The 138,434-nt window shown below is 48.6% G+C and overlaps 6 protein-coding genes and 1 non-coding gene across 19 annotated transcripts in view; 5 read left to right on the plus strand and 2 right to left on the minus strand.

The window, feature by feature from the left end:
* Nucleotides 1–1,528: 1,528 nt before the first annotated feature.
* On the plus strand, nucleotides 1,529–19,684 carry MVB12A (multivesicular body subunit 12A). Its single transcript, XM_053585243.1, has 10 exons — nucleotides 1,529–1,991; nucleotides 2,080–2,178; nucleotides 2,302–2,398; nucleotides 3,579–3,705; nucleotides 4,078–4,197; nucleotides 4,276–4,382; nucleotides 4,592–4,653; nucleotides 4,978–5,034; nucleotides 5,264–5,814; nucleotides 18,797–19,684. Exons 1-9 carry the CDS (start codon nucleotides 1,902–1,904, stop codon nucleotides 5,324–5,326), a joined length of 822 nt encoding a protein of 273 aa, XP_053441218.1. The 5' UTR covers nucleotides 1,529–1,901; the 3' UTR covers nucleotides 5,327–5,814; nucleotides 18,797–19,684.
* A 2,320-nt stretch (nucleotides 19,685–22,004) lies between these two features.
* LOC128582101 (transmembrane protein 221) lies at nucleotides 22,005–40,762 on the minus strand. 3 transcript variants are annotated; one of them, XM_053585658.1, is made up of 4 exons: nucleotides 30,961–31,510; nucleotides 28,684–28,769; nucleotides 23,783–24,013; nucleotides 22,005–23,117 (listed from the first exon to the last, which is right to left on the minus strand). In XM_053585658.1, exons 1-4 carry the CDS (start codon nucleotides 31,278–31,280, stop codon nucleotides 23,086–23,088), a joined length of 669 nt encoding a protein of 222 aa, XP_053441633.1. In that variant the 5' UTR covers nucleotides 31,281–31,510; the 3' UTR covers nucleotides 22,005–23,085. The 3 variants fall into 3 exon arrangements, with proteins under 3 accessions (XP_053441633.1, XP_053441632.1, XP_053441634.1); XM_053585657.1 differs by having other exon boundaries at nucleotides 22,005–24,013; XM_053585659.1 differs by lacking the exons at nucleotides 22,005–23,117; nucleotides 23,783–24,013; nucleotides 28,684–28,769; nucleotides 30,961–31,510 and adding exons at nucleotides 36,108–36,847; nucleotides 40,437–40,762.
* LOC128582875 (small nucleolar RNA SNORA2/SNORA34 family) lies at nucleotides 37,999–38,134 on the minus strand. Its single transcript, XR_008379297.1, has one exon. It is a non-coding gene; the product is annotated as a small nucleolar RNA SNORA2/SNORA34 family (small nucleolar RNA).
* A 6,166-nt stretch (nucleotides 40,763–46,928) lies between the features above and the next one.
* On the plus strand, nucleotides 46,929–87,308 carry SLC27A1 (solute carrier family 27 member 1). Of its 4 annotated transcripts, XM_053585670.1 has the most exons (15): nucleotides 46,929–47,095; nucleotides 47,670–47,745; nucleotides 48,866–49,033; nucleotides 66,457–66,851; nucleotides 67,072–67,233; nucleotides 67,324–67,393; nucleotides 69,102–69,193; nucleotides 69,265–69,374; nucleotides 74,020–74,229; nucleotides 75,332–75,458; nucleotides 75,548–75,685; nucleotides 75,764–75,928; nucleotides 76,270–76,416; nucleotides 77,971–78,111; nucleotides 86,984–87,308. In XM_053585670.1, exons 2-15 carry the CDS (start codon nucleotides 47,684–47,686, stop codon nucleotides 87,271–87,273), a joined length of 2,277 nt encoding a protein of 758 aa, XP_053441645.1. In that variant the 5' UTR covers nucleotides 46,929–47,095; nucleotides 47,670–47,683; the 3' UTR covers nucleotides 87,274–87,308. The 4 variants fall into 4 exon arrangements, with proteins under 4 accessions (XP_053441645.1, XP_053441646.1, XP_053441644.1 ...); XM_053585671.1 differs by lacking the exon at nucleotides 47,670–47,745 and having other exon boundaries at nucleotides 86,984–87,307; XM_053585669.1 differs by lacking the exons at nucleotides 46,929–47,095; nucleotides 47,670–47,745 and adding an exon at nucleotides 47,100–47,236.
* A 187-nt stretch (nucleotides 87,309–87,495) lies between these two features.
* On the plus strand, nucleotides 87,496–98,255 carry PGLS (6-phosphogluconolactonase). The gene is made up of 5 exons (XM_053585681.1): nucleotides 87,496–88,081; nucleotides 93,208–93,315; nucleotides 93,712–93,813; nucleotides 94,092–94,232; nucleotides 97,915–98,255. The coding sequence occupies exons 1-5, from the start codon at nucleotides 87,794–87,796 to the stop codon at nucleotides 98,050–98,052; spliced, it is 777 nt and encodes a 258-aa protein (XP_053441656.1). The 5' UTR covers nucleotides 87,496–87,793; the 3' UTR covers nucleotides 98,053–98,255.
* A 4,511-nt stretch (nucleotides 98,256–102,766) lies between these two features.
* NIBAN3 (niban apoptosis regulator 3) lies at nucleotides 102,767–115,898 on the plus strand. Of its 6 annotated transcripts, XR_008378986.1 has the most exons (16): nucleotides 102,843–102,897; nucleotides 104,916–105,046; nucleotides 105,673–105,798; nucleotides 106,492–106,606; nucleotides 107,691–107,858; nucleotides 108,457–108,572; nucleotides 108,653–108,757; nucleotides 108,930–109,092; nucleotides 109,740–109,930; nucleotides 110,799–110,957; nucleotides 111,852–111,968; nucleotides 112,049–112,156; nucleotides 113,285–113,396; nucleotides 113,580–113,676; nucleotides 114,842–114,962; nucleotides 115,753–115,898. XR_008378986.1 is itself a non-coding variant. In XM_053585677.1 (15 exons), the coding sequence occupies exons 1-15, from the start codon at nucleotides 102,843–102,845 to the stop codon at nucleotides 115,778–115,780; spliced, it is 1,815 nt and encodes a 604-aa protein (XP_053441652.1). In that variant the 5' UTR covers nucleotides 102,767–102,842; the 3' UTR covers nucleotides 115,781–115,898. The 6 variants fall into 6 exon arrangements, 4 of the variants coding, with proteins under 4 accessions (XP_053441652.1, XP_053441655.1, XP_053441653.1 ...); XM_053585677.1 differs by lacking the exon at nucleotides 113,580–113,676 and having other exon boundaries at nucleotides 102,767–102,897; XM_053585680.1 differs by lacking the exons at nucleotides 113,580–113,676; nucleotides 115,753–115,898 and adding an exon at nucleotides 114,996–115,731 and having other exon boundaries at nucleotides 102,767–102,897; nucleotides 114,842–114,952.
* A 2,136-nt stretch (nucleotides 115,899–118,034) lies between these two features.
* Nucleotides 118,035–138,434, plus strand: part of COLGALT1 (collagen beta(1-O)galactosyltransferase 1) — a 22,513-nt gene continuing 2,113 nt past the window's right edge. Inside the window, exons 1-11 of one of the 3 annotated variants that reach the window (XM_053585674.1) lie at nucleotides 118,041–119,371; nucleotides 120,919–121,029; nucleotides 121,932–122,049; nucleotides 126,116–126,250; nucleotides 127,385–127,589; nucleotides 129,117–129,236; nucleotides 135,919–135,995; nucleotides 136,089–136,195; nucleotides 136,599–136,731; nucleotides 137,320–137,447; nucleotides 138,174–138,380. In XM_053585674.1, the coding sequence (XP_053441649.1) occupies nucleotides 119,109–119,371; nucleotides 120,919–121,029; nucleotides 121,932–122,049; nucleotides 126,116–126,250; nucleotides 127,385–127,589; nucleotides 129,117–129,236; nucleotides 135,919–135,995; nucleotides 136,089–136,195; nucleotides 136,599–136,731; nucleotides 137,320–137,447; nucleotides 138,174–138,380 (1,604 nt within the window). In that variant the 5' untranslated portion in view covers nucleotides 118,041–119,108. The other 2 variants (XM_053585676.1, XM_053585675.1) reach the window with 2 other exon arrangements.

A 138,434-nucleotide genomic window follows, 5' to 3' on the forward strand; every position in this document is an offset into this window, starting at 1 on the left:
CCTCCCAAGTTGCTGGGACTACAAGCGCCCGCCACAACGCCCGGCTATTTTTTGGTTGCAGTTTGGCTGGGGCTGGGTTTGAACCCATCACCCTCAGTATATGGGGCTGGCGCCTTACCGACTGAGCCACAGGCGCTGCCCAGGATTTTTTTTTTTTTTTTTTTTTTTAGACAGAGTCTCACTTTACCATCTTCAGTAGAGTGCTGTAACGTCACAGCTCATAGCAACCTCCAAATCCTGGGCTTAGGCGATTCTCTTGCCTCAGCCTCCCAAGTAGCTGGGACTACAGACGCCCACCACAACGCCTGGCTATTTTTATTTTTTTTTTTTGTAGAGGCAGAGTCTCACTTTATTGCCCTAGGTAGAGTGCCATAGCATCTCAGCTCACAGCAACCTCAAACTCCCGGGCTTAGGCGATTCCCTTACCTCACCCTCCCAAGTAGTTGGGACTACAGGCACCTGCCACAATGCCCGGCTGTTTTGTTGTTGTTGTTGTTTTTTTTTTTTTTGCGGTTTGGCCGGGGCCGGGTTTGAACCCGCCACCCTCGGTATATGGGGCCGACGCGCTACCCACTGAGCCACAGGCGCCACCCACGCCTGCCTATTTTTTGTTGCAGTTTGCCTGGGGCTGGGTTTGAAGCCTCCACTCTCGGTATATATGGCCGGAGCCCTACCCACTGAGCCACAGGCGCCGCCCACACAGGTGTTTAAATTTAAAAAAAATTGAAGAGTTTTCTCTTACTTTCTGTTTGTTAGTTTATTTTCCTCTCTGTTAGGTAGGTTGTTAGAAAGGCCACCTCGCACAGACATTCTTGCTCTTTCCTCCTCCTTCCCTGGTCCAGATCCCAGGCAGCATAGTCTGTCCCTTTTCTGAACAACAGGTTGGTTCCCAGGTATACTGGACCGACTGCGGATATCTCCTTGGGTCCACAGTCAGTCAATACCACCTTGTTTCCCAGCCTCTTAACCAGCCCAGGGCTGAATGTTGTCGTTCAAAACATGTTACTTTGAGTCAGTGGGAATATGGGGAACTTTAAGAGAAAACCAGTGATATGTTCACCTCTATATATTGATATTGGGTCATCTTTTCTAGGATGTTTATTTTGGACATTAACATTTGAATTTCATATAATTTTCACATGTCACTAAAAAATTATTTTAAAATTTTTTCCCAACCATTTTCAAACGTAAAAACCATTGTTGGCTCACATGTACAAATACAGGTCAGTGAGTCCACCATGTTATTGTAGAAAATTAGAAAATATAGAAGAGTAAATAATATTCCATTCCCTAATTTTCCATATTTTCCCCCTGAAGGGTGTAAAAGCATGTTGGCACACCAAATGCTTTTTTTATATTTCACTTTTAAACATTTATTGTATCTGTGAACAAGACTTCAAATTACATCCAATATTTTCTGGCTCATAATGGTCCATATTTTTCGCAATTTAAATTAATAGCTACATATCCCACAATGATTTTCTTTGGGTGGCTTTCAGTAGCAGGAATTGCGAGGTTTTCAAATTTTTCTCCCAATTATTCCGGGAGACAACGAGCCGTTGATGCCCCAAGGAATTCTGGGAAACGTAGTCCCGGTTTGCAGAGAACCACCTTGGCACTGTGCGGTGTGACATTCCCGGCGGAAGTTGCCGGGCCGTGGGAAAGCTGAGAGACCTTTTTCCGTATATGACGCTCACTGGTGCACGCAGTGGCGCTGACTACACGTACGCACGCTATTGGCCAATAGCTTTTTGGGCACGCGCATAGGCGCTTCCTGGTTTTTTTTTTGTGCTCGCATGGCTTTCTGGGAGTTGTAGTTCCATTTCCTGCGGGAGCGCTGCCGTCGAGAGGCGGCTCAGAGGTCCCAGCCCGTCTGTCGCTTTTGGCGCTCCGCTCGGAGGATGGATCCCGGGCCGGGCACAGACGCGGCACCGCTGGCGGGCCTCGTCTGGTCGTCAGCCTCGGCGCCTCCGCCGCGGGGATTCAGCGCGGTGAGCGGCGTCGGGGGCGGGGGTTCAATGGGGTAGACGCTGCCGCGGCTGAGTAAGAGCCTGGCGGTGACCGGCGTCCTCCCGATAGATCTCTTGCACCGTCGAGGGGGCTCCCGCCAGCTTCGGCAAGAGCTTCGCGCAGAAATCTAGCTACTTCCTGTGCCTTTGTCCTCTGGGCAGCCTGGAGGTAAGGGGCGCTCACCTTAGGGACCACCAAGGTTCGCCAATACTCGTGAACATTCTCATAGACCTGTGCCAGGAGCGCCATCCCTGCTGCTGGGTGACCCTCACTGTGTCCCCCTTTCTCCAGAACCCTCAGGAGAACGTAGTGGCCGATATCCAGATTGTGGTGGACAAGAGCCCCCTCCCGCCGGGCTTCTCCCGGGTCTGCGACCCTCAGGACTCCAGTAAGGCCAGCGTCAAGGACGGGAACTGTCCAGGGCCTTGCAGGGTGGAGAGGGGAGGACAGACGCCAGGCGCCAAGTTATCTGAACTTCAGCTGCCCCCTGCACACGGGGTGATGACAGAGTTGGCTGAGGACGATTATATAAGAGAGCAGGGTAACGTCCCCTGTCCTGAATTAAAATGTGTGATTGGCGGGGCGGGGCGGCGCCTGTGGCTCAAAGGGGTTGGGCACCGGCCCCATATGCCTAAGGTGGCAGGATCAAATCCAGCTCCGGCCAAAAACAAAGTTAAGTGTGATTGGCACAGTCTCTGTCATCCATAGTTCAGTTGATGTGGCCTGTTTTATTACTGTTACTGCCTCCTTACACCCTGGCCAAGCAAAACCACTACGCTGTTCTGTTTCTCATATCTAGGCCTTTGCACACACCATTTCCTCTCCCTGGAATACTCTTTCCTTCCGCTTTGCATAGCTAATTATCCTAATTCAGGTCTCAGCCTTGCCCCTTCCTCACCCCTCCTCTCGTGGTTCACACAGCCCTGGTACAATCCTCCCAGCCATGAATCAAAAAAGGGGTGAATCCTCCCACCCCTTTTGTTTGGCAGTTTTATTTGATCCTGTTATACTCATTGATACTGGAATTGACAAACTTATGTAAAGGGCCAGATAGTAAATATTTTAGTGTTTGCAGACCAGATGGTGTCTGTTACATATTCTCTCTCTTTTTTTTTTTTGTTTTTTGGCTGGGGCCGGGTATATGGGGCCAGCACCCTTCTCCTTTGAGCCACAGGCACTGCCCATATTCTCTTTTTTTTAAAGATGTAAAAACCATTCTTAGCTCATGAGCTGTACCCAAACATACCTTGTGCCGATTTGCCAACTCCTGGATTAGAGGACTGAAGGAAAGGGAAGTTTGAGGCCATGGTGGGCACCCAGGTCTATCTCACAGCCAGCCACTCTGTGAGTGTTCCTTCATGTCAACAAAAATTAGTATCCTCCAGTGTTTTCTAAAAACTGCTTGGAATCCCCTCCTGTGTCTATACCATTTATGATTTAACCATCCCCCTAACACTATCCACGTGGGTCTTAAACAGTGCCCTGACAGGTATCATCCTAGAGCCATCTTTTGGCACTCCCACCACTGTCCGGCTTTCCTATCTTATTCCCCTGCCCCCCACTTCCAGAGGCCTCTGTGTCTAAGAAGAAATGTATGTGTGTGAAGCTGGTACCCCTGGGGGCTGCAGACACAGCTGTGTTTGACGTCCGGCTGAGTGGGAAGACCAAGACAGTGCCTGGATACTTACGAGTGGGGTAGGGCCATTCCCAGCCTCTGATTTTCTTCTCTGCCTTCCCAACTCCCAGTCTTACTCCTTTGTCCCTCAGGAACTCACCTGAGCCCCCCGGTTCCTTCTGCCACCTGTCTGTGCCTCAGATCCTGCATGTAACAGGGATGGGTGTACCCATATTGTAGGGTTGTCATGAGGAGTCAGTGAGTTGGTGTCTAAAGTGTCTAGAGCAGTGATTAGCACCCAGCAATGTTGGTTAGTATGCTGCTTAGGATGCGGGTTGAGATCCTGAAAGAAAAATCCCTCAAAAAACAGAGGTTGCTCCGAGGCCTGGGTCCCATACCTTCCCCAGCTGCTTATTGGGCTGGGATCCTTCTTATCTTCCATACTGTTCCAGGGATATGGGCGGCTTTGCCATCTGGTACAAGAAGGCCAAGGCCCCGAAGCCAGTGCCCAAGCCCCGAGGTCTTAGTCGGGACATGCGGGGGCTTTCCCTGGACCCACCAAGCCAGCCAAGGTGAGCCCTCAGGCACTGGGGTGAGAGTGACCATGGTGGGAGGATAAGGCCTGACTTGGATTGTTCTACCTCCACCAGCAAGGGTGCTGTCCCAGAGAGGACGCTGTCAAGGCTGGGCTCTCGGGCGTCTACCCTGAGAAGGAATGACTCCATCTACGAGGCGTCCAGCCTTTATGGCATCTCAGGTGAGCACAGAATGAAGAAACTGACACATAGAGGTGAGGGGCGTGACTGGCTTAAGAATGCACAGCCAGGATGATGTCCCCTCTCCCCACCCCACCCCCACCTCTGGGTTCTGTGAAGACTGAGAAGAGCCAGGTGAGCTTCTCTAGGTGGATGGGCAAAGCCTCAAGCCCTCTATGCCTCACCTCCTTCCCTGGCATGTTTTTTCCAGCCATGGATGGGGTTCCCTTCACGCTGCACCCCCGATTCGAGGGCAAGAGCTGCAGCCCCTTGGTGAGTCAGGGCCCCCAGGGAGCCTGGTTTTGCTTCTACCATTGTCATTCTAGGTGCCAGGACATTGCTGCATCCAGTGCCATGGCACAGAGGGCCACATGCTGGGTTGGGGATGAGGGGAGGGTGAGACCTCTAGGTGGCAGCTGAAAGTTTTTCAGTCTCAGAATGTGAGGACCAGGAGGGGCAGCCAGATACTAGTAGGCTTTGACAAGAAGTAAGAGGCAAGTATTCCAGGGTGAAGAGGCTTCTTACAGACAAAGTAGTAGCGGGTGTTCCCCAGATGCTGGGATCTGGGCCCAGGACTGACCTACTTCTACCCACCAGACCTTCTCTGCTTTTGGAGACCTGACCATCAAGTCTCTAGCAGACATTGAGGAGGAGGTGGGTGCAGGGCTGGGGGGTGGGTGCATGAGGGTGCTGGGACACTCCCCCGCCAGGTTGTGCCAGTCTTTCCCTGGTCCCCTTTTTCCTTCAGCCACACCTCTTGCCTCCCCAAAGCTGGAGACCTGCTCTGTCCCTAAGTACACACCCACTATTCCTTGGTCACCCTGCCCACAGCCCTCCTGTCACCCCAGATCCTCCCTCATTCTCACTCTTTCCTTCCCCCCAGTACAACTACGGCTTTGTGGTAGAGAAGACTGCTGCTGCTCGTCTGCCCCCCAGTGTCTCCTAGCCCTCTACCATATACCCTGCAGCCTGGCGGTCATCCCACTGCACGCCTATCCACGAACCTCCATATCACAGGACATTTTGGACCTTCAGCCACCACTGCAGCTCTGGAGGTGGGGGTGGGCTGGGGTCTTGGGGTCCGTGCCCCTGGGCCCTGCAGGGCATGGGTTGAGGCTGAATGGAAATCAGTGCCTTCAAGTCATTCATGTCAAAACTCTCTGGTGCCTGGAGATGATACAGGCATCCTCCTCGTAATAAACACTACCCTGTTTGAGTCTGGAGTTATGGTCCTGGCTACAGGTCCTCATCTAGCACATGGAGTTTGAGCAGTGGCAGCTCTTGTACTGAGTGGCTAGGTGAAATCACAGACAGAGGCAGCACTGCTGGGACTCCCATTCTACAGAGTGAGAAACTGAGGCTCAGGGAGTGACTGAGCCGGGATTCTAGATCACAGAGAAGACCCAGTCCCACCCTCCGTTGGGCCTAATGAAGGTAATTAATAGAAACAGCCACTGTTTTATATTGTGGTGACCACTCCCTAGCATCCAATGCACTATTACCTCATTTAGTTTTCTTATAATGCAGTAGAAAGCCTAGCTTTTGTTGCCATGTTACAGATAAGAAAACAGAGGCAGGGGATGCTAAAGTGACAGGTGACAGCTGAGACTTGAACCCAGAACCTGTCTCAGTGATACGACTGTTCTGCACATCCCTGTTTCTCTGTACCATGTGTATAGGAAGGGTACACGATATGTATATTTAGGTATTTTACTTTTTTTTTTTTTTTTTTTTTGAGACAGTCTCACTCTGTTACCTGGGTGGGGCTAAAGTTCAGTGGCATCATCATAGCTCACTACAACCTCCAACTCCTAGGCTAAAACAGTCCTCCTGCCTCAGCCTACCAAGTAGCAGGACTGCAGGCATGCACCACCATGCCCAGCTAATTTTTCTTCTGTATTTTGTACAGACAGGGTCTCATTCTTGCTTAGCCTGGCTTTTTTTTTGTTTGTTTTTGTTTTTGGCCAGGGCTGGGTTTGAACCCGCCACCTCCAGCATATGGGGCCAGCGCCCTACTCTGTTGAGCCACAGGCACTGCCCTTTTTTTTTTTTTTTTTTTGAGACAGAGTCTCACTTTGTTGCCTTCGGTAGAGTGCAGTGGTGTCCAGAGTGATAGGATTATAGGCATAAGTCATCGCATCTGGCCAATTTTACTTTTTCAGAGAGAGAAAGGGAGAAAAGAGAAATGGCACAACACTGAAACAAAGTAGAGGGGAAGTGCTGAATTGAGGGAAAGGGGTTTGGAGTTTTTATGGGGACAAAGGGAAAGAAAAAAATAGTTTCTGCCAGCTGAGAGCAAGAGGCAGCTGTGAAGTGGCTGTGTCTTTCTTTTTTTTCTCTCTTCTCTGTGAGTCTGGCTTTATGTGTATCAGGATTCTTAGAATATAGTCTGGTGGGAGCTGGGGAAGGATTATACTCCATCTATCTTCAGTTCTTTTTTTTTTTTTTTTTCTTTAAGAGACAGTCTCACTTTGTTGCCCCTGGTAGAGTGCTGTGGCATCACAGCTCACAGCAACCTCCAATTCCTGGGCTTAAGCAATTCTCTTGCCTCAGCCTCCTGAGTAGCTGGGACTACAGGCACCCGCCACAACACCTGGCTGTTTTTTGTTGCAGTTTGGCTGGAGCCAGGTTTGAACCTGCCACTCGAGGTATATAGGGCCAGTGCCCTACCCACTGAGCCACAGACGCCACCTCTTTTCAGTTCTTTTTTTTTTTTTTTTTGTAGAGACAGAGTCTCACTGTACCGCCCTCGGGTAGAGTGCCGTGGCGTTACACGGCTCACAGCAACCTCTAACTCTTGGGCTTACGCGATTTTCTTGCCTCAGCCTCCCGACTTTTCAGTTCTTTTAAGTGCTATGAAAACAAATTCTTTTTTTTTTTTTTGAGACAGAGTCTCACCATGTCGCCCTCGGTAGAGTGCTGTGGCATCACAACTCACAGCAACCTCAAACTCTTGGGCTTAAATGATTCTCTTGCTTCAGCCTCTCAAGCAGCTGGAACTACAGGTGCCTGCCACCAACGCCTGGCTATTTTTTGGTTGTAGTTGTTGTTTGGCAGGCCTGGGCTGGATTCGAACCCACCAGCTCTGGTGCATGTGGCTGGTGCCCTACTGGCTGAGCTATAGGCGCTGAGCCAAAAAGTTATTTTTGTTGTTGTTGCAGATGTCATTGTTTTAGGTGGCCAGGGCTAGGTTTGAACCGGTGTATGTGGCTGGTGCCATAACCATTGTGTACAGGCACTGAAAACAAATTCTTAAAGCCACAGGTAGTTATTTAAAGGGGTAGTTATGTCCTATGACTTTTCTCTTTTTTCTGTTGGTTTATTTTTCTGTTAGACAATTTATTAGCAATATTGTCCTTTCATCAATTAAAGAAAAAATTGAATTAAATCAATCATCAATTAAAGAAGAAAGCTTTTAGAGAATCAAGGTTAATTTTACTCAGAATCCAGTGAGGATTGCAGCACTAGAGGAATTTTCCAGAGAGTTTCTGTTAGTCTGTTCCAAAGCCATGTTTCAGCCTACAGCTTATATACAGGTGATGGAGGTCCTCTATGTGCTCAGAAAGTCCATGTAAGCAAAATCTTATCGATGTTTGGGTGCAAGAGTACATCTTGTAGATTATGGAGGGATTATCATGAAACCTACCAGACATTGTGCGGGAGGTGAGGGTTTATCTTTTGTAAAATGCAGTGATTCAGGCAAGAGATGGAACCTGTGCTGTATTCTGCTTGGTGTCTTCAAGGCATTGTTTTGGGGGCCTGTGCTCATGGTTTGTGAAGTTAAGCTACCAAGCAGAATGAGGAAGCATGGCATTTTCTTCTTCTTCTTCTTCTTCTTTTTTTTTTTTTGCAGTTTCTGGCTGGGGCTGGGCTTGAACCCACCACCTCTGGCATATGGGGCCAGCACCCTACTCCTTTGAGCCACAGGTGCTGCCCAAAGCATGGCATTTTCAAGGCAAGGAACCACTGTGTGGCTGGCCAGCAGCAGATTTTTGCTACTTTGTAGCAAAAGTAGGGGAAGGACTCAGCAGGGTCTCACACTGCCAGTGAAATGCCCTGGCCCAAAAATGCCTTATGAAAGTTATGCTCAGAGCACATTGGCCAGAACAGGTCACATGGGGCCCTGAGAGGAGGTACCACCCACCCAGGAACCTATATCCAACACCACCTCACTGGGGGTGGAAGTATTCTGAGGGAGGGGATCATGTGCCAAGGGTGTCGAGAGTGGGGACATGGCCCTGTCCTCTGGGTCTGAGGGACGTTAAAAGAAAAATATTGTTCTTCCAATTGTTAAAATGGTAAACAAGACTTATATAAAAACTAACTGTAATGGGAGTGAAACTGACTCAACTCTGAGTATAGCAAGAAGGGGGGATTTATTTTATTTATTTATTTTTTATTGTTGGGGATTCATTGAGGGTACAAGAAACCAGGTTACACTGATTGCATTTGTTAGGTAAAGTCCCTCTTACAATCGTGTCTTGCCCCGAAAAGGTGTGGCACACACCAAGGCCCCACCCACCTCCCTCCTTCCCTTTCTCTGCTCTTCCTTTCCCCACCCCTCCCTCCTTTCTCTCTCTGCTCTCCCTTTCCCACACCCCACCATGTCCTTAATTGTTCTCATATCAAAATTGAGTACATAGGATTCATGCTTCTCCATTCTTGTGATGCTTTATTAAGAATAATGTCTTCCACTTCCATCCAGGTTAATACAAAGGATGTAAAGTCTCCATTTTTTTTAAATGGCTGAATAGTATTCCATGGTATACATATACCACAGCTTGTTAATCCATTCCAGGCTTGGTGGGCATTTAGGCTGTTTCCACATTTTGGTGATTGTAAATTGAGCTGCAATAAACAGTCTAGTGCAAGTGTCCTTATGATAAAAGGATTTTTTTCCTTCTGGGTAGATGCCCAGTAATGGGATTGCAGGATCAATCTAGTTTGAGTTCTTTGAGGTTTCTCCATACTTCCTTCCAAAAAGGTTGATTTAGTTTGCAGTCCCACCAGCAGTGTAAAAGTGTTCCCTTTTCTCCACATCCATGCCAGCATCTGCAGTTTTGAGATTTTTGTGATGCGGGCCATACTTGCTGGGGTTAGATGGTATCTCAGGGTGGTTTTGATTTGCATTTCTCTAACAAATAGGGATGATTTGCATTTTTTCATGTTTGTTAGCCTTTTGTCTGTCTTCTTTAGAGAAGGTTCTATTCATGTCTCTTGCCCATTGATATATGGGATTGTTGGCTTTTTTCATGTGGATTAATTTGAGTTCTCTATAGATCCTAGTTATCAAGCTTTTGGCTGATTCAAAATATGCAAATATCCTTTCCCATTGTGTAGGTTGTCTATTTGCTTTGGTTGTTGTCTCCTTAGCTGTACAGAAGCTTTTCAGTTTGATGAAGTCCCATTTGTTTATTTTTGTTGTTATTGCAATTGCCACAGCAGTCTCCTTCATGAAGTCTTTCTCCAGGCTGATATCCTCCAGTGATTCTCCTGTGCTTTCTTTGAGGATTTTTATTGTTTCATGCCTTAAATTTAAGCCCTTTATGCATCTTGAATCAATTTTTGTGAGTGGGGAAAGGTGTGGGTCCAGTTTCAGTTTTTTACATGGGGATATCCAGTTCTCCCAGCACCATTTATTGAATAGGGAGTCTTTCCCCCAAGGTATGATTTTGTTAGGTTTATCGAAGATTAGGTGGTTGTGAGATGTTAGTTTCATTTCCTCGTTTTCTATTCAATTCCAAATGTCTATGTCTCTATTTTTGTGCCAGTACCATGCTGTCTTGACCACTATGGCTTTGTAGTACAGCCTAAAATCTGGTATGGTGATGCCCCCGGCTTTTTTTTTTTTTGTAGAGACAGAGTCTCACTTTATGGCCCTTGGTAGAGTGCCGTGGCATCACACAGCTCACAGCAACCTCCAACTCCTGGGCTTCAGCGATTCTCTTGCCTCAGCCTCCCGAGTAGCTGGGACTACAGGCGCCCGCCACAACACCCGGCTATTTTTTGGTTGCAGTTTGGCCGGGGCCGGGTTTGAACCCGCCACCCTCGGTATATGGGGCCGGCGCCTTACCGACTGAGCCACAGGCGCTGCCCGAGCTTTGTTTTTATTACCAAGAACTGCCTTAGCTATATGGGTTTTTTTCTGGTTTCATACAAAATGCAGAATCATTTTTTCCAAATCTTGAAAGTACGATGTTGGTATTTTAATAGGAATGGCATTGAATAGGTAGATTGCTTTGGGAAGTGTAGACATTTTAACAATGTTGATTCTTCCCAGCCATGAGCATGGTGTGTTCTTCCATTTGTTAATATCCTCTGCTATTTCCTTTCTTAGGTTTTCATAATATTCTTTATAGAGGTCCTTCACCTCCTGTGTTAGGTATATTCCTAGGTATTTCATTTTCATTGAAGCTATGGTAAAGGGAGTTGTGTCCTTAATTAGCCTTTCATCTTGACTGTTATTGGCGTATACAAAGGCAACTGATTTGTAGACGTTGATTTTATATCCTGAGACATTACCGTATTTTTTTTATGATTTCCAGGAGTCTTGTGGTTGCGTCTTTGGGGCTCTCTAAGTATAAGATCATGTCATCGGCAAAGAGGGAGAGTTTGACCTCCTCTGTTCCTATTTGGATTCCCTTTATTTCCTTCTCTCGCCTAATTGTATTGGCTAGAACGTCCAGCACTACGTTGAATAGTAAAGGTGACAGAGGACATCCTTGTCTGGTTCCAGTTCTAAGAGGAAAAGCTTTCAGTTTTACTCCATTCAATAAAATATTAGCTGTGGGTTTGTCATAGATAGCTTCAATCTGTTTCAGAAATGTTCCCCCTATGCCTATACTCTTCAGTGTTCTAATTAGAAAAGGATGCTGGATTTTATCGAATGCTTTTTCTGCATCTATTGAGAGGATCATATGGTCTTTATTTTTGCTTCTGTTAATATGGTGGATAACGTTTATGGACTTGTGTATGTTAAACCAGCCTTGCATCCCTGGGATGAAAACTACTTGATCATGATGTATGACTTTTTTGATGATAAGCTGTAATCTATTGGCTAGGATTTTGTTGAGAATTTTTGCGTCTATATTCATGAGTGAAATTGGTCTGAAATTCTCCTTTTTAGTTGGCTTTTCCTGGTTTTGGTTTCAGGGTGATGTTTGCTTCATAGAACATGTTGGGGAAGATTCCTTCCTCCTCAATTTTTTGGAATAATTTCTGCAGTACGGGAATAAGCTCTTCCTTGAAGGTTTGATAGAATTCTGGTGTGAAGCCATCTGGACCAGGGCATTTTTTTTGTTGGAAGCTTTTTCATTGTTTCTTTAATCTCACTGCATGAAATTGGTCTGTTCAGAAGCTCTATTTCTTCCTCCATTTCCTTCACATTGTCAAATTTCTGGGATAGAGTTTCTGGTAGTATTCAGAGATGATCTCTTGTATCTCTGTGGGATCAGTTGTTATTTCCCCTTCATCATTTCTGATTGAGGTTACTAGAGATTTTACTTTTCTATTTCTAGTTAGTCTGGCCAAAGGTTTATCTATTTTATTTATTTTTTCAAAAAACCAACTCCTTGTTTCATTAATTTTCTGAATGATTCTTTTGTTTTCAATTTCATTGATCTCTGATTTACTTTTGGATATTTCTTTTCTTCTACTGGGTTTAGGCTTAAATTGTTCTTCTTTTTCCAATTCCATAAGATGGCTTGTGAGTTCGTTGATGCGCTCTTTTTCTGTTTTTCGAATGTAGGCATCTAAAGTGATAAATTTTCCTCTCAAAACTGCTTTTGCAGTATCCCACAAGTTTTGGTAGCTTGTGTTGTCATTGTTGTTATGCTCAAGGAAGTTAATGATTTCCTCTTTAATTTCTTCCTGCACCCATCTGTCATTCAACAGAAGGTTGTTTAATTTCCATGCCTTTATGTGGGGTTGAACGTTTTTGTTGGAGTTGAGTTCCACCTTTAGTGCCTTGTGGTCTGAGAAGATGCAAGGTAAAATTTCAATTCTTTTGATTCTGTTGAGGTTTTTTTTGTGTCCTAGAATGTGATCAATTTTGGAGACTGTTCCATGGGGCGATGAGAAGAATGTATATTCTTTATCTTTGGGATGGAGTATTCTATATGCATCTATCAAGCACCCTGGTTCTAGGGTCCCATTTAAGTCCCTTATATCTTTGTTTAATTTCTGTTTAGAGGATCTGTCCACCTCTGTAAGAGGAGTGTTAAAGTGGTATTATAGGATATCATATTGCTCAGAATGAGTAAGGTCTGTTTCAAAAATCTGGGAGCATTTAAATTGGGTGCATAAATATTTAGAATTGAAACATCTTGTTGTATTTTTCCCTTGACCAATATAAAGTGGCCATCTTTGTCTTTTTTGACTTTAGTTGCTTTAAATCCACATGTATCTGAATATAAGATTGCAACTCCTCTTTTCTTCTGAATTCCGTTTGCCTGAAAAATTGTCTTCCAACCTTAACTCAGAGTTTTAATTTGTCTTTTGAAGCCAGGTGTGTTTCCTGCAGACAGCAAATGGATGGCTTGTGTTTTTTAATCCAGTCAGCCAATCTATTCCTCTTCAGTGGGGAAGTCAAGCCATTTATTGAGATAATTGTTAAGTATGGTAGTGTTCTATTCATCTTGTTTCGTGAGAGTCCATTGCTCAGTTTTATCTTTTGCATCAGTGTGGAAGCTAGGTTCTGCCCCTGTAGGTCAACTGGCGCTTACTCCTGGCAGCTTGCAGAATCTTTTCTTTTGTCTTGACTTTGGACAGGTTCATCACAATGTGTCTTGGAGAAGCTCGGTTAGAGTTGAGGCGACCTGGGGTCCGATATCCCTCTGAAAGCAGTGTGTCAGAATCTTTGGTGATATTTGGGAAATTTTCATTTATAATATTCTCTAGTATGGCTTCCATTCCCCTGGGGCATTCTTCTTCCCCTTCTGGGATACCTATCACTCGTATGTTGGAACGCTTCATAAAGTCCCATAATTCTGTCAGTGAACGTTCTGCTTTCTCTCTCTTCTTTCCTGCTTCTTTAACTATCTGAGTTATCTCAAGGGCTTTGTCCTCTACCTCTGAGATTCTTTCTTCTGCATGATCTAATCTGTTGTTGATACTTTCTATTGCCTCTTTAAGTTCCCTAATTGACTGCTTCAGTTCCTTCAGCTCTGCTATATCCTTTCTATATTCTTCATATTGTTCATCTCTTATTTGATTCTGTTTTTGGATTTCCTTTTGATTATTTTCCACTTCATCAGCAGTTTCCTTCATTGTTGCCATCATTTCCTTCATTGTTTTCATCATCTATATTCTAAATTCCCTTTCCATCATTTCTAACATTTCTTTATAGGTGGAATCCTCTGCAGTAGCTACCTCACGGTCTCTTGGAGGGGTTCCTCTGGACTGGTTTTTCATGTTGCCAGGATTTTTCTGCTGATTCTTTCTCATGAGTGATTTCTTTTATCTGTTTCCTTGCCCTAATTTTCCTTCCACTTCCTCTTGCTCTGTAAGTTGCCATGCCTCTGGACCAGGTTTTCGAAGAGTCAGCTGCCGGTGGGATTAGACCGAATGAACACACGCAACCACTTGCCAGTTTTACACTGCTATTGTCCTCCTCCTGGGGTCCAGAAGTCTCTCACTGACTCCCTGTGTCCTCAAAGGGATGTTTATGGGCCTGGTCTCTAACTCTTGAGCTCAAGCAATCCACCCACCTTGGCCTCCCAGAGTGCTGTGAAGGGGTGATTTATAACTAAGGAGCCGAATGAGGGAGCGATTTTCCATCAAGGGTAGCAGCAGTCTGGGGCTGGTGGTTCACAGTGTAATCCCAACAATTTGTAAGGCTGAGGCAGCAGGATCACTTGATCCCAGGAGTCTGAGGCTCAGGGAGTTATGATCATACCACTGCACTCCAGCCCGGGCAGCACAGTGAGATCCTGTCTCTGAATAGATAAGTAGGTAGACAGGTAGATGTGGGAGTTTTGCTAAACTGACATAACAGGATTCTTGCTGAGGGCAGGCCAGAATGATCAGGTATCAAAGATGAGAGATTGTCCCTAAACTGACTTAGCAAGATTCTTGCTAAGAGTAAGGGAGGCAGGTCAAAGATTGGACAGGGACCAAGTTCGAGGCCCACTTGAGAAGAGAACTCAGAGGAGCTTGATCCCAGTTTGGTCAAGGAGAGAGTCTTTGGAGGTTGTAGGAGACCTGGCATGGCCTTAGAATCTGAGTGGTGACAGAGTGAGCTGCCCTGGAGGAATAGGTATGAGGAGACAGAGAAAAATGTACCCACTTTCCCAAACCCTTTGGCTGCTTTGGGAAAACTAGGTCTCTGGGGCTAAGGCATCTGCCTGCATCTCCCTGATTCAGGCCAGCCAGCACCTGCCAGGTCCCACCCAGGCTGTTCTGGCGCCGCCACAGAATCTGATCTGGCCAGGAAGCAAAGAGCCATTTGTTCTCTCTGCTCACCTCCCCAGCTGCCCCGAAACCAGCCCCAGATCAGTTTTCAGGGCACCTGTGGGTGAGCAGGGACCTCAGGATGACCTGAGTCTCAAGTCTGACTGGATCAGCTGTCACTGATCAGAGGACACTCACTCTGCAAAATCCCCACCATCTGAGCCTGCTTGCCTGTAGACAGTCCCATGCATGGACTAGAGGGTCCCAGTGGACCCCTTCCCGCTGACTCCTGACTTGGGCCACGTTGATTCTAATAGTTCCAGGCTGAACTTATGTCATCTTGGGCTGCAGCAGAGGGAACCCAGGCCTCTGGTAACCACAGCGTTCAGTCCAGAAAGCATGCCCATCCTATCCTTTTTCTTGCTTCCAGATGCTGAGAGCAAGACACCACAAAGGCCTGAGTACCTAGAGTGGCATAAGTATAAGCTGGCTGACTGATGTGACTCCTGGTGGCCTCTGTCAGTAGCAAACTTCACTATGTTGTGAAATATTGCAGAGCCCAGCTGTGGCCACTACTTTCTTCCACCTTCTGGTGCTGAGCAGTTTTTCCCAAAGCTACCTGACTTTGACCTCATCATTAGTTCTGCCTGTTCTTGAACTTGATATCAATGCAACCCCCAAAGAGGTCCTCTTCTGTGTCTGGCTTATTTTGTTCAATATTATGTCAGTGACATTCATCTGCAGTGTTACCTGTATTAGTAATTCCACCCACGTGTTGATGGACATTTGGGTTGTTCTACTGTTGGCCACTGAGTGAAACTTCCCTGAGCATTCCTTTGTGTCTTTCAATGAATGCACATTCATTCCAGTTGTCTAAGTACCTCAGTGGAAATGCTGGGTGGTAGAGACAGCCTATGTTCATTCAACTTTAGCTGATACAGCCATGTGGTTTACCAATTTACCCTTTGATGTACAGTAAATGTCTCTGTCTTGGCCAACAATTGATATTGTCAATTTTGTTTTTTTTTGTAGAGACAGAGTCTCACTTTATGGCCCTCGGTAAAGTGCTGTAGCATCACAGCTCACAGCAACCTCCAACTCTTGGGCTTAAGCGATTCTCTTGCTTCAGCCTCCCAAGTAGCTGGGACTACAGGTGCCTGCCACACGCCCGGCTGTTTTTTAGTTGCAGTTCAGCCGGGGCTGGGTTTGAAGCCGCCACCCTCGGTATACGGGGCCGGTGCCTTACCGATTGAGCCACAGGCGCCTCCCTATTTTGAACTTTTTTATTTATTTTTATTTATTTATTTTTTTTGTAGAGACAGAGTCTCACTGTACTGCCCTCGGGTACAGTGCCGTGGCGTCACACGGCTCACAATAACCTCTAACTCTGGCTTACGCCATTCTCTTGCCTCAGCCTCCCGAGCAGCTGGGACTACAGGCGCCTGCCACAATGCCCGGCTATTTTTTTGTTGCAGTTTGGCCGGGGCTGGGTTTGAACCCACCACCCTTGGCATATGGGGCCGGCGCCTACTCACTGAGCCACAGGCTCCGCCCTATTTTGAACTTTTTTAAAAGAGGGTCTCAAAAGAGAGAGAGAGAGTGTGTCTGTTGCCTAGGCTAGAGAGTGCAGAGTCAAAATCATAGCTTACTGCCACCTCAAACTCCTGAGGTCAAGTGATCTTCCAGCTTCAGACTAGGAGTTGGGACTATGGGCACATGCCATCACACCTAGATAATTATTTAAAACTTTTTTTAATTTAGAGATGGAGTCTTGCTATGTTGCTCAGGCTGGTCTAGTCTAGAACTCCTGGCCTCAAGTGATCCACATGCCTCAGCTTCCCAAAGTGCTGGGATTTTAGGCATGAGCCACCTCAGAGACCCAGATTTTTTTGTTGTTGTTGTTGTTTTTGTAGAGACAGAGTCTCACTTTATGGCCCTCGGTGGAGTGCCATGGCATCACACAGCTCACAGCAACCTCCAACTCCTGGGCTTAAGTGATTCTCTTGCCTGAGCCTCCCGAGTAGCTGGGACTACAGGCGCCCGCCACAACGCCCAGCTATTTTTTGGTTGCAGTTTGGCCGGGGCCGGGTTTGAACCCGCCACCCTTGGTATATGGGGCCGGCGCCTTAACGACTGAGCCACAGGCGCCGCCCGAGACCCAGATTTTGAATTTCTTAGCCATTGTGTACGCTCTTGTGAGCTCAGAAATCTGAACTGGAGAAAGGTGTTCCTGCTGTATATACATTTCTCATCTTGCTTATCCACTTGCCTGGCCTTTTTGTTTGTTATGGGGAAGACTCTGAGGAGAATTTGCAAGACATTAGGTATCTTCTAAGATCGTCCCTAATAGTCCTTGCCTTCTGGCATGTGCAATCTCCTCCCCTTGAGTATATGCTGGACCTAGTAATCCCCTTCTAATCTATAGAATACAGTAAGTGATGGCATGTACCTTGCTTCCAGGTTTAGTGGCTTTGATGAAGCAAGCTGACCAGGTGTCACAGAACTAAGGATGGTCTCTAGCCAGCAGTCAGTAAGGAACCAAAGCCCCAAGCTCAACAGCCTGCAAGGAACTGAATCCCTTCAACACCATGGAGTGAGCGTGAAAGCTGATCCTATCCTGGTTAAATCTTAATTGCTGTGGCTCAGTTGGTAAGGCGCCGGCCCCATATACCGAGGGGGGCCAAACTGCAACCAAAAAATAGTCGGGCGTTGTGGCGGGTGCCTGTAGTCTCAGCTACTCGGGAGGCTGAGGCAAGAGAATCGCTTAAGCCCAAGAGCTGGAGGTTGCTGTGAGCTGTGTGAGGCCATGGCACTCTACCGAAGGCCATAAAGTGAGACTCTTAATTGCAGCTCTGTTGAGAGACCCTGAAGGAAAGGACCCTGTTGAGCTGGGCTCAGATTCCAGGGCCACAGAAACGGAGAGAATAGAAGTGAGTTATTTTAAGCTGCTAAGTTGGGGGCATTCATTATGCAGCAATCGCTAACTGATACAAATGAAAAAGACACAGAAGTCAGGGAAAGAAAATATCCCTGGTTATCTGGAAGCATTTGTTTGGATCTTGATCCTTTTGTCTTAATAAACACACTTTTTTTTTTTTTTTTGCAGTTTTTGCCCAGGGCTGGGTTTGAACCCACCACCTCCATTATATGGGGCCGAAGCCCTATTCCTTTGAGCCACAGGCACAGCCCCACCTCCTTTTTTTTAAATAAAGACAGCAACCTCCAACTCCTGGGCTTAGGCAATTCTCTTGCCTTAGCCTCCGAGTAGCTAGGACTATAGGCGCCTTCCAAAATTCCTGGCTATTTTTTGTTGCAGTTTGGCTGGGGCTGGGTTTGAACCCGCCACCCTCTGTACATGGGGCTGGCACCCTACCCACTGAGCGACAGGTGATGCCCAATAAACACACTTTTGCATGTCTGAACCATAACATTCAATTTTACCACACCTAGAATCATGTTGAAAATAAAGAGCTTTCCAAAGTTCTTATTTCACCTAAAATATATTATTTAGAAATATTTCTTTCCCCCAAGTGTACCTAAACTATCGCAAGCTCCCCCCGTCCCACAGTGTTTTCTGTCCACTGACCACCTATAAAGTGGCTGGTGGAGAAAAAAATGCCAGGACTTCTTCCAACTTTTATATGAGCTCCAAAAATTCTGGCCTAAAAGCTGTTAATAAAATGCTTGCTGGGAAAAATGAGCCCCTTTGGGGCTCATTAGTCTTCCTCAAGGTGACACTTGGCTGCTACTCAAAATGTCACCAGCACAGATTCTATTCTATTCTACCATTTTCACATTTTATGTATAGTAGAGATCTAGGTTGCTGTATGGAGGGGACAATACAGGCAATTCTGGAAGATGATGCCTATGTGGGTTGAGCCGTGGGCATCCATAAATCAATAGCTCCTCTTAACCTCTGTTAGTGTGATGACATGCTCTCAATTCCCCATTTATGCCTGTTGTTGCAAAGATGCAACACACCAGGAATGGATGCTATTTGTGCTACCTTCTCCAGTTCCTCCTTCAGATTCATCTCCACATGGTGAAGATTGTTCATAGCAGATGCCTGTGACTCTGCCTGGGGCCTCCTGGGGTCCCAGGACTGTGTCCCATTTGTGCACTGGGAAGGCCAGAAGTTGGAGCAGTCACCGCCTAAGGAAGCAGCTCTCAGATAATGCCTGATTACAGCTGGAGGATAAACATCCCATGGCCCTTCAGGTGGGAGTACTCTGCAGTACGTGCACCAGCCATCTTCCTCAGGTCTGTAGCTGCAGGAGCCCTGATTGCCCACAGTGCTGTCTGTTCATTGGCGCTCCCTGCAGGGTTCAGCGGTTTCCTGCAATCACAGATAAACCTTATCCCCATCTTTGATTGGATTGCAACATCTTTGATTGACATTGTCTGCACCCTAAGGAGGTCCCCAACCCCTGACCGAGCACCTGTACAGCGGACCTGTACTGCAGACCTGGACCGCAGGCTTAGGCCGCAGAGCAGGAGATGAGGAGCAGGCCAGCGAGGGAAGATTCATTTGTTTTTATAGCCGCTACCTGTCACATCACCACTTGAGTTCAGGGGCATTAGATTTCAATAGGAGCAGGAACCCTACTGTAAACTGCACATGAGAGGGATCTAGGCTGTTCTCCTTATCTAATGCCTGGTGATCTGAGGCAGAGCTGATGTGGTGATGCTAGCACTGGGGAGTGGCTGCAGATATCCTTAGCAGAGAGGTCTGACTACAAAGAGACCATAAGAAATTAATTGCTTGCACACTTATTAAAACTATTGTTGGGGGAGGCCCCCAACCCTTGGTATGTGGATAAATTGTCTTCCGTGAAACCTCTTCGTGGTGCCAAAAAGTTGGGAACCACTGCGTGGAAACATGCCAGGATGCTGACAGTTGCTTGCATTTGCAAGGCCTGTGGAATTAATGGAGACATTGATTGTCTTTCTGATTAGGTCCTTGAGGTTGTTATTTGGTTGGGTGCAGGACGTTACCCCCATTTATAAAGAAGAAAACCGAGGTACAAACTGCTATACTGTCTGTGAGGCAGATGTGTCCCAGTCCTGGAAGTCTCTACACGCAGCATGCCAAGCCCTGGTCAGGTGCTTCTGAGACCTGAGTATTTGGCTGCAGCCCGAGGGTCAAGCTCACTTCTGCACTCCTGATTCTGGCAGAGATAGGGAGACCTGGCCAGTCTCCTTTGTTTCCCTCCCAGAGCGATGCAGCCTTGAGGGCAGGTTTCAGCTGGGGCTGCATGTGGTGGTGCTGTCAGCTGGCCTCCTAAGTTGGAACCCTACAGAGTTCTAGCTCTAAAGAGGATGAGCAGGAACCAGCCTAGGGTGAGACTGGTGGGCTGCCAGGGTGCAAGATTTAAGGAGGCATCACTTCTTGCTCAGGGCCCCACCATGATGCAGGAGGCTGACAGCCTTGTTAAATGTTTTTGTTTGTTTGTTTGAGGTAAAGTTCACACAACAAAGAATTAACTATTTTATTTTATTATTATTATTTTATTATTTTTTCAGACAGAGTCTCATTCTGTCACCCTGGGTAGAATGCTGTGGCATCATAGCTCAAGCAACCTCAAACTCCTTGGCTCAAGTGATCTTCCTACCTCAGCCTCCTGAGTAGCTAGGACTACAGGTGCCTGCCACAGTGCCCGGCTAGTTTTTCTATTTTGTTTTTATAGCCGCTACCTGTCACATCACCACTTGAGTTCAGGGGCATTAGATTCCAATAGGAGCAGGAACCCTATTGTAAACTGCACATGAGAGGGATCTAGGCTGTTCTCGAACAGCAGAAATGGTGTCTTGCTCTTGTTCAGGCTTGTCTCGAACTCATGAGCTCAAGCAATACTCCTGCCTAGGCCTCTCAGAATGTTGGGATTACAGGCTTGGGTCACTGTGCCCAGCTCAGAATGAATCATTTTAAAGTGAACAATTCAGGCATTTAGTACATTCACAATGTTGTGCAACAATTACCTCTATCTAATTCCAAAGCATTTGCAATACCTCAAAAGGAGAACTGTCCCCATGAGCAGTAATCCCCAGTCCCGTCCCCCAACCCCCTGGCAACCACCAATCTGCTTTCTGTCTGTATGGATTTGCCTGTTCTGGATGTATCGTATCAGTGGAATCATGCAATATTTGCCCTTTTCAGTATAACTTCTTTCACTCAGCATCACGTTTTTGAGGTCCATCACCACTGTGGTACATTCCTCTATATAAAGCTAAGTAACATTCCATTGTATGGATAGACCACATTTTGTTTATTGATTCATTCATTGACAGACATTTAGGTTATTTCCATCTTGTGGCTATTGTGAATGATGCTGCTGTGAACAAAGATTTGTTTAAAGACCTGTTTTCAATTCTTTTGGGCCTGCTTTTAAAATTTTTCTGTAGTGGGCGGCCCCTTCTATAGTGGGTAGGGTGCTGGCCCCATATGCCAAGGGTGGCGTGTTCAAACACAGCCCCAGTCAAACTGCAACAAAAAAATAACCAGGCATTGTGGTGGGCACCTGTAATCCCAGCTACTCAGGAGGCTGAGACAAGAGAATCGCCTAAGCCCAGGAGTTGGAGGTTGCTGTGAGCTGTGATGCCACAGCACTCTACCGAGGGTGATAAACTGAGACTCTGTCTCTAAAAAAAATGAAATTCTGTACAGATGGGGTCTTGCTATGTTGCCCAGGCTGTTCTTAAACTCTTGGCCTCCACCTTTCTTTCTTTCTTTCTTTTTTTTTTTTTGCAGTTTTTTGGCCAGGGCTGGATATGAACCCCCCAAAAAGAGAGAAGGCCTCTACCTTTCAAATACAGGGATTACAGGCATGAGCCTCTGCTCCTGGCCCTGCCCTCTTTACATTTGGCCCTGGAGATGAAACTGGTATCTTCTGTTCCTAAACTGGGGTGGAGACCCCTGGGGTTTCACTCCTCATCCCTTGGCCAGCCCAGGAATGAGGCACTCCATGCCGGCAGGTAGCTGGATTCTTTCTTTCTTGCCCTTCTTCCTCCCCCATCCTCAAAGAGACCCCAGAGCCCTGTTCCATTCTAGAGATTGCTCAGAAACTGGAGCCTCCACTGTTTCCTAGGCACTGGCTCTATCCCGGAGATAACTGGGTAACTGGATCCTGGGTAACTGGATCTTAGAGTTCCAACTGTGTCCTCAGTTTCTTTATCTGTGAACCAGTTATCCTGGGGATTAACTGAGGCCACTAAGCAAAAAAAGATTGTTGCTGCAAAAGATTGATCTGTTTTATCCTTAGTTAGTATTTATCATGCTGGCCTACAGCCTCTGCTTACTGGATGCCCGCAAGTGTCAAGCCCCATTTAGGATGTGCAGGAACATAGTATTCTCTTCCTTCCACTCCACAGGTGATACAGTTCTCTGCAGCTTCCCCAAGGAGGTCCAGGAAAGAGGTGGCTGAAGCCAGTGGGGCACCTTCATCTGTGTGTATATGAACATCTGGGTCCCTGCCTAGGAGGACCATCACCTCTGCTGGGGGCTGTCACCTCTTTGCCCAGTGAGGCCTCAAGCCACTGTGTGGTTGAATTTCCACTTTCCAGGCCCTCGAGTGCCCAAGAGGTCCAGGAAAAGAAAAGCTAGGAGACGTTTAGGGACATGTGTCCATTTGGGGGTAGAGGTGGGGGCAGACCATGCCCACTTCAGGGAAATTCGCATATGTGAAAGCTGGTGGTCTTGGGATCAAGACCACAAAGGAGCATGTCCTACCCATCCTCTGCCCTGCTCCTGTGCTCCCTACCCCTGGCTATGGGCCCACTCACAGACCTGAGCTTGGTCACCCAGCAAGATTGGATGCTGATTAAGTAATACAGAAATAGTAAGCATCAGAGTTTATTTGTGGATTGTGCAAGATAGGAGGCTTCTGGAGGCCCCTCTTTCTGTTCTGTGAGCCCCAGAAACTGCCCATTAGGGCAGTGTTCTGCCACCAACCAACAGCAGCACAGAAATGGTTGACATACATTGAGGACCTACTGTGAGAAGAAGGTCCCTGGAATGGCTCACAGGAAGTCACGAGTCTCACAGAAGCCTTAGGAGGATGGGGCCCTTCTGTCTCCATTTTACAGACAAGGAAACTGAAGCCGAGTGGCAAGGCCCTCAGCCAAAGTCCCATAGCCAGGAGTCTGGGTCCAGCCCTCGAGGCACACTCCTGACCTTAGGCTGCTCTGAGCTCCGCAAATGTGAGTTTGAAATGTTCATAGTGCGGGGGGTGCAGCAGGGAATCGCAGAGTCTGAGACTTGTATCATCAGCAGCTTAGGGGTCACAGGATCTGGGTGGGAATCCTGGGACCCCTGGTAGGTCACTGCTCTCTTGGGGCCTCGGTTTCCTCATCTGTAAAATGGATGGAGACACTTAGAGAATCACTGCCTAAGCCTTGGCCTCCCCTCTTGCCTATAACTGAACCTCATTCATTCTGAGATGGCCATACTTCCCAGCCTCCCCTGCAGCACGGTATTGCCATGTAGCTCTGTGCTGCTCAGTAAGATGTAAAAAGAAGGGTTCCAAGGCCTCCCAGGGTGACTTTCAGAGGACATCAAACCAGTCCTGGCCTCTGCCTTTCCCTCCAAATGAGGAGGTGAAGGCCAGAGCACTGGCAGCCATTTTACACCACAAGGCAAACTTGAGGGCAAAGCCTGGGATGTATTGAACTGAGGAAAACAAACAAGTCCTACTGCTAGTGCAGCTGAGCCTGGACCTATCTCTATGGTATCCTTTTCCTGCTGCCTTACACCAGGCCTCTATCACTGATTTCTGAGCTCACACCAGTGTGGAATCCTTCCCTGTACCCCCTGGCCTGTGGCCCAGCATACTATGCATCTCATGGGTAACCCCATCCCAGTGCCCCATGCTAGCTGACAGTGTCCGATGCATCCGGGGTGCAGGCAGCCTGCTTTCCTGGCCTCCCCTGAGGGCTGCAGGTGCTGTGGCAGTGGCCATAGGTCCAAGGGATTCCCCAGGATCTGGGCAGAATGTATAAGGGGTCTGGTGATGACTACCCTGCTGGGGCTGAGCTCTGGGGCTGGCCTTGGAGACTTCAGCAGGGCGGGTGAGGTCGTCTTCAAAGGATGGTGTGGACAACTCATGGAGTCCACGGCGGGTGGCCCGGGCAGCCCGGAGCAGAGTGTGGGTCAGCACAGCCACCAGGACTACTGCACCTGAACCGAGGATGGAGGCAGCTGCTGCGCCTGTCTCGATTTCAAAAAGCAGCAAGGCATAGATGGACAGCGCTAGGGAAGGAAACAGCTTTCATTTACCCAGTCCACAAATATTTGCTCTCCAAGCCCTCAGGGAACCCCGGCCCCCAACAGGGAATAATCATTGAAAACGCTGCGACATGCCAGGCACATAGATAAAGCATCTAATCCTCTCACACTCTGCCAATACATCATCACATGCATTTTACAATAAGGAAACTGGGGCCCAGAGAGGTTAGGGGACTCCTCTGTAGCTACACAGCTGGGAAATGATAGGGGTAGGATTTTAACCCTGGCTGCCTGACCACAGAGTCTGTCCTCTCAACCACAGGACTGCCTCATGATTGCTCAACAAAAAGGGACCCACTTCAGCAGCTGTGGGTGGGGGCTTTCCTGAGGAGGCGGCATTTGAGCTGAAACCTGCGGGGGAAGAAGACCCAGCCCTTGGGAGAGCTGAGGAAGGTGATCCCTGCAGGGGGTACAGCAAATGCAAAGGTCCTGAGGTGGAAACACCCAAGGGTATTCGAGGCTCAGCAAAAACAAAACAAAACAAAAAACCAAACGAAAGGGCGGTGCCTGTGGCTCAGTTGGTAGGGCGCCAGCCCCATATACAGAGGATGGCAGGTTCAAATCCCGGCCCCGGCCAAAACTGCAACCAAAAAATAGCCGGGCGTTGTGGTGGGCGCCTGTAGTCCCAGCTACTCGGGAGGCTGAGGCAAGAGAATCTCTTGGGCCCAGGAGTTGGAGGTTGCTGTGAGCTGGGTGAGGCCACAGCACTCTACCGAGGGCCATAAAGTGAGACTCTGTCTATACAAAAAAAAAAAAACCCCAAAAACAAACGAAAACCAACAAAACACTCAGGAACAGAGCAGTAGGGAGGGGGTAGTGTTGGTGACCACAGAGAGGGACAGTCTGCCCGGGGTGGAGGAGCCAGCCTACTCTCCATGCCACTGCCACTGTCCACTGGATACTCACCTGATGGGGTGCACAGGTTTGCGCTGCCCCAGGCTTGAGTGACCTTGAGAGAATCACACTTCTCTCTAACCTCAGCTAATCTCAAGAAGGTGGTCGGCAACCCTGATCTTGAAGATCTGAACTAGCCCTTCCTCATCCTAGCATCCAGTTGGCACAAATCATTTTTAGTGGATTGTCCCGCGGACTGTAGGAGATCTAGCAGCTTTTATCCACTAGATGCCAACAGCATCCCACCCCCAGTGCTATTCGGACCACCAAAAATGTCTCTAGACACTGCCAGGTGTCTCCTGAGAGCGGATTCAGCACTACTTGAGAACCGCTGGTCCGGTGCCTACCCGCGTTCTGGCTAGCCTGTGATGCGGCATTAATGATTGGTGGAAGGATATCACATGACCCAAGCTCAGCCTATCAGAGTCAGTCCTGTGACTTTCAGCTTGGGCTACTGGGACAAAGGAATTTTTTTCCCCCAGCGGTTGGGGTATTTGTGGGCAAGAACTGGTGGAGACCTTTTGGTCCTTTGTGGGCTATCTTAGTCTCCTTCTGATTCTGCAACCTTGCTTTTGAAGATACCAGACTTTATCATGTGTGACATATTAGAGCAAGACCAAAGATTTTTGTCTTTTGGTCTAAACATTTTGAAAGGGATTTTATAATTTTTCTTTTGGCTTTGGCCAGTAATGAATGGTTGATCGGCTGGACAGGCTTTAGAATTCTTGCTGAATGAGGTCACCTAACCTCAAAAGAATCTAAATAGGAGGTGAATGAATTCTCAATTTTATGCTTAATGAAGCTGATATAATGATACTTTTTGTTTTTGCCTTTTATAAGTTTTCTTGTATTGTAGAATGAGGATTTTTTTTTTTTTTTTTTTTGCAGAGTCTTACTCTGTTGCCCAGGCTAAAATGCCATGGTGTCAGCCTAGTTTACAGCAACCTCAGACTCCTGGGCTCAAGAGATCGTCCTGCCTCAGCCTCACAAACAGCTGGGACTACAGGTGCCCTCCATGATGCCCAAAATTTTTTCTATTTTTTTTTTTTTTTTAGTAGAGATGGGGACTTACTTTTGTTCAGGCTGGTCTAGAACTCCTGAGATCAAGTGACTCTCCCACCTCGGCCTCCCAGAGTACTAAGATTACAGGTGTAATCCACCACACCTGGCCAAAATAATGATATCTTATTCCAGGAGGGCCCAACTTTTTTCCCCCTCTGCCTTATACTGGAAGAATAAGAGTTCTTTTGGGGCTACACATTAAATGCACAAACACTAACAAAAGCTGATTAGCAAAAAAAAAAAAAGTCTGTGCATACTTTTTGTGATATCCAACACCACAGATAAGCAAAAAAAGTCCTCAGAAAATCATCATGTGATCCGTGGATCACAGATTGGACACCCCTGTCTTATTCTCTAGCTCTCTAAAATTTTTGTTGGCCCAAGCAAAGCCTCAGGTTGTAGACATTGCGTCAAAAGTGCTTACAGGCTCAGTGTAGTGGCTTGAGACTATAATCTCTGCACTTTGAGAGGGTCACTGCAGCCAGGAGTTTGATACCAGTTTAGGTCACATAGCCAGGCCCCCATCTCTTAAAAAAAAAAATAGTGCTTACAGATATGGGCATCATTCTCAACGAAAAGCCCACTCAGGGGATAACAGATGAAGTGAAGTGAGAGGCATTTCTGCTAACCTCTGTGATCACCTGGATGCAGATATACTTGAGGCCAACTACCACTTATCATTTTGGATATATGAGCCCCCCTCCTTCACTCTTCTTTTTAAAATGTCCATATCTGGAACATTTTATTAAGTCACCCTACAAATGTGAATTTGTTGGGTGACTTAATAAAATGAAAAAGAATAATAAAAAGAATTATTAAAGATTAAAGAATTTAATCTTTCTCTTAATAAAAAGAATTACCTGTGCTTTAATTATATACAAATTCCCACAATGAATTCTAGGGTTATTGTCTCATAAAAAATATTGTAAGTACATGTGTTTGTTTATTTTGAGACAGGGTCTCACTCTATTGCCCTGGTTAGAGTACAATGGTATCATCTTAGCTCTCTGCAACCTCGAACTCCTAGGCTTAAGTGATCCTCCTGCCTTGGCCTCCCAGAGTGCTAGGATTATAGGTGTGAGTTCTTGGGCCTAGTCTCAAGTACATTTTTAAAAAACTTTTATTTCTTTACTGTAGGCCTAAGAAAAAAATAATAATAGCTAATCCCTTATTTCTCATTCAGTTGTACATTTTTTCTTCTGGTAAAACACCTTATTTACAGGGCCAGCAGGCATCTATGTATGTTTCAGCATTGAGTCTGCAGCATGGTCAACACATTTTTAAATTATTATTATTATTACAACTTTTTTTTTTCTTTAGAGACAGAGCTTCTCACTTTGTCATCCAGGCTAGAGCGCAGTGGTGTTATCATAGCTCATAACAACCTCAAACTCCTGGGATCAAGAGATCCTCCTGCTTCAGCCTCCAAAGTAGCTGGGACTATAGGTGTGCACCACCATGCCTGGCTAATTTTTAAATTTTTTATAGAGATGGAGTCTCACTATGTTTCCCAGGCTGGTCTTTAACTCCTGGACTTAAGGGATCCTCTTGACTCAGTTTCCCAAAGTGCTGGGATTAGAGCAGTAAGCCACCACACTCAGCCAACACATTTTTTTTTTTTAAAGATTAAAACTAAATATAAGACATCAGGAGTCTCTTTAAAGACACATGATGATTTGGTTATTACAAAGTAGGAAGGAAAGACAGTGTGGTATGTACTTCTGGCACCTGGGGTATTACTTTTCACTCTGCTTCATGGTTTGGGATATAAAATTTTTGGTTTATGAAATGTAGAGTTTTTGTTTTTCTTAAGCTATTTATTAAGCTGCAAGTTTTGATATTTGTAAGCATGTCACTCATTCTGACATGTGAAATGCTCTCTTTAGAAACCATCCAGGCTGGCTTGGTGCCCGTGGCTCAGAGGTTAGGGCGCCGGCCACATACACCAAGGCTAGCAGGTTTTTTTTTGTTTTGTTTTGTTTTGCAGTTTTTGGCCGGGGCTGGGTTTGAACCTGCCACCTCTGGCATATGGGGCCAGCGCCCTACCCCTTTGAGCCACAGGCGCTGCCTCAGCTAGCAGGTTTTAACCTGGCCCTGGCCTGCTAAACAACAATGACAACTATAACAAAAAAATAGCAGGGCGTTGTGGTGGGTGCCTGTAGTCCCAGCTACTTGGGAAGCTGAGGCAAGAGAATAGCTTAAGCTCAAGAATTTGAGGTTGCTGTGAGCTGTGATGCCATAGCACTCTATACAGGGTGACATGGTGAGCCCCTGTCTCAAAAAAAGAAAAAAAAAATAGTAAAGAAACCATCCAGGCCATGAAATCTTTTGGTTCAAGTCAAATATATGAAACTGATGAGATGTCATTGGAAGTGTTCTGATGAAAACTACCATTTGTGGAGCCTCTACTGGGATCAGATGCCATCCATGAGCTTTCATGAGGATTAACTCAGATCTCTTCAAGCAATTCTATGAGGCACAGGCAGTTATCATTCTTGTTTTACTAGTGAGGAAAGTGAGGCACAGAGGGAATTTGCCCAAAGCCCCAGAGCAAGGAAATGTCAGAGCCTAGAACTGAACCCAAGCAGGCTGGTTCCAGAGCTGACCCGTTAGGAGGGCTATTACCATTCTCCACCCAACCCAGGATCCTCTGCTCCACTTTCTTTTCCAGCACACACCTGCCAAGTAGACGGAGACCCCGCAGCAGAAAAGGCCAAGTGCCAAGTGTCTGAGGAGACGGCAGTCGTAGAGAAACCAGTCAGACCTAGAATGTGGGAGGGCGGAGCAGGAAGAAAAAGGCTCAGGAAGTGGAGCTGGTGGGAGAGAGAGAGGTCAGTGGGGCAAGGGAGGGAGAGGGGCCTAAATGAGACAAAGGCCCAGATTTTGGAGACCTGAGATCTATGTGAAGAATAAACCATCCTCCATTCACTCACTCACCCATTTACATTCATCCTTTTATCTACCATCCATCCATTCATCCACTCCATCCATCAACTATCCATCTACTTATCCATCCATCCATTCACTTATTCATCCATCCATCCATCCATCCATCCACATATCCATCCTTTCATCCACCCACATATCCATTCATCCACTGATCCATCCATCAACCCACACATCCATCCATCCATCCATCCACATATCCATTCTTCCCTTGGCTTATTCATTCATCCAGCCACTTACTATCCATCCATCTCTCCATGAATTCAATCATTTAGACATCTACCATTTACCTGTCTCACATCCATTTATGCTCCATCCACCTTTCCATTCATCCATCCACTCACCTATCTGATCTTCCAGGTAAATGTCCACCATCCATTTACCAACCATCCCTATAGGTTATTCAACCATCAGTCATATACAGCTATCTATCCATTTAACTGCGCCTTAAAAATCCATCTATTCATTTAAACCAGTGGTTCTTAACCTGTGGGTCACAACCCTCAGGAACTACATTAAAGGGCCGTGGCATTAGGAAGGTTGAGAACCACTGAAACAGTATCCATCCATCCACCTCCATACATTTGTCCATGAAATCTATTCATCTCCCATTTACCATCCATCCATTCATCCCTCTCCATCCATCCAGCCACCATCCATTCTTCCTCCCTCCAAGCCATCTGTATACATCAATCAGTCCATGCAAACATCCAACACTTTTGAAGCAGCTACTATGTACAGATACTTGCTACACACCCAACTTCCATTATTTTACAGACCATGGCTTGTTTGGGAGATGAGGAAACTGAGGTTCACTTGCTATTAATTGATGGTAGAAATGCCAGAGATGACACTGAAGAATGACGAAATGGAAGCTCTGAGAACTCCATTCTTCACTCAGTTTCCACGAGTACAATGGAAGTGGCCTCCTTCCCGGTGTCCACTTCTGCCCCCTTTTTAGCAAAATGGCTAGAAGGGGTTATGCCAAATCTAAACCAGGCCACCTCCTCCCTCATTCACAACCCTCCTAGGCAGGGTAAACTCCAAAGTGCTCACCACGGGCACAAGATCCCACATGGTCCTGTGCCTTCACCTCCTTGTATCTCATCCTCCAGCCACACCAAACACTTCCATCTCCCTCTGAGTTGCAAAGCTCATTCCTGCCCCAGGGCCTTTGTACATGCTGTTTCCTCTGCTTGGATCATAACCCCCCAGATCTTCTGCCTCCTCCCCTCCTTCAGCTCAGGCCCCTTCACGCTATCCCCTTCATCCAACCACCCCATTTTCTTTCCTTCCCAGCATTCATCACCATCTGACTCTATTGATCTGCTATTCTTCTTTGTTGACTTTGAGTCCAGGAGTGCAGATCTGGTTGCAAATGGGACAGTGGAGTACTTGGCTCAAGGAGCCCTTAATAGAGGCTCCCCTTTATGTTCACATCCTGAGCTCAGGTCCCTGAGGAAGGAACCCTAACCCACAGCACAGGCTCTGGCTTTACCAGAACCAAATTCAGATTCAGTCCACCCACTTCCCAGCCCCACAGTTTGAAGAGAGCAGCCAAAATTGTCTAAGACCCGGTTTAAAAGGGGGATAATAGCACCCGAGACTTCACTGAGTTAATCAACACAGAGAAGGAAGCAAGGCGGGCTTAGTGCTCCATTAAATGAAAAACCCTCTCCACATAGAGTCTGATACAACGGCACTGTGGCAGGGCAACAGTGTCATAGCAGTTGACCCCAGGCCCTTTGTGAGCGTTGAGTTTCCTCATCTGCAAAACAGGGGCTACAGCTGTAGTTACACCTGCTGCACAATTTCAGCATAGAGTAGAGGGAGGGAAGGAGGAAAGGAAGGATGAAAGAAAGAAAGGAGAGAAAGGTGGATAGAGGGAGGGAGAAAGGAAGGTGGGGAGGGAGTTGTTCCCCAGCCTGAGGCCCAGAGAGGGGCAGCAGCTTGCTCAGGCTCGTCCAGCCCCCAGCCGAGTCCCCTGGCAGTGGGGCGGGTCCTCCTACCTGTCGGGGCCAGGCCCCCGCGCCAGCTCCGCGCCCAGGTGGCTGCACAGCACGGCGAGCAGCAGGCAGGTGAGCGCGAGCACTAGGGCCAGCGAGGCCAGCGCGGCGGCCAGGGGCAGAAGCGCCCCGGCCGCGTCCTCGGGTAGCCCGGGGCCGGCACCCAGCTCTAGGCCCAGCCCGTCGGCTCGCGGTCCCCTCAGCTCCGTGCGGCCCGCCTGCAGCTGGAACAGCAGCTGCGCGCCCAGAGCCGCCAGGACGGCCGCCGGGATGCCCAGGAGGGTCATCGCGGCCAGTACCCTGCCGCCGTATGACCGGGCCATGGCGGGGGTCCTGCGGGCGGAGGATATGAGGACAGTCGAGGAATCAAAGTTGTTTTAGGGGATAGGCGAATTGGGGGGCGTCTGAAGAGCCCCAGGGGACGGGGCCGCAGTCCAAAGGTTCAGGGATTGGGTTGTAGGTCGCCTGACTCTGGCTCTGAGGTGCAGGTCGCAGCGGGGATGCCTGTGCTTTGCGAAAACTTGTAACAAAGTCTTTTTTGCTCTCTCCTGAGGCCCCGCGGGCGCCCCCTCTCCGGCAAAGAGTCTTAAAGGGTGGGGCTTGACAGGGTTGGGGCGGAGCCTCCGGGGGAGGGGCCAGGTGGGGACCGGGGGAGGGGCAAAGGCCAGGAGGCTGGATTGTCCTGTGCCCCACAGCCTGGGGACTCGGCTGGGGGCTGGATGAGCCTGAGCCAGCTGCTGACCCTCTCTGAGCCTCAGGCGGGGGAAAAGCACCCTAAACTCTAAAAAGCACCGATTTTATGATTATTTAGAAAGAAAGACAATGGCTCCCGCCTGTAATCCTAGTACTTTGAGAGGCTGAGGCAAGAGGATCGCTTGAGCCCAGGAGTTCAAGGCTGGCTTGAGCAAGAGCAAGATCCTGTCTCTACATTAAATAAAATAAATTAGCTGGGCGTTGTGGAGGGCGCCTGTAGTCTCAGCTACTCCGAAGGCTGAGGCAGGAGGATTGCTTGAGTCTGATGCCGCGGCACTGTGGCAGGGCAACAAAGCAAGATCCTGTCTCTAAATAAATAAATAAATAATGAAAAGAAGGGAATTGTAAATAATTCAGTTTGTTATTTGATCTCAACCCAAGGACCCTGCCATTGGCTGTGATTTCTCCTCTGCTCACCTCCCTCAAGGGTTGAAGGAAAGATTGCTTCCTCTAGGAGGCCCTCCTGGATTTCTTCCCCAACTGCCACTCCCTGTTCTTCACATAACATTTTTTAAAAATTGAGGTTAAATTTATAGAACATAAAATAAACTATTTTATTCATTTTTTTTTTGTACATTCACAATGGTGTGTAACCATCACCTCTGTCCAGTTCCAGAAAATTTCTATCACCTTCAAAGTAGGCCTTGTCCCCATTAGTAGTCACTCCCTATTCTCCTCCCTCAGCCTCTGGCAACCACCAATCTGTTCCCGTCTCTATGGATTTGCCTGTTCTGGACATTTCATATAAATGGAGTCATACAACATGTGGCCGTTGGTACATGTTGTGGTACATCTGGCATCTTTCACTCAACGTTATGGTTTCCAGGTTCATCCAGGTTGTAGCGTCAGTGCTTCATTCCTTTTTACAGCTGAATAACATTCTATTAGATGGATGAATCCCATTCTGTTTATTCATTCATCTGCTGATGAGGATTTGGGTTGTTTCCACCTTTGGGGGAAATGTGACTGATGCTGCTATGAACATGTAAGTGCAGGTATCTGTTTGAGTCACTACTTTCAATTGTTTTGGGTAGTGGAATCTTAGGAGTGGAATTTTGGGGTCACATGGTAACTCTTTTAACTTTTGTGAAACCATCAAACAGTTTTCCATTGCAGCTGTGTCCTTTACATCCCCACTAGCAAAGTAGTTTTTCCCCTCATTTTCTGCACAACCTCACCAGCACTTGTTACCGCCTCCTGCTCCTCCTCCTCCTTCTTTTTTTGTTTTCATTATCCACTGCAGCTTCATGAAACTTCCTTCTTGATTAAGTGGATGTAAAGGGCTATGTCACTGCAGCTTTGATTTGCATTTCCCTAATCATTAATGATGTTGAGCATTTTTTTCATGTGCTTGTTGGCCGTTTGCATGTTTGCTTTGGAGAAATGCCTATTCAGGTCTCATTTTTAAATTGAGTTGTTTGAACAAAAATAGAAAAACAAATCGAGTTGTTTGTCTTTTTGTTGTTGCACAGTAGGAGTGCTTTATATATCAATCCCTTATTAACCACCTGATTTACAAGAATTTTCTCCCATTATGTCTGTTGTATTTTCACTGTCCATTTTCCCCAAAGTACTTTCTTCTTTTTGCAGTTCAGCCTGTGTGGTTTCCCAGAGTCCAACATGCGAGCTCCAGGAAAGCAGGGTGTCTGTTTCAGCTGTCCACTGTCCCCCAAGGGGTACTATGTTCAGCCCCTAGAAGTCCCTCAATAAATGTTTGCCGAACACAAGAACAAATGTATCATCTTGCACTCCTGCTCTGGAATTCTTCCAAAGTGTGAAAAATCAAATCTGCAGATAGTTTCTAAGATAGCACATTTCTGCTAGATCCAGAATATCAAGGTGAATGAGGTCAAGGTGGCCTCCTATGAGCTGGCCTGTGTTAATGTATTCAAACTTTGCAGCAGGCCTACATTGTTACCACCTGGATTTTACAGAGGAGGAAACTGAGGTGCAGAGAGGTGTGGTAACTCTCTGGGTCACACAGCTAGCCTGGGCAGAGCAGGATTCAAACCCCTCAGTCCAGCTCCCACTAGCTGCTCTATACTACTTCATAGGCACCTTATAGATTTCACTGGTTTTGAATTCAGGTCTCTTTTCAGATTTTTTGAGTCAATTCTTTTTTTCAGGTTTCAAATTTTGGGGTTCTACCGAGATGAGTTTTTGCCATATAGGTAAAATGACCTTGGGGGAGATTATGGGGTGACCCTTCACCTCCAGGTAGTCTCCTTTGCTGTGGGCCTTGTGGCCTTAACCTCTCTGGGCCTCCTCATCTTTAACAGAAGTCTGTTTATTCACTGATTTATTCATTCACTCATTCACCAGGCATCAGCCCAACATACTCACTCTTTCATCTTGCTAAAGTTAGGGTGAATTTTCCATGTTTTACATATTGGGGCAGCTGTTTCTCAGGAATTCATTTGGAATTTGGATTAGAGCCCCACCTCTGTGCTGTATGTTGTGGATATAAAGACATAAGATAACTTTCATCTATTCATTCAACAAACATTAATGGGCAGCCCACCTATGTGTTTAGTTCTGGGGACCCAGTGGGTGACCAAGACAGTCCCAGATTGCCCTTCTGAAGCTCCAGCCTGGTGGAGGAGGTGGAAACATACACTAAACCTGGAAGTAAAGAAACAATTCCATAAAATGGCCAAAGGTCATTATAGGGACATCTTAGTTTTACCATAATTTCTTGGGGATTGAGGGAGGACACAAATACCAAGGCCTGGCCCTATCCTTAGTATGTGAGGCTACTCTTTAGTTTGGGGGTGTCTGACTTCAATTTGGAAAGTTATGTTAACCCTGCGAGTGGTCCCCACTCTCAATTGCCTTGGCATTTAGCCACACTGTCACTTTCTCATTATACCACTGACAGGTGGTCTTGGGGATGGGAGGGGGCAGGGAAGGCAGAGAGGGAGAAGCTTGGAAAGTACCAACAATTGTCTAGGTAACCCAGCTCCACAGGGACAGGACTCCCCCCAGCCTCACTGCCCAGATGGGGAAGACTGACCACTGTATGCCATCTGGAATAATATTAACACTTGACAAATTACATGGCCTGTGATTTGTACCAAAAGGGTGACCTGGTATTAGGTACAGACAATTTAAATGCCATTATCATACGAGGTCCAATGCACCCATTTCACAGATGCAGCTAGTGAGGCCCAGAGAGCTCTAGAATCTGAAGCAGCAGGCAACATCCTTGTCCTGAGCCTCAGTTTCCCTGCTTGGAGATTGGGAGTGGAGGCAAGAATGAAATGAGGCTCCAGTCCAGCATCTAGGCCCCTCTGGCCTCCCAGGCCACCCAGCGTCCTTCCTCGAATCAGTCAGACTCCCGCCCACCTCAGTCACAAGTTTTCTTGGACAGGCGCAGCCTCTTAGGAAACCGATTAAGGAACTTGCAGAAGAGGAGTGAATGGTTTACTTAACAATATTTACTTGTTAAGCCCCGTCCCGAAGGCGTGCCTCCTCATCTCACTGCTAGGAGGAGCCAGAGGCAAAACCAAGAGAGCACCTGCTCTGCGGTCTTAGCTGACTGGCTAGGTAGGATCTGTCCTTGCAGGGGTCCACAAACTGCGGCCCGCGGGCCACATGAGGCAGTGTGATTGTATTTGTTCCCGTTTTGTTTTTTTTTACTTCAAAATAAGATATGTGCAGTGTGCGTAGGAATTTGTTCATATTTTTTTTTTAAACTATAGTCCGGCCCTCCAACGGTCTGAGGGACAGTGAATTGGCCCCCTGTTTAAAAAGTTTGAGGACGCCTGTGAGAAAAGAAAAGAAGTGTAGAGAGGGGAGGGAGGAGAGTTTGGCAGTTTCACAGTCATAAAGCTGGCAAAGGGTTCAAAACTGGAATTTTTGATTTCTATAGCCTGCTGTCTCCCCTGAGGATTCCCGGGGTCTATCAGGAACAAGAGGAAACCTGAGAGAATTTTGGCCCTTGCGAAGGGCCGGGACCCCAGCACACATGGCACCAAATACTGAAATGCATCCCGTGCAAAACAGAACTTTGTTGTTAAAGGACTGCTGTAATTTTGTGTACGAAACTACGGGCAACTTATTTAATATACGATGGAAGACTATACTTTCAGGGATCATTTCTACAGTTCGTTCACGTAGGATGTATTTAACGTTCTCAGCACGTTTATTGGATTTGATCTGGTTTTGCATTTTTCCATGTTGGAGCCAGTAACCACACCTCTTTCCCCAGGTATCAAAAATATCCTTGAAAGCTGTCTCTCCTTCATTGCGCTGACACGGGCCTGGAGACTCAGATGCGTAGCAGGAAGACAAGGGCAGGGCCCGGGATGTGGAGGGATGTCGCAGGACACAGAAAACCCCCCACCCCCGGCCCATCTTAGGCCCCACCCGCCCCCCTGCAGGAGGATAAGGACAGATTCCCCTGGTCCCGCCCTACATCTCCCAGGAGCATGTAGTCATGGGCCCTCCCCTCAGACCTCAGAATCCAGACATCACCCTTATTCCACCGCTCCACCTTGCTTCCCGCCACATCACCAGAGCTTCGAAGGCCCCCAGCTCCTCCCGCCCTTGGAAGTGTGCTCATAACCGAGACACCCGCCCTCCGCTTCTGCGTCCAATGCTCCATCTCCCCCACCCATTCCTGCGGGGTTATTCAGAACCGTCCCCTTCCCCCAGGAGGCTCATTAGAGACTCCGCTCTCGTGGCATTCCCACCTGAGCAGAAAGAGAACTCAGAACAGCCCCCGCCCAGCCCTCACCCCGGGAGCCGGGTGAGGGGTTCCCCAAGATCCGCCACCCCTGCCCCAACGCGCCCTACCCTCGGAGGTCAGAACAGCCCCCCTTCCCCTTCCTCGGCCTCGTCCTCCCTCCCGGGGTCGCCGCCTCTCCCCGGGTCTCGCCCGCCCCGCGCCGCCTTCTCCACACGGTACTTGCGGCGGCGCAGCCACTCGGTGAGGCTCCGCGGCGCCGTGTCTTCCAGGTCCTCGGGCGGCAGGAAGCTGCGGTCCAGCACCTCGGCCGCCTCCTGCCAGTTGGCGAAGCAGGCGGGGCCCAGGCGCTGAATCTCCTCGGCCGCGTTGAGCGTAAGCACGTCCCCGCCGGGTTTGAGTACCACGACCGCCGGCAGGCGCTCCACGGAGAACTGGCGCCCGAGGTCCCTGCGGGGCGGCAGGTCAGTCTGTCCCCGACCCTGACACCGGGGAGCCCCACATCCCTCCTCCTTGTACTTATTGAGCACCTTTGCGTACACTGTCCTGTGCTTGCCTGGCCCTGGGCACATGCGAGGGCCAAGACAGGTGCGGTCGCATGGACCTCTGCGCAGAGCCTCCACCACCCTGCGTACTCTCCAGCCTCAGGGCTTTTGCACTGGCTGTGCCTTCCACCTGGAGCAGTCTCCCCAGACATCTGCAGGTTAAGACTCTGGATCATGCAGACTTTCGATTCCTACATTTCCTCCTCTAATATATTGTATAATTTACTGCTTCTTAGCCTCTTCTCCCCTACAAAGGCATGGACTTCCGTCACCATTCACTTCACTGGTGTCGATAGGGCCTGAAACAGTGCCAGGCACAAGGCAAATGCTTAGGAAATGTGTCTGGGATGAATGAATGAATAAATGAATCAATCAATCCTGATAAACACCATTAAGAAATATTAAATGTGGTAAGGGGCTTCTGGCCAGAGAGGGCCTCTCCAAGGATGTGACCTCTGAGCTGAGATCTGTGAGATGAGGAGGAGGAAGGGTGTCTGCAGCAGAGGGCACAGCCAGTGTGCAAAGGCCCTGAGGTGGGCAGGTGATTGAGGTACAGCCTTCATCATGCAGGCCCTGGAGGGTGATGGCAAAATTTTGATTCTGTTCTGTTAGCAGAAGCCAGAGTGAAGCTTGGCCACATTCCCATAAGACCCAGGATGATAGGTCCATCTAAGCTAGGATCCTGAGCACTCTCACTCATCACAGAGCACAGGCTGTCAAACTCGGCCTATCATGGTTCTTTTTCTTTTTCTTCTTGTTCCTTTTTTATTTATTTATTTATTTTTTTGAATTGAAAAGGAAATTTTATTTCATGGTAGAGAATGAAAGATTATTATTATTATTATTTTTTTTTTACTGTAGAATTATCTTTTTATTTTGGGTAAACACCCACAGTCATTTTGGGGAGCTGTAATTAAGATTTGACAGCATTATAATTCTAACAAATAACTTAAATATCCTTGTGAGATAAATATAATAATATTTTATGGGTATTTTGGAACCCGACAGTAGTAAGACTACAAATCACACTAGCCTACATCTATCACCAATGACTTATACTGTTTCTTTCTAATGAATTGACCATTACATTTCCAAAGTTCTGAAATGGCCAACAGACCATAGAAAGATAATTCTTTAGGCTCCTGCTTGAAACCAACAGCTTCAGCAAACTGCTGGCCTTGTCTTGTTCCTTTTTTAAAAGACAGAGTCCTGCTCTGTCAACCCAGGCTAGAGTACAGTGGTGTCATGATGATACTTCACTGCAGCTTCCAACTCCTGGGCTCAAGTGATCCTTCTGCTTCAGCCGCCCAAGTATCTGGGACTACAGGCATGCTGCCACACCCACCTAAATTTCGTATTTTTTGTAAAGACTGTGTCTCCTAGGCTGGTCTCAAGTGATCCTCTAGGCTCAGTCCCTCAACGTGCTAGGATTATTGGCATGAGTAACAATGCCCAGCCTCATTTTTTTTTTTAATTTGGCCCCAAGGATCCCCTGGGCTTAAGAGATCCTTCCACCTTTGCCTTCAGAGCAGCTGGAACTATAGGCCCAAACCACTGCACCATGCTCCACCCATGGTTCTTTTTTTTTTTTTTTTTTTTTGTAGAGACAGAGTCTCACTGTACCGCCCTCGGGTAGAGTGCCGTGGCGTCACACGGCTCACAGCAACCTCTAACTCTTGGGCTTACGCGATTCTCCTGCCTCAGTCTCCCGAGCAGCTGGGACTACAGGCGCCCGCCACAACGCCCGGCTATTTCTTGGTTGCAGTTTGGCCGGGGCTGGGTTTGAACCCGCCACCCTCGGCATATGGGGCCGGAGCCCTACTCACTGAGCCACAGGCGCCGCACCCACCCATGGTTCTTAATTTTAGCCTGCTGGGTTCTTGGGTGGCCTTTTCTCCTAGCTGCCAGGAAAAGAACACATAGTACTTGCAAAATCCCACAGAAGGAGGTTGCCAGATTTAGCAATTAGAAATACAGGACAGTCAGTGAAATTTGAATTTTAGATAAACAGTGAATAATCTTTTAGGGTATTGGGATATACTTATAATAAAAAATTACTTGTTTTTTTGAAATTTGAATTTAACTGGGAATCCTGTGTTTTATCTGGCAACTCCAAGCCCAGTGGCCAAATGGGATTGTTTGAGGTCAGGAATTTGAGACCAGCCTAACCAACATGGTTAGACCCCATCTCTAAAATTAAAAAAAAAAAAAAAATAGCCGAGTGCAGTGTTTGACTGTAGTCTCAGCTGCTTGGGAGGTTGAGCAGGGTGGATTGATTTGCTAGAGCCCAGGAGTTTGAGGCTACAGCGGTCTGTGATCACTTCACTGTGCTCCAGCCTGGATGACACAGGAGACTCTGTCTCAAAAAAATAAAAAATAAAAAATAAAGCAGACCCTGTGGCTCTGGCAACTCTACACTCTATAGTGGGTGGAGGTGGTCATCCAGATAAGTTACTATTCTGGATGAATGTTTTGTTGAGACAGTATTTGTCTGTGATGTATTGTAGCTGGAGTTTCTGCCTCAGGGAGGGAAATGTTACCAGTTTGGCAGAAAAGACCCTTCATTCAAAAAGGGCAGTGGGAGTGACCAAGTGTCCAAACTGGTCATTTTGGTGGAGAATGAAACTCTCTATAATCAGAAATTTCCAACTTGTGTAACAAAATGAATGAAATTGGTAAATGCCATGAAGTCCACAGCCTGCTTTCAAATGGTTCAACACAAACTACACACACACGCACACACACAGACAAAACAAATATGCCAAAATGTTAACGATTGCCAATGGGTTTCATTGTAGGCTTCTTTCAACTTTTTGCTATGTTTGAATAATTTTGCATAACAAAAATTAAAGCTATAATACTGTTTTGGGGAGCACCTTCTTGTAAAGCTTGAATCTGACTGCCTTTCTCTCAGTACTAATGCCCTCCATGGATTCCTGATATTCTGAGGATCATGTCCACTCTCAAGGTGGCTCGGCTGCACCAACTTTTCTCACCCAGATACTATTAATACTTACAGGTTCTCTGCACTCGCCATTCTTTCTCTGCCAGCCTTTAAGCCTTTGTGCTGTGCCCTCTGCCTGGAAACCCTTCTCTTTCCTCACTGTCCACCCTCCTTTCTTCCATGTTCTCAGGGTCGCTCTTTAAAGCTGTTTCCTTGGGGAAGCATCTTCTGACTCTTGAACCTCAGCAAGGTTTTCCCATTATATTTCCACTTGACTGCCTCCCTTTATTGTCCAGAGCACAGCCCTAGTTTTCTAGTTGAGTCTTTGTTTTCCATTTGTCTCCCTTACTAGGTTGTAAGCTCTGTAGGAGTAGGATGGAAGTTGGCATGTGCACCCCACTCTGTAGGGTTCTACCAGTTCCTGGTACTTGGACTGGAACATAGGTGCTGCTTATTCACCCTTTCCCTCTGGATAGAATGGATGCTTCACTTTCAGTGGGGATGTGCCCTCCTCCAGGAAGCCCTCCCTGATCTCTCTGCCCTGCCTCACCTCCTTAGGTCATCCTCAAAGGGCAGGAAGAGCCACTTCTCAGGCATGTCCTTAAGGAACAGGTCCTGTTGCTCCTCTGTGGGGTCCTGAGACACGTACACCAGGGCCATCTGGGCTGCCCGCAGCACATAGAACTCATCCGTGAGCCGCACGAAGAAGTCCTTAAGGATGGGTGCAAAAGCCTGGCACTCAGGACAAGCCCCAGCCCCGAAAAACAGCAGCACCAGCCGGTTCTCCAGCTTTCGGCTGAGCTCTGCCTCTGTGTCCAGCTCATCCTGGTCACTATTGTTGCGAATCAGGACTCGGCCAGAGAACAGGGAGGCCATGGTAGCCTTGGCTGGGTGCTGAGGATGGCTCAGAGGGGCCCCCTGTGATGTGGCCTCAGGTCTGCTGGCTAGCTTCTCTTCTAGGAATAGAAATCTTCAGGAAGCCAGCTTAGTACCTCTCTAATCTACCTAAACCTTGACCTGGTTCTGTGGCACCTCTAAGGTCAGAGGGCAGGGCTCCCTGTGTGCCTCCTTCTCTGGAGAGAGCTGCAGATGCATTAAGAAAAACACCAGGATTGGGGCGGCACCTGTGGCTCAGTGAGTAAGGCGCCGGCCCCATATGCCGAGGGTGGCGGGTTCCAACCCAGCCCCGGCCAAACGGCAACAAAAAAATAGCCGGGCATTGTGGAGGGCGCCTGTTGTTCCAGCTACTCGGGAGGCTGAGGCAGGAGAATCGCCTAAGCCCAGGAGTTGGAGGTTGCTGTGAGCCGTGTGACGCCACGGCACTCTACCGAGGGCAAAAGTGAAACTCTGTCTCTACAAAAAAAAAAAAAAAAAAAGAAAAACACCAGGATTGCAAAGGAAAACAATCATACTGACATATAGGTGTGAAAATATTTTGTTAAGTTGTGACATCAAAATATACACACTTCTTTATGAATGCATTAAGTAATGTTGATTGACAGGGGCTCTGTTAATTACTGTGATGTCTAAGTTCAAATGTCAGTGATATTTGGAGGACTTACCTATGATCAGGATGTGATTTAAAATTATCTTTGGTTTCCATGGGTGATGACACAGTTACAGGGCTGGCCAGTGCTTGCATTCACTATGAAAAGATATACTAAATTCCAGCAAGAGGTTAATGGAAATGAACATGTCTTTTTTTCCTCCAACCTCCCACATTCTGTCTGTCCCACCCACACTGTAAGATTCTCTTAATGTAGAAGGTTGAAATCATGGCCATGGTATTTTGCAGTCCCTCCAGCCCATCAAGAGGTGGTGACCAGTTTCTCTCTCCTTGAGTCTGGGCCTGGTCTTGTGATGTACTTTGACCATTATAATGTGGCAGAAGGTGTGGGTACCATGCCCATTTATTCATTTATTTTTATTGTAGCCCTTGGTGGAGTGCCATGGCATCACAGCTCACAGCAACCTCCAACTCTCAGGCTCAAGCAATTCTCTTGCTTCAGCCTCCCAAGCAGTGGGGACTACAGGCATCCACCATAACGCCTGGCTTTTTTTTGTAGAGACGAGGTCTCAGTCTGGCTCAGGCTGGTCTTGAACTCCTGAGCTCAGGGCAATCCACCTGCCTTGGCCTCCCAGAGTGCTAGGATTACAGGCGTGAGCCACTATGCCTGCCCCCCCCCACTTTTTTTTTTTTTCCTGAGACAGAGTCTCACTAAGTCATCACTCTCAGTAGAGTGCTATGGCATCACAGCTCACAGCAACCTTAAACTCTTGGGCTTAAGTGATACTCTTGCCTCAGCCTCCCAAGTAGCTGGGACTACAGGTGTCCTCCACAACACCCAGCTATTTTTTTGTTGCAGTTGTCATTGTTGTTTAGCTGGCCTGGGCTGGGTTCAAACCTGCCAGCCTCAGGGCATGTGGCCGGTGCCATAACCACTGTGCTGTGGGCACTGAGTCCACCCCCCAGTTTTTTTTTTAAAGAGATGGGGGTCTTTCTATGTTGTCCAGTCTGGTTTCAAATTCCTGGCTATAAGCAATTCTCTTCACTCATCTGTGCCTTCTACTTTACACTGTTTTAAGTCTGCCTTGAGACCTCCATGTAAGGAAGCTGATTTAGAGCAGGATTCTGCATGCCTTCTCTGTAAAGGACCAGGAGGTAAATGTTTCCATCTTTGTAATCCATATGGTCTCTGTTGCAATTGCTAACTCTGAACCTTTAAAAAAGCCAGAGATAATATGTAAGTAAATATAAATGTCTGAGTTCTGCTTTCACATTCAAAAAATGTGAATACCATTCTGGCCAGGAATGGGTGCTCATACCTGTAATGGGTGCTCATGCCTCCCAACACTTTGGGAGGCTGAGGAGGGAGGATCACACAAGGCAATGTTCAAGATCAGCCTAGGCAACATCGCAAGACCCCATCTCTAAAAAAAAATTTTAAGCTCCTGGTGAGATGGATTTGGGCTGTAGTAGGCAACTCCTGCCTATTGGGTGAGAGGCCACCTGGAGAATGAGGTACCCAGCCACTACATAGCACCAACTGCCAGGCACTTGACTTTCCCTCCTAGCCAGCAGCAAAATGTAGTAGGGTGACTAAGCCAGGTGTAGCCAGCAGAGGAATGACCTATGCAACCCACAGGATCCTGGTCAGATTTTCTGAAATACCAGGAAGTCCTGGCCTATTGTGAATCAAAAAAGTTACTGGGAGGCTCAGCGCCCATAGCTCAGGGTTAAGGTGCCGGTCATATACACCAAGGCTGGTGGCTTCAAATCTAGCCTGGGCCTGCTAAACAACAATGACAACTGCAACAACAACAACAACAAAAATACCCTGTTTCCCCGAAAATAAGACAGTGTCTTATTTTAAGGTGTGCTCCCAAAGATGCGCTAGGTCTTATTTTCAGGGGACGTCTTATCTTTCCTGTAAGTAGGTCTTATTTTCAGAGGATGTCTTATTTTTGGGGAAACAGGGTAGCTGGGTGTTGTGGCGGGTGCCTGTGGTCCCAGCTACTTGGGAAGCTGAGGCAAGAGAATTGTTTTTTTTTTTATTTTACTTTTTTTTTTTTTTTTTGGCCAGGGCTGGGTTTGAACCCACCACCTCCGGCATATGGGACCGGCACCCTACCCGCTGAGCCACAGGTGCCGCCCCGGCAAGAGAATTGTTTAAGCCCAAGAGTTTGAGGTTGCTGTGAGCTGTGATGACAGCTCTCTACTGAGGATGACATAATGAGACTCTGTCTCAAAAAAAAAAAAAAAGTTACTGGGAGTAAAATGGTCTCAGTAATGGCGAAAGTCTTAGGCGAGGCCCAGTGGCTCATGCCCTTAATCCCAGCATTTTGGAAGCACGAGGAGGGAGAGTCACTGGAGGCCAGGTGTTTGACACCAGCCTGAGCAACATAGCAAGATCCTATCTCTACAAAAATATTTAATTATTAGCCAGGTGGGGTGGTGCACACCTTTAGTCACAGTTACTTAGGAGGCTGAAATAGGAAGATTGTTTGACCCTAGGAATTAGAGGTTACAGTGAGCTGTGATCATGCCTATGTACTCCAGCACCATTGCACTCCAGTGCCACTGTATTCTTGCCTGGGTGACAGCCTTAAAAAAGATAAAAGTGGTGGTGCCTGTGGCTCAGAGGAGTAGAGTGCCAGCCCCACATGTCAGAGATGGCGGGTTCAAACCCAACCCTGGCCAAAAAAAAAAAAAAAAGATAAAAGAGAACTCTTCTACAGTGTTTATAAGATTATAAGGTGCCCACTACACTCATGTCCTCAGAGTAGCCCTACAAGTGAGGCACTGAGCCTTGGAGAAGTGATGGGTGTGTATGAGTCACCCAGTGAATGACATAAGTCGCAGTGCAGACCCAGTGTCATCTGACCAGAGCTTTCCTCTTTCCCAGCTCCCAGCTGCAACACTCTTGACATTTGGGGCGAATCATTCTTTGTAAGTGGGGAGTATCTTGTATAGGGCATGACATTTAGTGGCATCCCTAGAACCTCCAGAGGCAGCTCAGCTGCTGACACCTTCATTTTGGACTTCTGGCTTCGAGAACTGCAGAATAAGTTCCTATTACTCTAAGGCACCTGAGCTATAGCAGATTATTACACAAGCCTAAAAAACTCAACCCCCTACTCTAGTGGGCATTTGAATTTGCTTGAGAGCAATTGTTTGTTCCTACACAGTGTTCATGTTCTACTTACAGTGAGCCTCCATGCTAAGATCTTGGGGCATTTCATTTCAATATTCCTTCTGTTCTCTTGTTCTTCTGGAAAGTTCCAAGAACCCTCTTTGCTGTGGCCAACCCTGTGATTACCTTGGGGTAGGAGGGGGACCCACTGAGAACTGGTACACATGGGGGATCAACAAATGCACAGCTCCGAGGAGGAAGGAGGGTGTTCTCTATTGTTTAGAGACAGGGTCATGCTATGTTGCCCAGATACTCCTGGCCTCAAGTGCTCCTCCTGCCTCAGCCTCCCAAAGGAGGGTGTCCTTTTTCAGCAGGTAGCCAGGTTGCAGAGGAAAGAGTTGGCCAACCCAAGGCCACTGAGATGGAGAGGGGGGTTTTCTCTGAAGCCAGAGTTCTGCCCACCAGTCCGTCCATACCTCTGTTTCTGCCTCTGAAATCCTTGCAGAAGCCTGTGTTTTGAATTGGGATTTTTGGTTTTTGTATTTTTAGGAGAGAAGTGGAGATAGATACTGTTGTATACTGTGTAATGCCTATTTGGGGCTCAGAAAATAGCATTCTAAAATGAAGGCATCAGAAGTAGCCTCAGAAGCAGAAGTTTTTCTCTGACCTTCTCCTGTCCTCCTGTCTCTCTGTCTCATTCTCCCCTGAGGAAGAACATAGAAACCAGGACCTCTTTTCCCCCCAAGTAAGCCATAAAACCTAAAAATATTACTATAACATTTCCCCTACCTTTTTGTATAAAAACTGGTAATGAAGACATTATCTGACCTACCTGGTTTGACTGTAGGGCAATAAGACCCCTATTCCAGAGAAGGTCCTGCCCCACACCCAGGAGGAAGGAATGTTGCTCAGAGAGGCCAAGAAGAATCTAGACAGACAAGCCTTGCCAGGTTTCTTCATTCAGTCTACTAGCATTAGATCATACCCTTTTTGTCCAATCATATTTCTACACAACTATTCATATTTCGTTAAACCTAAGCATAAAGGTAATTTCCCCTGTATCTTCGGCTTCATTTTGAAGGTTCCTGTGTATATCTGTCAAGTTAATCTATATTCCTTTCTTCCAGCAAACCTTCAAAATGGGAAGGGGAACTTTTCCCTTGACTCCTACATGACCTAGGGTCTGGGACAGCCTGTAAGCAAGGGGATAAATGGGAGATAAAAAAGTATAATTGTTGGGAAGCCAAGTCAGGAGGATTACTGGAGGCCAGGACTTTGAGACCAGCCTAGGCCACATAGCAAGATACTATCTCTACAAAGAATAGAAAAATTATTTGGGTGTGGTGGTGCATACCTGTAGTCCCAGCTACTTGGGAGGTTGAGGCAGGAGGATTGTTTGAGCCCAGATTGAGGCTGCAGTGAGCTATGATGCCACCACCACTGCATTCTACCCTGGGTGACAGAGCAAGACACTGTCTCTGGTTAAAAAAAAAAAAAAAAAAAAAGCACAATTGGTTACCAGAAACAGCTTGCCTGTCTCAGTGCAGGGGAGGTAGTGCAGCCAGTAGAGTTCTGGGACCATCTTAGGAAAAAAGCCAAGTTTCCAAAGCCTCTTTTGGGACAAAGAGGGAAGAGTAGAGTTAGAAGAGATGGTCTGTGAAGCTGTTTAGTCAGGGTTCAGTAAACCGGTAAGGTGGATGGGAAGATGGAAGGGAAGACAGAAAGGTTGCAAAGGAGGAGGAGGGAGATAGGAAGAGCCAAGGGAACGGAGGCAAAGGGGAGTGGAGAGAAGAAAAAAGAGGGAAAGGAGGAGAGGACAGAGAAAGGACAAAAAACCCTGAGCTGGGGGTGGTGCCTGTGGCTCCAAGGAGTAGGGTATCAGCCCCATATACCAAAGGTGGTGGGTTCAAACCCAGCCCCAGCCAAAACTGCAACAAACAAACAAACAAACAAACGAACTCTGAGCTGGCATTTATGGATGCCTGAGTCTCAACTCCAAGCTAGTGTGACAAGACAGCTCCAATCCTCAGTTTCTTTACCTGTCAAATGGGGCAATTGCAATAGTGCTACCTGGCAGGGTAAGATGCTGCTGTGGTTGCACTGGCCATTGCTGACTTTTCCAGACTGAGAAAATAGCCAGCCAGTGAGTGACTGGTTCCGGGCTTGTCCTCCAGATTTGCCACTTTGCCTCCCCCACCTTCCACCCACCCCAGGCTGCCCACAGGGACCAATGGCAAATGGTAGCATGGGTGGTGGTGTTTGAGCGCCTGCCCAGCACTGTCCTCCAAGTGGCATTGAAAGCACGCTCTGGCTGGCTCCCAAGAAGAATGCTGGAAAGGTCGGCCAAGCAGGGTAGAAAACAAGCAGTGGAGGAGGGAGGTGGGGGGCAGAGAAGGAGGAGCTTGAAAGGAGGGACCCAAGGCAGAGGCCTGCATGGACACAGCCTGGGCAAGAAGGGCCCAGGAGTCTGAAGAAACAGAAGCCCTAGAGGGCTGGAGTTCCTGACTGCTTCCTGCCTGAGTGCAGGAGGCTCACAAAGGAGCAGTTGGTACTGAGGGTTTGCTGCAGCTTCAAGGTCAGCCAGAGAACAGGGCTGATGGTGATCAAGCTGAGGGTCTGTGTGCAGGTTCATGGTCAGCCAGAGAACAGGGCTAGGGGGAGCCAGGCCAGTGCCAGACGTGTGCCTGGTCAGGAAAAGGGCTTTGGGGACCTCCTGGTGAGCACTTAGGACCCTGGGTTGCAAATAAAAGACTCCTGTGTGGGTGCATCTAGGAAGGATCAGGATCCGGTGTGTAGATTTTGTCTTCCCTGGGGTTCCTGACTTTGAGACTTAACTGACAAGGCTTTGGGATATGGATTTAGGATTAGCTGGGTCTTTGAATTACATGTTTAAAGCTGAGGCGCTGGGGGGAGGGGGAAAGTGGGAGGGAGAGAGAGGGAAGGAGGGAGGGTGATGGGGGGTGGCGGTAGTTAGATTTAGAGCCTTCTGAGGTTCTGAGGCCCCTAGGGTGTGAGTTTACCATTCCCTGGGTCCTTAGAATGTGTGTTTAAAACCAAAGAGGCTTTGGGGCTTGGATTTAGGACAAGCAGAGGCATGATTCCAGCACAGGCGGGCCGTGGGTGTGAGCTGCTATTTTTTTGGTTCCCAGGGTAGGGATCCTGGATGCCAAGCAGGGGTGGGGAACCTGCGCCGTTGGGGCTTCATGTGGACTTCTGGATGCTTGAGTGAGCAGCCTTTTGACTGAATCCAAATTTTACAGAATAGGACTTGTTCTGTAGAGTTTAGATTCGTTCGAGGGCCCGCACTTGGGATCTGGAGAACCATGCACAGCCTAGAGTCCGCACGACAGTCTCGCGAGCCACGCCCTCCGGCTGCAGAACACGTGTCTCCTAAACACTCCCGGAGGGCGGAGGAAGAGTGAGGCCTGGTTGCCATGGAGACAAGGTCGTCTGCTCTAGCCCCTAGGTCTCTTTGGCCGTCGTCTCTCTGATCGCGAGGCCGATCTCTCTGTGGTTGTGGCCTCGGAAAGGGGGTTAGCCTTTGCTGGGCGGGCTGGGAGGCTTTGAGCCAGACATGTTAGAAGAGGGCTTTGGGGTGAGGCTTAGGTGCTAGGTGGGCCACAGTGAATCCCGGGGAAAGGTGGCTAAGCCAAAGCCTGAAAATGGGGTTTATGGCCAGGCTAGAACCTGAGCCCTGGAACGCTAGGCCTGGGACTGGGGGCGGGGCTTGAGCGGAGGGGGCGGGGCTGTAGGCCTAATCTAAGGAAAGAGCCGGGTTTAGAGAGGGAGGGGCTCTGGGAGGGGCTTGTGCTTGTGGCGGAGTTAAAGGCCTAAACTGGAGATCAAGCCCGGAGAGTGGCGAGAAGTTCAAGGATTAGAGGCGGGACCCGGGGAAAAGCCTAGGAACCTGAGGCTAGATAGACCTGGGGACAGGATGTGAAGGTGGATTCTGGGACCAAGGATAGCGGATAGGTCAAGGGATATGACTGACGGGGTGGAAATGCTTGTTCTAGGGGAAGGGCCTGTTGTAATGATTGGCAGATCTTCTTGGGTCGAATAGGAGAAGGGGCGGACCCCGACCAGAACGTGGCCAATCGTAGGCCTTGGGGTGGGGTCTGCCTCAGACTGGCGTGTGGGAAAGCCAAGAAGGGGGCGGAGCCTGTCCTGAGCGCTTGGCTAATCCTAGACCTGGGGGCGGAGTCTTGTTTGGAGAGAGCACTTTGTGCTCGCCAAGGGGAAGGAGCCGGCACCTCCTTGGGGCGGAGCTCTTTATAGGGGCGGTGCGAACCCGATCAAGGGGCGGAGCCCGTGCGGCCCGAGTCCTCAGCGCTCTCCACCTTGCTAGGATGCGGGCTCCGGGTGCGGGAGCGGCCTCTGTGGCCTCGCTGGCGCTGCTGTGGCTGTTGGGGCTGCCGTGGATCTGGAGCGCGGCCGCGGCGCTCTGTGTGTACGTGGGCAGCGGCGGCTGGCGCTTCCTGCGCATCGTCTGCAAGACAGCGAGGCGGGACCTCTTGTGAGTGTTGCCTGGGCTGGGGCTAGGGCGGGGTGGGGTGATTGCACTCCCCTGAGGCGGATTGGGGGTGGCCCGTGGGCTTGGAGGGCCCTGAGGATCTGGGATGGGTGCTTTGTTGAGGGCGTGCGGGGGCAGTGATGAATTGGGAGGCTCTGAGAGGATCTGCAGAGGCAGCTTAGTTCTCAGGAAGAAGATGAGTAGGTCCCAAGGTGCTTGGGGCTTTGGGGGCTGTTTGAGAGATCTCAGGAGACTTGGCGGGCAACTTGGGAGTCTTTGAGTAGCTGGTGTCCAGGGAAGCCATGGGGGTTTGGGAGACTTTCTGGGGCCATCGTATCTACAGGAGACGTCTCTGGGCTCTTCAGTTACTGGAAGGCTCACAGGGCCAACTCAGTGGTCTCTGGGAGCTGTCAAAACACTTTGGGTCTATTTAGGGCCTTCTCTGTGGGACCAGAGAGCTGCTTGGGACATCTGTAAATGACGTTAAGGTCTGAAGGGTGTGTATCTCCTCAAGACTGTTTATGGGTTTCTGTGTGGCTGGGCACTCTGGGAGTTTGGGGTCTGTGTGAGAATTTGGGGTCTGTTCAGAGTCTGTAAGGAGAATGCTGTATATTCCAGAATTTGTTTGAGGGTGTCTGGAGACTGTTTTGGGGGGATAGATTCTGTTAATCATATGGAGGAATCCTTGGAGGCTTTTTGCAGTGCCTCTGAGGGGTTGGCTTGAAGGAGCTGTTTGAGTCCTTCTAGCATCAAATAGATAATGCTGGGGGTTCCCATGAGAGAAAATCTTAGAAGCAGCATCCATGTGGAAACAGGTGAGCACCTGCCATGTGCCAGTCCGGGCTTAGCACCTTCACAGACAGGTACTTGCAGGGAACTGGGGGGACTGAACCTATTATAAGGGTAAAGAAACTGAGGTTTATGGAGAGGTACAGATGGTGTGAAGCTGGGAAGGGCCCCATTGCAAGTTGATTGGTTTGGAACTTTCTGAACTCTATCCTTTCTTTTCCATGCCATGGCCCCCTTCCCCTTCTCCACTGCCTACCCCTTGGTTGTTCTGATATGCAAATATCTTTGTGCCCTATGCTCACACACCTTCCACTATCACCCTGTCTTCCTTTGGAGACTCACTCTCCAGCTAGGCATTTGACATCTTGCCAACCTGCTCCCTGCCCATCTGCTGTTCCCCACCTTTATATTTTACCTGGTCCCCAAATCAACTTGCTGCAGTGTCAGGCTCAGTCAGGTTGCCCCTTTTGGAGCATACTGGGCCCCTTTTTGCCTAGGGAGAACCTTTGGTGAATTTTCCTGCTCTGCACCCTCCTGTGGCTTCTTGTTGCCCTTAAAATCTAGGCCACAGGGCGGTGCCTTTGGCTCAAAGGAGTAGGGCACCGGCCCTATATACTGAAGATAGTGGGTTCAAACCCAGCCCCTGAAACTGCCAAAAAAAAAAAGCCCACCAACCCAGGAATGGATTAACAAACTGTGGTACATGTACACCATGGAATACTATTCATCCATTTAAAAAAATGGAGACTTTACATCCTTTGTATTAACCTGGATGGAAGTGGAACACATTATTCTTAGTAAAGCATTACAAAAATGGAGAAGCATGAATCCTATGTACTCAATTTTGATATGAGGACAATCAATGACAATTAAGGACACGGTGGGAGTGGAGGAAGTGGAGAGCAGAGAGAGAAAGAAGGAGGGAGGGATAGGGAAAGGAAGAGCAGAGAGGGAAGGAGAGAGGGGGTGGGGCCTTGGTGTGTGCCACACCTTTTGGGGGCAAGACATGATTGCAAGAGGGACTTTGCCTAACAAATGCAATCAGTGTAACCTGCTTTCTTATACCCTCAATTAATCCCCAATAATAATAAAAAAAGAAATCTAGGCCACATTTCTGAGCATGGCCTACAAGGTCCCTGACCTTTGCGACCTCCCCTAACTTTGTTCCAGCCCCAGGATCTTTGCACTTGCTATTTCCTCTGTCCTATATTGTTGGTTCCCTGATCTTTTCAATCATGCCATGGCTTAAATGTCACCTCCTCAGAGGGCCTTTTACGTGGACCCTGCATCTCTATAGACCCTCCCTCCTGTTGCTGTCTGGCAGAATGGCCAACATTTACCGAGTGTTCCCACTATGCCAGGTGCTGTGGTGTATATTTTATAGGCATGATCTCATAGCAAACTGAGACACAGTGTAGCCATGTAACTTGTCCCAGGTCATACAAGTGGCAGGGACAGGATCCGAAGTGGGGCAGTATGGCTCCAAAGCCTGGCTGATCACTAATAGCATTGTTTGTCATTTGTAATTCTGTCTATTTTCTTACTTTTTAATTCTTAAGCTTCTTTCCCCCACTACAAGACTGTGGGCCTTGTAGGGGCACAGACAGAGATTGGTCTGTGGCCCTGCCTCCAATTCAGAATGGCACACAGCAGAATCTAGGGGCGTGTTTGCCAAGTGGAGGATCTTTCCTTTCTCTCTGGGCTTACCCAGGCTCTGTCTATTCCTCTTCCACAGCTTTGTCCCCCTAGACCCCAGGAGTATCCATGACTGGCTTTTTCTCCCTCAGAGATGGGGCAGAATCTGGGTCTACGCTAAGTCTCTGACATTGCTTGACATATTTATCTGTGGGAGCAGCCTCAAAGGTGACTCAGGGATAGCTGCCTCATGCCTTCATATGATACATTCCCTTTGAGTGTGGGCTGGACCTGGTAACTCACTTCACAACGGAAGTGATGGGATGTCACTTCTGAGATTATCAGATAAGAAGAAAGGCTGTGGCTTCTGTCTTGGGCATTGTTGCTTGGATCACTTGCCCCCTGTTGTGAGGCAGCCTTGTGGAAAGGCCCACATGAGTGACCTTGGAAGTGGATTCTCCCCAGAGAAACTTTGGATAACCAAAGCCCCAGCCAATACCTCAATTGCAGCCTAAATGAGGCAGAACCTATCAGCTAAGCCACTCCCAGATTTTTTTCTTTTAAGAGATAGGGTTTTGGGTGGTGCCTGTGGCTCAAGAAGTAGGGCTCCGGCCCCATATGCCAAGGGTGGTGGTTTCAAACCCAGCCCCGGCCAAAAAAAAAAAAAAAAATAAGAGATAAGGTCTTGCTTTGTTGGCCAGGCTAGAGTGTCATGGTGTCAACCTAGCTCACAGGAACCTCAAACTTCTGGGTTTGAGCAATCCTCCTGCCTCAACCTCCCAAGTAGCTGGGACTTATGTATGCCTGCCACTGTGCCCAGCTAATTTTTCTATTTTTGGTAGACACAGGATCTCGATCTGCTTAGTCTGGTCTCAAACACCTGGTTTCAAGCAGTCTTACCACTTCAGCCTCTTACAGTAGCAGGATTACAGATGTGAGCCACTGCATCTACCCATTTCCAGATTTCTGACCCATAGAAAGAGATGGTAAATATTTGTTGTTTCCTGTTGGTAATTTTGGGGGTAATTCATTACCCAGCAGTAGCTAACTAATGCAGCTTGTATAGACCTCCTCATGTACTAGACCTTGTCTGATCCTCTCATGGTCCTATAAAGAAGGGAGACTTATGAATTCCACTTTAGAGGTGGTGAAATGCACAAGGGCACAGAGAGGTGAGGTCATTTTCCTGAGAACACACAGCTAGGGAGAGGCAGGGATGCTGTGTCTTGCTGGAGAGGAGTGGTAGAGGTGCTGACTTTACACCTGGGTTCAGAAAACTTTTCAGCACCCCGACCAGATTCTCCTAAATCAGTAAATCTGATTACATTCATCCTTGCTGATTTCTTCCTGCCCTGGAATCCTGGGATTCAGAGCAGAAGGAGCAGTGGGATGAGAAAAAGCACCAGGAAGGGCCCAGAACTGGACAGTGGCTTCTTTGTCTAAAAGGTGGGGGTGGATTGAGCTGCTGCTATGGAGGGCCGCCTAGGCATGTGGCTGAAACCAAGAACCGGAATCCACTGCCTGCCCACACAGGCGTCCTGGAGAGAGGCTGGGGGTGAATCCTTTTGTTCCTGATCCTGGATCTCATGTTCAGCCTGAGTGTAACCAGCTGTGGCCTCAGTTCCTATTTCTTGCTTTGTTGCCTGGGAACACAGGGGCTGCTTCCTGCGGCTGCTAGCTTTGCTGATGGCCCCATGACTATGATACTTGTGATTCCTGTGGGGTCCTTGGGGCACTCTATCTAGTTCATTCATAGGAAGTCCTTAGAACAGAATTGTACACACGGTCAGTCCTCAGATACACTGGTGCTGATTGCCATTGGTTGGTCCTGGCACCAGCAGGCACATCATGGCCCAAGGATTTGGCTATGGATTTCATCTCTGTCTCCTGCTGGTCTATTGAGCCCTAGTTCCTTCATTTGTAGGATGGGTCTTTGTGCAGAGTTCCTCCTTTGAGAAGCATGCATTGAGCACCTGCTGTGTGCATCAGGGGCACTTGGCCTGCCACCTAGTATGTCATGAGCACTTGATAAGTGTCTTGTGAGAACCTGGTGGGGAGCAGAGGGAGAATGTGAGGGGGCCTCTGTTATGGGTTGTTCTGCCCCCAAATTGCTGTAGGAGTTTGGGCATGTTAATTTATTCAGCTCTCTGAGTCTCGAGCTTATTTATCATCCGACAAATGGAGATCTTAGGACTTACTTTGGAGTGTGGATATCCTGTTTACTGGGTCCTTTGTCCTCTTCTTTGGTTTACTCCTTTAATTTGTCAAAGCACATACTTACTAGCTTTTGCAGAAATCTAGCATGGAGTTATTTTTTGAGACCCTCAGTGTATGAGAATATCCTTTTTTTCACCCTCACACATGACTGATTCAGTATAGACTTCTATAGGTTGGTAATGATTATCCCTCAAAATCTGAAAGAATTTCTCATTTTCTTTTCATGCTATGGTTATTGTCGAGAAGGCAGAAACCCTGCTGATTCCAGATCCTTTGTAGTGACCTGTTTTTTCATTCTGGAAGTCCATGGGATCTTTTCAAAATGGTGATCTATTTCCATTTATTGTGTGGTCTACTCTCAGGTCAGAGAAGTTTTCTTGAATCATATCATTGGTGATGTCCTTACTTGGAACTCATATTATTGAGTACCCAGAACAGTGTATGGCTTGAGAACTATTTGTTGGATGAATATGGATGTTGGAACTTCTAGGCTGGTTCTCTAATTTTCTTCTCTTTTCTCTCCATTTTTCATTTTTTTTTTTTGTTCTACTTTCTTTTTTTTTTTTTTGTAGAGACAGAGTCTCACCTTACTGCCTTCAGTAGAGTGCCATGATGTACACAGGACTCACAGCAACCTCTAGCTCTTGGGCTTCCGCGATTCTCCTGCCTCAGCCTCCCAAGCAGCTGGGATTACAGGCGCCTGCCACACGCCTGGCTATTTTTTGGTTGCAGTTCAGCCGGGGCTGGGTTTGAACCCGCCACCCTCGGTATATGGGGCTGGCGCCCTACTCACTGAGCCACAGGCACCACCCTCTACTTTCTATTATATTAAATATTTCTTCTTAAATATATCTTCTAAGGCTGGGCATGGTGGTTAATGCCTGTAACCCCAGCACTCTGGGAGGCTGAGGAGGGTGGATTGCTTGAGCTTAGGAGTCCGAGACCAGCGTGAACAAAAATGGGACCCCAATCTCTAAAAATAGCCAGGCATTGTGGCAGGTGCCTGTAATTCCAGCTACTGGGGAGGCTGAGGCAATAGGATTATTTGAGCCCCAGAGTTTCAGGCTGCTGTGAGCTGTGATGCGACATAACTCTACTGAGGTTGATAAAATAAGACTCTGTCTCAAAACAAACAAACAAATATATTTTTTAACCTTTATATCATGTTTTAATTTATGCCCTCACATTTAAACAATTATTATTATTATTATACACTTTCTTTTTCTCGCCATTTTAGGTTTACAGAAAAGTTGAACAGAAAGTACAGAGAGTTCCCATATACTATGCCCCATCCAGTTTCCTCTGTTAACATCTTGCATTGGTGTGGCACAATTGTTACAGTTGATGAGCCACTATTAAAATATTTTTATTAACTACAGCCTATAGTTCACACTAGACATCAGAGTGCACTGTTTGTGTTTGTACATTCTATGATGCTCTCACATATTAATTTTCTAGGATCTTTTTTTTTCTACTCTCTGCAATCTTTTTAATAGCATCCTGTTCTTGTCCCATAGATACCATGTGCCTTGTTACATCTCCAAGGCTATTGGCTACTTTATTATTTGTTTTTCTTTCTTTTTTTTTTTTTTTGTAGAGACAGAGTCTCACTGTACCGCCCTTGGTAGAGTGCCGTGGCGTCACACGGCTCACAGCAACCTCTAACTCTTGGGCTTATGCGATTCTCTTGCCTCAGCCTCCCGAGCAGCTGGGACTACAGGCGCCCGCCACAACGCCCGGCTATTTTTTTTTTGTTGTTGTTGTTGCAGTTTGGCCGGGGCTGGGTTTGAACCCGCCACCCTCGGCATATGGGGCCGGCGCCCTACTCACTGAGCCACAGGTGCCGCCTATTATTTGTTTTTCTTTGTACAATCTCTTTTTGTCTAAGATTTTTTTCTTTGTTTGCTTTAATCTCCAGCCCTCAGAGGCCTGGTAGTGCTCCCTTGTAAGGCCAGTTAGCCAGTTAGAAACTCTTGGCAAGCATGTGTGTGTGGGTTTTGTCATGAGCTTCATGATGGGGTCACCTTTCCAAGCGGTGTTTTGGGGAAACCCCCAGGGCAATATCTTTAGGCATTTTGTTTTTGGTTTGTTTAAATTGCCCAAGGTGGTTTTCCCACCTGCAGGGTGCAGGTCTAGCCAGCAGCATCCTGGGGAAGGGAGCTGAGGATTTGGTATCTAGTGGATAAATATTCACTTACCACTCATACATCAGAAGGTACTCAGCCAGAGACCTGCCAGTGGCTGGATCTCCAGTCTTTTCCTAGGGTGGCAAGGGAGTCATTTGTTTGTTATTTGAGACAGGGTCTTGCTCTGCTGCCCAGGCTGAAGTGCAGTGGCCCTATCACAATTCACTGCAACTTCCAACTGCTAGGCTCAAATGAACCTCCTGGCTCAGCTTCCCACCTAGCTGGTAACACAGGCATGCTCCATAATGCCTGGTTAGTTCTTCTTAAAAATTTTTGTAAGGCCCGACATGGCGGCTCATGTCTGTAATCCTAGCACTCTGAAGGCCTATGCAGGAGGATTCTTAATCTCACGATTTCAAGACCAGCCTGAGCAAGAGCAAGACCCCATCTCTAAAAATAGCTGGGTGTTGTGGTGGGCACCCGTAGTCCTAGCTACTTGAAAGGCTGGGGCAAGATGATCACTTGAGCCCAAGAGTTTGAGGTTGCTATGAGCTTTGATGCCATAGCAAGTCTTTCCAAGAGAGAAAGACTCTGTCTCAAAATAAAATAAAATAAAATAAAATTTTTGTAGGAGTAGGGTCTCACTGTGTTGCCCAGGCTGGTCTTGAACTCCTGGCCTCAAGCAGTACTCCCAGCTTGGATTTGTAAATCACTGGGATTATAGGTGTGAGCCACCACAATTGACCAGGAGTCATTTCTGAAATAGATTTTCAATCAATACTGATTTGGTACCTCTCCCCTACTGTAGCCCATCTCCTAGGGCTCCCCTTTTCTTTCTTTCTTTTCTTTTTTTTTTTTGTAGAGACAGAGTCTCACTTTACCACCCTCAGTAGAGTGTCATGACGTCACTTGGCTCACAGCAACCTCCAACTCCTGGGCTTACGTGATTCTCTTGCCTCAGCCTCCCGAGCAGCTGGGACCATAGGCACCCACCATAATGCCTGGCTATTTTTTTGTTGCAGTTTGGCCGGGGCCGGGTTTGAACCCGCCACCCTCAGTATATGGGGCCGGCGCCCTATTCACTGAGCCACAGGCGCTGCCCAGCTCCCCCTTTCATACAGCTGCTCCCCGGCATTCAAACATGGGTTGATTTTGTCTTCACTCTCGTTTTCCCTACCCTTGCAAGTTCACACTTTTGCAAAATTCTCTTTATTGGCCTTTTTGAGGGATGTGCCGGGAAACACAAGACCATATAGTGTGTATGTGCTCAATCCAGCCACTTTACCATGAAATTTTATTTATTCATTTATAGTTAAGTAGGGTCTTGCTCTGTTGCCCTGGGTACAGTGCAGTGGCATCATCATAGCTCACTGGAACCTCAAACTGCTGGCTCAAGTGATCCTACTGCTTCAGCTTCCCAAGTAGCTGGAAATACAAGTGCACCTGCCACCATGCCTGGCTAATTTTTCTGTTTTTTTTTTTTTTTTTTTGAGAGATTGGGTCTCACTCTTACTTAGGTTGGTCTTGAATTCCTGACCTCAAGTGATCCTCTACCTCAGCCTTCCAGAGTGCTAGGATTACAGTCATGAGCCACCATGCCTGCCTGAGCCCTGTGCTTGTGAAGGCTGCACAGCCTTTTGTTGTGAGGATGAGCCACTACCCTGGGTATTTGGGTTCCTTCCAATCTTCTGTTCTTTGAAACCTACAATAAATAACATTGTCATTTTTCCCATGTGACTTTAATGTGCCAAAATTGATACTCTACTTAGCAGAATGATTATGGCCATGGAGTGACTCATCACTGTCTGCTCCACTCATGCTCTTAAAAATGTATTATTTTATTTCATTTATTTATTTATTTATTTTTGAGACAGAGTCTCATTATGTCGCCCTCAGTAGAGTGCTGTGGTGTCACAGCTCACAGCAACCTCAAACTCTTGGGCTTAAGTGATTCTCTTGCTTCAGCCTCCCAAGTAGCTGCGACTACAGGCACCTGCCACAACACCCAGCTATTTTTTGGTTGTAGTTGTCATTGCTGTTTGGCAGGCCCGGCCTGGTCTCGAACCTGCCACCTTCAGTGTATGTGGCTGGCGCCCTAGCTGCTGAGCTACGGGTGCTGAGCCTATTTCATTTTTTTAGAGATTTTTTGTTGTTGTTGTTCTGTAGCCTAGGCTAGAATGCAGTGGCATGATCATAGCTCACTGCAGCCTTGAACTCTGAGACTCAAGCCATTTTTCTGCCTCAGTCTCCCAAGGAGCTGAGACTATAGGTAGGTGCCATATCTGGCCTATTTTTTCTTTTTTGTAGAGACAGAGTTTCACTTTATTGCCCTCGGTAGAGTGCCGTGGCATCACACAGCTCACAGCAACCTCTAACTCCTGGGCTTAAGCAATTCTCTTGCCTCAGCCTCCTGAGTAGCTGGGACTACAGGTGCCCGCCACAACGCCCAGCTATTTTTTGGTTGCAGTTCAGCCGGGGCCGGGTTTGAACCCGCCACCCTCGGTATATGGGGCCGGCGCCTTACCGACTGAGCCACAGGCGCCGCCCTCTGGCCTATTTTTTCTATTTTACTTTTTCTTTTCTTAGAGATGGGGTTTCAGTCTGTTGCCCAGGAAGGCCTTGAAGTTCTGGTCTCAAGAGATCCTCCCACTCGGCCCTCTAAGGTGCTGGGATCACAGGTGTTAGCCACCACACCCAGACTTTGCTCTGTTTTTAACATGTAGATCACCTTTCTCTGTCCAGGGCTTGGCGCTTGCTGTGCCTTACGTCTGGAATGCCTTTCCCATGTGACTCCTCCTCATCTTTTAAAATGTAAGGCAAATGTTGCTTTCCCAGAGAGAATTCCCCTGTCCCTGGGGATAAAATCTGCCCTGGTTGTGCTTGTACACATTGTCCTGTTTGTTTCCTTTAAAGTACTGATCGTAAAACTGGAATGGTTTTTGTTTGCTTTTTGCTTATGAACTGCTTCATCCGCCCTAGATTGTAAACCTCAAAGGGGCAAGGGTCATGCCTACCATTGTCACCTGTGTAGCCCTGTACCTGTCTTGATGTCTAGCATGGGGTGGTGCTCAGCAGAGGTTAATGCCTGTATGGGTGTGCTTCTCTAGGGAGGTATTCACCATAAGGAAACTTTCAGCACCAAAATGGAAATCCCAAGGAGAAGTGGCATTGATAGTAAGGAATATTTATGGCCACGTGTAATGTAGGATTGAGACAGAAGGAGGCTTCAGGTTGGTTAATTTATGGTTTAACGTATTGTCATGGACCCAGGTTCCTGCTGTCTTTTTGCTCTGTCATCCATGATGGGCGGGATGACATGATTGCCACGATTGATGTCTCTGGCTAGCTTTCCTTGTGGCTCACATCAGGCTGCTGGTACCTCCAGGCATTACATCCTGATGACAGCTTCCCAAGGTAGAAAAGAGAGAACATAGGACTGCTATATCCCATGTTGCAGGGGGGTTGAAATGGTCTGACATGGGGTGTTTGTGGGGGTGTCTGTGGATTGGAGAGTCCTGGAGTCAAGGATGCCCTGGGTGTCAGGAGGCAGAATCAGATTTCCAGGACTGAATGCTGAGCCCAGTAGAGTGTCACATGGCCAAGGAGCATTTGTGGACAACCGGGCAGGATGTTTGATTGCTCCCAGACAGTGGGAGCAGAGATGCTTCCTATATTGTGTGGGTTGCTGGGGCAAGAGCAGTGAGAAGGACAGGCAAAGGTCAGACACGAAGCCTGGTGTGTGAGTGTACTGGAGCTGCCGTAACAAAGTCCCACAAGCTGATGGCTTAAGACAACAGACATTTATGCCTTCAGAGACCTAGGGGCCAGAAGTCCAAAGTCAAGGTGTCAGTAAGGCTGTGCCTCTCTTCCAGTATCTGGTGGCTGCTAGCAGTCCTTGTTGTTCCTTGGTGTGTGGGTGCATCACTCCAGTCTCTGCCTCCGTCTTCATATGGCCTTCTCCTCTGTCTTTCCCTTTCTGTCACTTATGAGGACAGCAGTCATTGGACTTAGGGCCCATCCTCAGTCCAGGAAGATCTCATCTCAAGAACTTCGATTTAATTACATCTGAGAGCCAGCACAGTGACTCACACCTGTAATCCTGGAACTCCGGGAGCTCAGGAGTTTGAGCATAATCGAGAGCGAGACCCTCATCTGTACCATAAATAGAAAAATTAGCTGGGCATGGTGGCAGACACCTGTAATCCCAGCCACACGGGAGGCTGAGGCAGGAAGATGACTTGAGCCTAGGAGTTTGAGGTTACCATGAGCTATGATGACACCACTATACTGCACCTGGGGCAACAGAGTGAGACTTTGTCTCAGAAAAAAATTACATCAGCAAAGATCCTTTTATTATCATTATTATTATTTTTTTTTTTTTGTAGAGACAGAGTCTCACTTTATGGCCCTCGGTAGAGTGCCATGGCCTCACACAGCTCACAGCAACCTCCAACTCCTGGGCTGAAGCGATTCTCTTGCCCCAGCCTCCCAAGTAGCTGGGACTACAGGCGCCTGCCACAACGCCCGGCTAAGATCCTTTTATTATTAAAAAAAAATTTTTTTTTTGAGACAGAATCTTACTTTGTTGCGCTTGGTAGAGTGCCATGGCATCATAGCTTACAGTAAACCTCAAACTCCTGGGCTCAAGTTATCTTCTTACCTTAGCTTCCCAAGTAGCTGGGAAGGACTACAGGCGCCCACTAAAATGCCCAGCTATTTTTTTTTTTATTTTTTATTTTTTTGTAGGGACAGAGTCTCACGGTACCGCCCTCGGGTAGAGTGCCGTGGCGTCACATGGCTCACAGCAACCTCTAACTCTTGGGCTTACGCGATTCTCCTGCCTCAGCCTCCCGAGCAGCTGGGACTACAGGTGCCCACCACAACACCCGGCTATTCCCAGCTATTTTTAGAGATGGGGTCTTGTTCTTGCTCAGGCTGGTCTCAAACTCCTGAGCTCAAGGGATCCACCCACCTTGGCCACTAAGAGTGTTAGGATTACAGGTGTGATCCACTGCACCTGGCCCAAAGATCCTTTTAGCACATAAGGTCACATGCACAGGCTCTGGAGGTGAGGACTTAGATGTTTGGGCAACACTGTTCAACCCACTACACAAGGATGGGACCCACCCTAGAGTGAAGCAAGGAGGCTGGGAGGAAGTGACTGCACTGGTCCACGTGTGCAGTGGTGGGGACCAGCTAGGCTGGTGAGATGTGGTTGAGTTCTGACTAGTCTGCATTGGAGAAAGTTATCCCTCAGGACCTCCCGTGGGCCACATTGCATCTGGGATTGGGGGACACCTTGACCATTGTAATGCACTGGAAATGCACCAGATGCTTTTTTTGTCCTAGGGATCCCACAGTCTGGTAAGGGAGAGGGAAAGTCAAGAAGGAAACAGGCTAGGTGCAGTGGCACTTGTAATCTCAGTACTTTGGGAGGCCAAGGCGTGAGGATCACTTAAGTCCAGGAGTTCGAAACCAGTCTGGGCAACATAGCGAGACCCTGTCTCTCAAAAAATTCTAAAAATTACGCAGGCATGGTGGTATATAATTCCTGTACTCCCAGCTACTTGGGAGGCTGTGGCAGGAGCATTCCTTGAGCTCAGGAGTTGGAGGTTGTAATGAGCTATGATTGTATCACTGCACTCCAGCCTGGGTGACAGAGTAAGATATAAAGGATGGGAAGGAGCCACTGTGGGGGTACTGGAGCAGAATATTCCAGGCAGCGGCAACTGTAAGAGCAAAGGTCGTGGGGCAGCTACTATTTGCTTTTAGAGACAGGATCGGAGGGAGGGGAGGGAAGTGGGGGCACTGATGATGGCAGGCTAGGCCATGGGGAGCCTCCCTGGACCCAGGGATGGCATTTGATTGAGAAAACAATGATGGGAATTTTTAGTGGGTTATAAAAATATGTTTTTCAAACAGTTTGTTCTGGAAAAATTTCAAACCTACAGTAGTACAATGAGACTGTGGGCACATCTCCCAGCTTCTGCGATCAGTACATCCTCATTTCCTCATGCCCACCCACTTCCGCCTCCCTCTGAAGCCCAGTGGCACATCCTTTCATCTGTTAGTATTCCAGGGTGCATTTCTGGACAGCTATAGACTCCATTATTGCGACGTGCAATGCACAACAATGGTGTTGTGCAACCATCACCACTCTCTAGTTCCAGAATGCTGGGGGATTTTTTTTTTTTTAGAGTCAGGATGTCACCCACACTGGAATGCAGTGGTGTCATAGCTCACTGCAGCCTCAAACTCCTGGGCTGAAGCTATCCTGTCTCAGTCACCTGAGTAGCTGGGACTACAAGTGTATACCACCATGCTTGGCTAAGATTTTTTACTTTTTATAGAGGTAGTGTATCGTTATTGCCAGGCTGGTCTCAAATGCCTGCCCTCAAGTGATCCTCCCTCCTTGGTCTCCCAAAGAGCTGGAATTGCAGGGGCAAGCTACTGTGCTAGGCCTGCAGAACTCTTTTCACCTTGTAAAACTGAAACTCTACCCTTCATGGTTGTTTTTGTACTGTAATTTACATATAATAATAAATGCACCCTTTCTTAGTGTCCAGTTGAGTTTTTTCCAGTGGTCTATACCCAGGAAAACACCACAGTCAAGATATAAAGCACTCCCATCTCCCCAAAAGTCCTCTGGTGCTGCCAGTATCTCTCCTTCCTCTCCCTAGGGCCCTAGATGTCAGGTGATCTTATACCTCACACCAGATCAGGTTTGCCTGTACACAGTAGGTGTTCACTGTGCGTGGGATTAATGAAGGGAGCTGTGCCTCTATACTGCTCTCTGTTTACCGAGTACCTATGATGTACCAGGCTCCTGTTCAGATCTGAGGGATTTCACTCCCCTGTGTGCTCGCAACCCAGCTGGAAGCCAATGGAGATAATACAGGGGACAGTAAAGCCTAGACAAGGGCATCTTTCTTTATATTTTTAATTATTTTTAGAGACAAGGTCTCCCTATGTTGCCCAAGCTGGACTCAATTCCTGGGCTCAAGCGATCCTCCTGCCTTGACCTCCCAAATAGTTGGTACCGTAAGCTCAAGCCACCAAGTCCTTGGTTTTACCTTTCTGAGACTTCTTTCATCAGGCTCCTTCCCTATAGTGCAGAGTAGTTTTGAGATTGTTTTTATGTGGAGGCTTAATCTGATTTACATTTTCAAAAGTTCTCCCCTTAAGCAAGGAACTCATGTATTGGAGATGTTCATTTACCAAGAAGCTAGATGTATTGGAGATGTTCATTTACCAAGAAGCTAGCTGGTCAGCTGATCAGAGAGCAACAGAGCAGGTCTTCCCATGCCCAGGGCCGTAGGGCTTTGCCTCTCTGTCCCTACCTCCATCCCTATGCCTGGCCCCTCTGCAGAGTGGCTTTTCCCCAAGATCCTGCTCATGTGCGGGTGTCCCTACCCTCATGAAAGATAAGGCTGGCACCAGGGTTGGCTGCTCCCTCCTTCAGGCTGCAGGACTCAGGCCTGATCTGAAAGCCCCAATACCTCTCTTCCCTCATGGGATTATTTGTGGCAGGTGCTCTGTGCTCCAGGAGAGTAGGGTCTTGGGCTGTTTCCTCTGTTGCTGTCTCTCTGGAGCTAGAATGTAACAGGTGCAAGTCTCTGTCTGCCCAGAGTAGGGAGAGACAGGCCAAGGATAAGACCATAAATGAATACATTGCACTTGGCATTGGAAGGCCATAAGTACTATGGAGAAAAAAATAAAGCAGGGATGGTGGAGGGGAACATAGAACATGGTCTAGGAATGGCCACGTAAGGTGACACTTGAACCAAGACCTGAGAAAGGAGCTGTATGGATGTTGAGGAAGAACCTTCCAGGCAGCCAGCATAGCGTGTGTCAAAGTCCTGAGGAGGAGCACACTGGGGTATCGGAGGGAGAGGGAAGAGGTGAGAATGGCTCCAGAGAGTGAATGAGGAGGGGAAGGAGTGGAAGATGGGAGGAAGAGGTTAGAAGGGGAGGAGGCTCTGTCTCTGTCAGCTCAGGATCTTGGCCCAAGTGGGCCTGGTGCTAAGTAGATGGTCACCATTTCAGGAATGAATGAAAGAGCTCATGTGTCTGCATCTGACTGCGAGGGAGGGCCGGTGCCCTGGATTCTGGGTCCAGGGGCATGAACACAGTAGTCCAGCCTCTATTTGCTGAGCACCCACTGGGCACCAGGCTCCTCAGCTGACACAGAAGTGCAGTTTCTTTGGGGTACTTGGAATCCGTGAGGGAATGGATCCACGATTGGTGGCTTCACACAGAGGCTTGGTAAATGACTGGCTCCCAGGGTGGACAAGAGAACATTCCCTGAGCCAAGCCCGTGCCCAAATGACCAACTCTGGCTCCTTTTGAGGGAATCTGTGCTGTAATAGGTCAGCAGTAGGTGCTGTGCATGGGCCAACCTCATGCAGGTACCTGGTGGGTTTCCTGGAGGCAGCTGGGAATGTGCTTTTTTTAGAAGCTTTTATAGAAGAGCCCAGTGAGTGGGCAGGTGAATGGGGGCTTGTGGGTGGTATGTGTGGAGGGGAGGTTGCTGGAATTGAGTCACAAGTACTTCAGCACCCTGGTCCTATCCCAAGGGCAGCTGGAGGGGCCCTTCAGAGGTTTCCAGGGCAAGTGGTTTGACCCAAGCAGGAAACCTCATACATTTCACCAGAATCCTGAACTCTTGTTTTTGACAACTGCAGGTATTCTTCTCTCACAGGTCGCCACTAGCCTCCTGTCTCCAGGAGTTCCATCATAACCCTCTTCTGTGGCCCATGAAGCTGGCAGGGCCAGCCTCCCCTCTGATCCTCAAATGTGCCTCATTCCCCAGCCTTGTTCCCACCTCAGGGCCTTTCTACTAGCTGTTCTCTGGCTTTACTCACAGCTTGCTCCTTCTCCCCTCAGCAGGCCCTGCTCAGATGCCACCTGCCTCTCTTTCAAGGGCCTCGCCCACCCCTGCCCTGGTACATATCACTCTGCCCATGTCACCCCTTGCCTGGTCACCCTCCAGCAGTATCTGATGATCATTCATTCACAGTCCTCTCATTCCCCAGAGGACTGTGAATACCTAGAGGTATAGCTTGGTGGTCTTTGTTCACTGCTTTGTTCCAAGAGCTGAGTTGTTGTCTGGCACACAGCAGGCACTGGTAGCCTGAATTAATAAAGGAGAGAAGGAAAGAAGGAAGGAAGGGAGGGAGGGGGAAGGAAGGAAGTGGGGAGTGAATGATGAATGAGGGATAAAATGAATGAGGGAGTGGTGAAGAAGGGAATGTTTGATGGAGAGAATGAATGAAAGGGGGGAGGAATGGAGAGATGGATGTGGGGATGAATAAAGGAGGGAATGAATGAATGAATTAGGGGATGAGTTAAGGCAGAAGGAAGTGAATAAATGAAAGAGGAATGAATGAGAAAATGAGTGAAGGAAGGAGGGACTGAATGATGCAGGAAGAGAATGAGGGAGGGAAGGAATGAATGATGAATGAACGTATGTATGTCCATGCTGAGGTCCACTGTGTGCACTTTTAGTCCAGGGATGTGCAGAAGCCATTGCAGGGAGAGGCAGTGGAATACACAGGATGGATTTGATAATGGTTCTGATGCCAAAGCTGGTGGGAGGTGGTGGCCAGACCAAGCTGAAGCAGGAGCAGGCAGAGTGTAGACCCATGTCAGTCAAAACAGGCCCAGGGCAAGCTCTGTAACAAACAAGCGCTGCGTGCCAGTGGCTTACCCCTGCGCAAGGTTAATTCTCAGAGGCAGAGGTCAGGGTGGTGGGACAGGGAGCCAGGAGGAGCCAGGAAGAACATTCCATCTTCTGAACCAAGAAATAAATTCTGGATTTCTACATTCCGTGATGTTTGTTTCCCAAAGGGCAAACCAGAGAATGCTTGTTTGTTTTGGGGGTTCATTTCTCATTCATCTAACAGCCTACAGTGAGGGTTGGCCACTCACTTCCACACAGTCATTCAGGAATGTGGCTCTTTCCATTGGAGGCTTTGCTGTTCCCTGGGGCCTCTGTCCTTTATATCCACTAGTGGGTAGGGAGGGGGAACTTTGAACCTTCCACCAAAGCCTGGGATTTGTCTTGAACTCTGCATCCACTGGAATACCTTCTGGCCCTACCTGGAACAGGGGCCACTCTTCTCCCCAGTTGCTGGATGCTTCAGTCATCTGTGCCTGTACCATTAAGTGACTTGGGCTGCGGCAGCTGCTCACCTCAGGGCTAGACCCTGGGGACCTGATTGTAGTAGTCTGAGCGTGAAGAGTCGAGGCTGGAGGCTGTCAGGTAGAGGAGGGTGCCATGTCAGATGCTTGGGATGTTCAAGAAGAGAAAAAAGAAAGGATGGGATTGGACCCAGCACCCCCAGGGCCACCACGCCAGCTGAGGTAGGGGAGGACAGGGTGACTATTTCACATCGCTGTGTCCAGGCCAGTTTGAGAATTCTGCCCACTTCAAGAATTCCATCCTCTTCCAGGCCATTTGGCAAATGTCCCCTGCTCTTGGTTCCCCGAGAGGAACCAAGAGTGTTACCACCAAAAGTGTTAACTGGAAATCTCGTCAAAACTCCAGGCTGCTCTGGAATCCTCCAGATGGGAATCCTGAGGCTTAGGGAAGCCAGTCTCCAGAGGCAATGCTGCAGAGGCTTCCAGTGACACTATGTCCTTTGTCCTTCCTCCCAGTGGCCTTTCTGTATTGATTCGTGTACGCCTGGAGCTGCGATGGCATCAGCGTGCTGGCCACACCATCCCACACATCTTCCAGGCAGTGGCACAGGGGCAGCCAGAGCGCCTGGCCCTGGTGGATGCCAGCAGTGGTGTGTCCTGGACCTTTGCACAGTTGAATACCTACTCCAATGCTGTGGCCAACCTCTTCCTCCAACTGGGCTTCGTACCGGGAGATGTGGTGGCAATCTTCCTGGAGGGCCGGCCAGAGTTTGTGGGGCTGTGGCTGGGCCTGGCCAAGGCAGGCGTGGAGGCTGCACTGCTCAATGTAAACCTGAGGCGTGAACCCCTGGCCTTCTGCCTGGGCACATCAGGAGCCAAGGCCCTGATCTTTGGTGGAGAAATGGCAGCGGGTGAGGCCAGATGCACGTGGGTGGAAGACAGGCAGGGGACTGGGGCTTGCCCTGGGTGGGAAGATGCTCCACTCCAGGGCCTGGAAAGGGAAAGGGGGGTGCCGGGGTGTGGCCAGGAGTTGCATAGTCTGGGGCTGCCCTGGGACAAGGAGATGGTGCATCCTAGGCCTTGGGAGGGGGCCTATCAAGCTGTGACATTGACGCCCATGTTGGACCTCAGCGGTGGCCGAAGTGAGTGGACAGCTGGGAAAGAGCCTGCTTAAGTTCTGCTCTGGAGACTTGGGGCCAGAGGACATCTTGCCGGATACACACCTTCTGGACCCGATGCTGAAGGAAGCCTCCACCGCCCCTCTGGCACAGCCCCCCAGCAAGGGCATGGATGGTGAGTCCCAGTGGGACCCCGCTATGCCAGTCCTACTGCCCCATTCTCTACCCACCCAGCCCCTGTCCCCAACGCCTGCATCTCCTGCAGATCGGCTCTTCTACATCTATACGTCGGGGACCACGGGGCTGCCCAAAGCTGCCATTGTCGTGCATAGCAGGTGAGGGGCCCATGGGCATGGCCCCCAGCCCCCAAGAGTGACCCAGGATGTCTCAACAACCCAACCTGTCCCCCAGCTCCTGAATGGTCTTTTGGACGTCTCAGACCCCAACCCGGTGAAACTCACAGCCCATCTCAGGACACTACTGCCCTGTGTCCAGCACTCTGGGGCCCCTCTGTTCCCACCCCACTTCTCTTCCTCACATCTAGCCCATCAGTGGGATATGCCACCTCACTTTGTCCACTTTTCTCCGTGCCCCACTCCCCGACCTCCCCCGGCCATTCCTTGGGCTCCTGCTTCCCTGCTGCTGTACCCAGTGGTCCAGCCCCCTTCAGCAGCCACAGGAGGGGTTAAAATCCTAAATCAGGCTGAGTGTAGTGGCTCACACCTGTATCCTAGCACTTTTGGAGGTGAAGGTGTGAGCCCTGGAGTTTGACACCAGCCTGAGCAATGTAGTGAGACCTTGCCTCTACAAAAATGAAAACAAAACCCCCCAATATTGGCCAGGTGTGGTGGTGCACACCTGTAGTCCCAGCTACTTGGAAACTGAGGTGGGAAGATCACTTGAGCTCAAGGGTTTGAGGTTACAGTGAGCAATGGTTGTGCCACTGGACTCCAGTCTGTGTGACAGAGCAAGATACTGTCTCTAAAAATAAGAATACTAGGGTGGTGCCTGTGGCTCAATGAGTAGGGCGCTGGCCTCATATACCGAGGGTGGCAGGTTCAAACCTGGCCCTGGCCAAACGGCAACAAAAAATAGCTGGGCGCTGTGGCGGGCACCTGTAGTCCCAGCTACTCGGGAGGCTGAGGCAAGAGAATCGCCTAAGCCCAAGAGCTGGAGGTTGCTGTGATGCCACAGCACTCTACCGAGGGTGATAAAGTGAGACTCTGTCTCAAAAATAAATAAATAAATAATAAAAATCCTAAATCAGGGGCGGTGCCTGTGGCTCAGTGAGTAGGGCGCCGGCCCCATATACCGAGGGTAGCTGGTTCAAACCCGGCCTTGGCCAAACTGCAACCAAAAAACAGCCGGGCGTTGTGGCGGGCGCCTGTAGTCCCAGCTGCTCGGGAGGCTGAGGCAGGAGAATCGCATAAGCCCAAAAGCTTGGAGGTTGCTGTGAGCCGTGTGACACCATGGCACTCTACTGAGGGCGGTACAGTGAGACTCTCTCTACAAAAAAAAAAAAAAAATCCTAAATCAGATTTCCTTTGCTAGAGACTTCCCTGCACCTGCTGCGTCCTCAGAATAAAATCCGTTCCCAGATTGTGCAGACCCTGCCACTTCCCTGATGTTCTCTCCCCTTTACCCCTCACTTACTCTTCCTTAGTCCTTTAGACTTTCTGGAATGGCATGCCCCTCCCAGCCTCAGGGCTTTTGCATGTGCTGTGCCCTCTGCCTGGGCACCCTTATGGAGCACACCCCCATAGCTCCTTCTGGCAAGTTCTGACATTATGCTTCGCTTCCCCAGACAGTATCCCCCAATCACCCTGTGTCACCTTTAGTTCTTCTCTGCCCATTCACCCTGTTACCTCCCTCTTGGCACCTAGCACCGTTATTTTCTTTATCTGCTACATGTTCTTTCTTTGGCCCGCCTTGTGAGCCCTGTGTGAACCAGGCTGGCTCTGTCTGGATCTGCACCCAGCACCCTTATCCACCCCCACACTTCCGGGGGATTTAGGTCCCAGCCCCCGTCCTCCCGGCCCGCAGGTACTACCGCATCGCAGCCTTTGGCCACCACGCCTACCGCATGCAGGCGACTGACGTGCTCTACGACTGCCTGCCTCTGTATCACTCGGCAGGTACCACGCAGCAGCCTGGGGGCGGAGGGTGTGGGATATCGGGGACACCTCACTGAACCCACCCTCTGCAGGGAACATCATGGGTGTGGGACAGTGTCTCCTCTACGGGTTGACCGTCGTCCTCCGCAAGAAATTTTCGGCCAGCCGCTTCTGGGATGACTGCGTCAAGTACAACTGCACGGTCAGGCCAGGCCCGTCCTGTTTAGGCCACGCCCCTTCCCATCAGGCCACGCCCTTCAACTGCTTATTGGTCCTTGATTATAGCGCAGTCTGCCCCCGCTCTCTGGGATGTCCTGAATGGTCGCCTAGGATGGGTACAGAGGGCAGCCAGTGTTTCTTGAGCACTTGATCTATGTCCAGTCCAGGACCAAACCCTCCCAAGTGTAAACTCATTGCGATCCTTATAAACTGCTTGGGAGTGGGCAAAGGCATCACAGCCATTTTGCAGGTAGGGAAACTGAGGGTTGTAATGTTGCTGGGGTTGGACCCAGGGTGCCTAAGCTCCTTAAGGCTCTGCCTTCTCCATACCCCGTATCCCGTGGGTCTTCCCTGTTGGTGACTGCAGGGAAATGAGACCAGTGGGTTGGATCTGCTTCCTGGGATGGGGCTTCTGGGTTTAGGTAAGCATGAGGCAGAGGTGGATGCATCTACTGTCTCAGAGAGGAGGGCAGGTGAGTGTTAAGAGAAGGCAGCAATTCTCTTTTCCCCTCCACGATGAGAGGAAACCAGGCTGAGGGTTTGAGTGCTGTGATAGGAGAGATTGAGGAGACTCAGGTGGGAGCATCTTACCCAAGGAGACGCTGAGCCCCCAGGGAGGAGCATGACCAGCTGGGTAAGGAGAAGAGAGGGCAGGGTGTGTGCAGGGACTGTGGCAAATTAGTAGGTGCTAATCTCACCTGGGACAAGTGGGACTCAGGGAGTTCAGCCACTTGTCCAGTTCACACATCTGGGCAGGGGTAGGGGCTCTAGGGATTCCTCAAGATCAATGGCAACTGTGCTTTGCTCTACTTTTGAGGATTTTACATTCTGCTTGGGGGATCTTGGAAGAAATTGCTAATGTGCCTCTTGAAATGTGAAATAGTCTCTTATAAAAAAAGGAATCATTGAGAGTTGAAAATATGCATACTTGTGGGCAGAAAAGCATAGGGAGTTCTGATGCACCCACAGGCCAGTCTCAGGGCCCATCCTACCTCTGCATGCTTAACCACATCTGTTCTTTTGCTTCACTAGTAAGCAGCCCTCATACTACAGTGTTTCCTGTGTAGATGATTCACTAAAATCTCTGAAAGAGGAGAACTTTTTTGTTAAATTGAGGTGAAATTCACATAAATCAGGTATGTTAAAGTGAACAGTGGCATTAAGTGTTGTACAATCACCACCTCCATGTAATTCCAGAACATTCTTATCCTCCCAAAGGAAACCCCATTCCCATTAGCAGTCACTTACCATCCCCCCTCCCGTATCCCCTGTTAGCCACTAATCTACTTCCTGTCTCTATGGACTTGCCTGTTCTCGGGCAGCACCTGTGGCTCAAGGAGTAGGGTGCCAGCCCCATATACCAGAGGTGGTGGGTTCAAATCCGGCCTTGGCCAAAAAAAAAGAAAAAAAAAAGCACAACTGGATTTGCCTGTTTTAGACACTTCATATCAATGGAATCATATACTATGTGGCCTATTGTGTCTAGTAAAGAGTGTTTTTAAATGACAGTGATTTCTCAGTGTCATCAGGAATCTGGGCAATGGCCCAGTCTATGTCTCACCATGGCAAAAATGTGTTTGGTCTTGTTTCTATATAAAAAGCAATAGACAACTAGCATTGTGATTGGTTTATATGTCTTATAAGAGTCCTTTCATCGGCCAGGTGTGGGGGCTCATGCAATGTAATCCTTGCTTCTGGTAGGCTGTGGCAGGAGGATCATTGAGGCCAGGAGTTTGAAAACAGCCTGGACAATATAATGAGATCCCATCTCTGCAAAAATTAAAAAAATTAGCTGAGCTTGGTGGCAGGCACCTGCAGTCTCGCCTACTCTGGAGGGTGAAGCAGGAGGATCTCTTGAGCCCAGTGAGCTGTGATTGCACCACTGTACTCCATTGGGAGACAGAATGAGATCCCATCTTTCAATAAAAAATGGTATCCAGATATTACTAAGTGTTACTGGGGTACAGAATTGCCCCTTGTTGAGAACCACTGGTCTAGGTATTTGATCAGCTTCAAGTCCAACTTTTTGGCAAAGATAACTTATGGGCGGTTCCGTGTCCTCCCACTTGGAGGCCCATCATATCTGATGGTGTCTTTGTCCTTGACACACCATGTTGCATTGGGCACCATTCACTGTCTCTTGGCCCTCAGAAGCTCATTGTATCAGTTTCCTAGAAGTAGAATTTCTGTTTCATATAAGGCAGGTGGTAAACACGGAAGAGCTCTTTAAGAAACAGAGGACAGGTTCTCTAAAGGTCATGTTAAACTACAATGATGAGAAAAAAAAGAGTATGCACTTATTTGGGTTCAGAAATTCCATCTCATGATTGTAGGGAAGAGAAAACTGCTTCGCTGCTGTTTTATTTGTAGTGGGGGGCATGGTCCAGCTATTCCTATGGGTTCTAGCAGGTTGTGACCTACAACCTTGCTTTCTTAGCTTCTTAGAGACAGGCAACTCAACACATCTTCATTCATGGAGCCAAGTGTACAGTACCTTTGTCTCCCACATCCACTTGGGTCACTTATACTCACTGTCCAAGATTGCCCTGACATGGGAATCATAGCATGGAGCACCTGGTGTCTGTTTTACTGGGAAGATATGGGTTGTGTTCCTCTAGGTCTGTGTCTATCTTAGGGACCAGACTAAAGGTAAAGATTAATTACTTGCTGTCAGTACATGGATTTGGCCTCAGCTGCCTTGATCACAGCTGAGTTATCCCTCCCTGGCCTGATATCCAAAGAAGAAAGGGAATTGTTTGTAGCACCTGGTCACAGTCTGGAGAATAGCTCTGTATTTAGGGAGGGCTTTTTCAGTTGAAAGGAACCAAAAGCCTAACCCTAAGCCTACACTAAACTATGGCTTTCTCAAGAAAAGGGATTTATTAGCTAATGAAACGGAGGAGGCTATGCAGTGACAGCATCAGGCACACTTTGATCCAGGAGGGCCTCCATTTCTTGTTTTCAACCTTCCTGTTGGCTTTTTTTCAAGTGGGCAGCTTCCTTTCTTGTCCTTACTCCAAGGGGATATCCAGTGGCTCTGGCAAAGAAAAAGCTTCTCTCTTCTCTACATTCCATCAAAAGTCCCAGGGCTGAGCCCATAGCTCAGTGGTTAGGTTGCTGGCCACATACACTGGGGCTGGTGGGTTTGAACCTGGCCCAGGCCTGCTAAACAACAATGACAAGTACAAGAAAAAAATAGCTGGGTGTTGTGGCGGGTGCCTGTAGTCCTAGCTACTTGGGAGGCTGAGGCAAGAGAATCACTTAAGCCCAGGAGTTTGAGGTTGCTATAAGCTGTGATGTCACAGCACTCTACTGAGGGTGACATAGTGAGACTCCATCTAAAAAAAAAAAAAAATCCCAGGGCTGATTCTCATTGCTCTGGATCTGGTTACATGTCCATTCTTAAACAAATTACAGTGGTTGGGGATGGACTGAGCTGATTGACCAGTTATGTCACATGTTCTTTCCTAGAGATAGGATGGGCTGCACCACACTCAAGGCCTACTCTTCTTTGTAGGGGCCTGATGTTGGTGACTTGCTGGTGGTCTTGGGTACACTGCATTCCCTCTCTGGGGCTCAGTGCTTGGTAGGAGGTATGTGCTCAGCAGGCTGGTTTTATTCATTAGTGCCTACTCAGAGGCTCAGCCCAGTGTGCAGGGGATGTCTCTTGCTGATGTGATGTTTGAGTGAAGACCTGAGAACACAGAAACGCACATATCTGGGGAAAAGTCTACTTCAGGCCAAAGGCACAGCACATCTAAAGTCCCCAAGAGGCAGAGCTAGGTGCAGGAGATCAAGAGGAGGCAGTGAGGACCAGATTGAAGGAACACAGGCAGAAATTTGGATTTCATCCTGAAATGTGAGAGGGAGCTATGAGCACATTTGCATCTGTGATGATCAATCTATGGTTAATCCTAAGGACATAACTGCTTCATTCCAACTCTGGTGCCAAGGTGCCTGGGTGCAAATCAAATTCTTCCACTTACCAGCTGTGGAACCTTGGGCTAGTTAATTACTTTCTGTGAGCCTTGGTTTCTCCATCTGTGAAACAGGGAGGGTAATTATTCAGAAGCCCAATGGGAGATGAGAGCTTAAGGGCACCTTGGGGCATCTGGCAGATGATACCAAGAAGCCCTGGTGGGGAGGAAGAATGAAAGGCAGAGAGAGAATATTCCCTGCAGGGAGCGCCAATGAGCAGGTGACTCTGTGGTGCCTGAGGCTCAGTTGCAATGCCGACCAGTCTAGTATATGCACCTAAGAGTGGTCTACCCCAGGGGTGATGCTGTTAGCAGCCTGGGGGACAGCATAGGCTCTGGGCTGAGGGTGGCCCTGTGGCCCTCTCCAGCTAATCTTCCTGCCCTGTGTGCCAGCTGAAGCTCTAGGAGTGACGTGGTATTCCCTAGTAAGCAGAGTAGGGGCAGAGGGATCGTGGAGGAGTATAGGGAACACTGCCCCATTCCGATAGAAGCTGTGTCCTCCGCCCTTTGCAGGGACTGAGCATTGTCAACAGTGTCCCCCGAATGTGGGCTGTCATCACCTTCAGGCCATTTGGTTTCGCTCATAGGATTAGCTCCCAGGATGGGGCATTCTCGGCTCTCTCCTCCAATCCCGGTTCCCCGCGCTCGCAGGTGGTCCAGTACATCGGGGAAATCTGCCGCTACTTGCTGAAGCAGCCGGCGCGCGAGGCTGAGAAGCGGCACCTTGTACGCCTGGCAGTGGGCAACGGGCTGCGGCCGGCCATCTGGGAGGAGTTCACGCAGCGCTTTGGCGTGCGCCAGATTGGCGAGTTCTACGGGGCCACTGAGTGCAACTGCAGCATCGCCAACATGGATGGCAAGGTGTTCACGGGCAGGACCTGGGTCCAAGAATGGTCACTACTTCTGCCTCCCAGGGCCCCAGGCGTCCATAGTGCAGAGAGCTCAGCCAGGGTGCACAGGGTGGGGTGTGGGGGAGTTCGTGGGACCCCCCCATCACCTTCAGAAGCTCAAGGCAGGGACCGCCCCAGCACAGTCACGTGACTGTCACCTTTCTTGATTGGCAAGGGTTCAAAGCCACTGCAGCCTTGAACAAATGCCCTGGACAAGTGCCTCCGCTTTTCTGAGCCTCACTTGCTGCATATCCTGGTGGCTGAAGAAAGCAGTGTTCTGGGGACCCAGGGCTAGGGTTGGGATGCCACTCTCCTGCTGGCTGGGCCAGTCACTCAGGTTCCTTGGACTCAGTTTCCTCGCCTGTAAATGGGACAGCCATTCAGTTCGTTGCGAGTGTTCTAATTGTGCAACGACATAAACTCAGTGTGCTGTGCCCCCAGATCCTTCCATGATTAACAAGGACTGACGCTATTATCACCTCCATTTGCCCATGTGTGACTCTGCCTCTCTCTTCCCAAGCCCCTCCTACCCAAGACAGGAACAGATCATGCTCATAATGAAGCAAGTGCCATGTGGGCTGGGTCTCAAGTGCCAAGAACACTGCACAGTCATCCCGGTACTTATTTGTTGGATAGGCAGGACCCCAAAGACACTCTGGCTGTGCTAGCTCGAGTTGCTGTGTAACGAACACACTCAACAGCATGCAGTGACACAAACATGTCGAGCAAGGATTTCCACTCATAGACCCATACCAGGCGGGGCAGCAGGCAGCAACTCTGCCAGTGTCCCATGTGGCTCCAGGGATCCCAGGCATCCACTTCTTGCCAGTGTGGAGGGTTTGGTAGGCCAGGGGCCAGGTTGTGGCAGCTGGGAAAGTGGGGTGGGGGGAGGGTGAGTTGAGGGTAGGGGACACTGCTCTTAGCATCCCCGTTTTGCAGATCATCCAAGATTACAGCAGAGAGTGTCACTAGGGATGTGACTATCAAGCCCTGGGGCAGGGGAGGCAAAGTATCAATGAGGAGGACCCCATGCCACTGCTAGGCTCCTGGCTGACCAGTTCTCCTCACCCCAGGTCGGTGCCTGTGGCTTCAACAGCCGCATCCTGCCCCATGTATACCCCATCAAGCTGGTGAAGGTCAATGAGGACACTATGGAGCTGCTGCGGGATGCCCAGGGCCTCTGCATCCCATGCCAGGCCGGTGAGCATGACCCCAGCCTGGTTCCCTGGGGAACTGTGGTCCTCATCCCTTGCCCTCCCACCATAGCCTGAGCATGGCCTCCTCCCTAGGGGAGCCTGGCCTCCTCGTGGGCCAGATCAACCAGCAGGACCCACTGCGCCGCTTTGATGGCTATGTGAGTGAGAGCGCCACCAGCAAGAAGATCGCCCACAGTGTCTTCTGCAAGGGTGACAGCGCCTACCTCTCAGGTATGCAGCCCCCTAGATCCCTGGGGCTGGCTATGAGTATGGGAGCCACCATCTACCTCCCCTTTTCTTCTCTGCCAGGTGATGTGCTGGTGATGGATGAACTTGGCTACATGTACTTCCGGGACCGCAGTGGGGACACCTTTCGCTGGCGTGGGGAGAATGTCTCTACCACTGAGGTGGAGAGTGTGCTGAGCCGCTTGCTGGGCCAGACAGATGTGGCCGTGTATGGGGTGGCTGTGCCAGGCAAGCTGGGGTTGGTTCTGGAGTGTGGCAGCCCCAGGGGAGCCCAGCCAGAAGGGGCATGGAGGTACAAGTGCTCTTGGGCAGTGTGCAGCCTAGACAATTGCATAAGGCAGCCTGGGTAGGAGCATGAGAAAGTCTGTTCATGTGAGTGATGTTGAGCTTTGGTTTTCTTGTCTAGAAAATGGGATCCTGAAAGCAACCCTGTGTAAGTGCTGCAGGAATTCCATAAAATGCTGTTTCCGCAAATGTTATCCCAGGTGGGGGAAGGACTAGAGACCATGGGCTGCTGCTTCAGGGTGCTGTTGGGGGTAGGATGTTCTCAGCTGAGCCTCTGTCTTCAGGAGTGGAGGGCAAAGCAGGAATGGCAGCCATTGCAGACCCACACAGTCAGCTGGACCCCAACGCAGTGTACCAGGAGCTGCAGAAGGTGCTGGCACCCTATGCCCGGCCCATATTCTTGCGTCTCCTGCCCCAGGTGGACACCACAGGTGCGCCCCACCCCTGCCTCTCTCCTCCATCTGTCTGTTGGTTGATGTCTTAGTCCCTTAGTCCCTCCTACGCTGGGGATCAAATTCCAATGTAAGTTTAGTAGGGACAAACAAACCATATCCAAACCGTGGAAAATAACCATTTACTTATTTGTTCTAGTTCAGGACCCTGTTCTGAGTCTGACATAGGGTTCATGGCCAGCTAGTGATATGGGCCCACACAGGGCCCTTCTGTTGTTATATTTATGTTTTTATTTATCTCCATTTCTCACTCCCATCCCCACTAAGTATCTTGAAATATTTCCTTCATCTTTTCATTTTCTACATTTTTCTGATAACTAGGAAATCTGAGTGAATCATCTAGCACCTCTTGGGTTTCAGCCTCTGAAAACTGCCTGTTCATATTATTCACCCATCTTTGTGTTGGCTGTCCTTTTCCTTTTGATTGGTGGGAGTTCCTAATAATAGTCTAAGTGTTAATTTCTTAGCAATTTCAGACATCATAAGTCTTTTCTCTTGTTATTGAGTCTGACTGTTAACTTTTTGTTAAAAAAAATCTTAAGTGATACAAACAAATTTACCTATCTGGGTACAGTGGCTTATGCCTGTAATTCTAGCTACTTGGGAGTCTGAGGAGGGAGGACTGTTTGAGGCCAGGAGTTTCAGACCAGCTGGGGTGATAGAGTGACCCTGTCCCTAAAAAATTAAAAAAATATATATACTTTTTTTAACCTTATAGTTAATGCTTTTATAGTTTTGTTTTGAAAAATTACCTTCCCATGGGTTCGAGTACAGTGGCTCATGCCTGTAATCCCAGCACTCTGGGAGGCCAAAGCAGGAGAATCCCTTGAGTTGAAGAATTTAAGACTAAAAATAGAAAAATTAGTCAGGCATTGTGGTGGGCTCCTCTAACCCCAGCTGCGAGGCTGGGGTATAAGGATCACTTGAACCAAGGAGCTTTAGGTTATTGTGAACTAAGCTGATGCTATGGCACTCTAGCCTGGGCAACAGAGTGAAACTGTCTCAAAAAAATAAAAAAAGTAAGAAGAAAAAGCTTTTAGCCCCCACCATGGACCATTATGAAATGGTTTTGTAAAAAATATGCTAAGTTTACCATTAGTAGAAGAAAATGAGGAAGAATATCTTTGTGATCTAGAATTGGGAAGGTAAGTTTCTATTCTTTTTTGAGACAGAATCTTGTAGGAATGGATGTATGCCAATAAAACTTTATTTACCTATGAGTCATAGGTCACTGAAATCCAATCCGCTGTGTGGCAGACAAAGCCCTGCCTCAGTTGTGTAGGGGATGAACATGTGACCAGGCAGGAGCACACAAAGTTTCCCCATGTGGTGGAGGTAGTCAGGGAGCCCTCTCTGGAGGTAGAGGCATGAAGCTGGGATCAGAGGAGAATCAGACAGGCTAAATGGGGAAGAATGTTACCTCCAAGGGGATGGCTTGTGTGGGGGCCCAGAGGTGTAAAAAGAATGGCAAGTTGGGAGCTCCTGGAAGCCACCTGCTCAGCCCTTGTCCCCTCACCCACACCTCCATCCCAGGGACCTTCAAGATCCAGAAGACAAGGCTGCAGCGTGAGGCATTTGATCCACGGCAGACATCAGACCAACTCTTCTTCCTGGACCTGAAGAAGGGCCACTACCTGCCCCTGGACGAGGGTGTCTACAGCCGCATCTGCTCTGGTGCCTATGCTCTCTAATACTTCTCTCCTGCCAGCCAGAGACTCCCAACCAGAGCTGTTGGGCAAGGCAGGCTTGAGCTGGACAGCCCTGCCAGGGGGCTACCTCTCTTGCACACCCACCTGGTGGAGCCACACTTGGCCATCCTGGGGACAAGAAACTGGAATTTCAGAGGAGCCCAATTCTCTCTCCTGCCTTTGCACTCCTGTGTTTGTCTGTCTGTGTGCCCTCATAGCTCCTCTGTCTTCTGTGTCCCTGTCTGGCCTCATCTCTCCCCTCTTCTCCTTCATCTTTCCTCTTCTCTCCTGCCAAGAGCAGAGCAAATGTTTCTTGGGAGCTGCATCTTCTGCAGGACCCAGCTGCCCTCAGAGCCTCTGTGGGCCAGCACCCACATGGGGTTTCTCTGCTTCCCTCTTGGCTGTGCCTTAAGGAGCCCAAGCCCTGGCAAGAGTCATGGTCCTTTGTGAACTCCAAGTAGGCCCTGCACCCTCAGTGCTGAGCAAAGGAGCCAGGGCTGGTATTCCTGGCTAGCCTGCATGTGTGGGGGCATCAGAAAGTGTCCCCCAGGTAACTGGAAATGTCACCAAGCTGGGCTGATGGCTTTTTTTTTTTTTTCCACTTCCTTGTTCCTGGTGGGTTTCCCTGGCCCCACCTTTTTCTCCCAATGCCCTGGAAACTTCCAGAATTGACTATGACCACTTGGACATTGCCACTGCTAGCCCCTGCCTAGACATCTCCTTTCAGGCATCTCTGAGGATTCCTGCTGGAAGGCCTTGAATGAAGGTTGTACTGCAGGGTGGGGGTGGGGGAGAGGCTGCCTAGCTCACTGCTCACTGTCCCTGGCAAGGGCCTCTTGGCTGTTGCCACCCAGCATGGGTATTAGAGGGACCCATGGCAATAGCAGTAGTGGGGTTGCGGAAGGTCTCCAGCCCAGGATGGAATCTGAGATTGCCTCAGGTTCTCAGATATCCCCACTGGCTGTGCTACTGATGGCTTAGACCCTATATTGGTGGTGATATCCTGGACAATCCCACCAGGATGATTCAGACACATCCCCATCAGCCATGTTGGTGGCTTTTTTTTTTTTGAGACAGAGTCTCATTATGTTCCCCTTGGTAGAGTGCCATGGCAGCACAGCTCACAGCAACCTCAAACTCTTGGGCTTAAGTGATTCTCTTAGAATCACTCCCAAGTAGCCTCCCAAGTAGCTGGGACTACAGGTGCCCACCGCAATGCTTGGCTATTTTTTTGTTGTAGTTGTCATTGTTGTTTTAGCTGGTCTGGGCTGAGTTTGAACCCACCAGCCTTGGTGTATGTGTGCTATGGGCGCTGAGCTGCATGTGGGTGGCTTATCTGCTCATCTCAGACCCTGTGCCAGCCTCTCTTGGAGCCAGCCACCCAGAGTGCCTGTCTGTTTTCTCGGCAGCACTGCCTCTTGGATTGTGGAGCTGGTAGTGAGTGACCCTCTGGTGTCACTCAGACCTTTCCAAGCACTGAGGTTTTATTTTATAATTGGTTTCAAGAAATAAACCTGCAGAGCTTTTGGCAACTGCTGGGTGCCTAGTCATTTATTGTCTGTCCCCATGTGATGCAAAACTCTTGCAGAGTTTCAGGAGGCATGACAGGATGGGCTCCCACCAGGAGCTCAGCCTGCCAAACTCAAGTCAGACACAAATGGGGGGCCAGCCCACCTGCAAAACTGGGGGGCCTTTGGGAAAGAGGATGTGGGTTAGTGGGATCACCACCCTCCCATAGCAGTCCTGTGATGGCTTCAGTGGTTCCAGAGGGGGTATAGCCCATCTGCCTTTGAGTTCCTGCAGGTGCTGTAGGAAGGCCCAGATCAGAGTGTGTGTTCTGGCGCATCTGGCTGTGCCTCCGTGTACCAGCAAGCTGGTGCTGTCAGTGAGAATTGCTGGGCCTGCCCCAAAGGCCATCAGAGCTGGGATTTGAACCTAGAACATATAGATCTGGAGTCTATATGTAGTTCCCCCTATCCATGAAGGATGTAAGCTAAGACCCCCAGGGGATATCTGAAACCAAGAATAGTATTAACTCCTATATACATTATGTTTTTTTTTAATCTAATAACTGAGATGGTTAAAGTGACTAACTGGTGGGTAGTGTAGACAAATGGATGCACTGGAAAAAAGGAAGCTGGATGGAGATAATTCATCATGTTGTAACAGCATACAATTTAAAAAATGAATTGTTGGCTGGATGGTTCACACTTGTAATCCCAGCATTTTTAGAAGCTGAAGCAGAAGCATCACTTGAAGCTGAGAGTTTGAGACCAGCCTGGGCAACATAGCATGATCTCATCTTTAAAAAAAATAGAAGGCTGGGTGTGGTGGTTCACGCCTGTAATCCTAGCACTCTGAGAGGCCAAAGCAGGTGAAGAAGTTTGAGACTAGCCTGAGCAAGACTGAAACCCTGTCTCTAAAAAAAAAAAAAATGTTGGGCATTGTGGTGGGTGCCTGTAGTCCCAGCTACTTGGGAGGCTAAGGCCAGAGCATCACTTTAGCCCAAGAATTTGAAATTGCTGTGAGCTATGATGCCACAGCACTCTACTGAGGGTGACAGAATGAGACTCTGTGTCAAATAAATAAATAGATTAAATAAATAAACAGAAAAATTAGACAGGTGTGGTAGTGTGTGCACCTGTAATCGCAGGTACTCAAGAGGGTGAGGCAGGAGGATCGCTTGAGGTTGCTGTGAGCTATGATAATGCCACTATATTCCAGCCTGGGTGACAGAGCAGGTCTGTCTCAAAAAACAAAAGCAAACTCCCCTTTGGATTGATGAGAAAAATACTCCTAAAGACTTTCTGATGGACCTCAGTTAGTTTTTTTTTTTTTTTAACTTAATAGACCTTATTTTTATTTTATTTTTCTAGAGAAAGGGGGTGTTATTATGTTGCCCAGCTAGCTGGGAACTCCATGGCCAAGTGATCCTCTTGGGGTCCTCTTGATCCTGAGTACCTGAGTAGCTGGGTCTACACCCAGCTAGACATTATTATTATTATTTTAGAGTACTTGCAAGTTTGCAGGAAAATGAGAGAAAAGTGTAGAGTGCTTCCATATATCCTCTTGGTACAACTGTTTCCTCTATCATGAACATTTTGCTTTAGTGTGGTATCCTTGTTACAGGTGAACCCAAACTGATACATTATTATTAGGTCAAGTACAGAGTTTTCATAAGGGTTTACTTTTGGACTGGTTCTTCATGTTGCCTGGAGTTTTCTGCTGATTCTTCCTCATAGGTGATTTCTTTTATCTGTTTCCTTGCCCTAATTTTCCTTTCACTTCCTCTTGCTCTTTAAGTTCTCATGCCTGTGGACTAAGGGTTACAGGACCAGAAGGGTGAGAAGGTTGAAGAGCAAAAAAGGGATGAAAGAAAGGAGGACCGAGTGATAAGAAAAAAAAAAGAAAAATAGAGAAAGGAGAGGGGGTGGGTAAAAGGAATATTGACAAAAGAAGAGAGGCACAGAAAGAGGGAGACAGAGCAATATAGGTGTACAGTAGGGTACTTTGATACAACCTTAAAAAAAAACCACCTTCTGGGGGTGCCCAGTTGGGTGGTTCCCTTGAGGTCAGCAGCTCTTTGCTAACCTGATCAGACACAGTACCCCACCTCCACCAAGTAGAGAGGAAAGACAAAAATGCTATAAATCAAACCAAAACAAGCAAACAGAAAACTTTACGGGATAAAATTGGCTGGAAAAAACAAATAATAGCGGTAGAAACACTAACAAAAATGAAGTTCTAATTATTGAAATAGGCAGCAATGGGAAATTATAATTAAACTAGAAAAATTGAGAAAGAAAAAGGATCTGTATGGAAAAGGTTGAACTTAAAAAACAAAACAACAATCAACAACATCAAAATAAACAAAAAAAACAACCAAACCAAAAAAAAAAAAAAAACACACAACCAAAAACAAAACAGTATGTATATGTTATTGACTATTGTCTGGGCATCACGTGGTCTTCTGGGGTATGAAATGTTAATCACAGTTCTGATACGACTGGAGGCTGCTAGTTTCTCAAACCCCAGCAGGTAGACACCCTAAATCTCTCTTCAGCCCACTTAAAAGGCACTTTGAACTTGTTCATTTACTGAGCAGAAGCTTTCTCAGGAAGTGCTTGTCGCTGGAATCACTGCTGAAGTGGCTATCCACTTACCCTGTGTGCCAAAACTGGTCTCCCTCTGCCCCCGAGGGTTAGGGCTGCAAGGCGGCTCAGACCCCGCCCTTAGGCTACTTGGTCGCTGGGTTACCAGCTCCCACCCAATTCCAGCTCTGCGACCCTGAGGGCGGAGCTTGCCAGGGCAGATGGCTCACAGTGTCTGCCTGTGACCCAGAGCCAAACACTATTAGCTCCGTCTGGCTCAGGGGCTCAGACTGGGGCCCTAGACAAAGGCCAAAGTTCTCCGCACTCCCGCTCAGGCTCTCCCCAAGGCAGTTCAGCTGAGTGCCAAGTCCAAAGACACCAAAACAGTTCACAGGTAAGGCCTTCCTGGTTTGCAGTCTCGCTGCTACTGAACTTACAGTTGCGGGCGGGTTTAGACGGATTGAACACACGCGACCACTTGCCACTTTTCCACTGTTTTAGTCCTCCTCTTGGGGTCCAGAAGTCTCTCGCTGACTCCCTGTATCCTCTCAGGGGTGATGATAGGCAGATCCCACCAGCCAGAGATGCCTGGAGTCCTATATCCCCAGACTCACGGTGCCCAGATGCAAGGAAGCTGTTACTCGGCTGCCATCTTGCTCCGCCTCCCATAAGGGTTTACTTTTGGTATTGTACAGTTTTCTGTGAGTTTCAACAAATGTATCCTGTCATGTGTCTACCACTGTAGTATCACAGAATAGTTTAACTGCCCAAAATATCCTGAGGTCTGCCTGTTTATCCCTCCCTCCCCTTAGTCTGCTGGCAACCACTGATCTTTTTACTGTCTCCATAGTGTTGCCTTTTCCAGAATGCTGTATAGTTGGAATCATACAGTGTGTAACCTTTCCATTGCATTCAAAGCTTTATACTGAAGTTTCCTCCACATCTCTTTGTGGCTTGAGAGCTCTGTTTTTGATCTGCCCAAATGAGAAGCTCCATGACTTGCTCCAAGATACCCCGCCTTCCATGTTAAGGAAGAAATCTTTATGGGCTGGCTGTGGAAGGATGTTCACAGAGGAGACGTTTGTACCTCTCACATAAGAAGAGAAACTTGCCCCAGCCTGGCCTTCGTGTGTGGGCTGTGAGAGGCAGGGGCTGAGCATTGTGTGAGCTATGAAGAGGGAGAAGCAGATTTCCAGGGATGGTACCTGCAGGAGGGAGCTTGCCTAGGAAAGGCAGCAGTGGGGGATCCTTCCTGCTCTCCTCCTGTCATGGTTGGTCATTTCCAACCTGGGCCTTTTATGCCTTTGCTCCAGCTGTTTCTCCTGCCTGAGACATTTCTCTTCCCATTGCCAGGCCAACTTCTATGGATTTTTTTTTGTAAATTGAAATATGCACATACCATAAGATTCAGTCCTTTTGATTTTTTCATTATTTTTTTTTTGAGACAGAGTGTCGCCCTTGGTAGAGTGCAATGGTGTCACAGCTCACAGTAACCTCAAACTCTTGGGCTGAAGTGATTCTCTTGCCTCAGCCTCCCAAGTAGCTGGGACTACAGGCGCCCGTCACAATGCCCGGCTATTTTTTGTTGCAGTTGTCATTGTTTTTTGTTTTTATTTTTTGGCCGGGGCTGGGTTTGAACCCGCCACCTCTGGTATATGGGGCTGGCACCTTACTCTTTGAGCCATAGGCGCTGCCCAGTTGTCATTATTGTTTAGCAGGCCCGGGCCAGGCTCGAACCTGCCAGCCTCGGTGTACGTGGCTGGTGCCCTACTCACTGAGCTATAGGCACTGAGTCTCACTCCTTTTGATTTTTTTAAAAGACAGGGTCTTGCTCTGTCACCCAGGCTGGAGTGCAGTGTTGTGATCGTAGCTTACTACAGCCTTGAACTCCTGCACTCAAGCAATCCACCTGCCTCAGCCTCCTAAGTAGCTCACAGCAACCTCCAACTCTTGGTCTTAAGTGATTTTCTTGCCTCAGACTCCCCAGTAGCTGGTACTACAGGCGCCTGCCACAACGCTTAGCTATTTTTGTTGTTGTTGCAGCTGTCACTGTTGTTTGGCTGGTCTAGGCCGGGTTCAAACCCACCAGCGTCCGTGTATGTGGCAGGAGCTGTGACCACTGTGCTACAGGCCCCCAGCCACCTCACTGTAGTTTCGATTTACATTTCTTTGGTGGCTAATGAGCAGGGCATCTTTTCATGTTCTATTGGGCATTGTAAATCTTCTTTGGTAGAATATTGAACGTTTAGATACTTTGCCCTTTTAAAAACTGGATTGTCTGACTGGATATGGTGTCTCATGCCTGTAATCCTAGCACTCTGGGAGGCAGAGGCAGGAGGATTGCTTGAGCTCAGGAGTTTGAGACTAGCCTGAGTAAGAGTAACATACCTTGTATCTACTAAAAGTAGAAAAATTAGCTGGGCTTTGTGACAGGTGCTTGTAGTCCTAGGTACTTGAGAGACTGAGGGAGGAGGATGAATTGAACCTAGGAGTTTGAGGTTGCCATGAACTGGGCTGGCACTGTGAAATTCTAGGCTAGGCAACAGAGTGAGACTCTATCTAAAAACAAACAAACAAACATCCCCACCCCCCCATTTTTTAAAAATTATCTTCTTTTTCTTTTTTTGGAGACAGAATCTTGCTCTTTTGCCCCTGCTACAGGGCAATGGTATCATCACTGCTCACAGCAGCCTCAAACGCCTGGACTCAAGTGATCCTCTTGTCTCAGTCTTCCAAGTAGGTGGGGGTGCAGGTGGATGCCACCACACCCAACTAATTTTTTTTTTATTTTTGTAGAAACAAGGTCTTATTCTTGTTCAGGCTGGTCTTGAACTCTTGAACTCAAGTGATCCTCCTGCCTCAGCCTCCCAGAGTGTTAGGATTACAGGCATGAGCCACTGCACCCAGCCTGGGTTGTCTTTTTCTTGAGTTGAGTTCTTAATCCTTTATGTATGCTAAATTCTTACAAAATACATGATTTGTAAATATTTTCTTCCATTATGTGGGTTTTCCTTTCACTTTCTTGGTAGTACCCTTGACATATAAGTTTTCAAATTTGATCAAGTCCAGTTTATCAATATATCTTTTATTGTTTGTGCCCTCAAAGTTCATAAAGATTTATGTCTTTGTTTTTCTCCAAGAGTTTTTTGAGTTAAGCTCTTACATTTAGGTCTTCACTCCATTTGAGTTACTTTTTGTATACAGTGTGAGGAAAGGACCTGTGTTAGTTTTCTAGTGCTGCTGTAACAAATTGCTACAAACTCAGTGGTTTAAAATAAACACTAATCTATTATAGTGATGAAGTTCATAAGTCAGAAATTGATTTCAGGCAGCTAGAATCAAGGTGTCTGCAGGGCTGGTTCCTAGAGGACCTAGGGTAGAAGACATTTGCTTGCGTTTTCCAGCTCCTGGGAGCCACCCACATTCCTTGATGCAGGCCCCCTTCCTCCATCTTCAAAGCCAGCAACAGCAAGTCAAATCTTTCTTGCAACATTAATGCCCTGGTTCTACCTTTTCTGCTTCCCTCTTCTATTTACATGTGTTAGGACCCTTTTGATTACATCAAGCCCATCTAGATAATCTATTCTTTTTTTTTTTTTTTTTTTTTTGTAGAGACAGAGTCTCACTGTACTGCCCTCGGGTAGAGTGCCGTGGCATCACACGGCTCACAGCAACCTCTAACTCTTGGGCTTACGCGATTCTCTTGCCTCAGCCTCCCGAGCAGCTGGGACTACAGGCGCCCGCCACAACGCCCGGCTATTTTTCTGTTGCAGTTTGGCCGGGGCTGGGTTTGAACCCACCACCCTTGGCATATGGGGCCAGCGCCCTACTCACTGAGCCACAGGCGCTGCCCTAGATAATCTATTCTAATGACAGTTCTCAACAACCTAATTTCTTGGCAACCATAATTACCCCTTGCCAAGTATCCTAATATATTCACAGGCTCAAGAGATTAGGGTATGAGCATGTTTGGGATAAGGGACTGTTATTCTGCCTAGCACACGGACCAACTTCATTCTTTTGCATGAGGCTATCCCATATTCCATTGTCCCAGCACTATTTATTGAAGACTCTTCTTTTCCTTTTGAATAGTCCTGGCACCCTTGTCGAAAATCATTTAATCACACATATATGTAGGGATTTATTTTTGCACTCTCAGTTCTATTTTTTTTTATTTTTTTTTTAGTTTTATTTTATTTTTTTTTAATTTTTTTATTAAATCATAAGTGTATACAATGATATGATTATGGGGCATCATACACTCACTTCATAAACCATTTGACACATTTTTATCCCAGTGGTTAACATAGCCTTTCCGGCGTGCACTCTCAGTTCTAATCTTTGACCTAGATGTCTATCCTTATGCCAATACTACACTATCTAGATTTCAGTAGCGTGTTAGCTTGAAATCATAAAGTGTGAATCATCCAATTGTGTTCTTTTCAAGATTGTTTTACTTGGGGGTCATTTGAAATTTCTTATGAATTTTAGGACAAACTTGTCAATTTCTACTAAAAAGACAGCCGGAATTTCTTTTTTTTTTGGTTTTTTGGCCAGGGCTGGGTTTGAACTCACCACCTCTGGCATATGGGACCGGCGCCCTACTCCTTGAGCCACAGGCGCCACCCCGACAGCTGGAATTTCGATAGGGATTATGTAGACCAATTTGGGTGGTATCACCATCTTGACAATATATTTTCCCATCTATAGACGTGGATGTCTTACCATTTAATAGTTTTCAGTGTACAACTTTTTTTTTTGAAACAGAGTCTCACTTTGTCGCCCCCGAGTGCTGTGACGTCATAGCTCACAGCAACCTCCAACTCTTGAGCTCAAGTGATCCTCTTGCCTCAGCCTCCCGAGTAGCTGGAACTACAGGCGCCCGCCACAATACCCGGCTATTTTTAGAGATGGTGTCTCGCTCTAGTTCAGGCTGGTCTCCAACCCGTGACCTCAGGCGATCCGCCCTCCTCGACCTCCTAGAGTGCTGGGATTACAGGCGGGAGCCACCGAACGCGGTCCCCCGTGTACAACTCTCACATCTCTCATTAAAGTAATCCTTATTTTATTCTTTACAATGCTATGGTAAATGGATTAGGTTTCTCAATTTGCCTCAGAGTTAAAGTGCACTACCTGTATGAGTCTCATAGCGCTTACTACAAGGGGGAGAAAACACAAAAATAGCAACAATTATGATAATATATGATAATTATAATGATAAAATATAATTAGGATAAAGGATGAGGAAACTTCAAAACCCACCAAAATGCGCCCTCATCCCAGGAGATCTTCCCGAAACTCTCCTGCCACCCCAATACCACGTCCCCTTCTTGGACTCCCCTTTCGGGCCTCGCTGACACCACAAGGATGAGCTTTCCAGCTCCAGCCCAGAAAAGGTACAGTGGTCAAAAATCAATGGGTGAGACCGGACCGACTGCCCAACCCCGTCGGGGCTTCATTTGTACAACTACGCATGTGCCAAAGGTAGCCGCTCGAAGCATTGAAGCAGGGCCCTCTTTCGGGCAAGCGCACTAGCGGCCGCCGGAGCGCTTCCGCCTCCCCGCCGCTGCCGTCGCCATGGCCGCGCCGGCCCCGGGCTTAATCTCGGTCTTCTCGAGCCCGCAGGAGTTGGGTGCCTCGCTAGCGCAGCTGGTGGCTCAGAGGGCAGCATGCTGCCTGGCTGGGGCCCGCGCCCGCTTCGCGCTCGGCCTGTCGGGCGGCAGCCTGGTCACCATGCTGGCCCGTGAACTGCCTGCCGCCGCCGCCCCCGCCGGGCCCGCTGGCCTCGCCCGCTGGACGCTGGGCTTCTGCGACGAGCGCCTCGTGCCTTTCGAGCACGCCGAGAGCACGTATGGCCTTTACCGGGTGAGAGCTACGGGGGCTGCCGGGGGTCATGCCGAAAGGCTGCACCACTGCCGGTACTTCGGCTACGGGGCCCGCTGCGGGTCATGCTTGGCGAGCCCCGCCCACCCCTGAGCCCCGGCCTTGCAGGGGCTCACCCGGCCCTCCGCTTTTCCCTGGGCTGGGCTGGGAATGGTCTCCTTGGGTCGCCGAGGTCTCATCTGGGCTACACCACTCTCCAATTCTACGTGGGCGGGCCCATGCGGGCTCTGCAGACCCTCGTCGTGCTTTATCCGGTGACCAGGCAAAGGGAACGGCATGGGCAAGGGCGTGGAAAGGCAGTTAAGGCGGTGCAGGAGACAGCCAGGAGGCATTTGCCCTGAAGCTTCATCTCGAATCTGGAGTTCTCAGTGGTCTCTCAGCACCTTGCAGGTCTGATGGCTATCCAGGCTTTGATAGAATCAGGCGACAGTCCTGGTTTTACAGCCAAGGAAATTAAGGCTTGGGGGAGTCGTGGCCTGCCCTGGGGTGCTCTGACTGCATCTGAGTCTGGTCTCAATCCGTCCCAGGGAGGAGTGGGAGGGATTGACTTGGCCAGGAACCTCAGGTCACCTGAGCCAGGTAATGTCATGGACTGCCCAATCCTGGGTGTGTTGCCTTCTCTTTGCTTAGAAGCTTGAGCTGATGGTCTTGTGATATATTTTTATAGTAGGAGGTAAGGGTTACTGAGCGTTTTATATGCACGATCTCATGAATCCCCACCACAACCTCTGAGACAGAGGCTATTACTACACCACCCCTTTCACAGATGGAGAAACAAGGCAGAAGAGGCATGCTTGCCTGTCCAGGTCACAGAGACCAGAGGAGGGGGGCTTCACTTAATTTCTGCATTCCTGTGTGTTTTTCTAAGAGTTTCATTATAAAATGGGCTTTTGTTTCCTTCTTTGCGTGGCTTTTTAGTTTTTATTTTTTCCCCGCAGTTTTTGGCTGGGGCCAGGTTTGAACCCACTACCTTAGGTTTATGGGGCTGGTGCCCTAGTCCTTGAGCCACAGGCGCCGCCCTCTTTGCATAGCTTTTTAAAAACTTTTTAAATTAGGAAAACTACTTACTCAAGTAACAGAACTCTTACCAAAACACTAAATGAGAAAGTTGGATGGATATTGAAGGAGCATCCCCTGTTTGCAAGGCCCTGTGCCCTAGCACTGGGGACACAGTGGAGAACTAGGCAGTTCCCTCACAGGGCTCACACTAGAGAGATGGGTTTTCCTTTTACTTTCTTGGTAATACCCTTGACATATAAGTTTTCAAATTTGATCAAGTCCAGTTTATCAATATATCTTTTATTGTTTGTGCCCTCAAAGTTCATAAAGATTTATGTCTTTGTTTTTCTCCAAGAGTTTTTTGAGTTAAGCTCTTACATTTAGGTCTTCACTCCATTTGAGTTACTTTTTGTATACAGTGTGAGGAAAGGACCTGTGTTAGTTTTCTAGTGCTGCTGTAACAAATTGCTACAAACTCAGTGGCTTAAAATAAACACTAATCTATTATAGTGATGAAGTTCATAAGTCAGAAATTGATTTCAGGCAGCTAGAATCAAGGTGGGAGACAAATAGGGAAAATCCACTCAGTGTATTAACATAACGCATGTGAAAAAAAATGCTGTGAAATGATACAAAAGTGCCAGAGGATATATGAACATCCTTTGTCAAGGAAGGTTGGGGCCCAGGGCTCTGAGAAGGTGACGTTTGAGCTGAGGTGTGGAATACTAGGAAGGAGCTGGCCTTGGGCAAGCTGGAGCAACAGGGCTCAGTCAAGGCAGAGGCTGTGTGGTAGGGACAAATATGGAGACCATATTAGTTTCCTTGGGCTGTTGGGTGGCTGAAAACCACAGGAATTTATTTTCTTACACTTATGGAGGAAATCCAAAATCAAGGTGTTGGCAGCTGAGCTCTATCTGAAGGCTCTAGTGGAGGATACTTCTTGCCTCTTCTGCATCTGGTGGCTCCATGAGTTCTTGGCTTGTGGCCATATCACCCTAATCTCTGCCTCTGTGTTCTCTTGATTCTATGTGTCCTCTCCTCTTATAAGTACATCAGTCATTGGATTTAGGGCCTGTCCTAATCCAGTATGAGTTGTTCTTAACTAATTACATCTGCAAAGACCCTATTTATTTTCTTTCCTTTCTTTTTCTTCTTCTTTTTTTTTTTTTTTTTTGAGACTGGGTGACAGGGTCTTGTACCCTCACATGGGCTAGAGTGTAGTGGAGTCGTTGTATCTCACTGCCAACTCCAAATCCTGGGCTCAAGTTGATCCTCTCACTTCAGCCTACTGAGTAGTTGAGACTATAGGCAAACCCTACCTACCACACCTGGCTAATTTTTCCATTTCTTGTACAGTCAGGTTCTTACTATGTTGCCCAGGTTGGTATTGAACTTCTGGCTTCAAACAATCCTCCCACCTTTCCAAATGCTAGGATTAAAGGTGTGAGCCACCATGCCCAGCAACTGAGTGTTGTTGCCCTCAGAACTAGATGCTCCGAGACGCAAAGGAAAGCACTGTGGACAGAATGAATATTATGAAAGGGAGACTGAGGCTCACTCGGGCACTCAGTGACTACCCACATTTATTGGGTGTTTTTATACACAACACTAGTCCAAAAAAAGGTATAGAAATAGAAAAGGGAACAAATAATGATGAAATCATAGAGAATGCCAAAAAATTCTTTGTTCAGCACATATGCTGCTGGACACATACATAGTTAATCTAAATCAAGAACACTTTGCTCAACACTTCGCTCAATGCTTAACCACAATGGCCCCTTGCTGTGGCGCCATTGATTAGTTCCCTAAAACTTAAGAAAGGATATAGAACAGAGTACTTCTTCCCATAACGTCCGTAGGCGCCCAGCCCCCAGCTGCAACTGTGCGAAGCCCTCCAGTAACTTTCCTTTCTGTGAACATTTAACTGATTGTTCTTACTAGCCCAGTCATGTCCACAGAGAAATAAGTTTTTCCATCTTAGGGCAACGTTCCTCAGGGAGCACATGAGGCCATATCACTTGCTTTGGTTGGGGGACCGGTACCCTTCCAACAGAGATTATTTCTAAATAAAGTCATGTTCTGAGGTTGTGGGTAGACATGAGTTTTGGGAGGATACTATTCAACTCACTACAGGGATACAGAGGTGTCTGCATCTTTGATGAGGGCGCCTTGTAGCCCTCAGCCCGAATTTTCCCCTGTTCACCTGTACCTTGGGCCTGAGCGTCATAAGGGTATTAGGGTTGGTTTGGGCTGCCTTCCTGCAGCATCTTGCTCCTGTAACACCTTAAAAATGTTTCAAGAGAGCCTGCCTGGATCAACCAGAAGTTCCACTTCTAGGAACTTGCCCATGTGACACCACCCTAGTCCCGGGCTCCCTGGGAGCACAGCCTGACCTGCAGAGTCCTGTGTGACTGTGACAAGTGAAGGGGGAGCTCCCAAGAGGAGCCCAACGGGAGACAGGGGAAACGGGAGGGAGTAAAAGCATGAACCTGGGAGCCACCCACATCTACCTGAGCCCATAAATGAACCATTGAGAGCGTATCCCTCCTCTTGAACCTTTGTGCCCACTCCATCTATGGGTTATTAGCACCAGCACCCACCCTCAGTGCCAGAGGAGGAAGGAGCAGCTCTGAGCCAGGGAAGGGGGAGGACAGCCAAGAGAGGGACTTGTGACAGAAATGGGGTATCAGTCGTCCTAGTTTTGCTCAGTGAAGTACCTAAGGACGTGTATATCTATGGAGGCTATTTGTATACCTTCACCCTAATTCATATGTTAGAATATTAACCCCAAAGGTGGTGGTATTAGGAGATGGGGCTCTTGAGAGATGATTAGGTCATGAGGGGAGCCCTCATGAATGGGATTATGAAAGAGCCCAAGGGGCAGGACAAGGCGGCTCACACCTGTAATTCCAGCACCCTAGAGGCCAATTGCTTGAGTCCAGGAGTTCCAGATCTGCCTATGCAACATAGAGAGACTCTAGTCTCTACAAAAGAATTTTAAAATTAGTCACATCACTGTAGTACCAGCTACTCCAGAGTCTGAGGCAGGAGGATTGCTTAAGCCCAAGAATTTGAGGTTAGAGTGAGCTATGATCAAGTCACAGCATTCCAACCTGGAAGACAGAGTAAGAAACTCTCTAAAAATAATCAGGAAAAGCTAAAAAGAGAGATATGCTTGGCTAGGCACAGTGGCTTATGCCTGTAGTCCTGTCATTTTGGGAGGCTGAGGCAGGAGGATCACTAGAGGCCAGGAGTTCAAGACCAGCCTGAGCAAGAGCAAGATCCTGCCTCTACAAAAAATAGAAAATCAGCTAGGTGGTGCACACCTGCATTCCCAACTACTTGGGAGTCCAAGGAAGAAGGATTGCTTGAGCCCAGGAGTTGGAGGTTACAGTGAGCTATGGTAACACTACTGTACTTTAGCCTGGGTGACTGAAAGAGACATTGTCTCAGAAACAAACGAACAAACAACAACAACAACAACAACAAAAAAAACAAAACAGACCCCAGAAAGCTCCCTTACCCTTTCCACCATGTGAGGACATAGAATATGGCCACTTGCAAACCAGGAAGCAGGCCCTCACCAACACTGTGGAATCTTTTGGCACCTTGATCTTTGACTCCCCAGTCTCTGGAACTGTAAGCAATGCATTTTGATATTTATAAGCCTTCTTGAGGGTTGAGGGAACTTGGAGGCTTTGAAATAGGGCTGTGATGTGGCCAGATAGGTGCAGGCAAAGTTCCATGGTGGAAAACTGGGCATGTTGCTCTGATTGTCTTTGCTCCTCTAATGGCTCCAGGCATAGGGATCATGGTGATCCAACTCCCAGGAGGGCCACTCTCCTCCCCCAGGGACCCTCATGCTAGTCCCCCAGGGCAGCAGAGCTTCCATTTCCCTTGAATCTCTTCCACAAGAGACAGCATCACTGAGGGCTAAGGAATTTTGAACCACTCACTAACTGAGGGACCTTGAACAAATCCACCAGTTCTCCTGTGCCTCAGTCTCCCCATCTGTAAATGGGTGTAATGACAGTACCATCTTTGAGGTGTCCCTCCTGGGGGATCAAGGTGGTTTTGTTACTATTGGTGATACCGTCCCTCTGTTATAGACGCACCTGCTCTCCAGGCTGCCCATCCCAGACAACCAAGTGATCACCATCAATCCCGAGTTGCCTGTGGAGGAGGCAGCTGAGGACTATGCGAAGAAGCTGAGACAGGTAAGTTACAAGGAACAGCCACAAGAGAGACCATGTCCACTAAGTGGCCATTCCCTGGGCAGTAGAACAGCCTTATATGATTGTTACCAGCAGAAACAGCGCTGAGGGTGGTCCACAGGGCCCCTTTGAGGATTCCCCATACAGAGGCCATCCACAAGGCCATAGCTCTGCCCTGGGGAGCCAGAGGGCCTCCTGGACACGGTTGCCCAGGTAGCAGTCTGGGAACTCAGTTCTTGGGAACAGCTATGTCCCTAGACTGGGGGCTTTGATCACAGGCAAGGCTGAACATTGTTTCCGGTGTTATGGCTGCTCATGTTTTCCTGATAATTGCCTCTGTATGTCCTTTGAGCTCTCTCACCTCACAACCTCTCCTGACTATCTTCTTCCCTTGTCAAGGCATTCCAAGGGGACTCCATCCCGGTTTTCGACCTTCTGATCCTGGGAGTGGGCCCAGATGGTCACACTTGCTCACTTTTCCCAGACCATCCCCTTCTGCAGGTGAGCCTACCAAGGTTCAGGATTCACTCTTATCCTAAGCCTGGTCCTTGGTGTCTGGAGCTTCCAGAGGGAGGGCCACCTGTAGGGCAGGGCTCCTAGACCCAGATTTTAAGTCAGCTTCCACCAGTGTACATGCTTGTTGGGCCCAGCCCTTCTGAGCCTAAAATGGGGGCCTTAAATCATCCACCATAGAATTGTTATGATGTGATGGAGTAATGGCTGCACTGGGCCTGGCATGTGATATACTTCTGTCTCCACTACTGGCCTTCCTCCCCCAGGAGCGAGAGAAGATTGTGGCCCCCATCAGTGACTCCCCAAAGCCACCCCCACAGCGTGTGACACTCACACTACCTGTCCTGAATGCAGCCCGAACTGTCATCTTTGTGGCAACTGGAGAAGGCAAAGCAGGTGTTCTGAAGGTAACAGTATTCTAATCCCAGTAAGGTAATGGGTATGTGGGCTCCAGGGATAGAATATGGCCCCAGACACTATGTTACTAGAAACATTAGCTCTGAAGATAACTCAGTAATTCTTGAGTTAAAGGTGAAATTAAAACTGAGATTTCTAACTATTTAGGAATAAATGACTATGAAATGAAATTGATGAAGTGAGGCCAAAGCCATACCCAGAGGTAAATTCACTGTATTAAAATGCATTTTTATTAGATAATTCAGTAATTCTTGGATTAAAGGGGAGATTAAAACTGAAATTTCTGGCTACTAGGAATGAATGAATGTGAAATGAAATTGATGAGGTGAGGCTAAAGCTGTACTCAGGGGTAAATTCATTGCATTAAAAATGCATTTTTTGGGTGGCGCCTGTGGCTCAGTTGGTAAGGCGCCGGCCCCATATACCGAGGGTGGCGGGTTCAAACCCGGCCCTGGCTGAACTGCACCAAAAAATGGCTGGGCGTTGTGGCGGGCGCCTGTGGTCCCAGCTACTCGGGAGGCTGAGGCAGGAGAATCGCTTAAGCCCAGGAGTTGGAGGTTGCTGTGAGCTGTGTGATGCCATGGCACCCTACCGAGGGCCATAAAGTGAGACTCTATCTCTACAAAAAAAAAAAAAAAAAAAAAAATGCATTTTTTTTTTTATTAAATAGAAAACCATTGAAATAAATAGATCAAACATTTTAGAAAAAGAACAAAATATAAATCTGAAGAAATTCAGTGGACGTGAAATTAAAATCAGAAATTAATTATTTGCATTACCTGAGCTCAGGAGTTTAAGACCAGCCTGAGCAAGAGTAAGACCACATCTCTAAAAACAGCTAGGCACTGTGGTGGGCACCTGTAGTCCCAGCTACTCAGGAGGCTGAGGCAAGAGAGTCACTTGAGCCCAGGAGTTTGAGGTGCTGTGAGCTATGACACCGTGGCATTCTACCAAGGGTGACAAAGTGAGACTCTGTCTTAAAAAAAAAAAAAAAAAAAAAAAATAATGAATTGGTTAGTACTTTTTTAAAAAGTTTATTGGTAGGTAGATCTAAAAGATAGACAGCCTCCTGACAAAGCCAATCAAGAGGGGAAAAAAATCATGTAGCATTAGGAATAAAATAAAAGGTACAATTACAAATAACATTTTAGTAAAATATAAAATTCATTAAAGTATAAAAATAAACTAAATAATTAAAAAGTTTTATTTTTTAATTTACTTTTATGTTTTATTTTTTTTGGAGACAGAGTCTCACTTTGTCACCCTTGGTATAGTGCCATGGCATCATAGCTCACAGCAACCTCAAACTCTTGGGCTCAAGTAATTCTCTTGCCTCAGCCTCCCAAGTCGCTGGGACTATAGGTACCTGCCACAACATCTGGCTATTTTTATTTAGAGACAAGTTCTCGAGTTCTCGCTCTGACTCAGGTTGGTCTCGAACCTGTGAGCTCAGGCAACCCACCCATCTCGACCTCTCAGAGTGCTAGGATTACAGACATGAACCTCTGCTCCTGTCCAATCATTAAAAAATTTTAATTCCCAATTTTAATTCTTTCTATAAAAGAAATTGGAAATATTTTAAAAATAATAAATAATAATACTTTCCCCCAAATCACTGGGTCCAGATGTCTTTATGGGGGTAGCTTAGTGCTGGGTTGCCAGGTGCAGAATTTTCAGAGTCCAATAGACTGGACTTCCTTGCTAATGATTCCAGGTGGCGTTGGGCAGCCACTTAAACCCTCCAGACCTCAACATTGTCATTTGCAATGTGGTTTGGGAGAGCTCCTCCACCCAGATTCCCTGAGTGTTGGTTGATGGGTTTCTGATGTAGTGTCCCTCCATATACAGAACAATATAGGCCATGAGAATTCAGATAGGTGACTCAGCCAGCCCCTCATACCCTTAGCTTCCCCATAAAATGAGGCTGAGAACAAAGGTGGCTCTGCAAATCTGTCGTCAGAAGTAAATGAGTTAATAGCAGTGGCATGATCATAGCTTATTGTAACCTTGAACTCTTGGGCAGAAGCGATCCTCCTGCCTCAGACTCCTGCATAGCTGGGATTACAGGTGTGCACTAACATAACCCAGTGAAAGCAGTATTTATAATTCCTGATAATTATGAGGTCACATCAGTGGTTGGTACCTCATGGCCTGCAGGCCACATTCCTTTTAAGTGATTAGGAAAAAATTAAATAAAGAGCTGGGCATGGTGGTGCACTTCTCTAATTCCAGCTACTCAAGAGGCAGGAGGATCCCTTGAGCTCAGGAGTTCGAGGCAGTAGCGTGCAGTGATGTGAACGGCCATTGCATTCCAACCTGGGCAACATCACAAATCCCATCTCAAAAAAAGAAATTCAAATGAATGGTATTTCTTTTTTGCAGTTTTTGGCCAGGGCTGGGTTTGAACTTGCCACCTCCGGCATATGGGGCCGGCGCCCTACCCCTTTGAGCCACAGGCGCCGCCCGAATAGTATTTCTTGTCTTGTGAAAACTCTATGAAATTCTAATTTCAGTGTTGAGAAATAAATACTGATTGGGAATACAGTCACTCTTATTTATGTAGGTATTGTCCACAGCTGCTTTGGGCTACAACAGCAGAGCTAAATAGTTGCAACAGATACTAGATCAGTGGTTCTCAACCTTCCTAATGCTGTGACCCTTTAATACAGTTCCTCATGTGGTGACCTCCAATCATAAAATTATTTTTGTTGCTATGAAAATAATTTTATGGTTGGGGGTCACCACAACATGAGGAACTGTATTAAAGGGTCACGGCATTAGGAAGGTTGCAATGAAAATAATTTTATGGTTGAGGCTCACCACAACATGAGGAACTGTATTAAAGGGTTGTGGCATTAGGAAGGTTGAGAACCACTGTACTAGATGGTCTGCAGAGCTGAATATATTGATTCTAGTTTTTTGCAGAAAAGGGGTGCTGACAATAGTATTAAACAGTTACAGGCCAGGCTTGGTGGCTCACGCCTGTAATCTCAGCACTTCAGGAGGCTGAGGCAAGACAATCACTTGAGGCCAAAACCATCCTGAGCAATGTAGCAAAACCTTGTCTCCACAGGAAAAAAAAAAAAAGAAGGAAAAAAGAAATTGGCCAGGTATGCTTGGCAGGAGCTGGTAGTCCCAGCTACTGGGGAGGTTGAACCAGGAAAATCACTTGAGATCACGAGGTCAAGTACAGCTATGATCATGCCACTGTACTTTGGCTTGGGTGACAGAGTGAGCCTACTAAATAAATAAATAGGGATGGTACCTGTGGCTCAGTGGGTAGGGTGCTGACCCCATATACCAAGGGTGGCAGGTTAGAACCTGCCCCAGGCAAACTGCAACAAAAAATAGCCAGGCGTTGTGGCAGGTGCCTGTAGTCCGAGCTATTTGGGAGGCTGAGGCAAGAAAATCGCCTAAGCCCAGGAATTAGAGGTTGCCGCGAGCTGTGACGCTGCCATGGCACACTACTGAGGGTGATAAAGTGAGACAGAGTCTCACTAAAACATAAATAAATAAATAAATAAGCAGTTATGTGTGGTAGGAGGAAAGGGACTCTGTTCCTGCCTACTGTTTGAGACTAGGACAGCCAAAAACAATGTCATCACATGTTGAGGGTATAAGAGTCTTGTCTGGTGGGTGCCAAGGCCTCATGTTCCTCCCTTCTCCATGCAGCGCATTTTGGAAGACAAGGAAGCAAACCCGCTCCCTGCTGCATTGGTCCAACCCCACACCGGGAAACTTTGCTGGTTTCTGGATGAGGCAGCTGCCAGACTCCTAACAGTGCCCTTTGAGAAGCATTCCACTTTATAACCATCAGGCCAGAGAGACTCCACAGCTGGGACCACACATGGCCTGAGGGGCTGGGCCCCTGCCGGCCACTGCACTCCAGGCCCCCATTTGGAAAAGCCACATGGTGCTGCTGTTGGAAGTTGAGTCTGTCCACCAGTCCTGCCCCTGGGGGTTCAACCTGTTGGCCACAGCTCCTGGTGACCTGGATATTAAAAGCAGCATTACTGGAAGTCTCCTTTGTCTTGTGGTCCTTGATAGCAGCAGGTTTTGGGGTAGGGCTGTCGCACCCTGGCTGGGGGCCTGATCCATAACCCTGGTCTTTATGGGGCAGAGAGTGAGGCCTCCTCCCCTGGGGTATGGGTACCATGGAGGAATTTCCTGGAGTGGCTTTAACAAAAGTATCACAAACTGGGTAGCTTAAGAAAAAAAATATATTTTATTGTAGTTATGGAGTCAGAAGTTCAGATTCAACGCAGCATTTGTGTCCATTCCCTTTGCAATCTCCGAGGGAGAATCTGTCCCATGCCACTCCTGGCTTTGGGTGACTGCCAACAGTTCTTGGTGTTCCTTGTAGAGACACATCATTCTTATCTCTGCCTCCACCTTCATACAACCTCACTCTGTCTCTGTGTTTTCTTACAAAGACATCTGTCATTGGATTCAGGATCACCCTAAACCCAGGATGATGTCATCGCACGATCCTTAATGAGTTAACACCTGCAAAGACCCTTGTTCCAAAGAAGGTTACCCTCTGAGGTTCCAGGGCTAGGGTGTGGGTGTATCTTTTGGGGAGACTATAGATCAACCCACTACACACTCCCTCAGTTGAGCTCTGACTGCACACAGGGACGAATGTGTGTCTTCTGCCAGGCTGCAGGCCTGCTCAAAGCCTTGAAAAGGCCAAGAGGACCCTAGTCTCCAATGTTCTGCATTTTCCATGAGTATGTCTGTTCACAGTCCACCCTTAAGCTTTTCCCAGCTCCAGGGACCATAGTGGGGGAGGTTGGTGGGTGCATGGGGCCGTTCAAACACGTGTGAGCTTGGAGGTATCAGCTGAGCAGGAGGTGGGAATTGAAACCCCAGTGTGGAGGCGGCTGTGCAGGTAGAAGGGGAAGCCGAAACCACAGAAAGTGTAGTTTCCTTCAATGTCTTCTCCCAGTGGGTCACTCAGATGTGAGAGTGAGGAAGTGGGACAAGGCCTGACCGGAAGCACGTTGACAAACAGCAGAGAGGAGTGGGAGGCAAGCACCCAGCTATGGGGCTTGGGCAACTGCAGGTGGCCATGCCCTTTGGAGCTGTGGGCAGAGGTTGGGGCGAGGAGCTAAGATGAGAAAGGAAAGTTAGGAGCAGGTGTGAGGACCCCACATGGGGGACCCTGCCTGGAGCATGTCACTGTCTCCTATATCTCTCAAGAGTGGCAACTCTACCTGCTGCAGACCAGCCTGTGAATGAAATCCACCTTTTTCACAAGGCTCCATGTGGCCTCTTTGACCTCCCTAAATCAGCCCCACACCACCCTCCCAGCCCACCCACGTTGTGCTATGTCTGGAACACACTAAACTCATCTCCACCTCAGGGCCTTTGCATGTTCTGTGCCCGCTGCCCACAATTCCCTTTCCTCCAGCAGTTTGCATGATCTGGACCCTCACTTCCTTTTAGGTATTGGTGCAATATTATTCTTTTTTTTTTGTAGAGACAGAGTCTCACTTTACTGCCCTCGGTAGAGTGCCGTGGTGTCATACGGCTCACAGCAACCTCCAGCTCTTGGGCTTATGTGATTCTCTTGCCTCAGCCTCCCAAGCAGCTGGGACTACAGGCGCCCGCCACAATGCCCGGCTATTTTTTTGTTGTTGCAGTTTGGCTGGGGCTGGGTTTGAACCCACCCTTGGCATATGGGGCCGGCGCCCTACTCACTGAGCCACAGGCGCTGCCCCGGTGCAATATTATTCTTGTGACTCCACTCTGCCCTCTGATATTTTCTGTCCCCTCTTCCATTTTTCTCCCTTAGCCTTATAATTATCTATCAGTTTTGTTGGTGTATTAATTCTGTTCCCCTGCTGACCAAAGCTCCATGGGGATGTTGGATGGAGCTTTGGCTGGATGTTGTCTGTTTTGCATATTTTTGTGTCCTCAACACTTAGTTCAGGGGCTGGTGTGGAATGATATTTGCTGGAAGAAGAAATGGGCTCAGCACCTGTAGCTCAGTGGCTAGGGTGCCAGCCACATACACAAGAGCTGGCAGGTTTGAACCCAGCCCGGGCCTGCCAACTGTCAAACAATAATGACAACTACAACCAAAAAATAGCCGGGAGTTGTGGTAGGCGACTATAGTACCAACTACTTGGGAGGGTGAGGCAAGAGAATCACTTAAGCCCAGGAGTTTGAGGTTGCTGTGAGCTATGACACCACAGCACTCTACTGAGGGCGACAGAGTGACACTCTGTCTCAAAAAAGAAAGAAAGAAAGAAGAAATGAATCCTGAAGCATTAGTGAAGATAACATTCAGAGCTGAGGACTCATGCCTGTAATCCTAGCAGTGTGGGAGAGGTGGGAGGATCCCTTGAGCTCAGATGTTGTCTTGAACTCTGGCAAGAGTAAGTTCCTGTCTCTACTAAAATAAAATTAACTGGGCATCATGGCAGGCACCTGTAGTCCCAGCTACTTGGAAGCTGAGACAAGGAGGATCACTTGAACCCCAGAGTGTGAGCTAGGCTGATGCCACAGCCTTCTAGGCCTGGGCAATAGAATGAGACTTTGTTGCACCAAAAAAAAAAAAAAAAAAAAGTGTGTGTGTATATATATATATATATATACACACATATATGTGCACATATGTGTACATAATATGATGTTACTGGGGGCTTAAACAAAATGGGGGTTTAGCTCTTTCTCTGGGGATAGGTCAGTCAGGGCTGGTGGAGCAATGTCATGAACTTCTTGGCTACCCCAGCTCCTTCTACATTGTTTCTATGCCGTTGTTATTGCATGGGGTCCACCTCATGGTCCATGGTGGCTGCTTATGCTCTAGCCATTACATCCATATTTCAGTCACTGAAGGAGGAAGAGGAGATGGAGATTCATAACAAAGGAACATCCCAGGATTCACTCAAGACACTTCTGATCACATCTTAACGGCCATACTATGTTGCATAGCCCTATATAACAGCAAGGAAGACTGGGAAATTTATTGTTGACTGAACAACCATTGTCTCTACTATAATCAGGGATTCTACTACTGAGGCCAACAGGAGCACTGGATACTGTGGGGACACATGTTCTCTGTGCACTGATGAACTGCCCGCCCTTGCAGGCTCCCTGGGAGTCTTGCTCCTGAGGGGCCACAGTCTGTGCTTTCCTTTTGCCAGCTGGTAGCCCTGCCCCCAGAGTACATCCAGTGTCCTTGAGAAGTCTTTAGGGCACCACCCCACTCCCTAAGCCAATGCTAGATCACACACTCATGACTCAACACTCCCCTCATGAGAAAGCCTGTGATGGCTCCATTCAATCACCTTTCAGCTTGGAGTGCAGACTGGGTCCCCTACTCTTTCGTTTGTTCATTCACTCAACAAGAACTGAAGGGTGTTCTGTGCCAGGCATGGAACAGGTGAAGGGGTGGAGACACCTGACTAACAAGATCTGGCCCAGTGCTGGGACACAAAGGATGTGCCGGACCAGTCTAGAGGGAAAAGGTCCACTCTCCAAGAGCCTGGTGTCCCATCCCGGGGGATGAAGCCTAGGTGACCAGGTATGAGAAGCAGTAGGAAGGGTGGTCCAGACACCAGATTGGCCTTTCGGGTGTCAGGGGACCATGGCGACCCAGGTAGCTGCAGGCAGCTGAGTAGGCCCCAATGGCTTGAGGAGAGACCAGAGCCAGTGCTTCTGTGGTGTTTCCCTGGAGGGTGATAGGGAGCCTGAGAGGTCAGGACTGAGTGGGGTGGGTACTAGAGATGGGGGCTGGGCCCTGAAAGAGAGATGCCTTCTAGAAACCTTAAAATATCTAAATTAAGAGCTCAGTATGGCACTTGTAGTCCTAGTTACCAGGAGGCCAAGGCAGAAGGATGATTTCAGGCCAGGAGTTCAAGAACAACCTGGGGGACATAGTGAGAACCCTGTCTCTTAACAAGAAAAGGAAAGTGCAATGGAGCCCAGGTAATGGGTTGGTGGGGGTAGGGATAGTGTTGGGGGGCCTGAGAAAGGAATCAGGGTGAAGAATCGGTGTCCCCTGTAAGCCTCTGCTCCTCCCTCCTGGGGTCTCCCCTTCTCTGAGACCTCAGCACTTGCTCTTCCTGCCTAAGCACTGACCCCAGACAAAGTCTGGTAGGGTCTCTCCAATTCTGTCTCTCCAGCCTGGGGCACCAGGGTCAGGGCTGGACCCTCTAGGGACCCAGCTTCCCTCCCCTGCTGTTCAAGGTTGGTAGAGTGTGTGTGTGTGGGTGGTGGCGGTGGCACCTGTAATTATATGCCCCATCCCTGCCTATCCCCCTTTCCAGGACTCCATACATTGACTGCTGACCCGTCCTGCCAGATGTCTGCCCTGCGTCCCTCCTCCAAGACAGCCAGGCTAGGACTTTTTCTCTCCCACATTCTCAACCAGGGCAGCCCCTACAGAAACCAGCTCTGCCACAGCCTTGGCCCCAGGGGATCCGGGAGGACGCAGGTGCAGTGTGAGGCGTGGTGGGGGCGTGGCAGGGCGTGGCTTCCACACTTCAGCATCATCCAGGCCGCTGGCCAGCCGGCAGCCACACTACTCCCGTGTGCCCCAGTGTCCTGGCTCCCAGGAATCCCCCGGAGACAACGGAGACAGCGGCAGCATGGGCGGGCGGCCCTCAAGTCTCCTGAATAAGCAGCAGCAGCAGTGCCTGAAGGGTGAGAAGCTAGGGTGGGGACCGGGTGAGAGTCCAGGCGGGCACTAGAGTGGTTCAGGCTAGGCTAGTGACACACACAGGATGCCCTACTGATCCACGTAGACAACATCAACTGAATTCCACGTAGACAACATCAACTGGTGTATTTTTATTTGATAAATCCGGTAACCCTATTCAGGGCAGGGGCTTGGGGTGGGGGACATGGGGTCAGGTGGGCGTCATCCTGGGCACAGCAAAGCCCTCCCTAAATTGTCCTCTTGGCAGATAAAGACTAGCAGGCCCCTTGGCATGGACCCTGGAGCCCGAGGGTCAGTTCCCAGCTTGAGACTAAAAGAGATTGTTGCCAGATTCAGTGTTACTTGAGTCCTCCTGTTCTCTTTATACACAGGTTGAATATCTACTGTATACTGGGTGCTGGGAATACTGTGGTTTGATACCAGCCCCCACCTTGTAGGCTTACAATATAGACCAGGAAAGCAGATCAAGTCATTGTTACACAAAGGCAGTTGCCTGGGAAAGCATGATGAGAGTCATGGGGAGAGGGACAGGTGACCATCCACTGAGGGAACAATAGTCAAGCCAGGGCTGCAAAAGTGTGATGGAGTTGGCAGGGGTGAGATAAGAGAAGAAGAGCATTCTGTATAGGGGGAACGGCATGTGCCAAGGCGAGTGGGATATCTTGCAAAAAGACGGTCCAAATTCACACTCTGATCCTGTCTCACTCACTGTATGACCTCGGGTGAATAACTTAACCTCTCTGGGCCTGATTCTCTTGTCTGTAAAACAAGGGTAACAACAATGCCTACCTCATGGGGCTGGTCATATGGATTCAATGAGTTACTCTTGGTAGCTTTTTTTTTTCTGTAACAACTTAAACAAGATGAAGATTTCTTTCTTTCTCCTAGAGATGGGTGTAGAGATAAACAGTCTGGCAAAAGATTATGAACTCCTTCCATGTTGTGGCTCTGCCACTTGTGCCTTCTGTGCCCAACTTCACCTCATAGCACAGAATGTCTGCTGGAGTTCCAGCAATCAGGTCCATATTCCAAGCAGCAGGATAGAAGTATGTTTTATATATATAGTCAAGGGCACACATCTTAAAGGAACAGCTTGAAGAACTTTAACACTTGTTTGACTAACCTCCTAGATTAGGATACAGAATACTTCCATCACCCCAGAAAGTTTCTTCGATCTTTTAAAAACTTGTAAAAATCTCCCCAGGTAAAGGGCACAAGGAACTTTTCAGGCATGATGGGTCTGTTCATTATGTGGATTGTAGTGATGGTTGCACAGGTGTGTAATTGCACCAAAGCTCATGAAACTGTATGCTTTATTCCATTGGTCCCCCACCTTTTTTGGTACCAGGGACAAATTTCATGGAAGACAATTTCTTTTCTTTTCTTTTTTTTGGCCGGGGCTAGGTTTGAACCTGCCACCTCCGGCATATGGGACCGGCGCCCTACTCCTTGAGCCACAGTCACCGCCCCATGGAAGACAATTTATCCATGGACTTGGGAGGCAGAAAGGAGGGGGAATTGTGTTCTCATAAGAAGTGCCCAACTTAGACCCCTTGCATGCACACTTTACAGTAGGGTCCATGCTCTTAGGAGAATGTGATGCTGATGAGACAGGAGGTGGAGCTCAGGCAGTGATGTGAGTGATGGGGGGCAACTGCAAATACAGATGAACCTTCAGTGGCTTGCCCGCTACTCACTTCCTGCTGTGCAGCCTGCTTCCTAACAGGCCACAGACCAGTACTGGAGCCCAGGGCTCGGGGATCACAGCTTTATATGAAACTCTAAATGAAGCCTGAGTCACTTAATTCCCCCCTCCCCATGTGGGCACAAACATGGCATGAAGGATTAAGGGTGAATGAAACTTAGGCAGGACTCATTAAACAGTTTTAATGTGAAGATAGGAGTCCACCAATGGCTTCTTTGTCTGTTTTGCCCTCTCTAGGAAGAAAGGTATGCTGGACCCCATTCATTTGGCTGCCTCACTGTCCCCTTGTCCCTGCAGGTCAAGTGGACACCTTGCTGGGGAACTTTCTGCCTCGCTACCGTGGGCAACTGGCAGCCTCCATCCTGTGGCACATCTCGCAAGAGCAGGGTCCCCAGGAGCCAGCTGGATGCCAGCTGCTGGGCAGCAAAGTGGGTGCCTTGGGGGTGGGGGCTGAGTGTGTAGGGCTGCAGGAGCACTCAGTGGGGAGCCGTTCCTAGGCCATCCTTCTGATCTTGGGCCTTTGCCCTTGCCTTGGAGTGACTTTGAATATTAATTCTTTGAATAAACATTCACCGAGCATCTAATTTATGCCACATGACAGGCGGGGCATTGAGGATACAGCAGTGTCGGAGACAGATCTCTGTTCTGGCCTCCAGGGTTCCCAGACTGATGGGAGATAGAAGACCCCAAACAACAACAATAAAGAAATTAATGAAAAAAATAGAAGACCCCAAACAAGTTCATGCTGTAGGATAACTTCTGACATGCGCTAGGAAGAGAGTGTAATAATATACCACAAAATCAGCATGGCTTTAGTGGGTCAAGAACCCAGCCACCACTTAGCTGAGTCCTTTCCTTAAGGGTCACTTGCTCGCTGCAGTTATGTGAGCCAGGGTTGGGGTCTCATCTGAGTCTCAATGGGACAAGATATGCTTCCAAGTAATGGGGAGGATGAAATTAGTTAATATTCCTAAGTGCAGCAAATAAGTGCATACTGTGGTCATGTGTGATAAAGAATAATTGCTATGACACTTTCCGGTTTCTCCTCTTGCAGAAGCTGCCCCGAGTTCGTGAACACCGAGGATCCCTGATCCAGCTTCAGGGTAATCCACCCCGGTGGCAGCCGATCTTCTGCGTTCTGCGTGGGGACGGCCGCCTTGAGTGGTTCAGCCACGAGGAGGTAAAGGGGTGGCCTGCATACCTTCTGCTTCCAGATCCCTCCATCCACCACCTCCCCAGAATGGCTTTGGAGCCCATCTCCCAGCATAGTCCCCACCTCTTTCAATTACCCGGTATGAACTGAGGGCCCATACATGTTTGGCCTGGGGTAGGCAACCAACCTGCCCCATCCCCAGCTTTGCCAGGTGGGTAAATCAAACCCAGGCCAGGGGTAGGATTGTGGTCAGATTCATGGTCAGTATTGATGCTGTGGTTTAAACTCTTCAGGTCTTTGCAAGTCACACTGGGACCCCTGGGGTTCCCAGTTGAGGAGCGTGGGTAGCTCACTCCTTCCCTGGCACTCAGTTGCCACCTCCATGAAATGGGTTGATGATGTTCCACACTGTGTAAGGCTTTGAGGATTCAATGGGTTGATCCTCAGACAGCACTTGGGACTAGGCCAGTGCATAGTGAGCCAGTGAACACTGGATGCTCTGACTATGGGGAACGAAAGGCAGGAAGGGGGAGAGAGAAGGTGGGAGAGGAAGGTATGGAGGGCAAAGTGGGCAGGTGGGGGAGAGAGGAGAAAAAAAGAGAGGGATGGAGGGACAGAAGACTTCCCAGCTAATCTGAAATCTTCCCTTGATCTTTCAGTTTGGACACGAAATTCACAGTTTAGACCTGTCCAAAGTTGGTCTTTTGGGTACTTTTGTAGGAATATGAAAGTGGGAGTCATCCCCTTGGCTCCGTAGCCCTAACAGGGTACACTCTCCTGACTTCCCAGCGTGAATATCTCCGCCTTTTGGATGCTTTCTGCCCAGGTTCCTCTGGTAAGCCCCTGGGGTCTCTAAGAGCAGGTTTTTCTACCTTATCACTGTTGATATTTGGAACCAGATCATTCTTTGCCGTGTGAGCCTGTCCTGTGCATTGTAGGATGTTGAGCAGCATCCCTGGCCTCCACTCACTTGATGCCAGTACCATCCCCCCACTCCAGGTCTGACAACCAAAAATATCTCCAGAATTGCAGCATTGCTCTGGGGTGAGCGGCCTTGCTCTGGGAAGAAAAACCCACTCTCACCGGGGTGAGAAGGAGAATTAGGTCAAAGGACCAGAATCAAAATATCAAAGGATAAAAACAATAAAACCTGGTATCAGCATGCATGTGGGGAGATGGGCACTGACCAGAAGGAAAATTATACAGAGTTGGCTCTGGGTGCACCATTCAGTGGAGATATCTCTCTCTCTCTCTTTCTCTTTCTCTCCTCCCCCTCTCTCTCCTCTCCCTCTCTCCCCCTTTCTCTCTCCCTCCTCCTTTATCTCTCTCCTTTCCTTTCTCTCTTTCATCACAACATGGTACAGAAAAAGGATTAGGGTAAGGAGCAAGAATTTGGGGCATGTACTTAGTAAGTGCTCAGTATAAGACCTATCTCAGTGAGAGCTATTATCTCACTGAGTCTGCCCAGCAGTGATGGGGTCCCATCACTAACTTCCCCATTCCACAGATGAGGACATTTTGCACAGTTAATAAAGGGCAAAGCCAGAATTGCATCCTTTCCTTCAGCCACAAAGTCTGGCTGAGTCCAGAGCCTCACAGCAGAGAGGGCTCTGATCCCATCCCTATTTGGACAGATTGGAGGTGGCTGCCAGACGCACTGTAATCAGAAGGATGCTGAGGCTGGGAAACAGTGCTGGGATGGATTGGTGATGTCTGCCTTGGGCATACAAGGGAGGAAAGTGGCCCTGCTTCTGCCAGGACTGTGTCTCCTAACCCTGTTGGAATAAGGATGGCAACTATAAGGATGTGATCATGATTACTGGGCAACTGCCCACGCCTGGGGTTGCTGTACATTTCATCGGTATTTTCTCATAGTGCACGAATGTATAAAAAATATGACCTCCTCTATCTGTTTTTAGGGGACCATACACAGGAAAATTCTGACTTTCTCTTGGAAGCGCCCGTGAACTTCCCTCTGTTCCTGCATCACCCCTTTCGTCATCACCTCTGCTTCTCTGCAACCACTAGGGAGGCACAGCGTGCCTGGAGGCTAGCCCTGCAGGGTGGCATTCGGCTTCGGGGCACAGGTGGGTGCCAAGAAGTATTAGGCAGTGGTGGAGCTTGGGGTTTAGGGTTAGACAGTTCTGCCCTTGCTGGCTGCAAGCTGCAATTTCCTTACCCATAAACAGGTTGTCAGGGGAGACAAAAGGGGCACTGGGCAGTTATGAGTGACCAGGACTATAACAGGAACAACTGCCAGGCCCTGTAGGAGCTCAGCTTGGGGGTGACCAGAACTGGCTTCCCAGAGGAGGGGAAGCTGGGTTCTACAAAAGATGAGGGACCAGCCAGGGGAAGAAGAACAGTGCAGACACATACAGTTGGCCACGTTGTTGTACACAAGTGGAGGAGCATCTTGGAGCCTCAGTATAGCCTGATTTATTGGTCATGGGGCTGTAGCCACAAGTAGAAAGCTCTTTTTCCTAAGACCCTAAGTTAAATAAAGGTGCCTTATAGGTTGGTGGAGCACCAGAGGCAGTGCGTTCCCTGCGGAGGGCACTGCTTGTTCAAAGTTCCAGAAGTGGGTGAAACTTGGGTGTTTGGGGACCTGGCAAAGCGGAGGGCTTCCTCCCATGAGAAGCCAGGCAGGGGAGGGGCTGGAGGGCACTGAGGAGCCGCCTCTCCTAGTCCTGCAGCGAAGCCAAGCCCCTGCTGCCCGGGCCTTCCTGGACGCCGTCCGACTCCACCGGCAGCATCAAGGCCACTTTGGCTACGACGACACGACCCTGGGCTCGGACGCTGAGGTCAGTACCCCATAGGCTGCAACGGGACTCTCAGGACCCTTTCTTGCTGGCCACTGTGCCTACAGCCCCATCTCCGACAGGTGTTAACCGCGGTGCTGATGCGGGAGCTGCTGCCGGAGCTGCGAGCCCAGACCCTGCCAGGCCGGCGGGGAGCCGGCCGCGCCCGTGCCTGGGCCTGGACCGAGGTGCTCAGGGCGGGGAGATGGGGTCTGGACCCGGGAGCTCAGGGTTCCCCTCTCCACGACTGTCGCCTAAATTCTCTCCCGGTCTCTGCGTCTCTGTCTGTTCCTCTTCCCGTGTCGTGTCTCTTTCCCACACTCTTGGTCTGTGTGGGGTCCCCTCGACCTCTGTGGGCAGCTTCTGGACGCCGTCCACTCGGTTGTCCTGGCCAGGGTGTCTGCGGGGCTCCGCGCCTTCCAGCCTGAAAAGGACGAACTGCTCGAGTCCCTAGAAAGGACTATCCGCCCAGACGTGGACCACATTCTGCAGCTGAGAGCTCGCGTGGCAGGACAGCTGCGAAGTGAGGCTCGGGGCTGGGCCTGGAGGAAGGGGTGTGTCTTATTGATAAATGGGCGGGGGCCTTGGGCCGGGCAAGGACAGGCGGGGGCTGGGTAAAGGGCCTGGGGAATAGAAGGGAGCAGGGAATGGGTAGAGGACAGGACCTAGAGTCTGTCTCACGGACACCGAGGTCTGGAGGGTGCTGTGCTGGAGAAAAGAAAGGGCGGGTCTGAGGGCGTGGCCTAAATGGGGAGTGGTGGTGGCCTGGAGGCTGAGGCTGGAAGGGGCGAGGTCAGGAGGCGGGCCAGAGAATGAGGGTCTGGGGGTAGGCTGGCCAGAGAGGAAGAAGGCAAAATGGGGTTGGGAGACTGGTGGACCGAAGGCGGAGACACGGGCGGGGGCGTGTCAAGGTGGCCCCATCTCTGTTCAGTAAGAAAGAGAGACCCGGGTTCGAATGCCCAGCTCTACCTCCCAGGTGTAGATGTACCCTTACTGCAGATGCGAGCCTTTCCGAACCTCAGTTTTCTCACCAAAAAAATGGGCTAGAAGAGGGTGCTCAGAGTTCGCGCTCCCACCCACCACACCCTGCTGTGCCCAAAGTCCCCGTCTATCCCCCATCCGTGGTGCACCTTGGGGAGGACACTCCAGGGCAGTGTCTTCTATTCCCAGCGGATGTCCAGGGCCTGCTCGAGTCGTGCCTTCGCCGAAAGGTGGACACGCAGCTGCCCCAAGTCACACGGACGCTGCTGAGCACCGTGGAAGCCGTGCTTGAACTGGTCCGGAGCCTCCTAACCCAGGGCATGGACTGCCTGTGTAGCCATTTGCGCCAGAACCCCTCGGGTGCGCGACTGCGCAGGGAGGTGAGCTCTGGTGGGTAGGGGTTCATCCGGCTGCTGGGTAATGTGGTCACTTTACAGAAGAGTTGCATGAATCTTGCATCTTTACTGTTTGTAAACTCTCTGAATTTTGTTCTAGGCTGCTGTTTACTTATTGTGGACCCTGGTGAATCCCTCATCCTCACTAGGCTATGGTCATAGGGCCCAGTTGAAACGTGGGTGGAAAGGAGTCAGATAACAAGAGCAACACTTTAGCAAAATCAGTCTAGGGTCATCTTTCCCCCAAACTCCTCTTCCTTCCCTTCCCCTGTTGAGCAATGGCCAATCTTTTCCCTTGAGCCAGAGACTTCTGCTCAATGCAGGTAACTACAGTTACTATGTGTCAGGCAACTTCAATTCATTGTTAAGCCTCTGTTTCATAATCATCTTCTTTAGGAACTGTCCATGGTTCCTTTCAGTGCCTGCAGTTGCCTGTGCTTCCTTGATCACCGCATCACTTATATCCCGCTGTGGATGGTTGTCTATAATTTATCTCCTCCAATTTGTAAGCAGAGATTGAGTTAGAGAACTCCATTTCTGCATCCCCAAGGCCCAACACCACTGTCAGGTAGTGTTCATAGATCTGTGTCTAACAGGGACCAAGTGTGCTCATTTCCTGTCAGTTGTGCCAGCACTGCTTGTTATAATTTTGGAGGGTTTTTTTTTTACCACTTTATGTCCATTACATCATAGTTCATTGTCACTTTGATATAAGCTAATTTCTTTGCTGACAACAAAGGCAGGATGTATTTCCATTTGTGTTTCTCTTCTGGTCACTTGGCTGTGGGGTCCTTGGCCTTGCATTTCTACCAATGGACAGTATTTTTCTTTACCAACTGCCTCTGGAGCACAGGTTTACTCATTCGGGGAGATGCCATGGGACCCAGAGCTGATGCAGACATGCTACCGAGAGGCTGAGCGGAGGCAGGAGCACTTGGGGCAGCTGGTGGCACCATTCGGCTTTCTGGGGATACGGAGCTTAGTGTTTGGGACCCAGGATCTCTCACAGCAGGTGAGGGTGAGCAGGAGGCTGGGAAGATGCCAAGCAAGAGCAGCAGCCTCAAGTGAGCAGTTGCCAAGTGTGCCCTGGGGTGACCTTGATGACTGAGACAGACCTGGCCCTCACTCACTGGGCTTCCAGTCTCATGTGGACATGAGCTTGTAACCAGGGAGTGACCATATGTGGTAGACAGGGCTGTGGTGGGGACTTCCAAGCTGAGACAGTGGTGCGAAGAATGGGGGTAGATGAAGTCTGGGTAGAAGGAACAGTTTTGAAAGAACTCATCTCCATTTGGGAGACATGAAGCAATTTAGAGATTGCATTTCAAGGGAGAGCAGAAAGGTAAAGATGGATGGACAAGGTGTGTGGGCAGATTGGGCAGGGCCTTGAGTACAGGGCTAAGAGGCTGGCTTCTGTCCTAAGGATAGTGGGGAGCCACAGAAGGTGTGTGAGCAGGGGAGAGGCATAACTGGATTCAAGGCTTAGGAAACACAGGCTGTCGGGGGCAGGATGGGAGGAGGCAGGGCAGAATCCTGAAGTAGGAGGGCAGCTGTCAGTGGGGAGAAGCAAGAAGGCCAAGGAGATGATATCTGCTGATGACATGGTGAGTGAAGATGGTAGGGAGTGAGATGACCCTGTGCTGCCTGGCACAGTTGTTCAGCCTCAGAGGAGGCTGAGTTCTGGTTGCATATCTACTCCCCCATCTGGGCACCCAGAAGAATGGGGCTTTCTGCCAGCTTGCACATAAGCCGCCACAGACTGGACCGCCAACCCCTAGCCAGGTCCTGAGATAAGAGGAGGAGGTTGCAGGGAGGTAGCTGACTGGATGCTGAGAAGGGCTAAGTCAGGCGGACATGAGGCCCAGGAAGCTAGAGCATGTGGTCAGCAAGGCACCTCCTCCCACAGCTCATGGCTGATGCCGTGGCCACCTTCCTGCAACTGGCTGACCAGTGTCTGACCACAGCCCTGGACTGTGACCAGGCTGCCCAGCAGCTGGAGAAAGTCAGGGGGCGTGTGCTAAAGGTGAGGTCTGTGGGGAGCGGGTGGCAGTTGGCCTGGGTACTCAGGTGGTTACTCAACAGGCCACTGGGTATGTCATGCAGAAGTTCGAGTCAGACAGCAGGTCGGCGCAGAGGAAGTTCATTCGGGGCTGGGTGTTGTGCATTTTCTTGCCTTTTGTGCTGAGTCAGCTTGAGCCAAGCTGCAAAAAGGTGAGCTCATGGGGGAGGGAACACAGGCAGGTCCTACACAGTGTGACTGTATATCTATGTCTCTCTATAAAGTGGAGAGAATGCTCTGAGATCATCAGAGACTTTTGTTCCCCAAACCCCGGGGCTGGGTTCGGTGCCCTCTGCTTCCTCCGTGACAATGCTCTCTTTCCCCTGTGTCTGCCATGATTTGGTGTGGGTCCCATCTGCTGCATATCATGAAGTCATACATGAGAAGGGAGGAGGCATATGGATAGGATAGGTATGTGTTGGGTGGGGGGTTGCCAGGTGAGAAATGATGCTTGGGAAGCAGTTGACTGAAGTGCAAGCCATGTTCCTGGAAGGGCATTCCAGGTAGAGGGAATAGAATGTGCAAAGGCCCTAAGGCCAGACTGTACCAAGTGAGTTGAAGAAACGGTGAGGGGATGAGTGTGGCTGGAGCTCAATGAGTGAGTGGGTGAGGAGATGAGGGGGATGTCAGAGGACCTCGGCACACAAGCCAGGGGCACCAGCTGAGGGTCTGATGCATGTACTAACAGCGTCCTCTAGAGCTGTAGTCAACCCCTGGGCCAAGGACCACTACCCGTCTATGGTCTGTTAGGAACCAGGCTACACAGCAGGAGGTGAGCAGTGGGCAAGTGAGGGAACCTTCATCTGTATTCACAGCCACTCCCCATTGCTCACATCAGGCTGTCGGGGGCAGGATGGGAGGAGGCAGGGCAGAATCCTGAAGTAGGAGGGCAGCTGTCAGTGGGGAGAAGCACCTGAGCTCTGACTTCTGTCTCATCCCTCCCCCACTGCCCCAGTCCATGGAAAAATTGTCTTCTATGAAACCAGTCCCTGGTGGTTTCAAAAGCTTGGAGACTGCAGCTCTAGAGGAAGTGTCTGTGGGAGGTTCCAGTTGAGACACTCTCTCTATTCCCTGTGAGATGTGATTTATTTTGTCCCATTAATCCCCTTAATCTTTACAACACCCTAGGGAATATGTTTTAAGGAGCTAATTTTAAAGATAATACAACTGAGACCCAAAGCCCCCCAGATTATCAGTGCTGGGGCTGGGGCTCAACTCTATGTCATGGGCCTCCAGTGGCCCTCTCTTTCAGCCTAGCCCCTAATCCACTCTGGTTCCAGGAGCTGCCTGAGTTTGAGGGGGATGTCCTTGCTGTGGGCAGCCAGGCCCTGACCACTGAGGGCATCTATGAGGATATCATCCAGAGGGTTTTGCTGCAGAGAATCAATCAAGGTGAGCCCTGCCCTGCCATGGCTTACGGCAGTGGTTCTCAACCTTCCTAATGCCGCGGGCCTTTAATACAGTTCCTGTGGGTTGCAACCCACAGGTTGAGAACCACTGGCTTAGGGTAACCTGGTTTCCCTTGGATGTCCCTGGCTATATGTGATGAACCCCATACTTGCCCTTTAACCTCAGGTCAGGAATGGGCCAGCGGGGCTCCAAGGGTAGAGGAACTCAGAAGGGCAGTGATGGAATCTCTTTACAGGAGGGAGTACTGGAGTGAGGCTTTGAGGTATGTGTAGGAGTTCCCAAAATGAGAAAGAGGCAGAGTTCAAAAACTAAAGCTAGACATTTTCATTTATTCGCTCAAAACCACTCCCTGTTTTTCTCTGGGCTGGAATTGAGAGTCCCAAGAGTTCTCAGACTTGGGTTATGGCTCCTAGGAGCTCCTGGGCTTGGAAGTGGCTCCAGAAACATCTTTCTGCCTTCTGGCTTGTCGCTTCATTCATGAACCTATACCCAGGACCACTGAAATGTGTGCACTATGTGGAGTGAACATTAGGCAGTGATGATTCAGGGAATGGCAGCATCTGTGGAGCTGGTGCTCCACCAGGGATGGTAGGCTGGAAGCTTCTGGAGTGGATTTGCAGGTGCTTTGAATGACAACTGAGAGATTTAGACTTTATTGTGCAGGCAATGGGGAGCCATGGGGAATGTGTGAGCTAAAGGTAATAGAAGCCAGACTGGAAGCTAGGAAGGAGGCTGAGGCCACAGTCCTGGGTGCAAAGAACAGTCTCAAACAAGGGAAAGCAGCCACAGGGACACAGAACAGGAGTGGAGTCAAGGTGGGAGCTAGAGGTGTCAAAGCTGTTAGCTTGAGATGTCACTAAGTGCATGAGAGGGGGCCACATCTAGGGAGCATGTGTGGAGTACAGAGATGAGTCTCAAAGACCCCATATTTGAAGGATACAAAGAAGAAGGAACAAAGAAGGTGCAGTCAGAGAGGTCAAAGAAACTCAGAGATGGTGGGGTCCTGGGAGTGAGGGAATAGGGTGAGGATGTGTCTTTGGTCTTCAAACAAGAACCGAGTTTCCTTAGAACAGCAGAAGTTTTATGTTGAAAAAAGCTATTCTGTAACTACAGAATTAATCCAGAAATGGGTAACTTCAATGAGTTTCTGTTCCTACAGACTTTACTGTTCTTGAGAGTTTCCATCTTCAATTGATTTGTGATGTCTGCCCAGAACAGCATATTAGAAGTTTGAGCTAGCTCAATGAAGAGTGCAGGGATTAGTCAGGAATGTCTGCCCCAGGCACAAGTATGGAGAGAGGCCCCATGTTAGTCACTTGTTTAGGATTCCTGGTTGAGACATGTGTTTTCTTTCTGTAAAAATGCATGGAAGCTGTTTAATGCCTGGGTTTCCCCATATGTGTCCCGGAATTTATCTCTTGTTTCAGAATTGAAAAAGGCCCTTGGTGCCAGTGATGTATCCTGCACTCTGGCTGGCTATGCTGAGGCCCCATGGGAGAAGGAGCAAGGGGAAGCAGCCAAGGGGACACAGACCAGGAGTAGAGTCAGGTGAGGCCCTCACAGACTTCTGAGCCCTTTTAGTGAATTGCTGGGAGAAGGACTGGGGACTTGGGAGTCTGTGCAGAGTATATGTGATTGTCATGAGTGAGGGTTTGTGGATGAAACAGCAAGCTATTTGTCTGCTGACCCAGCTAGAATGGCCAAGATCATGGTGAACAAGGGTGATGGGAAGCTACCGAATGTGTCTGAGCCACAGAAAGACTGTAAATCCAGGCTGTGACATGCACATGGGCTCAGCTCTCAGGAGCTGAAATTGGGATGAATTTTTGTCTCATCTCTAACACCAGGTTTCAATGCCTGCCAGCAGCTACTATTTCTTGTTTCAACCTGGAAAGGCAGATTATAGTGATGGGGGCCTTAGATCCACCACCAGCAAGGGTTCTGAAAGATGGGTATAATTTTGGGGTAGTTTGATACACAGCAATAGCTAATACACTCCCTGGCTGATCTGCGGCAGCAACCTATGGTCAATCCCTACGGATAAACTTGTCAATATTAACATTAACTTGAATAAATGGTTAAACAGTTTTAGAAAGACTTCTGGGTATCAGAATATTTAGACATTTGCAACTGGGGACGAGGGATTGTGCATGGGCTTCTGAATCTATTTAATTAGAACCTAACAAATGGGTGTTTGGTTTCTTGTCTTCTATACTGACAGTTAATGCCACAAGAAACAACATTGTACAAACTTTTCTTGCAAGTGCAGGTTTGCATGGGTAAATACCAAACTGGGAAATCTCAGGATTTAAAGTATGTGTGTTTGTTCTTTCAACAGCAGTCTCCAGGGAGCTCTCCACCTGTAGCCTGGAAGTTTAGGAGTTGTTTTTAGCTCCTTATCTGAGAAGCTTTGGTTCTTCTCCTTTGCCCACTTGTCTTCTGGCTGCTCATAGTCATTTCAATTAAGGCTTTTTTGCTAACTTCCCATTTGTTGAACATTTATTATGTGCCAGGCTGATATTTCTCATGTTCGGGTTTTGGGTATCCTTATACTTCCATTTTACAGATGAAGAAACAGCCTCAGAGAGAAAGAGGGCCTTGCCCCATGCAGCCAGTCTTTAGTCCCCAGGTCCAGTCATTCTTCCCACTGCCTCCGTGAGGTACATTCCAGAGCTGAATCTTCACTCACATCCATCCTCACTTTTATTGAATAAATATCTACAAGTTGAATTTCTGGGCCAATGTGTATACACTGTGCTAGGCTTTTGTAACTTCTGTGTTTTCAGAAAAGCTGTATGTTTTTATACTCCCACCAGCAGCATCTGCAAATTTTCTCCAAGTCCTTTTTTTTTTTTTCAGAGACAGAGTCTCACTTTATCGCCCTCAATAGAGTGCTGTAGCGTCACAGCTCACAGTAACCTCCAGCTCTTGGGCTTAGGCGATTCTTTTGCCTCAGCCTCCCGAGTAGCTGGGACTACAGGCGCCTGCCACAATGCCTGGCTATTTTCTTGTTGTAGTTTTGGCCCAGGCTGGGTTCAAATCCCCACACCCACCCCCGGGTGTATGGGGCTGACGCCCTACCCACTGAGCTACAGGGGGCCCCCCTCCAACTCCTTTATAAACACTAAGACTTTTCATAAAATGAAGAAAAAAATATCAATTAGACACACACATCTCATTTCATTTTGAATTTCTTTTTTTTTTTTTTTATAGAGACAGAGTCTCACTTTATGGCCCTCGGTAGAGTGCCGTGACCTCACACAGCTCACAGCAACCTCCAACTCCTGGGCTTAAGCGATTCTCTTGCCTCAGCCTCCCGAGTAGCTGGGACTACAGGCGCTCGCCACACGCCTGGCTATTTTTTGGTTGCAGTTTGGCCGGGGCTGAGTTTGAACCCGTCACCCTCGGTATATGGGGCCGGCGCCTTACCGACTGAGCCACAGGCACCGCCCTGTGGTTTTTTTTTTTTTTTTTGGCTGAGGCTGGGTTTGAACCCACCACCTCCAGCATATGGGACTGGCGCCCTATCCCATTGAGCCACAGGCACCACCCTATTTTGAATTTCTTTAATGACTGATTTGAAGTTAAAATGTATTTATTGGCCATTATATGTTTGTGGGACTGTTTTATTTCCTGTTCATAGCTTTTACTTACTTTTTAAGGGTGTTTATCTCTTTCTATTGATATTTGATAACTCTTTGTAAATGAGGATATTAATGCTTTGTGATACAGGTTACAGATTTCTCCCCCCTCAGCTTGCTATAAGCATTTTGGGTTTGTTCATTAGCTCCAAATCTTAATTTAGTATCAAATTTCCCAGTTGGGAAAGAAGCTTTTACTTCTCTGCTTGCCAGAGCAGATCTCTTCTCTTTTCTGGCAAGCAGAGAAGAGATCTGCTCACTTGAGGTTGGCAGCTTCTCCACTGTCACGAGCTTTCCAGCTGCTTCCAGAGTGGGTTGGACAGGGACTTCCCTTATGTTCTTTCAGAGGGACTTGCATGCTCTGTGGAGATGGTTTCCTCCTATTCTGTTCTGGATTTTCCAGCCTCTCCCAAGAGAATGAAATATTTCTGACTTTTCCAGAGTTATCCCTCCAACTCTTCCTTCTGAGATACATTTGCACTTCAGCTGTCTTCCTTCTACCCAGGACAGGATGTAGATGTTAATTCTGGAAAACCTACAGCAACAAGAATGTGTCATACCGCCTCCTTTGAGAAAACCATTGTTTGCCCTTGGTCTAAATCCTTCCAGATAGCATTGGGTTGTTTTTCACTTAATGCCTTGTTTTTCACTTAATCTGAAAGATCTTTCCTCATCAAATCTATAGAGTGTAAACTCGTTTTTATCTTTTTGTGGAAAGTTCCAATTATACTCCAAAAACAGCCCTGGGTGCCCCTACTTGGATTCAGCAGTGAAGAGGGTTAGCCCCACCCCACTGCCTGGCTGCCCCTCCTCATCACCTGTAACCTATTAAGATTGGACTGCGTTCCAGAAAGTCAGCCAAACAATTTGCATAGATGATTATTGAAGAAAAAAAGGAAAACAGAAGTACAGTTGAGAGAAGTGGAGGAGGAGGATGGAAGAGCAGGGGAAGGTGAATATCACGTGACACCCCCACTCCCTCTCGCCTCACCAGAAGGGAGACCCTTGGGCTTAGCAGGGGCATTGCAAGTCACGCCCACTCTCTTCGTTAAGCTTCAGGCTCTGACTGTAGTGTACAGCGCGACGCTCTGCCTGCACCCTGAACTTTAAGTAATATTAAACCTTCTTCCTCCCCACTAATAAATATCTGAGCATCATTATTAAAACTTGATTTTTTAGGTATGGCACACCACTTGGGTGCGGGACACAATTATAAGATGGACTCTACCTGACAAATGTAAACATTGTAACCTAGTTGTTTGAACCCTCACATTAACCTGAAATAAAAAAATAAATAAAAGAATGATACAAACACAATCAATTACAAAATACATTAGAGTATTGGAAAACAATCCTTTGGTAGCGTTTACTTGGAGACGCCAATCCCACCTTCTGAGGAACAGGCGCTCCATGTTCCCACGGGTTCCAGCATCACCGTCCATCTTTACGTCAACACTGCAGGACCTCTATGATCTCATTTTACAGATGGACAAACTGAGGCTCACACACAGCAAGCCCAGGGCTGGGGCTGGATTTGAAGCCAGCTCTGTGGACGTCAGGACCTTCATGACCAGCAACCGTCAAGGATATACCGGAGACGTCGCGGATCAGGATGGAAAAACCCATGTTGCAGCAGAGGAAACTGAGGCTCAGATCTTTCGGGTCCCAAACCAGATCCTAAGTAGCCAGGTCCTCTTAGTGGCAGAGCCCGAGGTCTTCTAACACAGGGAAGTTGGACGGCGCACCAGGCAGAGTTGTGGAAGCTGGCGCTCGGAGGCAGGGAAGGTTCCAGAGCCACGTCCGTTCCAAAGTGTTCCGAGTACTCTGTGCCTTTAAGGTGGGAACGAGGTTGGAATATTCTGGGCGGGCATAATAACGTCACATTGGGCTTCGGATCTGAGACTGTCTGGAGGCGGGGCCTGACGTCTGACTTCCCTCCAGGCGTGCTCCTCCCCTTTAAGGCGCACTACAAGGGCTAGGCTCCTTTGACCTCTTTAAGGCGCGGCCCGCGCCCGGCGGCAGAAAAAGCGGCTTAAAGGCGACGCGTGGAGCTATGGCGGCGGCCCCACGGGCGTGCCGGTGGCGCTGGCGGCCGCTGCCGGCGCTGCTGCTGTTACTGGTGCTAGTGCCACCGCCTCCGGGGGGCCCACCGGGCGCCGCCGCCTACTTCCCGGAGGAGCGCTGGAGCCCGGAGTCGCCGCTGCAGGCACCGCGCGTGCTTATAGCTCTACTGGCTCGAAACGCGGCCCACGCGCTGCCCACCACGCTGGGTGCGCTCGAGCGGCTGCGGCATCCGCGGGAGCGCACTGCGCTATGGTGAGCTAGGCCCGCTGCCCCCCACTGGGGCGGGGCCGCGCCGCGCCTCGTCTGCTGTACCCTTATCGTGGTGGGTCCACGCGTATCTCCTGCCTGTTGCCCCCGATTCGGACGGTCTGGCTCCTCTTTCTTCTTGCTGCCACTCCTTTCTGCGGACCAGGTCCTTCCCCCTATTAAGACTAGCGGGATCCACGTTCTGCCTGCTGTCTCGTTTGGGGTGGGCTGGGCCCTTGCGCCCTGCCTGCGGGCCCCTCAATTAGGGCAGAGCCTCAAGCCGGGACCGATGCCTGGTACTAACTGACAGCCTTTGCAGTACGTACAGTCCCAAATAACAGCTGGAGCTCTCAGTGGGGAGTTGCCATGGCGTACAACTAACTGAAAGTTCCTGCAGCTCCTGCTGCTACGTTGGCGCATGAGCCAAAGTGGATTGGAGGGCCCGTCAGACCCCTGCCCTCTGGCCGGTGCAGGTGGGGTAAGGGTGTAGATGCTTCTTGGGACGAGAATGGGACAGAGCCATGAAGAAGCCTCAGACTGGTAATTTTTTGCCCCCCCGCCCCAGTTTCCTAAAGGAAAAGATGGATGTATTAATACAATTCTTTTGGGTTTGTATCTGAAGTGTAACCAATTCATAGATGTGAAGCGCTTGTGCACTTGGCTCTCAGTGACAAGAGCTTGGTTATTTTTATTATTGTTATTACTGCTGCAGTTATTGTCAACTTAATTTGTTAGGAAGAATTACCTCTCGGTTCCATAGTCAAACTAGATTTCCAAGTGTCTCTTCCCTCCACTCCCAGATTCTCCATTCTGCATAATCCAAGTATACAATTGACGCTTAACGCTTAACTAACATTTTTTAAGTGAATGAGTGACCACAGCCCACTATGAGGTAGTGTTACTGATAGGAGAGAACAAAGGAAGGCAGAATGGGGGTGGTGGTGGTGGTGTTTATAACATATGAACTTTTAAAAGTTATACATACTTGGGCGGCGCCTGTGGCTCAGTGAGTAGGGCGCCGGCCCCATATGCCGAGGGTGGTGGGTTCAAACCCAGCCCCGGCCAAACTGCAACAAAAAAATAGCCAGGCGTTGTGGCGGACGCCTGTAGTCCCAGGTACTCGGGAGGCTGAGGCAAGAGAATCGAGTAAGCCCAAGAGTTAGAGGTTGCTTTGAGCCGTGTAACGCCATGGCACTCTACCGAGGACGGTACAGTGAGACTCTGTCTCTACAAAAAAAAAAAAAAAAAAAAAGTTATACATACTTGATACTGAATGTGGTTATGCAATCCTAGATACCCACCAATAAAACCACCAGTTGCTAATGTGTTTTTCCATAATTAGCTTGTTTAATCCCCTCCAGGGCCTGGTGAACTGAGTCTTGTCTTCACTCCTGTGTTATAGAAGAGGAAACCCAGGAATGGAAGGAGGAAAGTGTCCTGTCCAGGGGTATATAGCTGTTGGGAGACTGAGCCAGGATGTGGAGCCAGAGCTCCCCCAATGCTAGTTCCCTCTCGGTTTCTCCAACTGTGCCAATTGTCCCTCTTGCTGGCAGGGTGGCTACAGACCACAACATGGACAACACATCAGCTGTGCTGCGGGAGTGGCTAGTGGCTGTGAAGAGTTTATACCATTCTGTGGAATGGCGGCCAGCAGAGGAACCCAGGTGAATTCTGGGCCCTTCATGGAGCCCCCCACTATGACTGGGTTATGCCTCTGCTCATGCACCCTATATGGCCCCCCACTGCCCCAGGACAGAACCCCAGGCCTTCAGCCCCTGACTCTCCAACCTAATTGTTCAGCTTTAAGCTCTGGCTACTCTGACCTGACCTGCCCTTGGCTTCACAAATAGGTTATAATCCTCCTGCCAGAACTTTGCCCAAGCTGTTCGCTGCACCTAGAATCCATTCACTCTCTTGATCTTCTGGTGGCCTCCCACTGCTTTAGTTCCTTCTCTATCTCAGCCCTAGCTCTGGTCTGCTGTTTAGCTGTCCCATGAACCCCTGGGCAGCATGGAACCCCAGTTCTTTTCATTGTTTCACGGTGGTTTTTATTTCTTTACCTACTTGATACAAAGAGCAGCCTCTGCTCCTGGGAGGACAGGCTCTAAGTGTTTCTGCTCTATGCTCTGTTCCTCTCCCAACTGCTTCCCTTTTGTTTTTAGTGGAGATGCAGTCTCACTCTTGCTCAGACTGGTCTTGAACTTCCTAGCTCAAGTGATTCTCCCATCTTGGCCTCCCAGAATGCTAGGCTTAAAGGTGTGAGCCACCCATGCCAGGCTCCAGCTGCATCCTTTCACCCTCAGAGATGTCCCTGCTTGGGATTAGAGGCCCTTCTCCCCTGACCAGCCACTCTGAGCTTTCTTACTAACCTCCAGGTTGCTTCTGGGCCTTTGTACAAGTTGTGCCACCTGGCAGGGACATGCTCCCTCCTTCCTAGCCTTGAGATTACCTTACACATTCCCTCTTCCCGGAAGCCCTCTCTGATTACTCCCAATGTGGCTTAGGCCCTCTCTGGACTTTAACAGTGCCCTCTGCCCACCCCCACATCACAGCTGCCTCTCCACAGGTCCTACCCAGATGAGGAGGGCCCCAAACACTGGTCTGACTCTCGCTATGAGCACATCATGAAGTTGCGCCAAGCGGCCCTGAAATCAGCTCGGGACATGTGGGCTGATTATATCCTGGTGAGTGTCTCAGCCAGCTGGCCAAGCATCATGGGGAGGTCTGGGTGTCCCTAGGGAATTCAGAGCAGTAGGATGTGGGGATTGTCCTTAGCCCCATTTTGTAGAAGGGTAAACTGAGGCTTAGAGGGGGTAATAGTTGCTTGAAGTGACACAGCTATTCAGTGGGCTTAAGGTCTTGGGCCACCTGGGTCCTGAGTGCCAGTTGGTAATCATCAGGAATGGATGGACTTTGGTGTTCCCAATAGTCCCCTGTGGTTGGATACTTGGGTTATCTCCATTTTTATTACCATTGTGCCTGATGCCAAATCTATGGGTTACTTCCCAGAAACTCCCCAGCAGGAGGATGGGGTCAGGGGCTGGGAGTTGTTGGTGACACTGTGCTGACTTCCACTTCCTCCTCTGGGGCCACCAGTTGCCTGATGAGGAAGGGGATCGTCCAGTCTTAAATGCGGTAATGTCAGGGTAAGTGTCCTCAGGCCACTGTTCTTCTGTGAGCTCTTTTTGTCCTTCCTCTTGAGTTGGGGATGATGGTGCCCCATCCCCTCCCTGATACAGATGGGAGGACGCTGATGGCCCAGCTTGCCAGGGACTGAAAGGCAGTGACAGTGCCTGTGCTTGGTTCTGTCTTCATGCCATGTTGTGAACTGTCTCCACCTTATCAATCACTGAACACTTATCTGTGCTGTGCCACTGTACCAGCTTCATGTCTGACCCCAGGGACCAGGACAAGGTCAATCATCTTCTTAGTCTCCTAAGAAAGGTAGATGAAACCAGGAAACTAACAAAATTAAGTGAGGAAATGCCAGAAGGCAACTGGAGCCAGAAGAAAATGTAGAAAGATAATTTACAGTGTGTTCAATTCCCAGGACCTCCTGCAACAAAGCAACTCAAACTGGTGGCTTAAAACAATGGAAATTTGGTTATCTCCCAAATTTGGGAGGCTGGAAGTCTGGAGTCAAGGTGTGAGCAGGGCCGAGTTCCCTGCCTCTTCCAGTGTCTGTTGGCTGCTGGAATCCTTGGGAGTGGTCACCTGCCTTTACTCTGTGTCTCTTCTTACAAGGACATCAAGCCTGGGATTTAGGTCACACACTAATCCAGTGTGACCTGGTCTTAACTTACATCTTAGTTACACCTGCAGAGACCCTGTTTCCAAATAAGATCATATACGTATTCATAAATGCTAGAATACATATTCATGAACACTATGTTCAGACTTCAACATATCTTTTTGTGGGGCTGCCAGTCAACCCACAGCAGATGGTGTAACCAGGGTAGGGTGATGAGTGAGCAGGTCTCCTGAGGAGGGAACCCAAGCAGATACCTGAAAGGCTATGATTGGGACTGGAGAATTATGTACAAGGCAAACAGAGCAGCGCAGGGAGCTAGCCTGGGCATTCAAGGAATGAAGTAAGCTAGGCCATAATGATGGAGTGGTGAGTACGGACCAACTACACAGGCCAAGGTAGAAATCTGTCTTCTACTTGTAGGGTACTGGGGAGCCATGGAGGGTGTTCTGATTTAAGAATTCAGAAGCCCCCGTAGCTGCTATGGGGAGCAAGAGCCACATACTCTGGCAGGAAGTCAGAGTGGAGTCTGGGACAGAGTCCAGACCTGTATGGGGTTGGGGCTGTGAAGAAAAGGTAGAGGTCTGGGATGAGTGGTGAAGGCCCTGTGAAGGACAGGCCCACTTTGGGACTGGATATGAATTTTACAGGAAGTAGAGGCTTAGGGAAAGAGGTGACAACTTGCCTGGTGGTGTTCTCAGAACTAGCAAGGCACAGAGGTGGATTTGGCACCTTCTGGAACTTTCCAGAACCTTCTGGCACAGAGCTGCCTTGTCCTGCTCCCCTGGATTTTGCTTTTGTGGTTTGAGGTTGGCTGGTTTTCACTTTTTTTTCTCTCTTCAGCAAACCTGGGTGGAACTCAAACCTGTTGGTTCAAATCTTAAAGCAGGTTTTGACACAAAAATTATGTTTTTGTAATTGGGGATTTTGGAAATCCATACTGGGATATGAAATTGTTTGTCTAATATTTTAAGATTTTGATTAGAAGGGCCCTTTCCTGCCCTCTGTTTTTTATAAAAGCTATGGATGTTACACACACACACACACATATATATAATATAGCCCCAAATAGCTGAAGCTTAAGAAAGAAAAATAAACTAATTTCGGTTTGCCGCCTGGAGAGATCTATACCTTCTACCTTTTTGTTTTAATTGGAGTAAAACTCATATAACATGAAATTAATTGTTTTAAAGTATATAGTACAGGCCTGACACAGTGGCTCACACTTATAATTCTAGCACTCTAGAAGGCCAAGGCTGGTGGATTGCCTGAGCTCAGGAGTTTGAGACCAGCCTGAGCAAGAGTGAGACCCCATATCTACTAAAAATAGAAAAATTAGCTGGGTATTGTGGCTGGCACCTGTAGTCCCAGCTACTCGGAAGGCTGAGCAAGAGGATTGCTTGAGCCCAGGAGTTTTATGTTGCTGTCACTTCATGGCACTCTGGCCAGTCCAACAGAGTGGGACTGTCTCAAAAAAAAAAAAAATAGTATATAGTTCAATGGCATTTAGTACATTCACTATGTTATACAACCATCACCTCTGTCTAGTTCCAGAAGATTTCTAGCCCTTCAAGAGGAGACCCCATCTCATTAGCAGTCACTCCCCCTCCTCCAACCCCTGGCAGCCCTATTCTGCTCTCTGTCTGTGGATTCACCTGTTCTGGACATTTCATATCAATGGAATCATCCACTGTGTGGCCTTTTAAGTCTGGCTTCCTTTACTCAGCAGCAGTTTTGAGGTTCATCCTGGTTTGTCCCTTTTAATGGCTGAATAATATGCCACTGTGTGGATGGACCACATTCTGTTTATCTGCTCATCTGTTGATGGACACTTGAGTTGCTTTGCTTTTGCCTTTTGGCTTTTGTGAATAATCTGCTGTGAACACATGTATGCCAGTGCCTGTGTGAGGCCTTGCTTTCAATTCTTTTCTCTTGGGTAAATACCTAGGAATGGAATTGTTGGATCATGTAGTAAATCTGTGTTTAACTTTCTGAGGAAACCCCAGACTGCTTGGGCTGTTTTTCTGCATTTACATTCAAAGGTCACAGGTTAAAAAGTTTGTGGGGTGGGGAATGTAACATGACTGTACAACTTGTCCCAAGGGGCAGCCACTATCTTTCCCAGCCAAGAGTTGTCATGTGGGAGTGCCCATCCCATCTTGCCAGGAAAGGATAGAATTCAAGTTTTTGTTGTTGGTGTTCATGGCAATTGATGCAGATGTTCTAAAAATACTGCATGGTAACAGAAAGCATATCGTGTGGACCAGATATATATTTTTAAAGTGCAACAAACCTCTTAGTAGTTCTGTGATACTTCGTCACCTAACATCGTGACCTAATTGCTTCCTGTAGTGTGATTTTAAGTGGTTGCATCTTATTCTGTCTCAGGATGGAGGCAGAATTTTTCTAAGTGTTTCACCACTGCTAGACTCTTGAGTTCTTCCCAGTTTGTGCTACGAACACTGCGTCCTTTGTAGCCTTCATGGGATGTGTTGGTGACACATTTTTGTGGGAAATAACAGGCACTCTTGCCCCACCATGGTAACCCATGTTAGTGGATTTTTTTTTTTTAACAGAGTCTCATTTTGTCACCTTCCAGAGAGTGCCGTGGTATTGTAGCTCATGGCAAACTCAATCTCTTAGGCTTGAGTAATCCTCTTGCCTCAGCCTCCCAAGTAGCTGGGACTACAGGAGCTTGCTACAATGCCCTGCTGGTTTTTCTATTTTTAGTAGAGACAGGATCTCACTCTTGCTCAAGCTGGTCTTGAATTCCTGAGCTCAAGCAATCCTCAGTCTCCCAGAGTGCTAGGATTACAGCCACAAGCCACTGTACCTGGCATGCAGCTATTCTTAAGGATAGAGTCCTAAGGGCTGGGAGGGAGTATTTCAGGGGTCTTTGCCAGACCCCAGTAATCTGGCCTTTGCCTCATCTGTTCTGAGGTGTGGCCTGACCTGGGGTCACTCCAGCAGCTCATGGTTATGTTGTGTTGTGTGTCTTGCAGTTTGTGGATGCGGACAATCTGCTACTCAACCCTGACACACTGAGCCTGCTCATTGCTGAGAACAAGACGGTGATTGCTCCAATGCTGGATTCCCGGGCTGCGTATTCCAACTTCTGGTGCGGAATGACTTCGCAGGTAGTTTGGGGCCCTGGGCTGAGCAAGTGGGTGCCATGGCTGCTAAGTCTAACTTATCGTCATATAACCTTGTAGTGATTATTCTATAAAACCATCATGGTAATCCTTAAACAGTCCCTTGAAGAAGGAAGGGAAAGAGGAAGGAAGAGGATATGATTATCTCCTTCTGTCCAGTACTGAGATGGAACAAGAAACAGAGGAACTTGCCTAAACTCAGCGACTTGCCTAAAGTCAGACACCTAGGTAGTGGTGGTATGAGGATGGGACTTCAGGCATGGCTTGATCCAGGCAAGCAGATAGCTCTCTTTCTCCATCCCTTGTGTGGTTTCATTCTAAGACTGTTCAGGAATGATCCCATCAGCATTCAGCAGAAGTCTACTCTGTCTGGGCCATCTCCTGTGTCATCTCTACCCCTGAAACAGTTACTGATTAACCAGGCCTTGACACAAGCCTCCCACAGCCCCCGGCTTGAATCTGGGGTTCTATGCAAAGCTAGGGGGAGGGCAAGGGTAGGTGCTAGATCAGGGACTGTGGCCAGGGGAAGGGGGTCGCGATGGCTGGAGCCAAGACACTGCCTCTTTCTGTGTCCTACTGTCTTTTCAGTTTTCATTGAGGTAAAATTCATATAACATAAAAATCAGCATTTTAGAGTAAACGGTTGAATGTTTTTATTTTTTAAAATGTTATATTCTAAAGGTTATACACTAACAATTTTAATTTGTAAAGGGTACAAGGAAGAGAGATACCAACTCCAGATTGTTCCAGAAGATTTTGAAACTTCTCTTCTGAGAAATCCCCCCTCCTTGATATCATACATCTGAACGTTAATTATAATGTAATTCAAAGGATCTCAGATGCTCAGTCCACTTTTCTGCTTTTGAATTTCCCTCTTCAAACACTGCCTTTCTGGTCTGGCATGGTGAGCTTGGTCTATGAGGGGCTGTGAAGCTCTGGGTGGTACCAAGAGCCTGGTGCACAAGGATTCCCCACTGCATTTGGAAACTGGCACCAGGTCCACTCTGAATGGGCCATCTCATTCTCTCTCCTTACCTCTTGAACCAATTACTATCTGGTCTTGTTCCATGGCTGCTGCTGTTGCTGCCTTCCTCAGAACTCTGTCTCCTGTCCCCATAGGGCTACTACAAGCGCACACCTGCTTACATCCCCATCCGCAAGCGGGACCGCCGGGGCTGCTTCGCGGTTCCCATGGTGCACTCGACCTTCCTGATCGACCTGCGAAAGGCAGCATCCAAGAACTTGGCCTTCTATCCACCCCACCCTGACTACACCTGGTCCTTTGATGACATCATTGTCTTTGCCTTCTCCTGCAAACAAGCAGGTGAGTACACAAGGGGTTTGCCATCACAGGTGGCCACTTGATTCTTTGGGTTTCAAACAGAGTGCATAGAAGATTTGTAGAACCGGGGCGGCGCCTGTGGCTCAGTCGGTAAGGCGCTGGCCCCATATACCGAGGGTGGCGGGTTCAAACTCGGCCCCTGCTGAACTGCAACAACAACAACGAAAAAAAATAGCCAGGCGTTGTGGCAGGCGCCTGTAGTCCCAGCTACTCGGGAGGCTGAGGCAAGAGAATCACTTAAGCCCAGGAGTTGGAGGTTGCTGTGAGCTGTGTGATGCCACGGCACTCTATCGAGGGCCATAAAGTGAGACTCTGTTTCTACCAAAAAAAAAAAAAAGATTTGTAGAACCATAACTGTAGGGTGCAGGGCAGGCTTCAGGTGTGGCTGTAGCCAGGTGCTCAGATAACATCTCTGAGACCCAGTCTGTCTCCAGCTCTGACTTTACTGGTGGCTTCACTCCCCAGCTCTTTGTGACTTATTTATCGAGTGTTATTTCCATCTTGATAGTTTTCCGTATCTCCCGATTCTATGGTTGAGCATTTATCAATTGTGTAATTAGGGGAAAAAAAGATTTAAAGTGGCAATTGCAGTGGCTCATGCCTGTAATCCTAGCATTCTGGGAGGCTGAAGTGGGAGAATCACTTGAGGTCAGGAGTTTGAGACAAGCCTGGGCAAGAGTGAGACCCCATCTCTACCAAAAATAGAAAAATTAGCTAGGTCTGATGCACAGACCTGTAGTTCCAACTAGTCAGGAGGCTGAGGCAAGAGAATTTTGAAGCCCAGAAGTTTGAAGTTGAAGTGAGCTATGATGATGCCACTACACTCTAGTCTGGAGGACAGAGTAGTACTCTGTCTTAAATAAAAAGTTTAAAGAGAAAGAGTACAATTCTGTGTTGACTTCTCTTTTACTCTAAATCAAAAGGCAAACTATGACTCACGGACTTCTGACCTATGTTTTGTATAGCCCTAAGCTAACAATTTTTACATTTTTAAATTATTGGGGAAAAACATCAAAAGAAGAATAATGTTTGGGACATGTGAAAATTATATGAAATTCAGATCTCATTGCCCATAAATAAAGTTTTGCGGGCACACAGCCAAATCCATTCATTTAAGTATCTTCTATGGCAGTTTCATGTTCCAAAGGCAGAAGTAAGTCATTGAGACAGAACTATCAGACCCACAAGCATAAAATATTTACCATGTGGGCTTTTCTAGAAAAAATTGACCATTTGAAATGAAAAGGGCATCATTGAATTTTTTAGTTTAGAAAAAAGGTACACACTCATAAAAATTTAAGCCCTGCAGAAGAGGTAACATTACTAATATTTTTGTCAAACTGCAACCTCCCACTTTTTAAAAAACATGGCGTCTTGCTATATTGCCCAGGCTGGTCTTGAACTCCTGGGCTCAAGAGAGCCTCTTGCCTTGTCCCCTCAAATGCTGGGATTATAGATGTGACCACTGTGTCCAGTGCATTTTCATATTTGTTTTTTCCCTGACCCCAGAGGTCCAGATGTATGTGTGCAACAAGGAGGTATATGGCTTCCTGCCGGTGCCACTGCGGTCCCACAGCACCCTCCAGGACGAGGCTGAGAGCTTCATGCACATGCAGCTGGAGGTCATGGGTAAGCCCACTTGCACACTGCCCTGGGAGGGGCTGAGTTGCCTCACTTTTGCTGCTCTCTCACATCTATCAGTGAACACTAATTGAGTGCTTCTGGATGCCAGTCCCTGTGGGGTGCCAGGCACAAGGGCATGCATGTAGAACATGGATGATTGTCCTTGCTCACAGAGTGCTGGTTTGTAAGCAGCTGCACGCAAGGTGCTCAGAGTTGTCAGGGTGAGCTTCCTGGAGGAGGTGGCATTATGGTACAGGGTGAGTAGGAGTTCATGAGAAAGAGGATTTCAGCTGGATGTAGCAGCATTGTAAAGGCCAGGAGGCTGGAGCGGATGTGAACTTGAGGAACAGGCAAGGTCAATGAGCAGCCAGGACCAGAGCAGGGAGTCTCAGACGTCAGATTCTCTGAGGGTGGTTGTAAGAGAAGGGTGTGGGAGTGAGAGGCAGAGGCTTTTCTCTGATAAACTTCATGTATGTGGCAATGCCTGGCACATGGTTGTTTGGGGACATTTTCTCCTCTTTGGTCCTATTAAACTTTAAACCTGTTAATTAATATTTGATATTTATAAAACCTTTATCTTCAACAGACACTTTTCCTTTTTTCACTGCAATTAAGTTCCTTTAAAAACAGGAAATTCGGAAGGCTAGATTAACCAGTGTGATGAAAATGTGTCAGTTTATAAAACCAATGTATGGTGCCCCATGATCGCATTGATGTACACAGGTATGATTTAATATTAATTAAAAAAAAACAGGAAATTCAGCATTTTTGCCATAATTGCAAGCCTGGATCTTTCAAATACATAACAAAAGAAATTCATAAATTGTGAAAATAACAGCTGTCCCTTCACGCCTGAGATGAGGTCGTTTGGTCAGGTGCCCCTGTCCTAGCCACTCCCCGTGTGGGCCTTGCCCTGTGCTGGAAACACAAATTCCCAGGAACAGCAGGACTGTTCCCACCAATGCATGGAAGGGGGCTGGCTGGGAGGGGTAAAGCCTCTGCTCTGGGGCTCAGTTTCCCCAATCCTACATGTTTGTGCAGTGTTCTATCTATTCTGCCCCCTGGTGTCTGAAATTGGGATGGCACCCTGCCCTCCTTGTTTTGGGGAGACTCTCAAGAGTCTTAATTGTGGTGACACCTGGAGATTGCAAGGTCAGGGGAGCAGGCCCTGCATGACACCCAGGTGTCTCTCATACTTAGATGCCAGGGCCCCATCCCACTGCAGTCAGGGGAGATGAATCTCTATCACCAGATGCTATCAAAACCCAGACTCCCAGAGGTGTCTCCGCAGCTGACATACTTTTCACAGTTTAAATTTTCACATACATTTCTGTTTCTAGTAGGAAAAACAATTCATGTTGTTAAAAACTCAGACACAACAGAGATGTGAATATTTTCCTGATCCTTGAGGACCAGAGTGAACCACACAGAACAGACACATAGAAGGTCTGGAGGTTTCAGATATTTATATAGATGTTTTCTTATGTTCTGTACAAAAAATACCTTTTCTCTCCATCCATGTATGGGTACTTGGACTGTTCTATGGACATGATAGTTCATGAATTCAAGTATCTTTTGTGTAGGCCAGATGTGGTGGCTCACACCTGTAATCCTAACATACTAGGAGGCCAAGGCAGGAGGATCTCTTGAGGCCAGGAGTTAGAGAACAACCTGAGCAAGAATGAAACCGTGTCTTTACTAAAAATAAAAAAATGAGCCGAGTGTTGTAATAGTCTCAGCTACTCAGGGGGCGAAGGCAGGAGGATTGCTTGAGCCTAGGAGTTGGATGTTGCTGTGAGCTAAGCTCACAGCTTGGTACTCTAGCCCAGGCAACAGAGTGAGACTCTGCCTAAAAAAAAAAAAAAAATTTTTTTTGTGTAGCTGGGCATGGTGGTGGCTGCCTATAGTCCCAGCTACTCAGGAGGCTGAGGCAGGAGGATCACTTGAAGCCAGAAGTTTAAGACCAGCCTAGGTAACATAGTGAGGCCCTGTCTCTACAAAAAAGGAAAATTAGCTAGGCACAATGGCATGCCTGTAGTCCCATCTGTTTGGGAGGCTGAGGCAGGATAATTGCTCGAGAAAAGAAAAAAAAAATCCTTTGATGAAATGTCAGGCTTGCAGGAAAGTACAAAATGATGCCTGTCCCCTATATATGCGGAATCCCACAACTGGCTTCCTTCCCCAAATGCACATAGACGATGGAGCATGTTTCTTCATGAGCCCTATAAACCTGGCTTGGGAGAAATCCTGTTGGTTGAGATTTAGTGCATATAGCAGTGCCCAGGTCACATGAATGAGCCACAATGATGTTTTATAGCCTTGTAACCGGCCACAGACCAGTCAGGAGAGTATTCTTGGCCCTCCTCTGGACCTGTGCTGTCCGAATTCCATCAGCTAATGGGATTTTGCCTATTTTGTGCTTATACAGGTAAAATCACCTCTCTACCTCCTGTCTGTGTGGTTTGCTATGTGCAGCAATGGCCTGCTGCCTATTATTTATGTGGATCATGTGGATATTTAAGCATAGGTTTATTTGCTCTTGGCTGTGTCATGTATTGGGTTGGCCCAGTGACCATCATGTTCCAGTCTTCTGAGGGGCTCTGACGTTTTTCTCATTTTCCCCAATGTTACCATGAGTGTTCTGTATAAATGTTTGGGGCAGTCCCAGGTATGTATGTGTGGGTATGAAGTTAGGGAATGGTACCCAAGACTACCCCTACTTCTGATGCCAGCTGCAAATTCAGGGGTCCCCAAGAGCACACCCAACTTCAACAATTCACAATGAAGTACTCACAGAACTCACTGGAAGCTGTTACATTCATTGTTACAGTTTATTTCAGCAAAAAGACAGAGATTGAAATCAGCCAGGGGCCAGGGCAGTGGCTCGCACCTGTAATCCTAGCACTCTGGGAGGCTGAGGCAGGAGGATTACTTGAACTCAGGAGTTTAAGACCAGCCTGAACAAGAGCAAGACCCTATCTCTGCTAAAAACAGAAAAATTAGCCAGGCATGATGGTGCATACCTGTAGTCCTAGCTACTTGGGAGGCTGAAGCAGGAGGATCGCTTAAGCACAGGCGTCTAAAGTTGCTGTGAGCGATAATGACACCACTGTACTCTACCCAAGATGTCAGAGCAAGACTCTGTCTCTAAAAATAAATAAAAAGAAAATGCAGTCAAAGCTTGATGGCTCACACCTATATCCTAGCACTCTGGGAGGCCAAGTAAAATGGATTGCTTGAGCTAAGGAGTTTGAGACCAGCCTAAGCAAGAGCAAGACCCAGTCTCCAAAAATAGCCACCTGTAGTCTCAGATACTCAGGAGGCTGAGGCAAGAGAATCTCTTGAGCCCAGGAGTTCCAGGTTGTTGTGAGCTATGCCATGGCACTCTACCGAGGGCAACATACTGAGACTGTGCCTCAAATAAAAAAAAACTAAATTAAATTAAAAAAAATCAGCCATGAGCAGAGGCACCTGAAGTAGAGTCTAGAAGTTTCATTCCTGGAGCTGTCATTTCCCAGTGGCTCCTGGACAGCATTAACTTTTCCCAGCAATGCTATGTGATGATGATATGTGTGGTGAACAGCCAACCAGGGCAGCTTCCCCCAAGCCTCAGTGTTCAGTTTTTATTTGGGGGTGGTCCTGATGTGGTTGGTCACCTGCGTGGCTGACCTCAATGTAAAGCCCTTTCATAGTGTCAATGGGAAAGAAGCCGTACTTCGTAAAATAATTTAAGGAGGTTTATTCTGAGCCAAATTTGAGGACCATACCCAGAACCACACCCAAGAAGCCTTGAGCAGGTGGACTCGCTGTGGTGAGGACAGTTCGATTTTATACATTTCACTTTTTTTTTTTTTTGTAGAGACAGAGTCTCACTTTATTGCCCTCAGTAGAGTGCAGTGGCGTCATACAGCTCACAGCAACCTCCAACTCCTGGGCTTAGGGGATTCTCTTGCTTCAGCGTCCCAAGTGCCACAATGCCCGGCTATTTTTTTGTTGCAGTTTGGCTGGGGCCAGGTTTGAACCCACCACCCTCGGTATATGGCGCCCTACCCACTGAGCCACAGGCGCCACCCTGATTTTATACATTTCAGGGAGACAGCAATTACAGGTAAAGTCATAAATTAATACATGGAAGGCATACATTGGTTTGGCCTGAAGAGGTGGGACATCTCAAAGTGGGGGTCCACAGGTTATATATGAATTTAAAGATACTCCTATTGACAGTTGGCTGAAAGAGTTAGGCTCTGTCTGAAGACCAGGAGTCAGGGAAAAGGAATGCTTGAGTTAAGATAAAGCTCTATTGGGCGGCGCCTGTGGCTCAAGGAGTAGGGTGCCGGTCCCATATGCCAGAGGTGGCGGGTTCAAACCCAGCCCCGGCCAAAAACCACAAAAAAAAAAAAAAAAAAGATAAAGCTCTAATAATCAGAAACAAACTACAGGACACATGCCCAGACTCAAGAGGTTTATTAGGACCAGCAAGTATGTTTTACTTGTATGGCCTTAGGCCTGTTAGTAAGTCACAAAGGACATCTCTAAGAAGGGAAAGGGAGCATGATGAGGCACGTCTGATCTCCTTTCTCATGGTAGCAACTCAGTTTTAAGGGATTCTCTTGGCCGAGAGGGGGTCCAGTCAGTTAGCCACTGCGAGTGGGCTTTAAGATTTTATTTTCATTCACAAGAGTCTGAGCTAATGAGACTCAGGATGGCCAAAGGATCCTGTTATAAATCACATCTTATTATCTGATGTGCCTAAAGCCCCCAAGCAAGCCAAGACATTCTTCTCAGGCAGTACCCACCAAAGGCTTAGAGATCATCTCTGGGAGCTGAGGGCAAAGGCCAGGCTGTCTTTGGGCCAGGTTCAATTCCTCACATGCAGTGGGTCTGGGAAACTTAAATTTGATAAACACTGTGACATGGCCTTCTGGGAAGGCAGCAGTGGCTTACTCCTTTTCCCCAGAACTGATGAGGAAGGGTGAGGACATTGCCCCCTCTCCCTAAGGCAGGGGTATGGGGGTAGGGGGGAGGCAGAGCTTCAGAAATGGAAGAAAGAAGGGATACCCGGGACTTGAACCTGGTCCTCAGATTGCAAAGCCCTGCCCTCAGTGCTGGGTCTCAGGCAGGTGACCAGGAGCTTAAGGGTGAGAGGAAAACCTAAGACACTGTGTCCCTGGGCCTCACCCAGGCCTCTCCCAGACAGAGGGGCTATGTGTGTCCCAGAGTTCACATTGGACCTTTGTTCCTAACAAGGTAGACACTGTGCTCACACTAGTTCTGAGCTATTTTGGGTCAGCCTGGTGGCAGACAGAAGCCTTGTCTTCTTGAGAGGCCAACAGCCACCCCTGGAACTCATCCATCCTCCACGACAGGGCCTGGGGATACGGCCAGCAGCTAAAAGCGTAACAATCATGACCATTGTGACAAGCTTATTTCATGTGTGTGTGTGTGAGTTTCCTGTAGCTGCTGTAACAACCACAAACCAGGTGGCTTAAAACAATCAAAATTCACTTTCTCTTCGTACCCTCAATGATTCCCTGACAATAAAAAAAAAAAAAAATTACTTTTGTAGTTCCAGAGTCCAGAAGTCCAAAATCAAGGTGTTGGTAGGCTGCACTATCTCTAAGGGAGGATTCTTTCTTGTCTTTTCTGACTCCTGTTGTTTGTTGGCAATTCTTGGCACTCCTTGCCTAGTAGACACGTCAGCCCAGGCTCCTGGGGCTCTTTTTCCTGTGTGTTTCTGTCTCTGGGTCCACGTTTCCCTTTGGTAAGACATCAGCACATGGATGAGGGCATTCTTAATGACCTCATTTTGACTTTGTTACCTCTGTTCAGTACCCTATGTCCAAATACTCTGAGATCCTGACAGGACTAGAGGACACAGTTCATCAGAGAACAGTGCATGTGATTTCCTGACATCTCTTCATGAAACCTGTGAGAGGCTTACTGGCTTTTTTTCCTTTTTTTAATGAAATAGGGTCTTACTCTGTCACCCAGGCCTGAAAATTTTTTGTAGAGTGAGGGTCTCACTATGTTGCTCAGGCTAGTCTCTAAATCCTGGCCTCAAGCATTCCTTCCACCTTAGCCTCCCAAAGTGCTGGCATTGCAGTTGTGAACCACCATGCCTGGCCTGTTGGCCCATTTTATAGCTGAGGAAAATCAAGGTCCAGACTGATCAAGGTTACACAGCCTGCCATCATTCCTTTGTTCATTCTATAAATAGTTATTAAGTGATTGCTGTATATCAGGTCATGTGTTGGGCACTGGGGGCCCAGGGTGAGCACACAGACCTGGTGTTCTTCCTAAGAGACTCATGAAAGAGAGGCACAGAGCCAGGCAAATAGGGCAGACAGCAAGGATGGGGGCTTTGCTGATGGAATCCTAGATACTGTGGGGGCCCAGAGGAGGTATCTGACTCAGCCTGCAGAGTTAGAAGGTTCTTGCCTCCCAGGACATCATAGCTAAGAACTAAGAGTGAGGATGGGAAGAGGAAAGCATGTCCAGGTGGGGAACCAGTATGTGCAAAGGTCCTGAGGTAGGAATGGAAGTCTTTGGAGTGATGCCAGCAGCTTGAATAAGATGCCATCTGCCGGAGGGCAGTGGAAGCCACTTGGACAGGGAGCCATGGAAGGGTGTTAGAAAGAGACTAGAGGCCCCGTGACTCTAGTGATACCTTAGCTTCTCTGTCCCACAGTGAAGCACCCACCAGTGGAGTCCTCCCGGTTTGTCGCTGTGCCCATGAAGACGCCTGACAAGATGGGCTTTGATGAGGTGGGTGGGGTCTTCATGGGGCGGGTCTGGGTGTCGCGGTAGGGCTAGGGGTTGGGAGCAGCCTGGAAGGGCTGACCAGGCTCTGGGCCACAGGTCTTCATGATCAACCTGAAGCGGCGGCAGGACCGGCGGGAGCGCATGCTTCGCGCACTTCAGGAGCAGGAGATTGAGTGTGTACTGGTGGAGGCAGTGGATGGCAAGTAAGTCTGAGACCAGGGTGATGTAGATGGGCACATGAGTGTAGAACTCACTGGTGGATAGCCAGTGATTCCGCTGGGGGACAGGGTCTAAACGCAGGCATAGACTCTGATGGAGTCTATGTGGAGGGAAAGCGAATGTGACCTGGGCGAATGGGCAGAGGAGGGGTCCGTTGAAGTCCTGACCCAGAGGGAAGGGTAGATCCACATGCTGCAGGCATAGACTACATTGGTGGGGACCCCAGGAAGAGGGAAGGGAAGGTCTGCCTGTGAGTGTAGACCATGCGCTGGTAGGTGGGGCGCCTGTGTCCAAGAGGGACGTTAATTGGAGAGGAGGGGCAGGCTGACTGCATCTTGAGGGGGACAGGGGTGAGTCTTCCTTGGGACTAACCACCCTCCTCCCCAGAGCCATGAACACCAGCCAGGTGGAGGCGCTGGGCATCCAGATGCTGCCTGGTTACCGGGACCCCTACCACGGCAGGCCACTCACCAAGGGCGAGCTGGGTTGCTTCCTCAGCCACTATAACATCTGGAAGGAGGTAGGTGCCCCAGGGGCTTAGTCTCAGGCCTTGTGAGGGTGGCTAAAGGAGGGAGGGAATCACTGCTGTCTCAGAAGTGTGTCGGCCCCAGGGGGATAGAAACCCAGGCTGGTAGGGGAAGGGAGGGCTGAGCCCAAGCTGGTGGGGTTTGAGACCTGCAAGCAAAGACTCTTCACTCCCAGCCTTGACTCTGTCTCCATGTTTACTAATGGAAGTAATGGGCACAGTGACGTTAGGAGCACGGACTCCAGGCCAGGGTACCCTGTTAACATGAGGGCTCCTAGAGGGAGAGACTGCAGTGTACGGGCATGTCAGACTCGGATTCAAACTTGCCACCATCAGATGTGAGGCCAAATTGGGGTGTCTGGCTGCAGATTGGGAGGGGCACCAGAGGAGACTCTGGGCGATTGAGGCACTGAATGGTGCTTCTTCCCCAACATTCATCATGGGTGGCCCTGGAGCCAGGAGGGGGAGGAGTGTGTGCACTTGCTTCTCTGCAGGTGACCAGAGCCTCTTCAGGCTAGTGCTGGCTTGAGGAACAGGTTGGGCCTTGATCTCCCTGTGAACTGGCAGAGTTTTCTCCCTCAGGTGGTGGACCGGGGGCTGCAGAAATCACTCGTATTTGAAGATGACTTGCGTTTTGAGATCTTCTTCAAAAGGCGCCTTATGAACCTCATGCGGGACGTGGAGAGAGAGGGCCTAGACTGGGACCTCATGTGAGGGAGACCCGGGGGGCAGGGTGGAGCTGAGGCCTGGGGATAGAGCTAGGTAGGCTTGGGGGGCGTGGTTAGGGTAACAGGCCTGGCCTGGGCTGAGAGCACTGTCAGGGGTGTGGGCTATGCCTTGGAAGGATGACCTGGAAGTCAGGGACTGGCCAGGAGCCTTCTGGATTGGTCAGGGCTTAGAAACTTCACTGAGGTCTATGGAGGTGAAAGGTGTGGCTAAGATTTGACACAGCAGTATGTGGGTGTGGCTGAAGAGAATGGGGGTGTGGCCAGGGAGCCTGGGTAGGCATGGGCAGCACTGGCTGTGTGGCTAGAGTGAGGGTTTGGACAGGGAGCCTGTGTGGGCATTGTCATCACTGGAGGTGTGATTGAAGCATGAGGGTCTGGTCTGGGAGCTTGGGTAGGTGTGGCCAGCACTGGAGCCATGGCTGAAGAGTGCGAGTTTATGGCCAGGGATTCTGTATCTTAGCCAACACAGAACAGCTTCAGGTTCAAAAGAATGAGTTTGCTCTCCACAGCTTCATATCCTTCCATGGCTCCGTAGTGCTCACACTCCTTCCTGTGACCCTCACCCTCCTGTGGTGCAGTGTTCAACACAGCACCCTCCTGTACCCCTCCCACATTGGACCTGATAGGAGTAACTAGATCCCTGATGTTCTGGGCTCGCGTTCTGTAGAGGGCATAAGGAGAATAACAGGGCTCAATTCTGCACCCTAGCTACGTGGGCCGGAAGCGAATGCAGGTGGAGCACCCTGAGAAGGCTGTGCCCCGTGTCAGGAACCTGGTGGAGGCTGATTACTCTTACTGGACCCTGGCCTATGTGATCTCCCTGCAAGGTGCCCAGAAGCTGCTAGCTGCCAGGCCACTCGCCAAGATGCTACCTGTCGATGAGTTCCTGCCTGTTATGTTCGACAAGCACCCAGTGTGAGAGGGGGTTGTGGCAGGCAGGCTGGTGGGCCGGGTCTCTCTGTGTTTCTG

This window comes from Nycticebus coucang, chromosome 3 (genome assembly GCF_027406575.1).
Source record: "Nycticebus coucang isolate mNycCou1 chromosome 3, mNycCou1.pri, whole genome shotgun sequence".
NCBI classification, from domain to species: domain Eukaryota; kingdom Metazoa; phylum Chordata; class Mammalia; order Primates; family Lorisidae; genus Nycticebus; species Nycticebus coucang.

What these genes read in the sequence shown, in the direction of transcription:
- NIBAN3 (XM_053585680.1), top strand. Translation starts at nt 102,843, where the DNA reads ATGGGCGGGCGGCCCTCAAGTCTCCTGAATAAGCAGCAGCAGCAGTGC. An exon ending in CGTGGCAGGACAGCTGCGAA is followed by an intron (nt 109,093 to 109,739) that starts GTGAGGCTCGGG and finishes TTCTATTCCCAG; the next exon opens with CGGATGTCCAGGGCCTGCTC. An exon ending in CCCAGGATCTCTCACAGCAG is followed by an intron (nt 110,958 to 111,851) that starts GTGAGGGTGAGC and finishes CTCCTCCCACAG; the next exon opens with CTCATGGCTGATGCCGTGGC.
- SLC27A1 (XM_053585669.1), top strand. Translation starts at nt 47,151, where the DNA reads ATGGTCAGCCAGAGAACAGGGCTAGGGGGAGCCAGGCCAGTGCCAGAC. An exon ending in GCCTCTGTATCACTCGGCAG is followed by an intron (nt 69,194 to 69,264) that starts GTACCACGCAGC and finishes CACCCTCTGCAG; the next exon opens with GGAACATCATGGGTGTGGGA. An exon ending in CTGCATCCCATGCCAGGCCG is followed by an intron (nt 75,459 to 75,547) that starts GTGAGCATGACC and finishes CCTCCTCCCTAG; the next exon opens with GGGAGCCTGGCCTCCTCGTG.
- PGLS (XM_053585681.1), top strand. Translation starts at nt 87,794, where the DNA reads ATGGCCGCGCCGGCCCCGGGCTTAATCTCGGTCTTCTCGAGCCCGCAG. An exon ending in ATGCGAAGAAGCTGAGACAG is followed by an intron (nt 93,316 to 93,711) that starts GTAAGTTACAAG and finishes TCCCTTGTCAAG; the next exon opens with GCATTCCAAGGGGACTCCAT. An exon ending in GCAAAGCAGGTGTTCTGAAG is followed by an intron (nt 94,233 to 97,914) that starts GTAACAGTATTC and finishes TTCTCCATGCAG; the next exon opens with CGCATTTTGGAAGACAAGGA.
- MVB12A (XM_053585243.1), top strand. Translation starts at nt 1,902, where the DNA reads ATGGATCCCGGGCCGGGCACAGACGCGGCACCGCTGGCGGGCCTCGTC. An exon ending in GTCCTCTGGGCAGCCTGGAG is followed by an intron (nt 2,179 to 2,301) that starts GTAAGGGGCGCT and finishes CCCTTTCTCCAG; the next exon opens with AACCCTCAGGAGAACGTAGT. An exon ending in CAGCCTTTATGGCATCTCAG is followed by an intron (nt 4,383 to 4,591) that starts GTGAGCACAGAA and finishes TGTTTTTTCCAG; the next exon opens with CCATGGATGGGGTTCCCTTC.
- LOC128582101 (XM_053585657.1), bottom strand. Translation starts at nt 31,280, where the DNA reads ATGGCCCGGTCATACGGCGGCAGGGTACTGGCCGCGATGACCCTCCTG. An exon ending in CGGGGGCCTGGCCCCGACAG is followed by an intron (nt 28,770 to 30,960) that starts GTAGGAGGACCC and finishes CCCACATTCTAG; the next exon opens with GTCTGACTGGTTTCTCTACG. An exon ending in GGTCTCCGTCTACTTGGCAG is followed by an intron (nt 24,014 to 28,683) that starts GTGTGTGCTGGA and finishes TTCCTTCCCTAG; the next exon opens with CGCTGTCCATCTATGCCTTG.